General features: G+C 36.6%; 4 protein-coding genes and 1 long non-coding RNA gene across 7 annotated transcripts in view; 2 read left to right on the top strand and 3 right to left on the bottom strand.

Annotated features, from left to right (window-relative positions):
- The window catches only part of RASA2 (RAS p21 protein activator 2), a 57909-nt gene extending 13521 nt beyond the window's left edge, over positions 1–44388 (bottom strand). The window contains exons 1-21 of one of the 2 annotated variants that reach the window (XM_026664516.2): positions 44178–44388; positions 40498–40615; positions 36569–36672; positions 35411–35505; positions 34276–34352; positions 29192–29275; positions 27699–27771; positions 25997–26073; positions 24762–24860; positions 22959–23115; positions 21310–21458; positions 20287–20401; positions 18417–18491; positions 17337–17460; positions 16341–16447; positions 12723–12809; positions 12566–12643; positions 12124–12197; positions 10353–10459; positions 9675–9757; positions 3392–3600 (exon numbers count right to left, since the gene is read on the bottom strand). In XM_026664516.2, coding sequence (XP_026520301.1) covers positions 3392–3600; positions 9675–9757; positions 10353–10459; positions 12124–12197; positions 12566–12643; positions 12723–12809; positions 16341–16447; positions 17337–17460; positions 18417–18491; positions 20287–20401; positions 21310–21458; positions 22959–23115; positions 24762–24860; positions 25997–26073; positions 27699–27771; positions 29192–29275; positions 34276–34352; positions 35411–35505; positions 36569–36672; positions 40498–40615; positions 44178–44241 — 2156 coding nt within the window. In that variant the 5' untranslated portion in view covers positions 44242–44388. Of the gene's footprint in view, positions 1–3391; positions 3601–9674; positions 9758–10352; positions 10460–12123; positions 12198–12565; positions 12644–12722; positions 12810–16340; positions 16448–17336; positions 17461–18416; positions 18492–20286; positions 20402–21309; positions 21459–22958; positions 23116–24761; positions 24861–25996; positions 26074–27698; positions 27772–29191; positions 29276–34275; positions 34353–35410; positions 35506–36278; positions 36387–36568; positions 36673–40497; positions 40616–44177 lie in introns of those variants that run through there. The other variant, XM_087965097.1, reaches the window with a different exon arrangement.
- A 6456-nt stretch (positions 44389–50844) lies between these two features.
- Positions 50845–87730, bottom strand: ZBTB38 (zinc finger and BTB domain containing 38). The gene is made up of 2 exons (XM_026665959.2): positions 87044–87730; positions 50845–55099 (listed from the first exon to the last, which is right to left on the bottom strand). The coding sequence occupies exon 2, from the start codon at positions 55097–55099 to the stop codon at positions 51509–51511; it is 3591 nt and encodes a 1196-aa protein (XP_026521744.2). The 5' UTR covers positions 87044–87730; the 3' UTR covers positions 50845–51508.
- Positions 87731–87876: 146 nt separating this feature from the next.
- Positions 87877–93172, top strand: LOC148130935 (uncharacterized). Its single transcript, XR_015749479.1, has 2 exons — positions 87877–88318; positions 90089–93172. It is a non-coding gene; the product is annotated as an uncharacterized LOC148130935 (long non-coding RNA).
- Positions 93173–105175: 12003 nt separating this feature from the next.
- Positions 105176–106165, bottom strand: LOC113411044 (putative G protein-coupled receptor 148). The gene is given in 2 exon segments (XM_026665918.2): positions 105176–105761; positions 105763–106165. Coding segments are annotated over 2 exon segments (963 nt in total). The 5' UTR covers positions 106140–106165.
- A 13868-nt stretch (positions 106166–120033) lies between these two features.
- Positions 120034–140042, top strand: SLC16A14 (solute carrier family 16 member 14). Of its 2 annotated transcripts, XM_026668044.2 has the most exons (5): positions 120034–120279; positions 132757–133032; positions 135053–135196; positions 136403–137404; positions 138851–140042. In XM_026668044.2, exons 2-5 carry the CDS (start codon positions 132771–132773, stop codon positions 139000–139002), a joined length of 1560 nt encoding a protein of 519 aa, XP_026523829.2. In that variant the 5' UTR covers positions 120034–120279; positions 132757–132770; the 3' UTR covers positions 139003–140042. The 2 variants fall into 2 exon arrangements, with proteins under 2 accessions (XP_026523829.2, XP_087821236.1); XM_087965110.1 differs by lacking the exon at positions 120034–120279 and having other exon boundaries at positions 132909–132995; positions 138851–139128.
- Positions 140043–144179: the final 4137 nt, after the last annotated feature.

The raw sequence follows: 144179 nt of genomic DNA, 5'->3' as shown, positions 1-144179 counted from the left end.
ATCTAAATATATTACGTCCACAGTATTTTGCTGGTCTACTAATTTAGTCACTGTGTTGAAGAATGAAATAAGATTGGTTTGGCATGATCTGCTTTTAACAAACCCATGCTGACTGCTAGTTATTACTTTACTTGTTTCTAGATGTTGGCAGATCTGTTTTTTTATTATCTTTTCCAGTATCTTCCCGGGTATTGATGTTAGGCTGATTGGTCTATAGTTTCCTGGGTCTGTTTTTTTTTTCTTTTTTGAAGATGGGAACCACACCAGCTCTTTTCCAGTCCTCTGGTAGTTCCCCGGTGCTCCAGGATTTTTGAAAGATATGGTGCAGTGGTTCTGAGATGACCTCTGCCAGCTCCTTTAAAACTCTGGGATGTAATCCATCAGGCCCCGGAGATTTGTTTTCATCAAGATCAGACAGGTGTTCTCTTACTATTTTTTTTGCTTATTTTAACTTTTATTTCTGATCTGTCTTTTACAGTTATGTTTTTGGTGGGTTGAGCTATAGTTTCTTTTTGCATGAAGACAGATGCAAAGAATGAGTTAAGCAGTTCTGCTTTCTCTCTGTTGCCTGTTACTTCCTTGCCATCTTCTCTCTTTAGTGGACCGACTGTTTCCTTGATTTTTCTCGTTATTTATATGTTGGAAGAAACTTTTTTTATTATCTTTGACTTTTGTTGCCAGTCTTTGTTCGTTCTGAGCCTTTGCTATCCGAATACGGAGAGAAATTAAAAATAAACACTACATAAAAATTCCAGGATGGGTATCCACCATGGAGGCATTGACACACTCCAATGCATTGGAAATCGGAAAAATAGTTAGCTATCATGAACCTTTAGATCCCCAAGGAGTATTAAAAACAAATCAAGAATTTATAGAGACCAAGGCTTGAATATAGATTGGTGGCCATATCTCCAGATAAAAACAAGATATAAAAAAGATCAGGAGGAGTATGGAATTGAATTAGAACCAAATCAATTAGATAAACTCATTGGGGGCACAGAAGAGAAATTAATTTCAAAGTTTTATCATTATTTATTGGAATTTGATTTGGCAAAGGAATTAGTGAAAGGCCCAATGATAGCATGGGCAAGGAATGTGGGGCATAATATTGATTTGGAGGACTGGGAAAGAATTTGGAAAAAGAATTATAAGATAACAAAATCGGCAGTATATAAAGAGAATCAGTACAAAATGTGTTATCGATGGTATCTTGCCCCCTCGACATTAGCTAAAATATACCACAATTTAAGCCTGTTGGAAATGCAAGCAGATACAGGGCACTTTTTTCCAGATCTGGTGGCTTTGCCTGAAAATTAAGAAACATTGGATAAAAATACGAACATGGATAAAAGAAATTACAACCCTCCAAAAAGAACTCAAACCAGAAATCTTTTTATTGGGGATAATAAAAGGAAACTACACAAAGGAGATAAAATATTTAATCTTGTACATAGTCACTGCAGCAAGACTGGTGCTTGTACAATGTTGGAAAGGGGACTTCTTGCCAACAGAGAGTTTAATAATCCAAAAAATCTATGATTGCGCTGAAATGGATAAACTTACTCTAAAATTAAAGGAAAAGGAAGACTCAAAGTACTATACAGTGTGGAAAAACTGGTACAAATGGATAAATGACAGAAATAAGTGAACAAATAAATAAGGAACAGTCTAAAAAAGATAAATGTATGAGAATAATCAGAAATATGAAATATGTATTGGAATAATAATGATGTAAGCACCATCTAAATAATTTGTAATGTTTATGTTTTTGATACTATTTTGCGTTTTGAGTTGTATTGTTTTTTGTATATATTCTTTTTTAATGTTTAATGAAGGTTTTTTTATTTTTTTTTAAAAAAGATTGAAAACTAGGCGCATATACCATCAGATTATTGCTTTGAGTTAGCAACAGGATATAAAGCAGAGAGTAAGAAATATCAATCCCAAATAACAAAAGCTTGAACTGAGAAATATTGTTAAATCTAATTTATGCTAAATTCATTCAGTATATCTCCCTCCTTGCTTCTATCAATATATGTATTATGGATGCCATATAATTTTTTTTACTTTATAGTTATAACCTTTTAATGCTTTTCTATAGCAATAGTATAGTATGTTTATGGTGGATTTTATTGTGAGATACCCTATGTCCTAGGAAGAAGTGGTGAAGGGAGGGAGGGATGAAGGAAGGGAAAAAAAGGGCACTGTAATGATATATACTGAGGTTGCAAAGAAAAAAAATCATTTCCAAATAGCAACTTAAATACACTGCTCAAAAAAATAAAGGGAACACAAAAATAAGACATCCTAGATCTGAATGAATGAAATATTCTTATTAAATTCTTTGTTTATTACATAGCTGAATGTGCTGACAACAAAATCACACAAAAATTATCAATGGAAATCAAATTTAGCAACCCATGGTGGTCTGGATTTGGAGTTACTCTGAAAATTAAAGTGGAAAAAAACACTACAGGCTGATCCAACTTTGATGTAATGTCCTTAAAACAAGTCAAAATGAGGCTCAGTAGTGTGTGTGGCCTCCATGTGCCTGTATGACCTCCCTACAACGACTGAGCATGCTCCTTCTGTCCCTCCTTGCACAAAGGCGGAGGTAGCGGTCCTGATGCTGGGTTGTTGCCCTCCTATGGCCTCCTCCACGTTTCCTGATGTACTGGCCTGTCTCCTGGTAGCGCCTCCATGCTCTGGGCACTACGCTGACAGACACAGCAAACCTTCTTGCCACAGCTCGCACTGATGTGCCATCCTGGATGAGCTGCACTACCTGAGCCACTTGTGTGGGTTGTAGGCTCCGTCTCATGCTACCACTAGAGTGAAAGCATCGCCAGCATTCAAAAGTGACCAAATCATCAGCCAGAAAGCATAGGAACTGAGAAGTGGTCTGTGGTCACCACCTGCAGAACCACTCCTTTATTGGGGATGTCTTGCTAACTGCCTATGCTTTCCACCTGTTGTCTATTCCATTTGCACAACAGCATGTGAAACTGATTGTCAATCAGTGTTGCTACCTAAGTGGACAGTTTGATTTCACAGAAGTGTGATTGACTTGGAGCTACATCGTGTTGTTTAAGTGTTCCCTTTATTTTTTTGAGCAGTGTACATTCATTTATTATAGATTCTATGTTGCTTCATAATCAGAATAATAATCTATGTTGTTTCATAATCGGAATTGATGACAAGTTGCCATAAATATTAATATGTTTTCAAATCTAATAATGTTCATTTGTTAATCTCAAGCACATGTGTAATTCTGATATGAATCTCCCTTTGATCATTAGGAAGGCAACGTAAGTTACAGCAATATATTGCAAGCAAAATTATTTCTATTCCAAAACATGCATGTGTTATTTTTTTTGTAGATGTTACTTACGCAGTACATGGCATACAGCCCACTGTGTTTTCTGATGTGGCTTTACAGCATAGCCAATTTCCATTCAAAAAAGCAGATGGGTGATAGATGTTCAATCGCTTTTGGTTGCATCTGCTCACTCTACAGAGAGCTTCTATCCACTCACTAGCCTCCACACAATTATTTGCCTGCACATAGAGTGGTTTCTCAACATGTATCACTTGAAACATCTGAAAAAGAAAACAGCTCCATTCAAACAATCAGCAATTTATTTAGAGGAGAAAAAAAGAGCTGATTTGTTTGTGTATTATTTAAAAACTTTGAAAACAGAAGACTGGATGCTTATCCAAACGGCTGCTTTGGTGTAACAGATACTGGTTAATGCATTGACTTCCATTTTACTCAAAAAAGGAGGGAATTTATGACCCACATTTTTGCTTCTAGGCTGATAAGACTGCCTAATTTTATCCATGATTAACATCAGACACCTGAGGATATCCCAAGGCGGAGGAAAAAAGGAGGAGAGCAACTAAATTCTCTCTAATTGTTCTAGTACAATAAAAAAGAAATCTGTAGAGATTCTCAGTCATCCAGCTCATGATTTTCCCAAAGGTGCTTTTTCAGGAGGCAACTGGACTTTCTCATTTTTTTCAGCTCTAACAGGATAGTGGGAAATGCAGACAGCTGGTCATTTGCATCTTTAGAGGGTCACTGAAGCACTTAAGAGGTTTATTTGTGTCCTTAGGGTCACCTGGTGCTCCTGAGGACACATATAAACCTCAAAGTGCTTCAACAACCCTCTAAAAGGATGCAAATAGTGGTGATATTCAGCTGGTTTGCACCGGATCGGGTGAACCGGTAGCAAAAATTTGATGTGGGTCGCCAAACCGGTAGCAACATCTGGCTGGTCACGCGCCTGACCCGGTCACCCAGTCTTCGCTCGCTTGCTTGCTTGCCCCGCCTGCCCGATGCTCGCTCACTTGCTACACCCACCCGCCTACCACTCGCCCTGCCCAGTAATTCCTCCCCTCCTGGGTCCTCGTGGCTTGCCATTCAACCCTTCCCACATGGTGCCTGTGCCTCAACTGAGCAGCCCTGATCTTCCTGCTCACAGATAAGCCTGCGAGTCGTGCTAGCCCCTCCTCCACTGTCCCAGACTTTTCTGGGCCTTCCCTCCTGTCCCTGCACTTTTCCAGGCCTTCCCTACCATCCCTGGGCTCGGCTTGCTGGCTAAGCCAATGTGGATCCATCCCACGCAGTGCTTTCCCAACTACGTGGTGGCCATGGCGCAATGAGGGTGGGTGGATGTCCCAGTCAGGGTTGCTGAAAATTGTACACCGCATGTGCAGCCCCAGCTGAGACATCCACCCACTCTGCCCTGCGCTCCCGCAAGAAAGCAAGCAGCCGCTGGAGGTCTTTGGGAGGGAGGTGGATGCTGCTGCTGCCGCCCTCCGTGGAAGTGTGCTTTGGGAGGGCTGGAGTGTGGGGGTGCTCCACAGCCCCGCCACGGCTGCCAGAGGTATTTGGGAGGCAGGGTGGATGCTGCTGCCGCCATCTGCGGAGGTGCTTTGGGAGTGCTGGAGTGGGGGTGTGTGCTCCACGGAGGTCTTTGGGAGGGAGGGCGGATGCTGCTGCCACTGCTGCCATCCGCAGAGGTGCTTTGATAGGGCTGGAGTTGGGGGGGGGTTGCTCCACGGCCCCGCCGCGGCTGCTGGAGGTCTTTGGGAGGGAGGGTAGATGCTGCTGCCACTGCCACCATCCACGGAGGTGCTTTGGGGGGAATCCAGTCTTGGAGCAGTTTTGCAGGTTAACAGACATGCATTTGCAGCTAGCCAGCGCCCACGAGGAACAGAGGCTTGGAGCAGTTTAAAGGAGGACTGCTCCTCCACCCTAGCCATGCATTTTCAAGCAGCTACTTGAAAACACATGACTGTGGGCAGAGGAGCGGTCCATTAAGTTCCAAAGCTGCTCCAAGGCTGGATTCCTCATGGACGCTAGAAGTATTGCTTTCCCCTTGTGAGTAAAGTGCCTGGAGTGTCAAATAAAAGGTGAACAACCTTTCTACAGAACTATAGATAAGTTGAGGCTGGGTATGACAAGGAATGGCTGGGAGGGGAAGGGCCGGGCAAGGCTTCCCTTGATGTGAGTGACACTGCGTTGGCCATGCCCACCCAGTCACACGACCACTAAGCCACTCCCAGTCACATGACAAGACATGCCCACCAAATAAGCCACGCCCACAGAACTGGTTATAAAATTTTTTGAATCCCACCACTGATGCAAATGACTAGCTGTCTGCAAGGAATATAAATCCTTCTATTCCCCACTATCCTGTCAGAGCTGAAGAAGCTTCTTGGAGAAGAAGTGAAACATCTTCAAAGAAAAAACAAGAAAATCCAGACTTCCGGTTGCAAGGCTTCGGCGGCGGCAGGAATCCGCTTCTCTGCGGGTCCCTGCTGCGCTCGCCGCTGATGTACCCCCGATCCAACTGGATTTGGGGGTTGTTGCTACCCCGAAGGAGCAGCGGAAGACAGAGGAGATCCGTGCAGAGGTCTGGGGATATCGCACCCCCTTTCCCCAGCCAGCTAGACTCCTTTTTCCTGAGGCGGTGGAGCGGCTGTCAGAAATGGCAGCCACAAAGGAATCTTCAACCGGATAAGACTGTGCAGGAGGAAGAACCAGAAGGAGAAGTTTTCTTGGCTGAACCGGGACATTAAGTTATTTTTAAAACACCCTGGAAACCTGACTTTCGGATTGATACATTTGTTTCCAAAAGAAGTTGTTACAGCGGCAAAAGTGCTGAAGGAAAGTTCACTCCCCTTCCTTACGGAGAAAGCAAATGAGCACAGAAAAACCTGCTTCTTTAAGGTAAAAATAAGCTCTTTGTTATAAGTGGGAAGGAGAGGACTAAAAAAAATCGTTAAAAATTTGTTGGAGGAGACGCCTTGAAGATTATAAGACCAGCAACTAACTGTGTCTACGGCTTTAAAATATATTTGGGATTTTGCCCCAGGAGGAAAAATTGCAAAGAGAAGAAGAGGAAATAATTTCTGTCTGTTTGGATTGTCTGATAACTTTGACATTTGGCAATTACTTTAAAATTAAAAACATCTGGGTTGTTCTTAAAAATTTACAATGGCACCATCTGTGGATGAACTAAAAATGGAATATGAAAAATTAAAAGAAAGAGAACAAAATGGCAAGGATTCATTGGGAGCTGTCTTCCACTTTTTAGAAATGGCTGTTTCTATGTACCAGCAAATACTTGAGGAAGAAGGAGAAGGAGAAGAAGAAGAAGAAAAGGAAGAAGCCATTTTTAATGGACAAAAAAGTTCGATTAAGAAAGAAAATAGGAAGAGAGGAAGGAAAAATGAGAATTTAAGATTCAATAAAACAACCAAGAAAGAGAAAAATAAGGTGAAAAAAAGGTACAATGTTAGAAAGCAATTGAAAAGAGAATTACAACAGAGAGGGAAGTTAAAAGGTGGAGGTTAGCGTGGGGGGGGCAAAAAGACCAGACTGGAGAAAAAAGGGAGGAAAAAGGGAAAAAAAGCCACGGTCTGAAACAAGATGCCAAGAAGCAGATTTTTTTTAGAGATAAAGGATAAAGGATAGTGTATAATTAAAGAAAGATTCTGCAAGTGTACATAAGATAGTATTGTAGTATTTGCATTTGAAATAGTTTATTGGAATATTATAAGATTTAACAAAATATTAAAATATTAAAATGTTTAATAATGATAGATTTCAATATTTAATAAAATATTAAAGAGAATGTGTAAAATGATTAATGCTTAGTTATAGTTTAATTCGTTATTGTCTTAATGTTATTATAAATTTACTATTTCATTTTCTTATTTTAAAATAATGTATTAATTAGAATTAGAACTAGAATGGAAATTATATACTTAACTATATTATAAGTTTATTATTCTTCTATTTTAAAATGCAACATGTAGAATGTACTAAGCAGAATCAGGATGGAAATTATGTATTATTTTAAGTGTTACTTTAGGGGAAAGATAGAAAGGTGTCACACTTTAAAAGTGATTACAGGGGAAATTCTTTGCTAAAGAGAAGAGATAAATAGATTGGAAAAGAACGGACAAAAGATACAAATATAATGATTTTGAAATAAGATGAAATAAACAAAATATAATTAAGAGAGTGAAAAGAAGGGAGAAGTTATATAGAAAATATAGAATGGTTAATAAGATATGAATGGTATATAAGGTGAGCATGAATTTGATTTAGGTCTGTAAAAAAAGATGTAACCCGGGGCTAAGCCACTTTTCAAAAGAAGTTTTATGTTTTGGTTAGCTATGTTTTGATTGTGAATAAATAAAACCTTGGAGGAATAAAACTAAAGGGAGAGAAATTTGGAAAAGACATGCATAAATGATAATTAAGGAGGTTTTATCTTTTTATGTCTTGTTTTATGTTTTGTATTTTGTGTGTTTATGATTGATTGAGAATTAATAAAACCTTGATAGAAAGAAATATATTTGAATAAAAGTGAAGGGAGAAACAATGTGAAATTTGGAAAAGATATATATGTGCTTAAATGGAAATGTGATAATATGGAACTATGCCTTAAAAAATAATGTTTTATTTGCCTTGTTAAAACTTATAAGTAATTTTTAGAAAGGAGGTTTTATACTTTTATGTCCTATGTTTTGTTTGTCTTTAAAAAAATCAATAAAACTTGTTTTAAAAAACAAACAAACAAGAAAATCCAGTTGCCTCCTGAAACAGCACATTTGGGACATAAAGAAGAGATCTAGGGAAGAAAACTCTGTCAAAGGTGAATTAATAGGTATGACAAATAGGAGTCAGGCATTGAGGAATTAGAGGATTATTACTAAATTTATCTTTTTAGTACCACCCATTCTCCTTGTGTTCTTGATTTAATGAAAAATAAATCATCCTACATTGAAAACCACCAGCCTCTAATGAAGTATTTTATAGTTGTATCTTTTTGGACCCCATAAAAGCCCCATTAATATGCAAATTTACCCAGATTTTTAGATTGAACAGGTTGACATCTTTAAATACCTTGTAGTGGTCTTCAACATCAAAGGATCATTAAGACCATAATTATGCCTCTCAGGCAGCATTATAATTTTTTCCTGCCGTTAGATGTTCTTTTTCTCTAATGGTGGAGAGTTAGTTCTTGCCACTTTTAAAATCTTTTTAAAGCCAAAACATTAAATTTTAAATGGAATACACTTCTCATGTTTTCCGGTTGTGGAAAGACTTTGTCTGTGCATAACATAATGTAATACCATTAGTGCTTCCATTGAACAAATATTCCAAACTGCCCTTACTTGAATAAGTTTGCTTTTGGGAACCAGAGAAGATCGAAACCACTGTCCACATATTGCTGCATTGAAATTTCTAATATGTGGAATTCATTTATTTCACTTCTCATGTAATGTATTCAGAATGAACCAAACTCTATTGCATAAAATTTCTATTTTCCAATTCTAACCCTAGCATTATCAGTACTAGTGTGGCTAAGTTCTGTGTTGGTTATAATGCATCTTCAAATTTTGTAGTTCTCTTTTTATTGTTACATAGTTTTATGTTTTTAACTGGATCATTAAACTTTATTATCAAACCTGAAGCTGGCCTGACTGAGGCCATTGAGACTTCAGTGCTGCTGACACACTGGAGTTGAGGGATAGGGAGGTGGGAATAAAGATAGTTGGGGTAGTATAGTCCAAACAAAATACTTTCTCTTGGTAACCAAGGACATTCCTACAGTCGTTTGGAAGGAGGGGACTGATGTCGCCTAGCAACTGAACTGTAACCTGATTGGGCTATGTGACTGGTTGGTTTGGGAAAGTAATAAAGTTTTACTTTTAATTAGGTGAAAACCATGGGAATATTCAGAGTTTCCAACAGCCTGTGCCAATATGACATATCCAATAAACTTATTCTTTGATTAATCTACCTGCCTTGGAGTTTTGTTTTCTATGAATATGTTACTTGGAAACCCTGACATTAAATTGACTCTAACCCTAACCACGTTACTAATTTAACAACTGTGATGATTTACTTAACAACTGTGGCAAGAAAGTTGTAAAATGGGGTAAAACCACTTAACAACTGTTTCACCTTACAATTTTGGACTCTATAGTATTTGTAGCATGAGGATTCCTTGTAGTTCAAAATCAACATACAACTTTTTCAATACATGTAACAAGAATTTGAATAGAGCTTTGTATCCTAGCATTAAAGCTCTCACTTTTATGTGACATTTTAGAATTTCCCATGCTTGACAGTTATTTCAGTTACTTACATTTTTCCTGTTAAATGCACCCTCGTCAAGTTTTTCTACTGCAAGAATGTTTTTGACAGGAATGGTGAATATAGGTCCTTTAACTGGATTAAGAAAAAAAAACAGCAAATCCTTTAATTATGAATAAAACCTTAACACAAAACACAAATCCCGGTGGAACACGTTATATGTGATCCCTTCATAGAGCCATGAAGATAAGGATGGTGGAGTATCTGGTCAGGATGATAACTGAGTGTATTCTGCTGAGAGATTGTCTGCTGTTAATTAATATGGTTTTATATACTTTTTGTAGGTTTTGATAGGTTTTGATTTTTTATGTACGCTGCCCAATGTCTATTAACTAGACAGCCTTGCAAATCCCAACAATGAATGAATAACTCTATAGATAAAAGAATCCAATATTTCATCTTTTGTTTCTCAGATTCAAAAGTATTTGTCTTCACACACATTGACTCACATATATAAGCCCAATGGTAAGTAGTTTTGTAAACTTAATACATTTGGAAAAATTACATAATTAAAAACATAAAAGAGTACTTTTACTTATTTGTTTATACTCAACAAGGTTATAATTACTCTTAAACATTGGAATTGAAGAATATAATCAGTTTATCACCATCAGGTCAAGCTGCATAACTTGAAAGATTAACATTAAAAAAAAGAAAGAAAGAACAATACCTTGTTGCTTATGATAAGTGAGTTCTCTACTTGTAAGGCAGAACCAACGCTTCTTGAAATTCTTTTTTCCAATAAGAGTTCTTCCTTGTGCTCTTTTAAACATCTCCCTGTGAAACAAATATAAGAACATTTTTCACAGATATTTTCGAATTTTCTAATAGGTTATCCAAGTGTATTCATTTACAAGTTAGATTAATGGATTCAACTTCTGATCTTATCACAGTATTTTTGTTCTGAACATGGCTTACTACAGCCATGTCCAGAACAAAAAAGTACTGAGGATTGATTCCCTGATTCAGCATGAAGGCATGCTGAACTAAATGCCAGTTTCTTTCCTATATTTTTTTCTTTCCTTTTCTCTTTAGTGCACTCGCTTCTTTCTTGTCCTCTTCTCTTTTTCTCCCCTCTCTCACTGTTTTTGTGCCTTCTATTCTTGTATAAAAGTGACATGTAAAAACTGGGATATAGGGTTTGATTAACGTTTTATACTAGATTTGGACCACTCACAGTATTTTTTTTTTTAAAAAGCACAATTTTCCTACAAACTCAAAATTGTTGTGGAACCTAATTTAGGAATATTAATGAAAACTGAATATAGTAAAAAATCACAGGTATAATCTAGAATAATATTTTATTGATACTGTTACTATAATTTACTACATAAAGCAAGAAATGTTTACAAAATTTGAATATATTTTTTGACATAGTCTTAGACCACAATTGAGCCTATTTCTGTTGCTAAGTTAGACAGTTCAGTGAATTTTGCCTCATTTTATGACCTTTCTTGTCACAATTGTTAACTGAATCACTGAAGTTGTTCAGCTAGTAACATGATTATTAAGTGAATCTGCTTCCCCATTGACTTCACTTGTCAGAAAGTCACAAAAGGTGATCACATGACCCTGGGACACTAACTGGCATAAATATGAGTCAGTTGCCAAGCATCTGATTTTGATCAGTCATCATGAGGATACTGCAATGGTCGTAAGTGTGAAAAATGATCGTAAGGCATTTTTTCCAGTGCCATTGTAACTTTGAACAGTCACTGTATTAACTGTTAAGTTGAAGACTACCTGTATTTTCCTTCATTGTATAAAAAAACATCCCTGTATAGATAGACCCCATTTATAAATAACTTCATGGACTTCTAAACTACAATAAAAGTCAACAAGGTAATGCCTATACCACTTCTAGATATTGTTCATGAAATTCCTTTAAAAAATGAAAGTGCTTGCGTTAACACCAATAGTGATGGTATTACCTAGTTTGGGTAATGAAATGTCTACAAGAAAATAACCAAGCTCAAAGAGCACCAAGGAGCCCTCATCTCAACATTGAGCTACAAATATTTAAGGTTATAATTTTTGAACTCCTTAATTATTTGTTAATTTTTATTTTCTGGCTTCATACCTCTCAGCAGCATAAAACATTTCTCCCTCTCAGCAGCATAAAACAATGGCATTCACACTTGAAATGTTTGTCCATGCTTGATTTATAGAGATAGTAAAAGGGTAGGGGAGGGCAATCTTGTTCATGGGAACAAGGTATTTTATATTTAGGTCAATAGAAATCCCTATAAAAACCCAAATTTTAACACTCATTAAAAGCCTTAACACTCAGGGCAACATTTTCAATCACATAAGTAGTTGCGAATGAAAGACTGCAATTCTGCCTGGAACTACTATAAAGTGTCATAAATCTTACATATTTATTTGATGTATTTTTAAAAAATCAATTACAGCCTTGCACATTGTACTTTGTATTAAGTTACCCTTCTTTTAGATGCAATGGCTCATTCATGACACTTGGCTCTTTACTTTCCGTGGAAGACACTTCATCTAAAAACTGAATATGGAGAATATATTAGAATAATAGGAGTTATTTTCCCAATTTTACCCAGAGTCTTAAAAATTAACAAATATTTAGAACATTAAAATACACTTATTTTTAAGTAAAATGAACATTTTAATAGTTTAAAGTTGTTCTACATTTTTACTTTGCATTTACTATGTATTTATTTTCAAAACATTTCTCCCAAGTATTTTACTAAAACAAGGTTAAATGTAACATATAGAGAGAAGCCTGGGCTGGATAATTTAGATTTAATTTGTGACTCACAGAGAAAAATGAATATGGTAAAGCTTTCTAGTTTTGCAAGAAAGCAAAGAAAACATTTTTTTGAGAATGCTAAATATTATGTATAAAGGAAATACCTTTTTGACTATTTCAATGTATTCCTCTTCTTGAAACATTTTGAAAAATTCACACATAAACGTCTCCTTGAAGCTTGACTAAAAAGGGAAAATAGATAGAAGTAAATCTTTATAGAGAGATGCCAGTAGACTAAAGTAATTTCAGTGTGATACTTACCAGCTTGTTTTTGCATAAACTTCCCCAGCTTCCCAGTGTCTGAATTGCTTTTGATATAAGAGTTAATGTTCTAGATGTCTGTGCGTCCTATAAGAGGCATTTAAAGAAATATTCACTATTTTACAAGTGATAGTTCAATTAAGTTGTATACATGTTGTCCTTGACTAACAACCATTCATTTAGTGATGGTGCAAAGTTACAATGGCACTGAAAAAAGTGACCTATGACCGCTTTTCACACTTACAAAGTCACAGCATTTCCACAGTCATATGGCCAAAATTCAAATGCTTGGCAATTGGCATGTATTTATGACGTTTGCAGTGTCCCAGGGTCATTTTTTGTTCTCTTTTTGCAATCTTCTGACAAGCAAGGTCAAAGGGGGAGCCAGTTTCACTTAGCAACCATGTAACCAACTTAACTGCAGTGATTCACTTAACAACTGTGGCAAGAAAGGTTGTAAAATGGGGCAAAACTCTTAACTTAGCAAGAGAAATCTGTGGTTGTCAGTCAAGAACTACCTGTAATATGATCACCGAATAGGCTGTATCTGATGACAAAATATTTCAGGTAGTCCTTGACTTACAACTGTAATTGAACCCAAACAAGTGGGTCATCATGTAACTGAACTGATTTTATATTTTCGTGACAGTCGTTGAAGTGAATCACTATGGTTGTTAAGCAAATGCTTTGATTGTTAAGTGAACCCATTGTCCGCAATGGATGTTTTCTGCCAAAAACCTCAAGTAATGTTGTGGTTAGCCGGCAGCAAGTGTGGACGGTGGAGGAGAGTTGAGGACTCAGATGAGGGGCCAGGACCATTAGGGAGTGGACTGCTGCCTTCAGAGATTGTGAGGGCTGGCAGCAGTGATAAAGAGGTTCCCGAGGAGCCTGGGCCAAGTATGCGTGTGTGCAGGATTACTCATAGGAGAGAGCAGTTACAGCAGCACAGACGACTCAGGAGTAAGGCTGCAAGGTAATGGCCCCTCCCTGAAGAGGATAAAAGCCAGGTTTGAAGAAGCGTTCTTTGGAGAAGGCAAAGATGTTCTGAAACTCAGCCTCGTGGACATTATAGTTAGCATTTGGAAACTCTTGTAAACTATTTCTTATCTGTGGATTTTTGGCAGCCTTGAAAAACAACTTGGCAAGGCTCTTTCTTGTCAGAGCTAATTAGTTGGAAGCAGCCTTTTATCTGTGAAGAAACAGAATTTGTAGATGAAACCTTAGAAGGTGGGGGCTGCCTTTGTCTGGTGTTGGCTCTCTTGGAACCAGGTTGGGTCACAACAAGTAAATGCTGGCTTACAGCAAAAAAAAAAAAAAAGTTGTAAACCATAGTCACATGACCAAAGAATCCTGCAAACAATCATAAACGTGGGCTGGTTACCAAGCATCCAAAAATATGATCATGTGATCACATGTGTATGTTCTGTTTGCGTGTTGGCCAAGTCAAGGACTATTTGTACAATGAAATAGGCAGATACATCAGCATATCAAACGTACATTTTCTGCAACAATACAGATTTCATTGGCATTCACATAAGCATTGTAATATTGAAACAAGAATTGTTTGTCTTCAGATATAAAGAGATATCAAGACAGCAGAGCAGTCAAGACAGTTACATCCAGGGTAATTTTGCCTAAAATAATAAAAAATATTTGTTCATGTGTTCTGGAAAGTTCCTCAATCTTTTGGAGAAGTTTTTCAGGCGAGAACAGATAACAGATAATCAGAGTTGGAAGGGACCTTATAGGTCATCTAGTCCAACCCCCCGCCCAAGCAGGAGACCCTACACCATTTCTGACAAATGGCAGTCCAATCGCTTCTTGAAGGTCTCAAATGATGGTGCTCCCACAACTCCCAAGGGCAAGCCGTTCCATTGGTTGATTGTTCTCACTGTCAGAAAGTTTCTCCTTATTTCCAGGTTAAATCTTTCCTTCTTCAGTTTCCATCCATTATTCCTTGTCTGGCCTACAGGCATTTTAGAAAATAGCTTGACCCCTTCCTCCCTGTGGCAGCCCCTCAAATATTGGAAGACCGCTATCATGTCTTCCCTGGTCCTTCTCTTCACTAGACTAGCCATGCCCAGTTTCTGTAATCATTCTTCATATGTTTTAGTCTCCAGTCCCCTAATCATCCTGGTTGCTCTTCTCTGTACTTTTTCGAACGAATACAGAAAATAGCTTTTACCACACTATTAATTAGTGGGCAAAAAAAGCTTTAATTCTATAAATCTCTAAAGATTTAAATTAATCCTTTAGTAATGACAATATAATATGTTTCAATTTTAATTTAATGAAGAATGAGACCCAAGATTGTACAAGTGAGAATGAATTGATAGGAAGGGTCCATAAAGAAAAAAAAGAAAAAGAAAAAAAGGGGAAAAAAAGAATGAAGTGCAATATAGTGGTTAAATGTTGAAGTGGCGCAGGCAAGGTGTAGGTCCACTCTGACTCATGGAAACTCACTAGGTGATTTTTGGCCATGAACTATCTCTGAATCCAATCCCTTGAGAAGGTGGTGATTGTGGGGAAAAATGAGAGAAAAGAATACTGTATGCAAGTTTAAGTGGATATGAGCAGTGGGGTGTAGCTGAGAAAACACTGGGCCAAAAATTTTCAAGAAAAATTGTGCAAATTCCACACATACTATTTGGTGTTTTCTAAAGGGAAAAAAGCTTCTTCAGTGCCAAAATAAGCAAGCAAAATTATCATGATTTTTGCCAAATGCTTCACTTCTTGGCCCAGTAGAAGATTTCTACATAAATACGCTGTAGAAATTGTGCACCTAAAAGAATCATATACCAATAATCCAAGAAGAAGAAAAATAGACGCCTGCGTGCAATATTACTGACTTCATTCTGTCTTCATTGTATTTCCTGTGGAAACTTCTCCAAGAATTTTGCTTAGAATAATAACATGACTCGTTTATGAACTGTACTGAGGACTATATGTAAAGAGACACTATTAAAGGCTTTTGAGAAATAAGAAATCAACTAAAGTTTTTTTAAATAACCCAAATTATACAAACCATGATGGAGTATGATTGCTGTGTGTGTGTGTGTGTGTGTGTGTGTGTGTGTGTGTGTTAAAGTTGACACCTGGCAGCTACCTGCATTAGTCCTTGCAGATCTCTTGACAAGATTTGGATGTTTGCCATTGCCTTCTTCCTAAGACTATGAGAATGATTGGCTCAAGATCACCCAGCTAGGTTCATGCCGAAATAATTTCCTAGTTTCTAGCCTGGTGCCTTAATCACTACACCAGACTAGTTCTTCAGTACATGTTTTCAAATTAGTTATAAATCAGCATGAGTGTATTTTTAATTTTTCTTAATTTTACTGAAAATAGGAAATATATCCCCAAATGTTAAGCCATCAGATTCCAACTAGTTAAACATTTAATTTGTTTTTAGTCATATACTTTTTTCTCATGTCAAGTACTTTCAACGTATGAAAGTATCCCAGAATGCTTCAACTGTTCGATAACTAATCAGAAAGGTTTTTTTTTAAAAAGATGTTAAGTGGTTTATAGGCTCCTTCAGCTGCTTATGATGTAAGTTTATCTCTGCATACATTCTCTTAAGCTCATAAACTATATGAACATAACATTATCAAAACTTACTGGATGATGAAGTCGTAAATGGAAAGTATGAGGCGATACTACAGCTACAGCAAAGAAACGAAGGAACACAAAGCTGCTCACTGCAGAGTACTGTACATGAGGGTCATCTGCAGAGGAAAAACCATGAAATGTACAACTTAGCAGGAATGGGTGAAATAAGGTAGTGAAAATCTTAGTAGGGTGTCAGTAGAAAAAATGGTTACTATTCTTCTGCAAAATAGAAGTAGCAAGTAGTGTGAAATGAAAGTGAAGTTATGATGAAAAATGCATGGCCCTGTGTTATTGGGCGTGTATCAGAATTGTTAGTTTATTTGATGTTACCTGCTAGTTATAGTAAATTGAGCACTGTGCCCCTTCCTCTTGTCACAGGTGTGAATGAAATTGCAGGTTTCCACTTGTGTATTTACTGAATAGTAGGCTCTATTGTTATGATTAATCTTAACTATGCAAAGATACTTCCAAAATACATTTTCCATAAAACACAGTTAATACTAACAAAAATATGTAGTGCAATCGGTTTCCTGCCTGTTTCCTCTTACTTTAGAAATAAAGGTAGAGATGAATTTAGGCACCCGAGGTTGGTGCATGCAATACTCACCTATGAAATATATTTTCTATGACTCTGTCACTTTCTATAGGGAGGAAATCTAAATTATTTTTCTGTAAAATAGCAGGAAGAGGCAACTTATTAAGAAATTTTAATTTACAACTCCTCAGCCTCAGTCTGCATATCCAGTGATAGAATATTATAGTACGGTAGTTGTAGTCCAAAACCACTGCTGCCTAGTCCTTCAATACAGATTAGTATGGTTTCTTGCTGTTAACAGCAGTATATCAACAGAAGGCATGCAGTGTCTACAACTGGCATATTAATACATTTGTATTTCCCTCTTTTTATAAATGCTATAGAACTGATTTTGATAACATGTTCATGGACACAGACCCTTTATTCAAGTCACAGATCATACTGTCATTTTGAGACATTGATACACTTACTAGGAAATCTTTCAGCAGCCAAACGCCTCAGAGAACACAACACATCACACATTAAAGTTGGGCAACTTATACTTGATTGTACAATTGTACTGAAAACTTTGTCAACATAATAACGAAGATTTTCCTGTGCAGACAAATAATTTCAGAAAGTTAATATTTTTATTTTATTTTATGTGTTTACCAAGCTCATTTTATCAATGAGAAAAATCTCAACAAAATCTGTATGAATAGTTACCATCTTAGCAGTTAGCGGCAGTTTCTTAAAGAATAAAATGCATACCAATAGTCTATAAAAGCCCTCCAAAAATTATTTCTTTCTTTCTCACACAATCACTTTATCAGTGATGTCACTCTGCCCTTGGTGGTGACAGGGCAAGGTTCTATGATACTAACTAGGATTCCTCTTGGTTTGTGACCTTGAAGGAAGTTAAAACATTCTATGCTGTTGTTTGCCACCTGAATCTGGGAAATTGTAAACAGCTCTTTGTAGGGAGGGAATTCCTTGAAGTCTTGCCAAGTACTGTGTGATGCTCCCTTCTGAAAAGGCTGGCCCTGGAACTACAGGTCTTGGGCAACTATCATCTGGTTTCCAACATTTCCTCATTGTTGTTAAGACAATAGTGGTGGACCAGCTTCATAGAGCCCTAGATAAAACAGATTATCTGGACCCTTTTCCGTTAGGATTCAGGCCTGGATAAGTGAGAAAAAGGACATTGGTTCTCCTAGCAGATGACCTGGTTTGGGACTATAAGGAGGATAGTGCAACTTTCCTGGTTGCCTCAGACCTTCTATTGGCTTTTGATACTACCAACCAAGGGGTCTTACTGGATTGCCTATGGGGGTTGCTTGAACTGTTGCAATACCTCTGTCTTGCTTTTTAGCAGATAGCAAAACCCATATCTAGTGTAATCATCGACTATGACTAGCGCATACCTAGTTCCTCCTAGAGAGGGTGCCATAGGGCCAATCAAATCTTGTTACTAAAATTATTGTGGACTTTTACATTCCAGAAAATGCTTGGTTGTTAGAAGTTCCATAAATATAAATTTTTTAAAAACCCCACACAACATTTTAGCATACCTTGTGCATTTCCACATTATCTCCTTCTTTCAGTTTCAAGGGATCAATTTCACAAGGCTTAGGATTCTCACATATCTGAAACAAGATTAAAGTTTGTAGCACAATTATATACCTGTCTACTCAGAAGATAGTTCAGTGAGATTTGTTCTTAAGTTGAAATAATGAAAGTTTTATCCATTATAAAATGACAATAATACAGTAACCATGTTTTCTCTTGGATCAGATGTTAAAAATAGGTTGCTAACCTATAACAATGATTCTTCAAGGTACATGTGATTTTTTACAACACCCAGAAAACCACACCTTTACTTCAGTCACTTGAAAATGTTGTAGAACAATTTGTGTGGAAAATTTTACCTATGAAGTAAATGCAAAGTTGAACATTTGAAGGACTACAGTTACAGGAACAAACTGCTCTTTTTTAACATGCATCACCCATATGGGTAATCAGCAAACAATATACTTTCTTGTTAAAGTGATATCTGACTTGTTCTGGGGCTTGCAGCTAGTAATGCTAGGTGATATCCAGCAGGAAAAGTCTGAATGCAGTCACAAGAATGCCAGCAATCTTTGCTGAATGAGCCTGAGCTGTTCTGAGAAGCTACACACACAATACATGATGTTGTGTTATTTAGCTCATACAATTGTAGCTGCTACAATGAAACAGGTAACCCTTTTTGTGACAATCAGGAGTCAGAGAAATATGAACCAGGAACATATGGCTTGCCAAGCTGCCTTTTTACTTCAATCTTCACATAAAATCAATTATACCCCCTCCCTGATAGTACTCCAAGCCCATAATAAACATTGCATCTTTTCTATTTCCACTGTGATATGCAATGACTAATGGTTATAGTCATTTCCAAAAATGTAATATTCTTGCATTATTTATTTATTTATTTATATATTTATTTGTTTAATTTATATTGCTGCCTATTCGCCCATGGCGACTCGAGGCGGCTTAGACAATGTAAAACCATATTTTAAACAAAAAATAAAAACAATAAAAACTAACAAAAAGAATCAAATAAATTAGTAAAGTACAATAGAACAAAATTTGGGGGAAAAAAAATCAAAAACCAACTCCCACCCCCCTCCCCGACGACAGCAGATCACACTAGCCACCTGATGGGCTCCATCCCTCTCTGAGTTCCCCAGGCCTGCTGGCAAAACCAGGTCTTCAGTGCCTTTCGGAAGAGTGCTAGAGTGGGGGCCATTCTAATCTCTGGGGGAATGATGATCCACAGAGGCGGAGGTACCACGGAGAAGGTCCTTCTTCAGAGGTGGGACCCGCAACATTCCCTGCCTCCTTGCTCTAATGGGTCAGGTGGATGTGACTGCCAAGAGATTATGCTATATCCTAGGATATGTTTGTAATTTTTAAAAAAGTTTTCAAATCTAATTCCGACCAATAAAACAACAGTAGCAAGGATAAGCATTTTTTCTGTTTGCATACTGAAAATTCAATTTAAAATCTACGTCCAGCCAAGCAGATGTAGGCTACTGAAAAGGGAAGATGTGGTAGATGTAAAAATATTGCACACTCAAGTCTAATATGAGCTGCTCGGCCTTTGTTAAGGTGTTCACACAATATATTAATATAAGGTAAACATATTAAACAAATGGATTAAGCAATTTGCAACCAAATATTTTGCAAAGTGATTGGATTCTTATGTAGCACATTAGATTTGTCTTGCAGACTGGCATGACAGGAAATGGAATAGTTCATCCAGTCTCAAGAAAGCAATACAGACATTTAGACCTGGCACAAAGGTGAAAACTGGTATCTGCAGTAGTAGCAAATTTTAGGCAGTAGGGATTTTTCCATTATTCCCAATATATAACATTTTAACACATACATTTATCATACCTCATCAAGAATTGGTTTTAAAGTAACTTTCAAGTAGTGCTTTCCCACTATTTTCATCATCTCATCTACACATCGAGTAGTTAAAGAGTTTCCTCTGAAGATTGTATTTACTTCTCTGTAATACAATTCAAATTAGAAATTCAAGACTATATGCACACACACATATCCACAAATAAACATGGAGATACAAGGTGACCAGAGGTCTTTGCTGCAGAGTTTCTAGTTCATATAGTCTACAATAATGCAAAATGTTAAAATATCTTTAATATTATCAATAGATACCAATGTCTTCTAGGTTGCCCTAGTAGTAGGTATCAGTATTATATAAACATTTATTCAGATACAAAAGGCGTAATTGAATTCTTGACACCTCTTCCCAAACACTCAATCAGAATAGGCACTGTCTTCAAAAATGCACGTAAGGATTTCAATTTCTTCTCAGAAATATATAGCATAATTATACAACAGAATAAATTCATCTTTCTTTGGTTCTATATAATCGTGGTATTGTTATGCCATTTCTGTTTTTTTAAATTAAATCATTAATAAATTCTAGAAAAATAAGAGAATATGCACATTTTATGCACATTAACAAAACCAATTCATGCTCAGCTGGCCTTCGACCAGGAAGGAGGAAGAAACATTGGGCTGAATCATACTAATTTTAATGCAATGTTTCATTGGTGAGGGGGCACAGTGTAATTGCAAGAATTCCCTCTTTAATAAATATAAGAAAGATAAACTGTGGAAGACCCAATATATTTTTCTCCAAGATTACAAAATCAGAAGATTTTTCCAGAATTTAAATATGGTGTATGTCAAGACTGCTGTAAAATTATCTATTTTCTAACAAAATCAAGCGGCTATTATGTATTCATTTCAAAAGATTTTGAATCATTTAGTCCTAAGAAGCAGAAAAATTGTAAAATTTACTGACAAAAATAATTTCATAGAAAATGCATGTATCATTTATTTTTGTCATAGACATAGCTATTGGAGAATGGAAAAAAGTCATTCACTTACTGGGTTTCTTTCAATTCTAATTCTGCCACTGCGGTAACGAACTGCACTAATCTATGATGGTGCAGCAACAACCTTACAAGTGGCAAAATACCATCATATTTATCGCGGCACACTTCGGCCAAGATGTAAGCAGCTGATGCAGAAATTGGCTATAAAGAGAGGAAAATGGGATGAATGTACATAATTCCTCACATTGAAATATGCATAGAAATATTAATAACAGTAATAATAATTTTTCAGGTAAATCTTAGCCTAAGTTAAAAAAAAGCCTATGTAAAATAATTTTCTTCCACTTTCAAGAATTAGAGTTACTTTTTTTGCCAGCTGATTAGAAGAAAACCTTCTATATTCCTTTTGCTTTTCATTTGATGGAAGAGAAAAAAATACCTAAAAATTACTATTTTATGTTCATATTTAGATTTTTAATATCAGATGGAGCATCCAACTGCAAAACTTTCAATAAAAAAAAGCAAAATCAGTTCTTTGTGTGTGCGGGCTATCCAAAACTGACAGAGCACTTCCAGCAACCAAATAAACTGTTCTCAAAATTAATCAGCAAATCAGGCCTGGGAAGAAGGTTAAGAATACAAATTGACATGCCTCAAAAATCCACCTTACCATTTGAAGTCTTACTTCAAAAGAAATAAAAAAGGATTTAGGGAAATTTGAAGTAAAAGAACAGATCCTTCCTTTTAGAGGATCTTTTCCCATCTTTAAGCCAACCCAAATAGGATCCAAATCTACTTCACTAAATTATGGCAGTATTTTTGACTTTATGACAGTATCTTTGACTCTAACAGGGAAATAAATCAAAGCAATTGCTGGCCCTGTTATACAGAGTGTGCTCTCATAATAGTTGTCCTGAGTGTGGTCTCAGGGGAAAGAGATCTGCAACAGATTTCACATGTTTCTTGCATATACAATTCTATATTGAATTACATTATTGAATTTTGTGCTATGTACATCACAAGGGATAAGGGAAAGTATGAATAATATAAATATGTAGCAAATTAAAAATGCAAGTTAAATAAAGATCCTTCTTTTGACTGATATATAATTCTGTGCCAAATTCAAGAAAATTTGATGTACAAATACAATGTAAAACCTGGACCAAGAATTGAGATGGTTCTGTTATCAGTATCATACGTATTCTACCAGATTTTTGCTGCAATAGAAGTTAAGTCTGATTGTGGGCTACATGACAGAATATTTGTTCTTGTCTAGAAAAGAATGTACTGAAACAAATCTGCACAATATGCATACTTCTCAATATTGAATAGATGAAAACAAAACAGCTTTTAAAATTCATTATGAGGAAAATTCTTTAAGCACACGTTTTGTAGAGAACTTTTATATAATAGTTCAAGCGTTTGTTTTCTGAATAGTAAACTCTTGACAACCATACCAAATAGCATCTAAAATTCTACCTTTTCATAGAGTATAAGTAGTTGTTTTTAAAAGTTAACCATTTTAGGGGCTGTACAGTACTGTTTTATACATGTTTTTTGAATTCTGAACAGAAATCTAATCTAAAATATCACCTTTTGAAAGGAGACCTTGTACCACTTCCCAACAAATCCAGCACAGGAGTGGACTAGTGGTAGTGCATTAGCTGCTTAAATTGATGAAAGTTGAAAAATGGAAAATACCTCCACTTCTGATGATTTCAGAAGCAAGTCTCTAAGAGACCCATAGTATCCAGATGGAAGTACATAATCTTCAGCATAATTTATATTCAGTCTAAGGGATCCATGATCTTCACTTTTACCAGATTTATTTCCATTATCTTTTGGCTGTAGGAGATACCTTAAAAAGAATAAATTAGAAGGCTTAAGATATTATCTAAATGACAGACTGAGCAAACTAGTTTTAACCAATTAAATCATAATAAACAGAGAATGAAAAGCAATAGGTTCTTTCTCCTTTCCCTTCTTTTGTAGATTTGCTAATTCGAACTTATTCATATATTTAGAAAATGTTTGTATTGTCTGCTCACTTCATGGTTATTGGTAGCATACACAAATTCTATTAAACAATTAAAACATTATCCATTCATGAAATATAAAATTGCAAGAACCGGAATTGCAAAGAAAGGCATGTGTCAATTTGTTTTATATAATAAAAAGCTTGTCTAAATTCCAGCAACTTGTTCTATAAGGGGAGTCTACCACAAAGAAAGCAAAATTCTTGACTCAAATGTATCATGCCAGGAGTCATAAAAGAGGCCTAGTGGCTGTAAAGATCAATTGTGCACCAAGATGGCTTTCACAGCATGACTTCTTTGAAGTGGTAGAGAATTTTATCCAGACTAAGAATCCAAAGTCATATAGGTTGAGGCAAAGTTTGTTTTAACAGTTCGTCTGAATTCCCCCTTTCATCCTTTATCTTTGTGTGAACTAGGCAGGGACTAGTCTGAGATGTTTTCAAACCCCATTTATATGACTGTTGCATGGCAATGATTCTTCTTCCTGTCCTTCAAGGCCATTCTCTATTCCCTCTTCAAATCTTGAAAACCTTGATGGTAGTTGTCCTCAAATGCCATTAGGGAAGAAACCCAGTATTTTTATACATTGTAAGGGAGGCCTTACAATGTTGATTCTACCTATCTGGAACTCTGCCTAACCTGTACTACAGTTGCTCATACTGCTATTATACTTCACTGCAATGATTATAAGATATGTAACTTTGAGTCTTTATTACTGCAATAAACTATTACTTCTTGCAGCAAAGTTCAATGATTTCTTTAAAAATTACATTGATTTTTTGTGTTCAACATAGCAGTGTTTTTCAAACGGTGTTCCAGAGAATCCTAAGATTCCTCAAGAACTTGACTGGATTCTGTGAGAGACCAAAACCAATCCCATACTTATTCAAATGCAGTCAATTTTCTATTAGAGCTTTGCTTCTTAATCATGAGCTCTGGGATGTTTTTTTAAAAAAACAAACAGATCTGTGGCCATGGAAACGTTTGAAAAGCCTTATATTTTTGGTATTTATTTTTGAAGAAATGTCTTTAACATATTAGAAAAAAAATACTGAAATGACTACTACTTTACAAGCTGGCAAAGGTTATTGGCTTGATTTATAGCACTATCAGAGAGCAGAGCAATTTTATATACAATTTTACTAAAGCTTTAAATAATATTGGGATTTAGGGCTACCCTATACATGTTGCTGGATACACATTATGTCCACATGGCTTTTGAAGTTTTAAACTATCGATCACAATCTGACTTTTTCCGTCTTTCATCGCAGTTAAGATTAACTGTTTGCTTATTTCACTGCAAACAGTAATACTTAATTTTTTTTGCTGAAAAATAAAATGTAGGAAAGATTAATTTACTTGGACTAGTCAGTAAAGATATCGAAAATAGAAGAAGCTATGCTAGTTTAATTATGTTAAACCTATTCTTCATTTTACCAATGTGACAACTTTGTACTCAATTCCTTACCATGCTTGGAAAGTATCACTTCCTAATGTTTTGACAGGAATCTTAATTTCTCCTAGGAAAAGATCTTGCACCAAGTTGCCATTGTTCCAAAAGTCAATCCTGAAAGTTAAATCTTAGTTTTAATAATTTGTTAGATGTCATAACGTATTTAATTTTTAAGTGGTCATCTGATTTAAAATGATCACACAGAGCAGCACACCAACTCCACATGCACAAAAGGTTATTATCTCTCATCTAATAGTTTATCTGAGTTAAGAAGAAAAGTGTACCTTAGTTCTATAAAAAGCAATCGTGAGAATCTGCCTACCGGTAGTAGTTAAAATGAAGCTTTATCAGTAAGAAAAAAATGGTGCTGAGGCATTCAAAGGAAAAAAAAAACTATATTTCCTTCTCAGGCATTTACTATTCTTGTTTTATTTTTATTCATCCCATTTAGTCTTTATTCTGACTGTAGCACTTCAATGACACATGCATTATGTAATCTTTAAAATTAGCCAAGCCACTTGAAGTATTCGTAACTTAAAAGCATATGCACACACTGTATTTGGGTTGCTAAGTCTTACCTCAACAATATTTCTGTTAAACAGCACATATATTAAGAAGAGAGAAAAAATCCATTGTGTTGTGAGACTTCTGAAGATGTTGCAGCAGGTTCTGTTGCCTCCCTAAATGTTATACCTACTGTGATATGAATTCAGATGTTCTAACTTACCCTACAGAAAAGGTTTAGTTGAAGTCGGATCAAGAAATAGTATATTCTTTTCTTCAAAATATTCCAATTATAATTCCTTCTCAAAACTTATTGCACTGAGAGGTGTGTATATGCATTTGTTCACTCCATCATTGTATATTTTCCCAAATGCAAATGTTTTCGTCTCATAGTAAGAAATGTGTAAGTCATAAGCCAGTTAAAATGTCTGAACAGTTATCTAGATGTACTTTAAAATCAATAGCACTAACTGTAATATGATTTACTTATTAGCCACAGATGCTTATTATACACAATTAGAATAAATGCTGCCTTTGACTTAATAAACTGCTTTCCTGAATATGCTTCAACTGCTGTTTTTGAAGGCATTTTTTTCAAGGCCAGTTTTAAACTGAATCTCATCCCAAACTTAATTATCTCGATCATTTTCAGCAATTACAGAGCAACTTTTTTACTTTTATTGTAAGAAGCATTGTCTGCTTTGATTACCATATCCGAATTAATCTTAATATGTTGAAGAATATACCTGACTTCCAGTTTCTCAATGTCTTCTTCTTCTACCTGAAACTGTGACTTCTTGGTGTAACTACTGGACCTAGTTACCTGAAAATAAAACTTAAAAAGTAATTTGTTTCTCTTTTAGCAATACCCATTTAATCCAGCCTAATAGCTATGCCTTTCTAACATTGTTTGTTACTAGAAAATGGATCGAATTTTAAGTAGAAACACATATAACTTGAAATGTAAGGAAGAATATTACAGTAAATATGTTTGCAAAATATCAATGATAACAGTCACTGCTGTAAGATGGTCAGCTCTAAAAAGCATTTTAATAATCTATATAAAACATAAGAAAACTATGCCTAATCTTTGTTTTACTCCTGTCAGTTAAAGCTCAAGGCCCAGGTTTTGATATCATAAAAATTTAGTTAATTAACCCTTAATTTTTAAAGTTTTTTTAAAAAATTCTGACAGCATTTATAATTTTATTCTGAATTGGTACAAAATCTTGGTTTAAGTTCCAGGTTCAGATGTTAGTGAAAACAACGAGAGCGAGCATTCTTCTAGGAAGAACATAATACAGAAAATACAGAAGTTGTCACAAAAATGCTATTTAATAGCTGTCTTGCAGTTTAGTATATTATCCTAATATTATTTTAAAAATAATCTTTCATATAGCCTTTTCAGCATTTTTTAAATATTCCAGAACTTTCACGTTAAAGTGAAGGGAGGAAGAAAAAGGCTGGTACTCATGTTTCTATAGCTATCATGTCGACAGTAATAATAAACACTCATACTTTTCTATTAATAATTCCAGGCCAACATCATTATTGAATCATCCTGAGATAAAATGCTAGAATCCAATGTGTAATCCCCATTCACTGCTATGTAAGTACTGAAACAACTTTTGGTGCTAGGTAAAGCATATAAAAATATAGTAGGCATTAATGCTGAAGAGGAGAAAAAAATCATTATAGACCTATTTATTTTGAAATCTGAGCTCCCCTTTTTCTTCCAAAATTGTCTATAGTTGAATGAGGTTTCACCATAGTATGCATGCTAGATTGCTATACAGATAGTGTTGGAATTTGTGTGTATGTATTCAATGCAATATATTGAAGAAGTTGTAAAATGGTGTCAACATTGTTCAAGTTTTCTGGTAATCTGGTATATATAAAGTTGAGCCTTGTATATCAGAGTTTTGGCCAAGGAAAACCAACACATCAAATAAATATGATTATTTTCTAATTTCTATTGTGTATAAGCATTTATCTGATGCTTTTATTATAGTGGAAATCGTATATATTGATTACCGGTAGCTCTCAACTTCGGACCATTCAATTAATGATGGTTCATAGTTATACCACTTGGGAAAAAGTGACTTATGACCTATACTCACATAAACATTGCAGCACCTTCGAGTCACATGGTTACAATTCAACTTGGCAACAGGGTCACATTTACAACCAGTTGTAATGTCCTGTGGCCCACATGATTGCAATTTGTGAGCTTTTGTTGTCATTAGAATCTTTTTTACATCATAACCTTTCTCCTTACTATTTTTTTCATGATTTTACACCCAAGAAAATATGAAAGTACCAATGCACATTGATCCTAAAATTTTACAAACTGATTCAAAATTACCATTTAAATGGCTAACAATAAAAGCAGTACAGAATAAATTGATGGGCAGAATGTCAACATTATATTGATAAGAAATTAGTTACCTCAAAATAAAATGTTTCATTAAATTGTGGATTGCTTGTTTTCTTCTTTACCTTTGTCTTCTTTTGATCATTCCTGTTCCAATATAATACAGTTTTACCATACAGGTCTTAAAATATATTGTTGTAATTAATAGGATTAATCTATGTGATTAAGGATTTATTTTTTAGTTTAAAATTAAAAGACTTTTTAAAAACCATCCAAGTACATCACTGACTCCTTGAAATTGTATAGCCCCATTAAAATTTTTAAAAATATTAAGTACTTAGGTAAATATTTGCATCTGAAAAAATATAAACAAACTACACATACAGTTTGTATTCAATACATTGGGAAGATTTTGGCCATTCGGGATTTAAAAACCTACTACAATTTGATTATGTGGGATACTTATTAGAAAAAAAACTACGCAGAAAATTTCAAGGAAAATTTAGAATTACAGAGTTCATAAAATCATTTATAAATGAAATGCTATTTATTTATTGCAGTCTGAAACAGATTAAGAATTACAGAATTCCCTTTTTTTACATTTATATTAGCATTTTATAAATTCTCTATCTACTATTGCTTTCTTATATTCATACAATTTTGTATAGATACACAATAGTCTTTTATTAGGTATTTTCTCCAAGTAGGGAATCAATGACTGAAGGGAAAGTAGAACCATGCAGACTAGTCTTTCTTCTTATAATCTAAATATCAATGTGAGCAGGGAGGGAATCTTTATATGCAATATTGAATAAAAAGAAAGTACCACACACCAGAATTTTTGGGAGGAGCAACAAAGTGACTATAATGAATAAAAATATTGTAGAGACAACAGTAAACTAGCATTCTTTAATACAGTTTTCTAGTTTAGCCAGCTGCATATTCTGAATTCCACATGAATAGTGTGGATAATACTTGCTGTCATGGGGATGCAACTAATGTGTGCTTTTATAAGTTCTATACCCCATATTTCTTTCAGAAGCTCAAACAGTATATATATACATTTCCCCCCCAACAGAAATCCAGTATGTAAACTGGGGTAAGAGCAGTGAGTTGTCCACAGACAGCATGTCAGCTTCCATATCCAAAAGCAGAGTTGAGCCCAAGGTTCCCAACTCTTGACTTTACAGTGACATGGCTGGTCCAAAAAGTATTATATGAGGCACAGTGCCTACAAAAAGCCAAGGATATAGGCACAATATTATCCCAGAGCATTACATTAAGGACTTGAAATTTAATTCAGATTATTTTCATGCATAATAGGCATATTGGCATTTTTTAAAAACATGCCTCTATATTGTCTTATATGGAGACCCACAATATGCAGACCTATAATTCAGTTTAATCTATCATATAACACTATTTTAAAATGTGCATTAACTCTGTATATTTTGTTAATGAGACATTTATCAACTGAAAACTGGTGCACTAATATCAACCTATTTTGTCAGCTTACGTACATTTTAAATTATTATCTTGGCAACTTCAATATATTTTAACTAGTTACCTTGAAGGACCGACAACAGATACTGTAGCATAAGGGTCACAATTTTGCCCATTAATAAGAGGTAGCCCATGACATTCCTTCAACCTAGAATTAAAAAGAAAAGAGAAAAAAGGAAATTACTAGTCCAGTTGCAGTTCATTTAAAATATGTTACATCTGACAGATAAGTGAAAAATAAGTTGTGCTAATCCAACTGTCAGCTGGTGTTGGACATATATTCTTTTTTTTTTTTTTTTTTGTAAATTTTATTTGAGTTTTCACAAAGAGAAAAAAAATACAAATAAAACATCTTTTTTGAAAGCAGCATAATCCCGGGTTACATTTCTTCGTACAGACACAAATTCAGGTTCATGCTCATTTTTATATTCTATTCCATATCTTATTACTATTTTACATTTTCTGCATAGCTTCTCCCCTCTTTTAATTTTCTCAATTTTATTTTAATTATCTCAACTCAATTCAATAATTGTATTTATATTTTTTGTCTGTCCTGTTTCAATTATCTATTATCTTTTCTCATTAAACAAAATTTCTCCTGTAGTTACTGATTGGAGTATGACGCCTTTATATCTTTTCCCTAAAGTTGTAACATTCAATATAATACATAACTTCCATTCGGATTCTGCTTGGTACATTCTTAAAATACACACTGTATTCTTAAAAAAAGAAAAAAATATATAAATGTATATAATTTAAACAACATTCCATTCCAATTCAATTCTATCATTAATATTAATATTCATTAAAGTCTTAACATCTTTAACATTACTTTTCAATTAAATATCATACTTCTATGGGAACAATTATAAGCTTTCCACAGTTAATTCCCCCCCTTCACTTATATTTTATAAAACATTAACTAATTAAAATGTTCCAGTTCCTTCCTAATTCAATTTTCTCATTTATGTTATTTCACTTATTTTATTCACAAACATTTCACTAAATTACACTATTTTATCCCTCATTTTAATCATACGTTGTTTCCAATTTTCCAAAGTTATTTCTATTACTAATATAACAATACAATCTTATGTACCTTTACAGAATCCCTTTTTCAGTTAGATTTTCACTCATTATCTCTAAATAGGTCCTGTTTCTCTATATCTTGCTCCGGTCCTTTGTAACTTCTTTTCCTTTCCTTCTTCCCTCTCTTCTTCTCTTTCCCCTTTTTACCCCCTTGTCTCTCTACCTCTATTTCTCTCTTCTGTATTCCCCTTTTCTGTTGCTTTCCAGTATTATACTTATTTTTCGAATTATTTTTCTTTTCTTTGGTTGTTTTTTTAAGTCTTAAATTCTCCATTCTCTTTCCCCCCTTTCCTTTTTCTTCCCCACATAGAATTACTTGGCTTCTTCTTTGTCCCAGTCTTCTTGTTTTGCAGTCTTTTCTTGTTGTTTCTCATAGTTCCAAATCTCCATTTCTAAGAATTGAAAGATGAAGCCAAAAGAACCCCTCCCTTCTTGTGCATCTTCTTTGTACTTTTTAAGTTCCATTTTCAATTCATCCAGAAGTGGTGCCATTGTATAAATTTTTAAACAACCACCCGATTGATTTTAGTCATTCAAATATAATAACCAAAAATCCAAAGATCACCAAATAATCCAAATACACGCAAGCTGTTTCTTTTTTGCTCTTTTTTTTCACTTTCTCTTCCTGGGGTTACTATTTAGTTGCAAAGTTTCAGTTAAAATGTATCTTTTAGAAGTCTTGTTGAAATTTTACTTTAGATTCTTTTTAATTCCAGGCAGTCTCCTCCCTCTTCCAGATCCTGCCCTTATTCTTTTTCTCTCCCTTTCTGCTTATGAAAAAGAAAGTTTTTAATGTCCAGAATCTTTATTATCCCTTTGGCATTTTGTTTTATTTTCAGCTTAATTGCCTATTGATGTCAAAGCGGATTTTTCCGATTTCTTATTTAAGTCTCTTAGTTGTCAGTATAGGGAAGGAGAGAGAAGAAAAAAAAAAGCCAAACCTTTCCCTTTTCACTTTCCTTCGCTGCTTCCGACTCTTCTTTGGGAGCGATGTTATTTTTTGTAAGTTTAAATTCCAGGGTACCTTGGTTGTTGCTTTTACAATTTAACCTGGTCAGCTAAAACTTTCACTTCTTATCTTCCTCCTGCACATTCTTTTCTGGTCGAGTTCTTCTTTGTGGTGGCCATTTCTGACCACCACTGCAACCGCCTTCAGGAAAGGGAGTAATGGCCAGCTGAGGAGAGATGCGGCTCTCCTCAACCCTGCTGGCGGTCTCCCCCCTCTTCACCACCTCTACAGGGTGGCTTAGCCCCGAAACCAGCTGGCTCGGGGCGCTCCAGCGGGAAGCCCAGACAGAAACCTCGCACGATCACGGATTTCTGTCTGTCGCCAAAGCCCTTCAAACCGGAAGTCGGACATATATTCTTCATACAGGTCAGCAACCATGTTTTCAGTTTTCACTGTCTTGTCAATAACTTTTAAAAACATATATTAATAATTCTAAGTCATTAGGTGTTTTTTTTTATAGCGGCTCCATTCGAGAAGCTATGTGCATTTAATCTTGAGAACAAATTGGGGGTGGGATGTGCTATCACTCTTCAAAAACCTGAGACTCACATAGCAAGACCTATCATCTCTCATTCCACAAACCAGGCAATGGTCTCACATATTTATGCTACAGAAGGCAGATTCCAATTTAATTTAGAAAGAACTTTCTAGTGATAACTGGAGCTCAGCAATAGAAATAATTATTCAGAGAGATGGACGACTGCAGTAAAAAGGTTAAAATACAATAAGTGTGATAAAATGAAATAATAGCAGAACATTATTAAAACATTCAGAACAAACTTCCAACCACAAGTCAGGATGAGAGTTCAACTTCTCCTAGATCTCCTCCTAAGGCTTTCTTAAAAAGGCAAGTTTTCACAACTCTCCTGCTATGTAACAGGGCTCATCTCAAGTGGCATTTGTATGTAGAACTAGTATTGTTATCCTTTATATGCTTAAGAAACACAGAGAAAGAATTTATGGGAAATTTGTTGCTGGATCTTCTGAAATTCTGAGCCAATACAAATGTTCTACATATAGAATTACAAGATAATTTCTACTGGGTTATACCACAGTGAAAAAACTATGTTTAACAATATGAATACAAACTATCTGTCTCCGCGGGACAAGGCATCCCAATACGCTGATGATGTCCAGTTATATATCTCTGTCCCAGGTGAAATGTGTTGCAGTGGACATCCTTTTGTGATGTCTGGAAGCTGTAGGGATCTGGACAGAGAACAGCAAGCTTCAGCTAAACCCCAGTAAAATGAGTCCACCCATTGCTTCTGTATCCAGTAGTTTATCATATTTGGTCTTCGATGGGGTTCCTACTTCAGAAACATCCAGTACATAACTTGGGTTCCTGCTTGAAGAGCATATGGTGCAGTTCCTGCTTGAAGAGCATATGGTGGCCGTATCTTCACATTAAACATTGGGCACCTACAACACGCTCTACATGGGATTAGCCTTGAAAAGTATCCAGAAGCTTCAGCTGGTGCAGAATGTGACTGTAGGAACAATACTGGATGCCTCAAGAAGGGTGCATGTAACACCCTTGCTCCACACACTACACCAAGAACCAGTTTGTTTCTGATCCAATTCAAGGTCTTGGTCATTCCCTATAAAGCCCTACATGGCTTAGGACCAGGTTACCTACAGAACCAGCTTCACCCCATCTCATCAGCCTGTCTCACTTATTCAGGCAAGAGAGGTATGCTGCAGACTAGCAATCAAGGAATTTCATTTGGTAGTATCTAGGAAGAGAGCCTTCTTTGCCACTGTCCCACAATATGGAACATCCTGCCCTGAGAAATGAAGGATGCCTCCACTCTCTTGGCCTTTGGCAAGGGGGTCAAAACTTTGTTCTGCAGCCTTGCATGGGAAACACAAAGGACCACCAACCACGGAGCTGGCTAGTCCATGAGAGGGCTCCCGTGTAATAACCAACATTAAATGGCCATCTTGGGATTTTTATCCTTTTGAAGTTTACAATGTCATTATTCCATCATTTTAATTCTTTTTAACCCTAATTTAATTTTAATGTTAATTTTACACATTGCTTTATCAATTATTGATACTGTACATCACCCAGAGCCTCTCTTTGATGAAGATGGGTGTTTAGAAATATGAAATATAAATAAATCCATAGTGCAACAAAATGCCAACTGACCCTATTTATAGGTTTCACTTTTTATTAATCTCTTCTGAAAATGATCCTATCCTACATATCTTTTATATGATAGATTACATGATGCTTTTTAAAACTGTAGATTATATACTAATTAATGTATGGCTTGTTCAAGATCCCTATGAAAACAAAAAATAGCATTTGAAATTATAAAAGGTAAGAATTTCAGAAACCTTAAGTTACATTTTCCTTGTCAATGATCAGTTTTGAGCATGTAATCATTTCTTTGCTAGTTATCTGACTGACATGGGCTCAGATCCAAGGTTTTAATATCTCTTGCTATACCTGAAAGAAAAACTGCGTGTATGTTTGTCAAGATCTACCATGTCATCTATCAAAATAAAATCTTGGTAATGTTTATCTTTTTGTGCTTTTCTACACATGTAAGTGTTTTGTTACTTTTATTTAGATACAAGTTTAGATTTCCTAAAATACATAAAAACCCTCAAATATTACTGGGCCCATTATGCACTTATATCCCGTCAGTTACATGAAATTTTATAATATGCTCAAACACTTAAAGTTTGGGTACACAAGGCTTGCTTAAACTCCTCCAGATATGAAATTTGCAGTTGGAAAAATAAATGAAAACTAATAGATTTCATGTTAGATACCAAAATTCTTTAAAAAAAAAAAAGATGGGAAAAGTAATGTTTTCCTCAAGTTCAGAAAATTGAATTATAAGTTTTTTTTATTATAAGTTTTATAATTTTTATAATTATAAGTTTCAGTCATTATTAAACAAAAGTAAATTTCAAAGGTGTTTTACATTTGGAAATTTTCCTACTTAGCTATAATGGTTCAGTAATAACATTTTCATCTACTTATTTAGTTTCCATAAGCAAACATTTTTTTGAAAAGAATTCATAAATAGCCTTACTGTACTACTAGCTGCTGGCATACAGATCCATTATCTGTAATCAGTTCATTTAATTTTAATTCAAGATGTACTTTTCCCTGTTGGTAAAGAGGAAAAACATTGAGTTGAAAGTCTGTCAAATTATACTTTTTATTATGTTGCCAATACTATATTCTACGTTTTCAAAATGTTTTCCAAAAATTACCATCAGAGTATAAAAACTTTAGCAGAAAAACTGAAAGCTGTTTCCATAAAAACCCCAAATATTACCAATTAACATCTTCCTCTGAAAATGTTGGATTTAAATTATTATTTACTGAATAAATTCCACTAGGATGTCAAATATTAAGTAATTAATATTAACAAACAATATATATTGCTTCCACTTCCTCTAAGGAACAATTGATAACATGGAAGCACATAATTCACGTTAGTCACAACTGTTGAAGAGAACATATGGTAGAATATTAATCCAATTTCCCCAAAAGGGAAAATCATGAATTCAGGTAGTCCTATTTAGTGACTACCTTATTTAACAACCGTTGATGATAGTGATAAAAGTTTTTTAGACTTTTTCAGGTCTCTATAGCAAAGGGAAGCTGGTTTAGCACTGTCTCCATTTGTATACAATCTATCCGATGGTGGACTTGTGGAATCCAAACTCTTTATCTTTTTCTGTATCTTTTTCAGTCCTGTATCTTTTTCAGCCTGATAAGGATCAACAATTTTTAGAGTTCTCAGAAATCTCCTTTCTTTAAGTCATGACACACTTCCACATACTTGCATCGTGAAGATCAGACTTTGATAGTAAATACCCAGAATTTTGTTGTTTAAATTTATGGACTTCAGTCACACCTGATTATCATGACATCAATAATGACCACTAATTTTCTCTTCAAATGAACTGATAATCCTAGAAGTTCACATACTTTTGCCACATACAACTATGCAACTTTGGATCATTTCCCCCAAAAGAACAAATATATTTTTGACTCATTTGTTTAATTCTTTTTATCTAGTTTTAGGACTTGCATGGAAAATAGGTCACATTTATGTTATAATTATGCAGAAATTCAGCTAATACACATGGATTTATAAACATGTAAGCACCACTATACACATATCAGCATTCATTTTCATGTTTATTTAATTTTACCTGAACTTCTGAGTTAGAATCAACTGGTTGAAGCATAAACCATGTTTCCTTGCCAGAATATATGCTCAAATCTTCTTTTTTGATAGCTACTTTACCTAAAAGAAAAATTGAATGGGCATATTAATTTAAAAACAAGTATTATGTTCATCTAACACAGCTCTAGAAAAGATTTGCATCAGAATACTCTATATCCGTGATAGTGAACCTATGCCATGTGTGCTGGAAGTGGCACACAGAGCCATCTCTCCAGGCACACTAGCCGTCGTCCTCTGCGTTTCTGGGTTCTGATGCACGCATGTGCGCTGGCCCACTGGTCTTCATGTGCGCAGGAGCATCGGAAACCAGAAGAGCAGCTCCCTGGAGTGCATGCACATTGGCCAGCTGGTCCTCATGTGCACATGTGTGTTAAAAACCAGAAGACCAGGTGGCCGGCGCATGTGTGTGTTGGGAAGCTAAGCTTCCAGTTTCCTGCACTCCTGTGTGTCAGGGAGCTGCTCTTCTAGTTTCCGGCATACACGCGCGCTCCCATTTTGGCCCTTGGTGCCGAAAAGGTTAGCCACTACTGCTCTATATCCTAAACATCATTTTAAAAATATAATCTAGCATTACTTTGCATTGTAGCATTACTTTGCATTGTAGCATTAGGAAGATATGGTAAATATAACCACCATTGTTTGAAGATGAATTAAGAAAAAAATTCAGAATGAAATGTCTGGTTTTGCATGTTATCCCAGAACATTTTATTTAGCCAAACTGATCATAGCAATAACACTTAAACTTATATACCTCTTCACAGTGCTTTACAGCCCTAAGTAGTTTACAGAGTCAGCATATTGCCCCCAACAATCTGGGTCCTCATTTTACCCACTTCAGAAGGATGGAAGGCTGAGCCTGATGAGATTCAAACTGCCAAATTGCTGGTAGTCAGCAGAAGTAACCTGCAGTACCTCATTCTAACCACTGCGTCACTGTGGCTCTTGATAGTTCAAATGGCATGTGTTTAGTTATTTGGGATAGAAAATCACCTGAGCTTCACATCATGTAGAACATATATTTTATATTTTGAAAAATGAAATGCGTGCCCTTAATGATCAACAATTTTATATTCAATATAACAAAACAACCATAAATATTAATTCATCAATTGTTATTTCTTACCTATACGCAGGTCCCTCTGTAGAACATTTTTGTCATAAATATAGAATGATAAATACTGGAATATTCTTGGTATTTCAAAGTAAAACTCTTCTCCAAAAAATGGACTGTGAAAACAAATCAGCAAACTACCTGATTATTTTGCAACTTGTCTGCTTTATATTTGTAAGTTACAAATTTTGATAAAGGGATTCTCCTTCTATTTTGCTAATTATTCTGATAATTTTAGCATAGCCTTCCTTATTAACATTAGGATACATATTTTATTAAACAATGTTATTCCTAAGAACTTTTTACTGTTCTTGCAAATGCCATTCTCTATATAAAAACTCCAGCAACTTTTTGGAAACTGACTACTATCAAGTCTTTACCTGTTTCCAGAATGCCTTAAGAATGGTATCTATTCTTGACTTCTAAGGCAGATTGTTCCTCAGGTGTGTATAAGGAACAAACAGAAAAAATAAAGTATGATTCAGTAGGCCCTACTGCTGAGATAAACCTCATGAACAGAGTGCAACTTTCTGAAATAGAATAGGCCAGAAAAAAATGGGAACAGCGGCATTTTATGTAAAGGAAGTCCATATGTATAGTCATCCAAGAATCTGAGCACAGAGGTCTAATATAGACAGATGGCCTAAGAACACAGAGAAGGATAAATAGCAAAAAATATTATCTTGCTGAGATGATATTGATTGAACCAAGTCAGGTAAAAGACAGGAATATTGCTGTTCCAAGCTAGAATTCAGAACCTTCTAGAAATCAGATGCATTAATAATGGAGACTTAAAATATCCACATTTCCACTGGAAAACCAACTTAGCCAATATTGCAGTCTGTGGTCTTGCTTATGGCTTTTGCAGAAAGCTGAAAAAATACAAGATTTGCTGTTCCAATGTGATTCTAATCAATAAAGAAGTTTTCACTGAAGAGTTAAAAGCACTAAAAATCTTGGGAGGAAATTATCATGTTATTGTGAGTCTAAGATACTAGAATGGGAGAGTTAATCTCCTGCAGTCAGTGAGGGACAACATGATCACAAATCGTTTTCTAAACAAAGAACAGAGTTTTTCCCTTGCCCAAACTGGGGTTAAATAATCCTTATATAGGGCATGCGAAATAATAAAATGCAAAAAAGTCTGAAATCTATGAAAAGTGTTTGCAGTTGAAACACTGTAATCGCTGGAATTCTGTTATTATGGCTTTGTATTTTTTCCAAACAAAAAATCACTTATCAGGAATGCTTGGATTTGAATTTGCCTAATTGGTTCCAGTCCTGCCTTGCTTGCAGTAGTCCAACAAGCAGAAAGAAAAACTGGAGATGGTTGTGCATACACATTAGATTTTAGGAGAGCCAACTTTAGGAAGTTTTAAAAAAATACTGGGTATGTCACCTTGGATAGAAATCCTTGGGCCAAAGGAAATAGAAAAGGATTGACAATGTCTCCAAAGCAAGGTACTTGTGGTGGACTGTAGTCTGGATTCCAAGGAGGGAGGGCTGCTTTCCAGAAGGCACAGAGACAATGGAGCTTGAAGTTTGGTCTGTAGGAATGAACTTAAAATAGTTGCTCCCTAGCAGCACACAGAATATATATATATATATATACAGTTAGTCACTTCAGTTTGCAAGATTCTGTCTATAAGAACAGTAAAGAAAACTATAGATGTAATTCTACATGTGTTCTTGGGGCCTGACAGTACTGAATGTACACTCGCCCTCTATTTCAATGAAATTTTTTTAAAAAGTCACAGAAAAAATGTTGTGGAAGCATAAACAGCTTTCAGCTAAACTAAGAATCAAAAGGATTATTTAGGAAAAGGAGAATAGGTGCAATCACCAAGGAAACGTACTAGCAAATAGCAAATAATTTTAGAAAGAATATTGTGAAAGCATAGGGAGCAAAAGAATTTGAGGAACAAAAAACCTTTTTAAATGATGTCAGAAGCAAAAGAAAAAAGGAGGTATGTAGAAGATGACTATAGGATGAAAACAGGAATGGGTAGAGGACAAAAATTTTCTACTTTGCTTTTTTCTCCTCTCCAAAGGCGAACCTCTTCAGATAGTTGTAAGCAGAATTGTCATAAGAAAGGAGTTTCAATCCAAGATAATTAGTCATCATTTATCAGTTAAGTCTTAGATCAATTACATCTTAAAATCTTGAAGGAACACGTAGGATGTTTTTTCAAAATCCTTTTCTTTTATGTTTGAGAAATAATGGATACTGATGCGGAAGGACTGGAGAAGGGGAAATGTATTATGTGTGTATAGATGGGTCAGCAGTCAATTTTTGAGCAAACGTATTGTTTGTCGGAGCTAGCCAAACCAAACAGTTATCCTTTTTAATAAATTGACCGGTTTGAGTATGTTGAACAGTGTAAATTGTCCAAAGAAAGCATCTGATAGAGTCTCCTATGAAATCCCAGCAGAGAAGATGAATCATTATTATGTCCCACTATACATATTTGGTCAACACAAAGAAGCAAACATACCGAATACTTCTGCCTATTTACCCCAGAAGAGCAGGTGAAAAGGTGGGTTGGGTTGAGAGTGACTGGTCTCAATCATCGAGGCAGTTTTCATGCCTAAGAGAGACCTAGTACTCCAGTCTCCTGATTTCTACTATGCCAAATTAGCTTTATGCAAGATGGCTATATAAACTGAAAAATAAAGCAGAGCTCCATTCTAAGCCCTGTACTATATAATGCATTTTTATTTGATTGATGAGTGATTAGATAATATGATCTAATTTACATATGACAAAGATCGGGCAGGGGAAGAATAATAAACATTGTATAGGACAGTCAAAATTCAAGAATCTTAACAGTTGGAACAACTGACTGAAAACAACTAGACCACGCATTAGGAAGAATAAATATGTCCTTTATTTACATAGGAAAAATTAAATGCATATGTAGAATGGGCAAGATCATACTGAGCAATAGAAAATGCAAAAAGGATCTGAGTGTCTTACTGGGTCAGTAGGCTTGACCAACAGTGTGAAGAAAAAGATTACACTGGAAATACAAAGTTTTATCCAGGTTTTGCTCCTGAAGTGATTATGATAGATCTTTTCAAACTGAACACAAATATAATTTCAGAATTACTGCAGTACATGGGAATCTTGAGAAATATGAAATCAACTCTTATTTTTTTAATTGCATGTTTCTGATATCAAGCCAAAAGTGTTTTGCTGATTTTCGTTTGTACTCAGAGTCCAATGCATTTTGCTGTAGTGTCCAGCAATAGTCCGCTTGCATTGATAGGATTCAGTTGCCCTGACACTGTTTTTCCATTGTGGCAATATCCTAGTTAGAGATGCTGAATATGTTTAGTATGAAGTAGAAATGCCTGTGGGAAGATAGGACAGCTGTTTCCAAATAACTGAAGCCTTGTTCTGTGCTGCATTAGTGGGCAAGAAATTATGTTTTTAAATTACAAAGAAGACTTCAATTGGACATCAAGAAAAATATTTACATTAACAGATGTTTAGCAGTGGAACAGGCTTGCCTTAGGAAGTGGTTTATTCTTACACTGAGGCTTGATTGTCATCTTCCAGAGATGTGGACTAAGGAAGCTAGATGCTATTATCCTAACTCAAAGCTTCCTTCCAACCCTTATAATTCATGATTTACTTCTAGAATCTACCAAGCCAACTCTGAAATTGAATTGTCCAAGACAGTTCCTGGATCAACAATTTTTGCACATTTCCATTCCTTCTATATCCTCAGTTCCAATTAATAGAAACGCAATATAACAAGCAGAGCTCTGAACATCTGCTACACTAAGTGATATATTATTTAGTCAATCAACAATATGTCAATACTATAGATAAATATAATGAATAAAATACCCCTTCAATTTTCTAACTTAACTAAGGTTTGCTTTCTAACTAAAGTTTACTTTTAGTAAGGCTGACATCATGATTAGAATCTCACCTTAAAGATTTTTCCACCACTTGAGTACGAAACACCTCTTCTTGATCCAAATTGATTGTACAAAAGCAGTCTCTCATTTTATTTGGTCCTAAATATGGCACTAAGTTTTTGGCTTGACCTAATGACAAAATAAAATATTTTTAATTCAATGTAGAAGAAAATCATGGTACAATCAATTTACAAATGAAATGTTGATGTGCCTTTATTCTCATCATGTTAAAAAAATAATAGCAGACTGAATAAGTAGCCAATAAACATTATTATCATATGTACTGCTATAAATTAGTCTACCACAATTTTGGAATTCTTGTGGTGAAACACAATTTCCATAAATCCCCGCCTGTATGATTAGGAAACACATAAGAAAGTCACAAGATTGAGAAAAATGCACATGGACACATCATAAAATTCCATTTAATTTAGCCTAACTGTGCATTATATTTTAATCTCATACAAATCTCACCTAATTTTCATTCATATTTCAACTATTTTGAGAAGTAAACCTCTCAGAAATCTACTTTAAGGACAAGTGTATAGCCCTATATTAAGAGATCTACTACTAAGGTAGTTTATTAGAGGTATTTAAAAGACAACCTATTATCTCAATAACCTTATTATCTAAAAACATTACAAAAACACTATACAAATACTAGGGACCTATAGCAATCTGAATTCAACTTGGGGGAAAAATTAAATGACATGCAGGATGAATTAATTAAACAAATCGTTTAAAAATGCTTCTTCTTGGGCTTGTATGGTCAGAACAAGGCATGTTTGTTAGTGAAGGCACCATATCTCATTTCTCCCTTCAAATCTACATTGTTACACTAACAAATACTAACAGAAACAGAAAAAGAATGCTTTTTAAAAATGTCATATTAGCATGCAAAGCATGTTGAAATATAAATTCTTTGGTTATCCAATATCAGACATGTATAAATATACTCCAAAGCCCAAAAGCATACATATACATATACTATTTCATTAATTTTTATTAAACACATAAGCAGAGTGAAATTCAATAGTTCTAAAAAATTATTTGTAGGAATTGGGATATGCTTTAATCACAGGTTCTTATTCCTTAAAACTCTGGCATCTCAGTGAGAAACTGATACAGCACAGAAATTTGAGATAAAATCAAATACCACTGGCTATTTTGAAAGTGTAATACACACTGTAAATAGTAAAGATTTTGAAAGCAGGCATGTTTTAAACCAAATCTAGAACAAAATACTACATTGCAAAATACATTTTCATTGAAAACATTTTCTTGCAATTATTTCAAATGTGTGAGAAAGGAAATGGGTTACATTTGACTTACATGAAAGTACTTCAGTTCCTCCCATTTCAACAAAACCACTACATCCTGTTTGTTCCGGTTACCCTAAAATTGACTCATAACATTATCACTTTTCTATTCCTTATATCTCAGACTAATCTTACGTTTTCTATCAAGTTAAGATGCCCCATTATTATATTTGCCAACAACATCACATTAACTTTCAACCCATTTTGATAGCCACTGTTATATCAAGTTTAATAATAATATAATACTCTCCTCCCATACTATGGTCATTTATAAAATTTCCTAATAAACTACAAATAACAAAATAACAAATAACAAATAACAAAACATTTCCCCCTTGAAAAAGGTTGCTTGTCAAACAAGTCTCAATTTCATCCAGAACAACAACTTTTTAGAAATTAAAATCTATAAATGCTAACATTTTCATTAAAATGTCATGGTTCAGTAATAACTATTCAAGCTACAGGTAAGATGTTAGAGAAGCTATTATGAATTGGTAAATCATTAGTCAAATCCTTTGAACTAAACCATTGCATAGGCATTTTAATTGGTCTAATTCCTTCACCTCAGAGATCTTTCTTGGTAGGCAAGGAACAAATATATGCATTATTTTGTATTCTTTTCTCAAAGGTTAAAAATATCTAAGAATTGGAGTGAAAACAGGGAAAACGATACTTCTATTCCAAGCTATAAATTAAATTTGGAGTGCGTAAATAAAAATATGATTTCTACAAAAGTTTCAGAACAAGATACATTTTGAACTATGATAATTCATTTATTAATTTGTTGATCAATAACCCAAAGGTTGTTAAACATGGAATTATACTGTATATGTCATATATTCATTTTCAAATTTTGATATGCACTGGTGTTTTTCATTTATGGTTGTTCCAATAATTTCTAAGACCTGGAGCTGCATTTCTATATATGTGTACATAAAGTTTCTTACATATAAAAATATGATTTAAACTCTATTGTAGTGGCGGCAACATCCATTCAATCAGATGTACACCATTTACCAAATACATGAAGACTTATCAATGGTAAGCTCAATTTAAATCAGTAGTTTCTTTTGGCATTTAATGTGTGATCAAGGATATCTTGTTATACTATTAGAAATGCAGTTGGCTTGCAAGACTAGTTACAGCTTTATTTCATTTCTCTCCTATCACAGCCACTTGTAACCTATTATAAAGATCAGGTGATAGCAATGGACTCTAGGTGCCAAATATTGTTTTGACATGATACAACCTAGGATGTTAAAGTTATATAGGATTTGTTAGAAAGTACTCTTTGGTATTTTACTTTTAAGCCTTAAATGTTATTTTTAAATCTATCAAAATACAATTTGTCGTTCAATAGGTTAGCATAATTAATCCTCTTAAACTTACTTATGAATAGAAATGTCAAGGATTTGTCATATAAGCCTACCTATACAGCCAAATTAAATTTCACCTAAAACATTAAGTGTTACCACACAGAAGTTTCCACATAAAGTCAGAATTGGGAAACAAGCATCAAATGTAACATGTAATAAACACTTTCAAGTAACAGTTAGCTTCAGGCAAGAAAAAAATTGGACTGCCTTGCTTGACTTATGCATCCCTTTTACCAAATAACTAGTGGTTCCAAATCTTACAAATATCCCATTTACTTAATATGCCAGCTTTTCCCACCCTGATGCTCTCAGATCCTAATGGATTACAAGCCTCGAGGTTCCCAGCTAAAAAGTCATGTTATACCCACACATCTATCCCTGTGCTAAAATCTTCCTTTTGGAAGTCCCTTCTATTTTCTTTTTACTTTCTCTCAACCTTCAGTCCCTCCTCTCCCTTTTTGATAGGGGTGCGCGCGTGTATTGATTTCTCTCACTACACTTTCCTAGTATTTATTTTTATTTTCCAGAGAGTTTAATCCATGCAATCTTCGGAGTGGCTTATAAAAATCCCCTCCAATAAGAGGGGTAAAAAGCAACCTATCAAAACCAGAAGGGACAGCAACAAGTCAATTAATCACAATTACTGCATTACAGATATTCCACCCTGACTGCCTGTAGCTTTTTGCCATGAGGCGGACTAATCTACTCCTACACACAGGCAACACACCCGCCGAAAGCACCCGGGGAAGCAGCAGGGGTTGGAGGGCTGGGGCGGATGAGTCAGTGAGGCCGCTTCAAGGCACAGGCACTTCCTTCCGGCTCTGCCGCCTCGTCTCCGACCTCCGCCCTCACACGTACTCCCCTCTCTTTCTGCCCCTCTCGCTCGCTCTCTCTGGCCACCGACTTGTACATATGTACATACATACATACACACGTGTATACACACACACACACACACAAGCGGGTGCGGATAGTCCACCCTTCCCAGTGACTCACAAATCTTTCCGCGGAGAGTCTGCAGCACTCGCACCTCTTCGTCGCCCCCCTCGCCAGCAGCCATAGCCGGGGGCCACCCGCCGCGCGGCCAAGAGAAAGGCCAAACGGCTTCCGCACGCGCCCCGACGCACTCGGACTGTGTACAAAACTGCGTAGACCTACCCCGTCGCGGTACTGATGGGCAGAGCCCGAACCACCGCAGCCACGCCCGCCGCTCTCGGCCCCCTTCTCTTCTGCCATTGGTTGGAAGCTCGAGGGCGGGCGGCAGGGCACGGCTGCCGCGCGCGCATGCGTGCTCTTTCGGGTTTCCTTTCCCCCGGCCAAAGTGGAGCGGCCGGATTCGGGGGTTATCAGGGTCTGCCCTTTGGAGAAGGCAGGCTGCCTTATCTTTTCCGTTAGGCGTGTCTAAGAGAAAGTCAGGGCGGCCGGAACTGTCCGCCGTTACTCAGTCTGATGCGGGCGCAGCGTCACAGCCAGATCTAAACCGCACTGTGTTCTTTGCATATTGAAGCCAATGTTGATTTGGAAAATGGAAGCAGTTTTGAAGAAACCGGGAGGGGGGAGCGGCTCTTTCGGCAAAGGCTGGTACATACCGGTACCATGACGATGGAAGGTTATAAAAACGCGCGAGGCACTTAATTGGGCATTTCTGTATTAATGATGGGTCGTTTCCCTTGTTCAATTAAGGCCATATATATATAGAGAGAGAGAGAGCCTCGTGCGTTTTTATAACCTTCCATCGTCATGGTACCGGTATACATATGAAAAAGTCCCTGCGTTTACTTGGCAGGACTTCGGAAGTGGTTTGCTTTCTAGGGCTGAGAGTGACTGGCCCATAGTCATTCTGTTGGTTTCTTGCCTGAGTTGGGATTAGAATTTGCGGTCTCCCAAGATCCAGCCTGCTACCTTAATCACTATGACGGACTAGCTGCCTAAGTCCAAATTGCCAGCCCCCAGTCGGAGAAATATACAGGCTCTTTGCTGAACTGTATCCTACTGGTATATTTCCTTTACAGGTCCTTCCACTTGGCTGATTATGGGTAACAAAGTTGGACAGATGTTTCTGGAGACAAATAATGCTGAAATGAGATAGATTCAGTACTATTTTAACATTAGTACATCTAAAAATGAGGTCAGACTGGGAATGAGATGAAATTGGTATCATGGAGGCAGCAAAATTATTTGCCAGACATGTCTGTGCTGTGATTAGGTGCCAGAGAGGAAAAGTGCTGTTGATTGGATTATTAAAAAAACTCACACTAACTGTCTGCACTCAGGCTCAAATGATCCTACCTACTTTGGGTACTTTATGTGAAGACCCAACTATCTGGGTTTTTCAAGAAAGATATAATTAAAAATTTTCTTTAAAGTATCTTAAATGAGCAAATATCTAACTCTAAATTTATTATTTAGTTGTAATTAAATTTATCATGTAATTGTAATAGAATGTTACTAGTATAGCAGCATTGATTTTTCTGGTTACCAAAGATTTTTGAGTGGCATAAAGTTATTTAAATCCAAGTTATTATTTTTTAAATTTGAAAATTTGGGATCACCATCAGCAAGATGGATGGACTCAGTAACATGGACAATGAGCATATTGTTGGAAAACCTGAAAGAACAGGTTAGGGACTGATCATCATGAAGAAAATCTTGATGGTACATAAACCACCATGCCTGGACTGGAAATATCCATAAAAGCAACCAGATTAGGGCTATGAATTAGTTGTTTCAGTAATTTTTTGTGGCCATCTTGTGGATGCACTGAAATTTGCAGCCCAGATATGGTAAATGTACTTTATAGACATGGAGGTAAAATACAAAAATTGCTCTATGAAAATTGATGTTGCTTTATTAAAGATTCCTCAAAATTTTGCTTTTTAATGGGAGTTTTAACTGTAGCTTCCTGTACATAAACAAGTGTTTATAACATAGGATCAAAAAGGTCAAGATGAGGCCATTGTAGGGACCTCTTCGATCATACTCTGGTGGCTGCCATCTTGCCTTTTTGACCCTTCTCTGTAGACATCCCTGTATCATTAGTGTTGCATATTTTTTAAGCTCTAAAAAAGCCTCGGTATATGCAATTGCTGATTCATATATTGTGCCAACCCATGGCTTATTGTGAATATGAGAACTGATTTTTTGGAACTGTATAACCATGGTTTGGTGAACCATTATTTGTGTTCATATAATGTAACAATGCAATGAAAATTATGTGATGAAATAGTATGTATTTCTCCAGCTGTCTGACCAGGTTTTTATCACAGCCTGTGTGTCCTTTCTGTGAGTATTTTCAACTATGCCAAGCCATGGTTGGCTTAATCATGGTTTATTGAAGAAATTGTTGAATTTACATAGCAAAAGTAAAGTATAGCTTATAAACCACAGTGGCTTCTGATTTAAGTATTAGGTTGAATAAAATCCATTTTTAATTGTAAGAGTTAGCACAATTGTTGGCACTAAAATGGGCTTTTGAATGAAAATTCCTTTTTAGAAATAACAGTTAATGTCACTATAATTACCGTGTTTCTCATATAATAAGGCCGGGTCTTAGGTTTTTTTTGAGCCCCGAAAAAATGGCTAGGCCGTCTTTTCGGGGGGTGACTTAATTCCCCCCCTTGCATCTTCAGGCAGGCGGGTGGCGATGGCTTGGATGTTGACCTTGGCATTGGTGGGGCACTTCGTATCGGGGTCAATGCAGGCAGCACCATATCCGGGTGTGCAACAAAAGTACTTCCTAACGGCAAGCCCCCCCACCATTCCCCCCCATTTCGCATGTTTTAATATAGGCCTTAATTTGGGGGGAGGGGCTTAATTTCATTTCATGCCTATAAAACATGCTGGGACTTCCTATTGAGGGAGGCCATATTGTTGGAGAAACGGTATCTTTTTCTTTCCTCTGTCCTGCTTGATTTCTAGCGATGATTAATAATATAGAATAGAACAGTTTTCTACATTTCTATAGATCATATTTCAGGCAAATCTATTCAGGGCAAATTAATAAAGGAATCTAAAGTTGAAGAAAATGCATTTCAATATAATCAATGAGATTTTCTCTTTCAGAAATGTACTGTCACAACCAACAGAAATGCATTTAGAATGATAGAAAAAGACTTTTTTAGGTAAAAAGAAATTATTTCAGTAAGGCACTAGGCATCAGTAAGGTAAGGTACTAAATTTTCTTTAATTTAATTTCACATGCAGTTATATCACCTAAAGTAGATGTGGAGTGAAAAGAAACATCAAATGCAAAATCTACAGGGCTATTTTCACATATAACATACTTTGCCATACTGTGGTTTGCTTTTTGCTTCATAACTAATAACCTATAATGTTTAATTTCTAACTTAGCCTCCTGTCATTTCCATTTATCTTTTACTAATTTGCAACCAGAGACCCAGAAAGAGGCTGAAAGTTACAACATATGTGTTGCTTGCTTTGAATGAGTTTCAAATTAATACCGTGTGATTTTTTAAAAAAGAAAAATGTTTTTTTTGAAAATATATTTTTAGCAAGAAGGAGTAGGTGGATGTAAAAACGGAAGGTTTTAGAACACTGAGTACAGATGGATATGTAACTTTCGGATGTAACTCACTGTAGAAAAGGAACATTAATAAAAACAGCAAAAAATTTTAATAGGATATAACTGAATAAAGTGGATTATTTTGAAGTAATGCCAGCAATTTTGGTATCAGTTACTACTCAGTATTTCCTAGAATTTATTCTAATTAGCAGTCTTAAGCATTTATGTCCTATGCTAAAAAACATACAATATGTGCAGTATAGTTTCCATCTGTTTCTAGAAGCATACTAACATACACTTTAACATGCTAATCTTGAACTTGGGAAACTGAACCGTAGTGGCTGGTCATGAAAAGTATTAATGCTAAATAAGAGTTATTTTTGTTCATTTTTAGATCATAGAAGTAGATTTACATACATCAAGATTCAAAATTTATAGTTTGTCCAAATGTTCTTGGACCAAACTTCTTTTATTCCTGACATTTAAAATTGATTTTGAATCAGAGAATTGGGTTCAGAAAAAATAAGTGATTTATATATTATAGTAAGAGTACAACTTAGCCAGTGTGTACACTAACCTGTTTCTTATTTTGGTATACAATATTCCTGTCATACTGCTTGTAGAGCAGGAATTATGAGACAAGAAATAGCCTTGGTGGGAGAGCAGCTAAAGTCCAAGAACAATTACTCCAAAAGAGTAATAGGCTGTTAATTGGTTTAGCAACTGGCATCCTAGAACTGAACTCCTGAAGCTCTGATATGGAAGGAGATTTCATTCCCTTATTCATTGTTCCTTATTCTGTTGAGTCATGAGGAGGAGCTCTCCATATTGAACTATAATAATTTTTAAAAGTTTTTTTAAAAAAATTAGGAGCTCTATATATTGAATTCCATTTTATGGCAGTGAAGGATCTCAGAAAGTTTCAAGGAGTAACTTCTTGTTGTAATCCAAGGAGTTCCTAGTATAGTAGTGGCACAGTACAGATTGGACACACACATGGAATAAAATACATATTGTTCATAGGTTGAGCATAGGCATTAACCTAAGCCACATTGCAGTCTGTTTGTTGGATTTGGGCATGTATTGACTAAATCCAGTCATGGTGGTTTGTAAAGTATCGCCTGTGACGCAAATTCCCAGAGATGCCAATGTATTTAGTGTTTAGTTTCATAATCCTTGGTTCCCACCCGCCTTCACACCCACCAGTTTGTTTTTTGTGTTTTTTAGATTATGTTTTTGCAAAAAAAGGGATCATTTAACTTTTTTCTAAAATTGACATGTAAGTTGTATGATCATATTTGCATTGTGGGTGATTTTCAAATTGGTATATAAAGCTTTCATAACATCTGAATCATTGAACAACTATACTTTTGGTTTTCTGAGGTTTTAGGATGAATTTCAAGTAAGCTTATCAACCAATTGCTGTCAAAATAATTTAGCACAATTATGTAATTATTGCATGACATTGTATTCTTTAAGTGGTATGATAAATTGCAGAAGGAAGGGATAAGACAGAATGAATGAAAAAATTTGGCTCTTGATGAAGTCATAATATTTTGTTGAGGGAAAAAAGTTTGATTCTCTTAATAGTTGTGAATGCCAGTTTTTAATAGTTCTATTAAAACAAAATGCATATGCCATTATGCAGTAAACATTGTCCTTAACAATTATATTTGCTTTAATTCTATGTTTGTTGTAATACTTGTCCATTATGCTGATCAATAAAATTCCAATAATGAATTATAAACATATTGTCATATTAAAATTGTTTTCTATAAACAGGCAGAATTACAAAGTTAGCATGTTTTTATCAAAATATACAAAGCCCTCAAATGTGACAGAAGCTATTATTTTCCATATGAATTAAACAGTTATAGAAAATATTTGTACAATTATGACTACATATAAATCTTAACCAATGTTGGCTTTGGTCTAGAATTATTGAGATAATATTGTTTTACAAAGTCTCATAAAGTACTTATTTTAAACAGCTCATAGTAATTTTCTAAGTTTTTTTTTCTAAATTTTCTAAGTAATTTTCTAAGATTTTCACATCAAAAATGTTTTATGTATATAGTTAGATCTTTTTCAGTGCTTATATTGTGAGGGATATGTTCTATTTAGTTATGTGCAAAATGACATTAGACAATTAAGAATAAATATATTATCATAATTGTGTTATATAATGTGGAAATGTGAGCAAAAAAGGCCAAAATTAGATGTACCAAATAGAATATTCTTTAAATGATACTTTTGCTATAATAAAATATGTGCAGTTTTCTACATTCTCAGACTGCTAACAGTGTGGATATGTTTTACAGAGAAAACTATGAAAATTTGATCCCTTTCTAGGTAATGATGCATTTTTACAACAGTCCTAATTTTTAACAGTAAAATATTCAGTATATTATGGTTGGTCGCATTATTATTAATGTATTAGGAGAGAGAGGTGCCCAGTGCACAGTGTGCCCATTAAGTATGAGAAAAGAAAATATTAAGTAATACTAAAAACCCACATTATTCAGTTCTACACATCCTTGAGGTTAGGATTGGAGTGTCTAAATTCTACAGTACATTACACAAACTAGCTGGATGACTATCTAACTTGGAATACAATTCAATAAATCCAAATATGATAATATTGGTCTTGTATTAAATCAAGGTACCAAAACTATCTTCACACTCATGAGTGCAACAGTATACCTACAATAGGATCAGTGGTGCCTCTTCCCCACCCTTCTTTTTGGGTCTTAAATGTATATTTAGTGGCAAACACTCTGAAACGTCAGGTGTAAGTTTTAGGAAGATCTCATGAAGAAATTGTATCCAGTTACCTGTTCCTGTACTGGATTCTTGCAGATTATTTCTTCTCAGGACAAGTCACACCAAGTCAATGAGAAATCACTGTATAGAGCATGGGCACATGGGCATTGAATTGATGGTCTGAGTGCTCTGATGCTTGTGGAGCCACAGACTAATGGTAAGAAAAGTCTCTTCAACAAGATAGAGATCTTATTCCATGTGTGTAACTAACTATGCTGATGAAGGAATGAGGTATAATGCTATAATTTAAACTTCACTTGTACATCAGTCTGCAAATTTGATAGTACTAATATTTAATGAGCTCATGACACATTGTGGTACATGTTAATAATATAAATATTTATTATAATAATACATCTGGCTGATTGTGTGATGAACCAATCATAACCTCTTACAAAATTGCTCTGTAACAGCATATTCAGACTTCAGAATAGGTGAGTGATTCTAACAAATGCTAGAATCTTAACCAGATGCTTATTGTGTATACATTAAACTAGGGCTAAATTAATTTTTTGAAACAGTGATGATCTTTGAACAAATAGTTAGAAAGATAGAATGTAATTTCTATTAGCAGAAAACACTTTAACTGTACTATGTTCTGAATAGATATCACTCATTTTTTAGTTTCCCAAAATGATAGATATCGTTAACAAGTTAGGCATATTTCCAGTTCAACAGTAAATTCTTTATAATGTCCTTTTAAACATTTCAGTTAAGCATATTCTTTTTTACATAAACTTTCTTCTGAGCGATACTAATATCTCCTTTACTTTTTTAGGCTTCATTAGCTTCACTATAGTTTCCAAATTTTGCTTTTTATGGCATATTTAAAATGTAAAGTATGCAATATATTTATGTGAAAAATATATATCTCAAGTTTTAAGAACTTCCATAAATTTGGATTATTATTTTTTTGCATTAATTACTTGCATTTATGGCCCTTCAACTTTCTATTTTCTTTGTTGCTGCACCCTTTTCTTACTCAAAATCCAGCATCAAATGCAGTATTCTGAATATTACTGGCCCTGTAACTCTCTGCATCAGTTACGCATTTAGTTAGCAGAGGTTTAGCTGTTTCCTGTTTCTCTGAATCAAAGAAATGTTGACTTTTACATGATTTTGAGCTCTCATTAAACAAACCATCTTTTCTGTCCTCTTGCTTGGGTGGTTTAAACAAATGCTTCTTCTGGTGCATCCCAAGAGCAGCTGCCGTCTTACAAACCTTGGGGCACTGAAAACATGCATGGCCTTTTCCAGTGTGCTCACGCTTATGCCTTTGCTCATGATTCCTTTTGGTGGAAAGATATAAGAAGCTCTGAAAACAAAACTGACAGTGGTAGCGCTTTTCTCCTGTATGGATTCTCTCGTGTATTTTGAGTGTTTCGTTGAGCGTGAATGCTTTGTTACAGTGTTGACAGATGAAATCCTTGACAGCAGAATGGGTGCGTTCATGTTTCTGTAAATTGCTGGAGATTGAAAAACTTTTCCCGCAGGTTTTGCAAAGATAGGGCTTCTCTCCCGTATGACATCTCTTATGCATCCTTAGGGTAGAAGAGCTCTGGAAGTGCTTTTGGCATAAATCACAAGGGAAAGACTTAGACTCTGTGGTCTCCCGGTGTGAGTGATCATGGGATATCTCTGTAGAAGTGTTCTCCCTTTCACAGAGCTTACAGTTAAGATCTGGCATTTTCTCTTCTTGATTACAGACCTTCTCTTCAGGAATATTCCTAAGAGCGTAAGTGGTGACATAGGCCTTTTCACTTTCCTGACAGGAATTTCTGCTCCTGTATTTCTCTCTCCATTTTGCTTTTCTCATTTTTCTTAGTTGTTTAGATTTCTTTTTTGGTTTGTAATTGTAATATGGCCGCCAAGGTTTATCATTAGAGTCATGGTCACTGACATCATCACCCATTTCACTCTCAATGTAGTCTGATGCACAAACTCGAGACAGGCTTCTCTCTCTCTTTTCCCGTTCTGCAACCTGAACTGTCTGATCACCTTTGGATTCATATTTAGATCTTCTGCCTTTTTTGTAAAACAATTTGGACCCCAAAATATGTCTTTTCACAATAGCTTCATTTCCAATTTTAACTGTTATTTGACAAAGAGGAGCAACATTGCTATCAGATGATGTTCCTGGCAGTGCAGGTTTTGCGATATAAGTTTCAGTCTTACTTGAAGTTTCCAAGATATGTGTAGGTGTGTTAGAAGCTATCCCTGTATTCGTTGTATATTTTACCTCCTTTGAAGTTACTTCTCTGTCATATAGAGGCACCTTTTTCTTTTCTTTATTGCTTTTTGTTCTACTATTGCCATTGTCTGACTCATGTATAAGATCATTGCTGGCTACTTGACTGATTGTAATATCTGAAGTCCCCTTATCACTTCTTCCTACTGCATTGATAGCATTACTGTGCATTATCACAGATGAAACTCTTCCACTATGCACTATAACAGAAGATGCTGAATTGTTATAGCTAATCACAGAGGTTGAATTCTCATGGGGATTGCTACTACTAATTGTTTGACAAGAGGAATCATGTTCCCCAGGACTAGAATTCTCCACAGAAGATAATGTTCTTCTGTTAGTGGGAGTATTATTGTTAAGATCTGTCCTTGATGAAATTTTCCAGGAAGAAACATTTGGAGGATTTTCAGATGTTGCTGTAGCATCACCGCATGAAGGACTATCCAAAGAAATACTGGAACTTGGCAACATGTTGTGTTCAAAATTCAAGGATGCCAGTTCAGAAGTGACAGTATTTTGAATAACACAGGTGCTAGATGGAACTTCATTAACTTGTACACTTTCATATGATGAGTTTCCGTAACTTTTATATGGTGCCCTTTTACATTTCATAGGCAAAAGCCTGTAAAGCTTGTAAGGATATACATTTGGTTTCAAGCCCCCATTAGCTGTTTTCTTGTTTACATCAAGTCGGTGATCAATTGCATGAAAAGATTTCTGATGGTTCTTGAGTATATAGTATGTCATAAAGGTTTCAAGACAGAAGATACATTGGTATCGCCTTTCACCTGTGTGCCAGATTTCGTGTCTGGTACGGTACTCTGCTAATGCAAACACTTTGTTGCAGTAATGGCAAGGATAAGTTCTTCTCCAAGAATGAACATTTGAATGTCTTCGGAGGCTAGACAAGGTAACATAGGTACGTTTACAAACACTGCAAGTATAAAGTATCTGTCCACCAACAACTTTAACGAAATGGTCTGTTTCTGGCATTGCACCATTTGTGGCAGGATAATCAGTAAACTCATTTTCAGTTTCTGTGGGCTCCGAGCTTACATACAAGGTGCCAGTTTTTTCATTTGAAGGAACAAAATTATCCAGACTATTCTGCTCATTTTCATTTTCAACACAAAAATTGTTCAGACCCCTACATGCTTGTTCATGCGTCTCTAGTCCAGCAATTTTTTCAAACTGTTTGCTACAATATTTGCAAAGTGAAGTCTCTTGAGAATGAGAATGAAGTTTAAGATGAGTGCTTAACTGAGTTTTATCATTAAATGATTTAGTACAACAGCTGCAGTTATAAGAAGGTGGAATGTCCCTGGCTATTGAGCCAGAAAGGTTATCAGATTTATTTATGTCTTCCTTAGAAGAGAGTATATTGGTTTTATTCCGCTGGGATTTTTGAAAAGAATGGCTGTGATCATTTATGACTTTATGGGGAGTCTCTGAACTGCTTCCCTTGTGGGCTGATATCTTTACAGTAGGAGCATCTGTGATCTTGGAGTTAAATCTAGCCTTTGGTGCATTATATGACTGTGTTGCTGATTTAACTAGAGGCACTGACTCAGCAGCTTCAGAACAATCTTTACCTGTTTTATAAAGTGGAGTATTTTCGTGATAAAAGGAATTTTGTTGCAAAGTGTTGCAACCTGTTGTAACAGCATAGGAATGTTCAGCTAATGTGCTGGCTCTCTCAACCTCTTTGCATGCACCAGTCCTGTCCAGATCACTATTGGATACTTTATTTGTTTCAGGCATTTTTTTAAAACTTGCCCTCAGATCAAGAGGAGAAAACAAATTATTACTATTTTCAGTTTCAAAAATTGAGTATGCATTTGTGATTCTTGGTCCATTTGTAATGGCTGAGTCTTCTTGTCTTTTTTCTTCTTTCACATCATTTTTTTCAGTATTGCAAAATGAATACAGACAAGGGGAACCGGAAAGGCTCTTTTCTGTAAGATCTTCTAAAAAAGATATGCCCAATTTTTTGCCAGCAGCTGCAAGATCCACAACAGACTCTTGTTTTTTAACAATGACAGTAGAACTGTAGATGTAATTAAGTATCTCTGTGAACACTTCAGCCTTGAGGCCATCGAGTTCCAACACATGTGCAGAAATGCATATGGTATGACTCAAAAATATATTTTTGAAGTAAAGGCTTGAAGCAGCCAGGACATTACTATGGGCTTTGAATTTGGTGTCTTCTACGATTATGGTGACATCACATAAAATGCCCCGAATGCGTTGTTCATTTAATATGGAAAGGACGGTGTCACTGTGGAAGTCATCTTTAAGATCCTTTAAGTGAGACATGATGATCATCTGTTTAAACAAAGAAGAGATTTTAAAATCAACAAGATCAAATGCTAAGTTACTTATGGTCCTCATACCCTATCACAAGCTAATCACTCTCTGCCACTTATATACAATATATACCTTCAATGCATACAAAATAAAACATCTGTGGTACAATTAAAACATATAAGAAGATCATAACAATCTCCAGTGAAGCCCAGTAAAAAACAAACAAGAACAAGAAAGAAAAAAATGGATAAATATGAAGTTCAAAGGATATCTCAAGAATAGTTCTGTTTTCAGGAGTTTTTAAAAAGTCACCAAGGAATCTGATCTCCAGTGTAAACTATACCAGAGCAGTGACATTGTTGTAACTGACCAGCAGAAGTCAGAAACCGTCAGTCAATGCTAGCTTCTTTTGCCAAAGAACAATTTAAAAAAAATCACAGAAAGGTAACCACTATTATCATTAAAATGCTAGTTCTCTCCCCCCATAATTTCAGTGTACTGTGTATTTATCTATTTTGCCATAAAACAAAATCTGAATTGTTACTATGGAGAATTGCTGCTTGGTCATCAATGAACAGTTAGTCTCGCATACAAATCATTGCTGAAATCTGTGATGATGCCATGATGACATAATTTTGTATTTCCCAACAGTTGCAACCCTCTAGATGGGTGTGTGAGGAGAGAAGATAATGACTTCCTCACTCTTATGGGGGGGGGGGATAAAGAGTTTGATATATGATGCTTAAACAAGCAGACAAATAACACTAGATAGGCTTTATAGGACTGTGAATTAAAACAATGGCATAATTTTGGTTAAGGTAGGCCAGGTAGACTTCCCATCACTGCCTGTATCTTGTGCCATAGCTTCAACTTAGCCATGATAGCACATACATGCAGCAGCAACATTTGGACAACGATGATCTGCAGGAAGGAAATGCAGAAAACATTACCCTTTGCTGCTATCTAGTGGTGCCTGCAGATTTATAATCCAGCTCTTATATGCCTAAACTAGCTCTATATCTGTGCTTAGTTTTTGGGGAGGAAAATAAGGGGGGGGGAAATTGTGCCTCTGCCTACCAGCATCCATTGGTATTCATCTGGCTAGTGACCTGTCAGTGTGTGATAAAGTTGAGGCCTGTTTGGAAACTGAAGCAGTATTTGCTGTGTGAGCAAGAAGGAGAGAGCAAGGAGCCTGGGCATGGTTTAGTTGAAACGTTCTGTACTAAAGCTGGTTGCTGCTGTGAAAGTAAAACTGAAACTCCTTGGATTTTGCATTTGGAACAGATTTCTTTTCAGGTGGGGAGGGGGAGTAGAACTCCTTGGCATTAGAGCATGTTAATAATAATACATGAAATACTGATGCTCTGATGGTCATTTTCGAAAAATCCTTTCTTAGTGAGCACCTAGAAGTCAAGAGGAACATATGTGGCAAATTTCAAGTTTGTAGGGTTTACAGTTCTGGAGATTTTGTGATGATGCGTGAATGGTATTTCACTTTTATATATATAGATAAGAGCTTTTCCTGTGGGCAAGGGGAAGATGCTGAACAAAGTGGAAAGTTAAGCAGAAGGGGAAAGGCAGATTTGGAATGACTGAGATGAGATCTTCATATTTATTTATTGCATTTATATGCTTGCCTATCTTGTAAACACGATTCCCATATTGCTCAGCCCCACTACAGCTGCTTCAGAACATGTGAGAATATGCACTGAACCTGTATCTGAAACTTCTTGAAGCAGCTGTAACTCTTTATATAACAAACCCCAGTAAAGAGAGATTTCATTCATTCATTCATTTTAACAGGACTTACAAACTGCTTCAATCAGGATTGACCCTAGGGGCATACAATTTTCCCTCTATAATTAGGATAAAAATAAAAGTCAAGCTACAACCATACAGCCTAGAATCACCTATATAAGACCCAGAAATGAAACATAATCTGCAAAATAGAATTACAGATAGTTTTTTTGCAACTGCCTTGTTTAGCAATAATTCAATATTGATGAAAAAGTAATTTTATGACCAATCCTCACATTTATGTTAGGGCTGCAAAGCCAAGAAAAACTGAAGTAAGATAATAAATACAGTCACAGTTGCCTCTTGAAAAAGCATCTTTGGGATAACCATGACCTGGATGACTGAGAATCTCCATAGACATCAAGCACAGTCACAAGTTTCACTTAGCATCCACTTCACTTAACGTTTGAGTTGCCAGTCCCAGTTGTGGTCACTAAATGAGGACTGCCTGCAATAATTTATTGTTCATGGAAAAAACAAATGCCAAATTTGAACAAACTTCCTAAATGCTCCAGGAGTATGGCAGCAATCCTATTATAGCTAACATATATAGTTTATATAGCTAAAAACATGTCTAAAAGCAACAGAAAAATAATAATGTGTTAGGAAAGGTAGAGCGAGAAGTTAAATATTTTTTATTTAAGCAAGCTATGATGTAATATAGGTTTAATTGCTGATCCAAGGTATGTAAACCTTATTCTTCCTATGGTATTTCCTGTCACTGAAGACTATGACTGACTGATTTTGTGACTTAGCAATCAGAGAGAGACAGAGACAGACAGACATATAAATAGGCAGGCGGAGAGAAGTCCTAAACTATTTGAAAGTCTGCAGACACATACCACTTCACTGACTTCTTTTTAAAAAGCCTCTTCAAATTTCTGTGGTAGCTTAAGTATGAGTAAGTCCCACTGGACATTTCTACTATCTATGTATTTAATCATGTATTTATTTATAAATTTTATGTAATAAATTTAGATGAATCTATACCCTTGGGTATATTGCTCTTGCTCTGGTCCTGCCTTCTTTTTCTTGACTAAATTCAGAAGATGGGATGTGACCTCAACTCAAATGCATTTATTCAACAATGATGATAACTGAGCTATCAGATGGGAGAGGATTCTTAAGAGGCAGAACTTCAGTCATGAAATTGAGAAAAAGGAAGTATATTCCAATATTACAAGGTGGATGGTTGGAATGCTCCATGAATGTTATAAATATTATAATGTGGGCTGAGACATACATGCTTTTTGTTGTACAAAGTTAGATAATGTTAATATGTCTTTCTATACAGAAGCAATCCAATTTAGCTGAATGGGCCTTATAAGAATTGTTTCAGACTGTGATAAGATGAATTGCCAAACATTTTTGCAAGTCCAGGCTAGGTCTCTCCTCAGACAGATTTTAAAAGTTTGGGAGTGTGTGAGAAAGTAAGCAAGATAAATTCTCATTTGGAAAGCTAAAGTTACATGTCGGAATTTCTGTTGACTGCCAAGGGTGGTAGATCATGCCATGGAATTAGAAATTCAAGCATTTGACACCTAAAGTAAATTACACAATTGTAACTATTGAATTTGATTACTGGTTTAACCCAGTAATGAAGGCTGTCAGCTTTGTTTTCTGACATGTAAGCTAACAAAATTTACAAATTCATTCCATTCTTGTTCTCTCCATAACTTGCTGACAACACAAAAGGGCCCCATTATTTACAAAGGATTGATCATTTATTTTAACTTAATATTTCTAAGCATTCAAAAATATTTTTTCAGTTGACAAATGAACAAAAAATTAGGAGGATTATGGGGAAATATATATCTAGATCATAATTGTCTGATATCTTTAGATATTTTAATTTTCTAAATAAATCTGTTTCTATTTTCATCGGAGTAGCTGTATATCATTTTTGGGAGTAGCATATCATTATTTTCACAGTTGAAATTATTTGTTATATATTTCACTAATAAACTCCATAAACAATCTTCAAGGAATGTTGAATGACTTTGACGTTATAACTTTCTTTTTACAGTAACACCTATATTCACAAAATGTATGCATTTCCATTTTAGCAACTATTTTTCATTTTTAAAAACAATGGGTGATTGATAGAATTTCTGGAGGCAAAATATTTTTTCATTGCATATTTGCATTTTTCTATTGGAAACCTATGTCTCTGTCTGTCTATAATTATCATCATCATCATCACTACTTATCTATCTCTACACAAGAACAGAAAGTGTGTGTTGAATGGAATGTTCATTGCTCAATGAATCAATTCTGCACAGAGCTTCTTCCATACATAGCAGAAAAATAGATTCCTCCTGAATTCAGTCTAGAAAACACCTTGCATGTTTGACCACAGATGTTTTGTGGATGTTTGAACCAGCTTAATTACTGGAGTAATTAATGCCTTAAATTTTTGTGAAACAAAATGTATTGTATGAATCTCTAAATAGTGGTGTCCCCCAAGGCAGTGTTCTAGGACCAACTCTCTTCATACTCTACATAAATGACCTCTGTGATCATATTAAGAGCAATTGCGTTCTTTTCGCTGATGATGTAAAGCTGTTCAATACCACAGACAATACTGCTACCCTACAAAAAGATCTTGACTATGTATCAGAATGGTCAAACAAATGGCAACTTCAAATCTCAACAAATAAATGCTCTGTCTTACATATTGGCAAAAAAAATCAGAAAATAAAATACAAGCTGAATAGTCAAGATCTTGTTGATGACCCAAGCTCTGTAAAGGACCTTGGAATACTCACCTCTAATGATCTAAGTGCTAGAGCCCACTGCAACTACATAGCCAAAAAGGCATTAAGAGTTGTTAACCTAATCCTACGTAGCTTTTTCTCTGGTAATATCACACTACTAACCAGAGCATACAAAACATTTGCTAGACCAATACTCGAATACAGTTCATCAGTCTGGAACCCACATTACGTATCTGATATTAGCACAATTGAGAAAGTCCAGAAATATTTCACAAGAAGAGTTCTCTACTCCTCTACTCGTTGTAGAATACCTTATGCCACCAGACTTGAAATTCTAGAACTAGAAAACCTTGAATTACGCCGTCTTCGGTCTGATTTAAGCGTGGTATATAAAATCATACATTGCAATGTCCTACCTGTCAATGAATACTTCAGCTTCAACAACATAACAACACAAGAGCACACAATAGATACAAACTCAAAGTTAACCGCACCAAACTTGATTGCAGGAAATACGACTTCAGCAATAGAGTGGTCAATGTCTGGAATACTCTACCCGACTCTGTAGTTTCTTCCCCAAACCCCAAAAACTTTAACCTTAGACTGTCTACTATTGACCTCACCCCTTTCCTAAGAGGTCTGTAGGGGGCATGCATAAGCGCACCAACGTGCCTACCGTCCCTGTCCTATTGTTTCTCTTATTCTTCTTTTATTTTTCTTATATGTACCCATTTCATGTATTCACAACTATGTATACACTTATACTTATTATCTTGTAAACAATTGGCAAATCAAATAAATAAATAAAAATAAATAAATTGGATTTTTCCTGTTATGCCTCTATTTCCTTATTGTCTCTTATTCTTGCATTATCTTGATCTTGTACGTATGACCACAAGATGGAGCTCAGTTCAAAGGAGACTACATCAGACTATTGGGAAAAAGAAAATAACAAATATAATTTTAGTAACATGAGCGAACTATTTCTCAGTTGCCAAATTATTAGTCATTTGTAACTAACAAATCCTGCTTTATTTACTGTAACATCAAGACTTGCTATGGACTGAATTTATCTTATGCCACTGTAAATTATGAGCACAATCAATATTTTATATTTCCTATTTATTCATAACTGATTACATACCACTATCAGATACTGGCATTTATTAAAATTATCCACAGGTTATCATCATCCATATACTTGTTTCAGATTGCACTACTAGAAAAATTGTCCTGATGAAACAAGATTGAGTACCCATATTTGTTATAGCATGTGAATAATGAGTTGATAGAACAGTGACAAAACTAAGGGTTCTTATTTGAATACTGTTTGAGTCATGATAGCCATCATGGGACTGTGATTCAGCAAGTGTGTAAGAGCTATTGTTCTGCAACTGAGTGAGATAGCCGTATTATCTTTGAAGATACAGTTCTATAGTTAAATAAAGATAGACTGTATTTTTTTTTCCTCTGGTAAGGCAAGGAATACAGAATTACAGATTTTGAAGGAGCCTTGAAGGTCTACTAGTCCAATCCTCTGTTCAAGCAGAAGACTTGTACCATACCAAATGGCTGTCCAATCTCTTCTTAAAAGCTTACAGTGATGGAACATCCATGCCATTCTACTGGTTAGTTGTTCTCACCATCAGAAAATTTCTTCCTAGTTCCAGGTTGTATTTCTTTCTGATGAGTTTCCATCCATTACTTCTTATTTTGACCTTAGGTGCTTTGGAGAATAGGTTAACCCCCTCGTCTCTGTGACAGTTGCTCAAATATTGAAAGACTGCTATCATATCACTGGTAGTTGTTCTCTTTGTTAAACTAGATATTCCCAGTTCCTGCAACTGTTTTTTCCATGTTTTATCTTCCAGCTCCCTAATCATCTTTGTTGATCTTCTCTGCACCCTCTCTAGAGTCTCAACATCTTTTTTGTATAGTGATCATATACATCAGACCAAGCCCCTAAAAGCGATGGAGTTTGATCTTAGTTTCCACTAAAAAGAAGGTTTTAACAGTCCACATGAACAAAAGAGTTGAAGAGAATGTCTTTGCTTTTAAAATTTGACTCTGTCAAGTAATGACCCAAATGCTTTGAAGCTTCCTTCATTTCCATTCAAAGTTAACCTTGTACTTAAATTCCTTATAGGAAATTAACTTAAGCAGTGCTTCCCATAAATTGTTCCTTAGTTATGATCTTTGAATAGAGACCCCAGTATTTGTTTGAATATTGGTTCATTTGTTGCAATTTGTATACCGAATAAGGTACATAGATAAATATAAACATAATGAAACTAAAATAAAATGAAATAACCAGAATGAAAACAAATCATTTATTAAATATGAAAATTATATCTGTAAGGTATAATCTTAGGATATGGTTGCAGAATAGATTTTTTGTGCTATCTTAAAGTAATGAATATACAGTATTTATTTTATTCTAAGCTTAATTCTGATGCTTTATATTTACTTGCTTGTAACAAAGAAGTCCTAATAGCCCTAAGTTGCCTAATAATAATGATAATTATAACTACTAAATATAAGTGTGCATTCTAAGGAAAATAATAATAAAACAGCTACCTTTCATGCCTCAATGAAACTCAAGTGAAAAGTCAAAGTCAATACCCAGCAGTCAGAAAATCTAAGATGATGAAATTCTGGAAGATAGCCAAAACAAGATAATGCTTTAACACAGTAAACTGTGACCACAAGAACAAAGAGAAGATAAAAATCCTTGTAGATCTGAGTAATTCTAGAGGAAACAAGAGGGCAGATAAGTATAAATAATGAAAGGCAAGATGGCAATAAACTAAAATAGCACCAATTACAACAGGAGTTCAGGTGCCTATTAAGTTAGCAAGAAACTACAAAATTATTTCATTGGAAGCCAGTGTTTAAACTGGACAAATATGGGAGGAATCAAGAGGCCGTAGTATCATAATCTCAAGCAGGCATGATATTCCCCTCTGAAAAAAAAATCGGGGCCGGCCAAGAGACCCCCCACCGCGCGCCAAGAAATCGCCCGCCCCCCTGCCGCTCGCGCCGCCCGCTGCTGCCAGCACGCGCCTCAGTGCTCCTACACTAGCTCGCTCTGCTGGCTATTACATCCTATGGGCTGGAAAGTCTTCCGTTTCAAATCAAGCCCAATCCTGGAGCCTTTTCCTTCCGACCTCACCCTCCTCCCCAAATCTAATCATCCCCCCCCACCGCCCTATCAACGGCGAGAAGGGAGTAAAAAAAGAAAGGGAAAAAAAATCAGAATTGTTAATCAAGGGAGCTCCAGTTCCAGTCGTGGCTCCAAGCTCTTTTTTTTTTTTTTCCCCCTCTGCGCGATTTCCCGCAGGGGAATTTTTTATTAAATGAACATTGCTTTCGCTCTCCGGAGGGAGCTGCAGCCATCTGGCTCTTTCCACACCTCCACATCCCCGGAAACCTCTCCCCCTCCCCCCTCTCAGGAAGTGAGGCTGCTCTACCTGGGCGATTGGACCTCCAGAGGTTTTTCTTTAAAGCCCCTTCTCGATTCATGGAGGACCGTGGAATTGCTCCGATGCACGTCGGTTTTCCCTACCTTTCGTGCGGAGGACTGCGGGGGAAGGCACTCGCCCGAGAGGATCTCTCCCTCTCTCTCCCTGCAAGGTCAACGTCTGCGCTGCGGAGGAGAGGGCTGCAACCGGTTCCTCCTGCTTGCTGAGAGGTGAGGAAGCCGCAGCTCGCCCGGCGAGATGGGAACGAGGGGCAGGAGGAGGCATGCACACACCCGCAGCTCACTTTCCCAGCTTTGCCCAGCCCTCGCGGCTCTGGCGCGGCCCTGGCAGGATGAGCAGAGAGTCCGGCGGGGAGGTGCTCGCTGCCCTCCAGGGCCGCGCCAGAGCCGCGAGGGCTGGGCAAAGCTGGGAAAGTGAGCTGCGGGTCTGTGCGTGCCTCCTCCTGCCCCTTGTTCCCAATTCTCACTGGGCGAGCCGCGGCTTCCTCACCTCTCAGCAAGCAGGAGGAACCTCCTGCCCTCCTCCGCAGCGCAGACGTTGACCTTGCAGGGAGAGAGGGAGAGATCCTCTCAGGCGAGCGCCTTCCCCCACAGCCCTCCGCACGAAAGGAGGACCCGCCGGTAGGGAAAACCGAGCCGCGGAGGCGGGAAGGACGGGCTGGCGGGCGCTAACCTCGCTCGTTCTCCCCGCGTCGGGCTAAGGGTGGTTTCCGCTGCGAGCGGCTCAGACCCCAGGGCACCTTCCACCTTCTCCTCCTGGAGCAGCCCAGCCTCGCCTTTCTCCGTTCTCCCCCTCCCCAAACCCGGACTAATTCCAAGCCTCTGGAGTGCAAGTTTCAAACCCACTTTGCAACGAGGTTCGCTTCCTTCTCGCATTCGCTCCCGCATCTCCACCGCCCGCCCCGCGTGCGCTCTTTCGGGGCCGGCCAAAAGAGACCCAGCGCCGCGCGCCAAGAAATCGCACACACACACACCAACACCCTTCCTTTCCAGCCGGTGGTGTGGATCAGCTCCGGAGCTGGGCAGCTGCTTCCCTGCTCCTGACTCAGGGGACCTCTGAGGGGAGAGGAAGGAGGAGAAGAAGGGGGAGGGGGCGCGATGAAAAATCGGAATTCGATTTTAATCGGAAGAATATCATGTATGATCTCAAGTCAAGGTGTATACCCAAAAACAGAGATCCATGCCACATTTTCATCTACACAGGCTTTTGCCTTCATCTCCAAATATATATTTATTTATTTTATTTATTTGATTTGCCAATTGTTTACAAGATAATAAGTATAAGTGAATACATAGTTGTGAATACATGAAATGGGTACATATAAGAAAAAAATAAAAGAAGAATAAGAGAAACAATAGGACAGGGACGGTAGGCACGTTGGTGCACTTATGCACGCCCCCTACAGACCTCTTAGGAAAGGGGTGAGGTCAATAGTAGACAGTCTAAGGTTAAAGTTTTTGGGGTTTGGGGAAGAAACTACAGAGTCGGGTAGAGTATTCCAGACATTGACCACTCTATTGCTGAAGTCATATTTCCTGCAATCAAGTTTGGTGCGGTTAACATTGAGTTTGTATCTATTGTGTGCTCTTGTGTTGTTATGGTTGAAGCTGAAGTATTCATTGACAGGTAGGACATTGCAATGTATGATTTTATATACCATGCTTAAATCAGATATTATTAAATATCTGATATTATTATTATTATATATCTGATATGATTATAATATCTGATATTATTATTAAATCAGATATTATTAAATATCTTAAATATACCTGAACAACTTTAATTTATCTTTAATCTTTCCATGTTAAAATGTTGTTTTCCCCTTGAAGCAGTGGTAAATTATATAAAAGATGTTAAGCTTCACTACTCATTATCTCAGAAGCAGTAACTTTCCCACATGGAAGAGATCAACCCAACCCCCTATTAGTTACTTCATGCTGGTTCGAGGAGGCACCACCTATTCTAATGCTGTTCATATTTTAGGTAGAGAATCTGGCACTTTGAAATGGGGTCTCTTAGTGCCGCCATCACAAATTATAAACTGCACATCATCTATCCAACAATCTCTAAAAGGCAATGGATTGAAATAGTAGATGCCAGATTAAAACTTGCAGATTGGCTGATTCACAAGCTCTAGGATATACTGGTTTTCCACACATCTTGGCACATCTTCGTTCTGCTAAGATAAAAGAAAATGCACTTGAGGAATGCCTTTCAAAATTTTTGTGATGTTTGTTAAAATTAATTTATAATTGGATATATTAATAGATAAAAGAATATGGGCCTATGAATGGTGTAGAAAAATTTCCCATGTCCAACAATATTAGAATTTGGAATCACCTTATGATCTTGATTAGGGAACATAGTTTTTCACACACTGAATCTGGAAATCATTGCAATATTAAAATGATAAACAAAGAGGAAATTGGGTACATTCAAGGAAGATAATAAATCAAATCACCTTGCCAAAAGTCAGTGTAGTTTTGATTGCTGAGGACAATGATACATGTTAGAAATAGCACAATCTATCAGCTTCCTGAATATAATATGTTCTTGGTCATTAAAAAATATTGGAATAACTGGTTGGTGGGATATTCAATCAAAGCAATGTTAATGTTCTTATGAACGTATTTTCTTCTCTATGTGCTAATAATGACCAAATACATAATTTTTAGAAATGACTTGAAACTTTTCTAAGGTTTTAAAGATTTTATTATATTAACTGAAATGAGTCAGAAAGCATAAGCAACTGATCTTAGAAAACTGTAGCTTACTACCGTACCCTCAGCTTCCATTATTTTTCTCTCCCCTCCAATGCTACACTTGAGAATGCAACTCAGGCAAGTACACTAATGTGCACACAACAAAGGATATGAAAAGATTAATCCACATGTCTTACAACTCCAATACCAAGAATATCTTGCTGTTTCCACTGTAGAAGTTTCAATATGATTTTCATCTTTCCATTGTTGTTTTCCAGCTAACAACACTGACAGTTATAAAGTTGAATTTATGAATTACACACACACACACACACTTTGTTTCTTCATACTGATCAGGATGTGGGTATGCAACCTGATCAGTGTGGCTCTATCAGTGTCTATTTGTGTGTGTTTTTCTTCTCACCTCATGTGGCATCTATGCTTTTCTAGATATGTGTGCTTTAAGAAGTACAGCCAGTTGCACATGCTTTTTTCTGGGTCATGTCACTTAAAATAGGAGGAAAGGGCTTAGAAATGGTGGAAAATATTTGTAGCTTGGGTGGTAGATGTTGTTGTTGGTTTGTTCTCCAAGCTTGTTTAGTTTCCGAATGTTTCGTCACCAGGCTAGGTAACACCATCAGTGGAACTTTGGTTGAAGTGTCTTGTTTCAGTTCTCATCTGCTTTTATAGGCTTATGTAGTCAGTTGGTCCACATAAGGAAGGGGTTTAAAATGTCATAGTTAGGAGCATTCCCACTTGATCCACAACTGCTTCTGCCATAGGATTGCAATGGGGACTTGCATAAAGTCAGCTGTAAATCAATAAACCTATATTATATCTGGGCACAAGATACATTCCTAGTATTAACTTTGCCCAGGGTTCCTTAAAAGGCTAAAATCATGTTACCGACATGCATGATTTTATATTATATTTATATTTTGATTTTTAGCCCAAATCAACTCCCCAAATTGCTTAGGATTAAAACCCTCAGTACAAAAGTATAGTATGTTGGGATATATGACTACCTCATGTCGGCAACATCTTGCCCTATTCTTCAGGTCTCAATCACGGCCTATCTAAAAAAAAAAAGTTGCAAAGATGTATCCTTTTTCCTTTTCGTTTTATAAATCATATGCATTCTGCGTTATATGAATTCTACTTTTATATATATGTAATTTTTAAATCCCTCTTCATATTTGAAACTCCTTTTTCATATTCCTTTTCAATACTTTAAATAATTATCCCACTAAATATATAGGAAAAACTATTTCCAAAACTCTGGCAACAATAATTTCCTTCATAGTCGGACACTGGCCAGATTTTAAGTCTGTTTAGAGTTATTTTTGGTGAGCAAACTGCAGCATAGTTTTACATATTTTCCACTTCCTCTAATGGCTAAAAAGTTTCAAGGTCTGTCTTATCAGAACATACTGTATTGAAGAGAGGTTGTTAGAGCTTTACTGCTGTGTTGAAAAAAAAAATATCCTGCATTATTTATTTATTTTATTTTTATTTATTTATTTGATTTGCCAATTGTTTACAAGATAATAAGTATAAGTGTATACATGGTTGTGAATACATGAAATGGGTACATATAAGAAAAAATAAAAGACTAAGAGAAACAATAGGACAGGGACGGTAGGCACGTTGGTGCACTTATGCATGCCCCCTACAGACCTCTTAGGAAAGGGGTGAGGTCAATAGTAGACAGTCTAAGGTTAAAGTTTTTGGGGTTTGGGGAAGAGACTACAGAGTCGGGTAGAGTATTCCAGACATTGACCACTCTATTGCTGAAGTCGTATTTCCTGCAATCAAGTTTGGTGCGGTTTACTTTGAGTTTGTATCTATTGTGTGCTCTTGTGTTGTTATGGTTGAAGCTGAAGTATTCATTGACAGGTAGGACATTGCAATGTATGATTTTATATACCATGCTTAAGTCAGACCGAAGTCGGCGTAATTCAAGGTTTTCTAGTTCTAGAATTTCAAGTCTGGTGGCATAAGGTATTCTACAACGAGTAGAAGAGTGGAGAACTCTTCTTGTGAAATATTTCTGGACTTTCTCAATTGTGCTAATATCAGATACGTAATGAGGGTTCCAGACTGATGAACTGTATTCGAGTATTGGTCTAGCAAATTTTTGTATGCTCTGGTTAGTAGTGTGATATTACCAGAGAAAAAGCTACGTAGGATTAGGTTAACAACTCTTAATGCCTTTTTGGCTATGTAGTTGCAGTGGGTTCTAGCACTTAGATCATTAGAGGTGAGTATTCCAAGGTCCTTTACAGAGCTTGGGTCATCAACAAGATCTTGACTATTCAGCTTGTATTTTATTTTCTGATTTTTTTTTTGCCAATATGTAAGACAGAGCATTTATTTGTTGAGATTTGAAGTTGCCATTTGTTTGACCATTCAGATACATAGTCAAGATCTTTTTGTAGGGTAGCAGTATTGTCTGTGGTATTGAACAGCTTTACATCATCAGCGAAGAGAACGCATTTGCTCTTAATATGATCACAGAGGTCGTTTATGTAGAGTATGAAGAGAGTTGGACCTAGAACACTGCCTTGGGGGACACCACTATTGACAGGTACTGGATTTGATAGGACGCTCCCGATTTTGACCATTTGTTGTCTGTTTGACAGGAATGCTTCTATCCAGTTATTCAGTTGTCCAGAGATACCATAGGATTTTATTTTTAGGAGTAGTTTGTCGTGTACCAGTTTTTCTACCAGTCCTCTGTTGATTTGATAAAAGAGAAATTATTTTTGAAGGTTTTTTTTTAAAAAAAGAATAGGATTTTGGTGAATCCTCAAGGGCTGAGTTTGATATTTTTATACTTAATTAGGAAGTGAACAAGGTGTCTAGGTGAGCGTGTTAGCCTTCTTGGTTTCTGATGGTTGGTTTGGTTTCGTCTTCAACAAAATCCATGGAAAGACATTACAAGGAAGCTGTTCCTGCTGGGATCTTTCATTTATGTAGAGTATGAAGAGAGTTGGTCCAAGAAAACTGAAGTATATTTGGCTTTCAGCTAATTTTCTGTAGAAAGTTAGCATCCACCTTTCTCCTAGAAAAATGAAATATTCTAGGAAATATTAAAAAGGCAGAAATTATACCTCCCTGGATGAGAAAAGGAGAAACATGCTCTTGGAATGCAGCCCCCACCTTTGTTGTTAGCCCCAGAAAGACAAAAGACAACTTATCTACAACACAAAAGACCTTCAGCTCCAGGATGATGGGATTAACCCTCACTCCAGAGGTGATACTGAGCAGGTTCTGACCAGTTCTGGAGAATTGGTAGCAGAATACCACCTCTGACTGGCCCTGCCCCCCATCTATTCTCTGCCTCCTGAGTCTCAGCTGATCAGCTGGGTCTTCTTTTGTTGCCCTGTACAGGAGAATGGAGCTGGAAAGCAGGTTGGTGGGTTGGGGAGGGAATGGTGATTTTGCAGTATCCTCCCCTGGAGTGGAGAGGGAATGGAGATTTTATAGTATCCTTCCCCTGCCACGCCCACCAAGCTACGCCTACAGAACAGGTAGTAAATTTTTTTGAATCTCACCTCTGCCTCACTCAGATCCAAACAAGGAAAAGACAACCTACCCCTGTATGACCCCATAGGAGTCTGAAAACCAATCAGGATACATTTCTTGCCACAGGAACAGGAAGCAAATTCAAAGCCCAACAGAGGGTATAAATCTCTCTCACTCTCCATCCCATGTGGTCAGCTATCCAGAATCACACATGCTTGGTGGTTCTGCTTCACCATTAAACCATCTTTCCAATCAGCTCCATGTTTCCAATGTCTTTCTTCCCACTTGGAACTGAACCCAGATGGACATTTTTTCCAACATTTCAACAACTTACAACAAGAAGGAGTAGAAACATCCCCATACCTCTTACAAGAAGAGAGCCGTATAATTACGAGACAAAAAGCGAGGCATACTTAAGTAAATGGAGGAGGGAAGTAAAATCCTTTCCATCAACATAAACGGCCTAAATTCAAGAGCTAAAAGGAAGAGGATTCTAACTAAACTAATAAAACAAAACGTTGATATAATTTGCATACAAGAAACACACATTAGGAAAAGTGAGGAGAAATTTCTAGATTGTCCGAAACTGGGAAAATTATTCACAGCACCAGCAGATGAGCACAAAAAGAAAGGTATTGCAATATATGTGAGAGATGATTTAAAAGCGGAGTTAATCTGGGCGGATCCTGAAGGAAGAACCCTGGTGGTACAAACTTCGATTAATGGCATTACATTTTTACTGGTAGTAATCTATGCCCCAAATGATGATCAAGGTAAATTTTCAAACATCTTCACCAAAAAATAATAGATTTCGAAAAAGGCAATATTTTTCTGATTGGCGATTTTAACTCTATTGCTGACTACCGGAAGGATCATAGTAACATGAGTAAGAATAAAAAAGGAAAAAGAGAATTTTCAAGCCATGTAAGGATATGATGTACGAACTGAATCTGGTAGATATTTGGAGAAACTAAACCCCAAAAAAGAACAGTTTACTTATTACTCTAACCCACACAAAATTTGGACAAGAATAGATATGGCTTGGATAAATGGTGAATTAATTAATGAAATCAAAGATAGCGAAATCTTACCAAACGACTGGGCTGACCACAACCCAATTCAAATAACCTGGAGAGGTAGAAGAAAACCAAAAAGAAGATGGACTCTTAACACTCACTTAATAAAAGAAGAAGAATACACTAATAAATTGAAAGAAGAACTGAACTTCTTCTTAAAAGAAAATAATAATGAACTAACTTCGAAACAAAATATATGGGACACAATGAAGGCATTTATAAGAGGAACAACAATCTCTTACAATGCTATGAGAAATAAAAGAAAGTATGCCCAACAAAGTAACTTACAACAAGAAATTAAGGATTTAGAAACCCAACTACAAAAGAACCCCAAAAATAAAAGAATACAGAATCAGTTAATAACAACTAAACACAAACTAAATTTATGGGAACAAGAAAAATTGGAGATTAGTCTGAAAATGACTAAACAAATTTATTTTGAGCATGCAAACAAGCCGGAGAGATGGTTAGCCCACAAACTTAAGAAAATGAAAGAAAAAAGATTGATACACCAATTAATGGACGAGAGGGGCAATTTGCAAGAGGAGATAGAGAAGAAAAAAGAGATCACTTTTAAATACTTCAGGAAATTATACAAAAAGGAAGAAGTTTGTGAGGACAAAATAATGAAATACCTAGAGGAAGCGAACAAAAAAGCAATTGGAGAGGAAGAGATAGAATTATTAAACAAAAATATAACATGGTCCGAACTGAAGTCAGCAATAGAGAAGCAAAGTAACAATAAAGCGCCAGGACCAGACGGGATACCTGTAGAACTTTACAAAACAACCATAGAACAAATTGGACCACTGATGCTGGAAGTATTCAATGAGGTACTCCTAGCAGCCAAGATGCCGGACTCGTGGAGGGGAGCCTTAATTTCGCTGATCCCGAAGGAGGACCTAGACCAGGGGTGGGCAAACTTTTTGGCTCGGGGGCTGCATTGACTTTTAAAATTTGACAGACGGGCCGGGTCAGCACAAGATTTTTTTGGGAATCGCCCCCCCCTTTCCCCCCTCTTCTCCTCCCTCCCCTCCCTCGGAGGCCCCCTGAGTCAGGAGTTGCTACCGCCAGCGCTGCTCCAGTCCCGCGTTGCCTCGGGAAGGGAAAGGCAAAAAGGAAGAGCCGTGGCGGTGCTTTGCAACGGCAGCAGCGGCACTGGAGGCTCAGGCTCAGCGGCTCCTGGTTTTGCCTTTTCCTTCCCAAGGCAATGCGGGACTGGAGCCGCGCGGAGCTGCGCCGGCGGTAGCAACTCCTGACAGCCCCAGCCAGACACCTGAGCGGAGCCCGGGCGGAACTGCCTGTTGCTGCTGCCGGAGCACCGCCGGTCGCCTCCTCAAGCAGCCGGCCCGCCCGCCCGCCGGGCTTCCCTCTGCCGCGCGGCTCGGGGCCAGGCGCAAGCACCCGCGAGTTAAAAGGAAGCCGAAAGTTGCTGGGAAGTTGCTCGGGTTTCGGGCTTCAGGCTTAAACTTTGCACAAGCAAAGTTTGCAGGCGGAGCGTCTTCCCGCCGAGGAGCGGGAAGGGTTCCGCCCGGCAGGTGGGCAGGCGGGCTGCTTGGAGGAGGCGACCCGGTGGTGCTCGGGTTTCCCCTCCGCCACGCGGCTCGGGGCCAGGCGCGAGCGCCCACGAGGAAAAAGGAAGCCGCAAGTTGCTGGGAAGTTGCTCGGGTGCTGGGAGCAGGCTTTAAAGTGCCGCCCGAGCAGGACCACCGAGCCGGGAAACGGGACACCAAGGCAGGGCAAGGCTCCACCAGCAGCAGCCTAGCTTTAGGTGGCTCCAAGCAGCCCGCTCCAAGCAGCCCGCCCGCCCGCCGGGCGGAACCCTTCCCACTCCTCGGCCGGAAGACACTCCCGCCTGCAAACTTTGCCTTTGCAAAGTTTAAGCCTGGAAGCCCCGGAAAAAAAAGGGGGATCGGCGGGGATTCACCTTCGGAGAGGTTGCACTCGAAGGTGATTTCGAACTCCCAGCCGAGGCCTTTGCAAAGTTCTTCTTTTCTTTCCTACCCCGAGAGTGCTCCGCACTGTTTTGCAGCTTTGGGGGCCACGCGGCGCAGGGCAATACGCCACGCCCAGCGATTTTTTTCAGGGGCGGGCCGGATTGGACAGACCAATGGGCCGGATGTGGCCCACGGGCCGTAGTTTGCCCACCCCTGACCTAGACCATAGACTTATTAATAATTATAGACCAATCTCGCTCCTGAATGCAGATTACAAACTATTCTCTTCTATAATAGCTAATAGACTAAAACAGGTTCTAAACACACATATCCATGAAGATCAAAATGGATTTCTCCCATTTCGACAAATTAAGAATAATCTAAGAACAGTGATAGACATTTCAGAATACTATGAAGCCCATCCGGAAAAACAATTTGCATTTATGTTTTTGGACGCTGAAAAAGCATTCGACAATTTAAATTGGCATTTTTTAATTCAAAAAATATATAATATGAACCTCGGCACTAGATTCGAAAACGTTGTCACTACAATTTACCACACTCAACAGGCAAATATTCTAATAAATGGGGAACAAACTGACCCGATAAAAATAGAAAAAGGGGTTAGACAGGGTTGCCCTCTCTCCTCTGCTTTTCATATTCGCCCTAGAATCTCTTTTGACATATATTAGGCAAAATTCGAGAATTAGAGGACTGAGGATTAAATCAGAAGAGTACAAAGTACAAGCCTTCGCTGATGATTTGGTTTTTTTTCTGGAGGAGCCTATAGAAAAAGGACATAACTTATTAGAAGAACTAGAACGATTTGGAGAAGTCGCAGGATTTAAAATTAATAGGGGAAAAACAAAATTAATGTCTAAAAATTTAACAGGAGACCAGAATAAAGAACTAGAGACAATAATGGGAATACAGGTGACAAAAAAAATTAAATACTTAGGAATTTGGCTTACTCCACAAAGCAAATCATTAAAAGAAAACAACTATGACAAACTTCTCCAACAATCCAAGAAAGATTTAGATTCCTGGAGTACATTACAACTTTCCTTATTGGGCAGGATTGCTCTGATTAAGATGAATATTCTGCCAAAATTTCTATATCTATTCCAGACAATTCCAATCAAATTAAATAATTTTTTTTTCATGGAATTAAACAAGATAACACTGAAATTTATTTGGCAGGGGAAAAAAGCTAGGATTAATGTAAAAGCCCTACAAGATTGGAAAAGCAGAGGAGGGTTAGGCCTGCCAAACTGGGAAGTATATTATAAGGCAGCCACCCTACTATGGATAAAGGAATGGGTGAATTTAACTAATAAAAGAACACTATTATTAGAAGGCCACGATATGCAGAAAGGATGGCATGCCTTTCTGTGGGAAACTGGGAAACCCAGGCAATCATATTTCCATAGGCATCTTATCAGGGACTCTCTATTAACCAATTGGAAAAAAGTACGTAAAAAACTTTATCTAAAAATACCGATTTGGCTATCTCCAATGGAAGCGATAGTACACCCTAATAATTTGGATATAACTAAAATGATTAAGTACGAAAATTTATTAGACCCACAAGGAAAACTGAAAACCCGACAAGAATTACAAGAGCGAGGATTTAAAATTGATCAGTGGGTGTACCTTCAAATTCATAGTAGATATAAACAAAATATTAAGGAATTTGGAATATACAATAAATTACAGACTTTAGACAAAATTCTATTAGGACCGAGCAAAAAAAATATATCTAAATTTTACAAACATTTATTAGAAACTGAACTAGAACAAGAAATTGTCAAAGGAAATATAATTGCGTGGAGCAGAAACGTGGGACGGAGCATTACGCTAGCAGAATGGGAAAGGATCTGGAACAGGAACATTAAGATCACGAAATCAGCAGCTTATAAAGAAAACGCATATAAAATGTTTTATAGATGGCACCTGCCCCCTTCGAGATTGGCGAAGATGCACCCCAACACGAGCCCCAATTGTTGGAAATGCCAAAGCATAGAAGGTACCTTCTTCCATTTGTGGTGGTCGTGTAAGGAAACCCAGAAGTACTGGCAAAAAATTAGGCGCTGGCTAGAGGAAATAACCAAGGAACAAATAGAGTACAAACCAGAGTCCTTCCTTCTAGGAATTTTCGATAAACAAATACCCAAAAAATCGAAGTATATTGTAATTCATATCTTAACCGCAGCCAGACTGGCATTCGCCCAGTGCTGGAAATTACCTTCCATTCCCACTGAACATATGGTTATTCAGAAGAGTTTGATATTTTTATACTTAATTAGGAAGTGAACAAGGTGTCTAGGTGAGTGTGTTAGCCTTCTTGGTTTCTGATGGTTGGTTTGGTTTCGTCTTCAACAAAATCCATGGAAAGACATTACAAGGAAGCTGTTCCTGCTGGGATCTTTCATAGTAGAACATGTGGGCTGTCAGAGAGGCTTTGGAGTAATGGAAAGATATGTAAAGGAAATCAGACACTTGCAGAGGCACTGTTGACCAGAGGTGGTATTCAGCAGGTTCTGACCAGTTCTAGAGAACTGGTAGCGGAAATTTTGAGTAGTTCAGAGAACTGGCAAATCCCACCACTGCTGTTGACCTCCTCAACAATAAAACTCATGCTAAAGCACTACCAAAGAAATTCAAAACATTTTCAAGCATTCTCAGAACATGACCAAACAACAGTAACAAAATTAAGAAGAAATCTGTTCTACAGGGAAATAAAGCCAGGAGAAATTGCAAGGCAGTTTTGACATAGCATGAATTTACACATACACTAGTAGAGTGTAATTAGACATAAGGAGTACAGCATACTGAGCAGGTAGTAAGTCCTGTAATTCTACTTTAAAAATCAAGAAAACTGAAGTATATTTGGCTTTCAGCTAATTTTCTGTAGAAAGTTAGCACCCACCTTTCTCCTAGAAAAATGAAATATTCTAGGAAATATTAAAAAGGCAGAATATTGTACCTCCCTGGATGAGAAAAGGAGAAACATGCTCTTGGAATGCAGCCCCCACCTTTGTTGTTAGCCCAGAAAGACAAAAGACAACTTATCTACAACACAAAAGACCTTCAGCTCCAGGATGATGGGATTAACCCTCACTCCAGAGGTGATACTGAGCAGGTTCTGACCAGTTCTGGAGAATTGGTAGCGGAATACCACCTCTGACTGGCCCTGCCCCCCATCTATTCTCTGCCTCCTGAGTCTCAGCTGATCGGCTGGGTCTTCTTTTGTTGCCCTGTACAGGAGAATGGAGCTGGAAAGCAGGTTGGTGGGTTGGGGAGGGAATGGCGATTTTGCAGTATCCTCCCCTGGAGTGGAGAGGGAATGGAGATTTTATAGTATCCTTCCCCTGCCACGCCCACCAAGCTACGCCTACAGAACAGGTAGTAAAAATTTTTGAATCCCACCTCTGCCTCATTCAGATCCAAACAAGGAAAAGACAACCTACCCCTGTATGACCCCATAGGAGTCTGAAAACCAATCAGGATACATTTCTTGCCACAGGAACAGGAAGCAAATTCAAAGCCCAACAGAGGATATAAATCTCTCTCACTCTCCATCCCATGTGGTCAGCTATCCAGAATCACACATGCTTGGTGGTTCTGCTTCACAATTAAACCATCTTTCCAATCAGCTCCATGTTTCCAATGTCTTTCTTCCCACTTGGAACTGAACCCAGATGGACATTTTTTTCAACGTGTCAATGTCTTTGAGAGTACTAGTTCTACATGCTGATTTAAAGTGACATGTAAAACAGATATCACTTTCAAGTTAATAATAACTAGAAATTGAAACCAATCATAATTTTAAACTGCAACTAACACTTATGTCTTGGAACTGCAAACTATGGTTAAGAAGCCACACAAAATGGAGGCAAGACCCCAGGGTAATCAAGTTACAACTTAGACCACATTATGACAAATCTCAAAAATGCATATTCAAAGATTAGAGTATTGAAGATTATCTTCAAATTGCTAAGGCTGAGAAACACTGCAGTATGGCCATAAAACACCCTAAACTATGAAAACTGGACAGAAAAACTAGATGGCAACAACGGGACACAGAAAAAGAACTCTTTGGTGCCCACTAATGAACTTCTGGAGTTCTGCAGGCTAGTTCTTGTAATCTTAGGTTACAGGGATGTGTAAACCATTGTACAGAATGTATGAGTTAGGCCACTATGTCTTTTCAGTGGTTTAAAAATATAGTTGAGCATAATATAGGAATCTAACCCCTAGGAAGAGATGATTTCAGCTACAAAATAAAATAGGATATGAATAATCACTATTATGCTTAAATATTGGTTCATTCCAGAAATTAATAAAATAATATTTTCTAAAGCATATCAAACTGGTGAACTGAGTCATGCTTAAATAATGGTTATGCTGTGAATTTATTTCCGGGATAGGTTTTTAAACATGAGCTTCTTCAACCATCAGAGCATCCTCATATTAGCCTTCCCAAACTGGAGGCCTTCCAAATCTGTGGGAATTCATCTGCCTAAATTACCAACCTTTTGATTTGCTGTCTGGGAGATGAAGCATATATAAAGCATGCTGTATGTGCTGGTATTGTGAGTAAGAGATTACATTTCCAAGCTGATCCAATCAGCAGGCCATTAGTGATGAATAATGGAAGATGTAGTTCAGGGCCACAGGTTTTCCATTCTTTCAGTATGTGCTGGTCTCCTTCCAAGGATAAATGGGAAACCATGAATTCACATCCCATCTTAGCCAAGAAAGCCAACTTTCTCTCAGCCTAACCCACTAAACAAAGTTGTTGTTATAGGGAAAATGGAGGCAAGTATGCTGCATATGTTTTCTGCCTTGAGTTATTTGTAAAAAATAAATAAAAGTGGGGAAAAAATAAATAAATATTTAGCAAGCTGTTTGTGCAATTAAGTATAGCCATTACTAAATTGTTCTGTTGCACCTCTGAGAACAGCAGAAACAGACCAGACATACCAAATTTCTTCTAGCCTGGAAATATGGTGGCCATCTGAATTTTTACTTAGAACTCCCATTAAAGAAAGTGAGAACAGTTGAGAAGCACTTAGAATCACCAGGCTCTGAGAATGGAAGATGTCTCCTATCCTGTGCTGATTCCTTCCCTGAAACTAGATTGCTCAGCCATCTTTTTCAAGGAAGAGAACCTACAGGAGATGTATGTTTTTCCCCTCAGAATTCTAACCATACATATATAACCATACAGGGATAGGTTATAATTTTGCATTCTGAGCTGCTGCCATCAGTTATTACTAGGTTGCTGCAGGAAGGCAGATTTTACTTGATGACCAGGACAAACTTCCAAATAGGAAGATCAGTTTGAGAATGGAACCAATTACCTCCAGAGAAAATGTCTTCCCCTTTGGATGTATTCAAATAACAGGCATCTTTTAGGGATGCTTTAAATTGGATTCTTGCAACAAAGAATATGTTGGAGTGATGGCATAAATGATGCTGGCTTATTCTGAGATTGTATGGCTCAATGAGGGCTCTTCCATCTACTGGGATACATTGGGAGAAGCACAGAGCTGAAGACAGAAGCCTGAAGATGATGAATGAGATTTCATCGAAACGTTGCCTAGATACTTCCAATCTTACGCAGGAGAAAACCCAAATGAAATTGAATTTGTGTTTGTATGGATAACCCGGGACCATGCTATTCTCAAAAAATGAAATTTTACTTGTAGTATGTTTTGTGAAAACCCAAATAAATTTTTTATAAAAAAAATAAATTTTCAGGAGTTCGGCTACAAACTGGATATAACTTCTTTTGGAAGGAGGCCAATGGAAACCGATTGGCATTTTATAATATTTTTATTTGTTCACAAATATATAGACAGAGCATACCATAATACTGCAGAAGACTCACACCTGGTAATAAGGGATGTGGAGTCACACCCAGCAGAAAATAATGATTTGTCCTAACCATAGCTTTGTTGAGCAAACTATAGAAATCTGATTGGCAAATCATAGTAAACTGTACCTATTGCTTACAAAGTATAATACAAATAACTAGTCAGAAGCTAAGTTAGCCAGATTAAACTGTAGAGCAATATGTGACTTCTAACCGCAATCTATTTCCTCCATTTTGAAATATAAATTCCTCAATTCTTATCATTGGTTACGTTGGCCAGGCTCCTGAAGCTGTAACCCAAAACATTTGGAGGGCTTCTGCTTAACAACTTAACAACTGGCAATGGTGGGGCATTTTGCAGCATTTACAACTTTTACAACTTCTGGAGGCAAGTTGTTCCACTGATTGATTGTTCTGTCAGGAGATTTGAAGGGCTCCTACAAAAATGAGGGATTCAATCTATTTTTCCAAAGCACCAAGAGGCCCAATAAGATGGAAACTAACAAAGAGAGAAGCAACCTAGGACTAAGGAGAAATTTCCTAAGAGTGAGACGAATCAACCAATGGAATAGCTTGTCTTCAGAAGTTGTGGGTGCTCCATCTCTAGAGGCTTTCAAAAAGACTGAGGGAAGAACACCCAAAAAGGTCAATGCCAGGAACCACTAAAACAATGTAGAAAACTTAAAATATCCCTTTTTTAAAAAGTCAACCTCAAAGCAAACACTGCAGCTGAGAGGGAAACGTAAGAGCAGTGCTCATGCTAATTGAAAGCCTGGGAATTCTACCAAAAGCCATTAACCCTTCCAATTCTGATATTCTATGTTCTCTATGTTCGAAATTGGGTACTTCATAGCAGAAGCAATACTGCTGGCTGGATCACACATGCATTAAATTCATGGCCTGTATGATCAAGCTGCATAATTGTCCCCTCCTGTATCTTTTCCCCCAGGAAGAAACAAGAATTAGCCAACACTGCAGCAGCTATAAAAGGTCTTGGGGAACTCCAGGGAGTATCAGCTGATCACAGAAGTGTTACTTGATACTCTTTACAATGAAAATGTTTGTAATATTGTCCTTCTTCCTGAAGGGAAGAGGTTAATTCCATCCCTAGATGGGTTTCCCTGCCCTAATCCTGTCAGTTTCTATTGTTTATTGACTTGATTCAGCTTGTATAGGCTGCATTCCAGCTGCAACTGTTAAATGGTTCTTGGCTGTCTGCCCGGAGCTATTAACTGAAGGGAGAGAGAAACTTTATTTTTAGCCAGTTCTCCGAACTCCATAAGCAATTAACTAACAGTTTGGGTGAACGGCTGAATTCCACCTGTGCCCCAGGATCACGTGATCACCTTTTATGATCTTCTGGCAAGCAAAGTCAATGGGGAAGCCAGATTTACTTAACAGTTGTGTTACTAACTTAACAACAGCAGTGATTCACTTAACTGTGGCAAGAAAGATCGTAAAAGGGGCAAACTCATTTAACAATTGTCCTGCTTAGCAATGGAAATTTTGGGCTCCATTGTTATGTTGAGAACTGTACATCGGTTTTATTTGCCCTTTTACTTGCATGTCCTTCATGTAATAGATTTAATGTCTATGCGTATGATATGCGGGGGAGTGTTTGCAGTTTTGATACATCCTATGTTGTCCTCAGATAACAAGGTTGGGATTGGTTCTTTTATTTTAAAGTTTAGCAAGATGTCATGTAGTTGTATATATTTCCTACATGCTTGTTCCACAGCACAATATTAACCATCTATAGATTACAGGGCTACAATACTTTGTGGTGAGCATGCCCCTATAAAACAATAAGTGTCCTGTAGTTGAGTTCTGGAGATTTATCTCCCAACCAATCTGAATTTATATATCTAATAAATTTTATATTTTTTAATTATAGGCAGTTTTAAATAAAGATGAAACATTCCTTTTACGTATCTGCCTATTTTACTACTGTCCAGTCCTCTTGTATTGTTGGCTCACTGAACTTTCTATGTAGTAGTCCAACTGCACCGGCTAGATCAGGTTTATTCAAAGTTACAATGCATATTAGTTTTCCTCTGGCGGCCGTATAAACAACAACTTGTTTTGCTTTCCATCTTTGTTTAGGCATACAACTTTCCTGGGGATACTTCTTAGCTTCACTGAGACTTAGAAACCTAATTAGCCACATTATCTTTGTTTTTGACTAAGCAAGCTTTCTTTCCTTTTGTCCTTTCTTATTTCAGTTGAAAATAATGGCTAATATGCCCACAATATTTTATTTCCACTTCTTAATTCTCCAAGCTGTCTATTGCACTTACAGTTATATTAACAAAACACAGACTATACACACATATTCCTTATTTAATTGCTGTATGTAAACCATCATCATCTTAGCCATTGTCTATCCACTGCAGGATGAAGATCTCTACTGCATGTTTCCAATCAATGCATTTCTTGGCTTTCTTGTGCCAATTGGGCCTGCAATACTTGCTGATGTTGTCAAATCCATCTTGTTTTAGATATCTTTCATGGATGCTTTGTATCAAGTGGATCCATTCAATGAATGCCTTGGTCCACCTGCCCTCAATTCTTCTTGCTATGTGACTACTAACCCATTTCAATTATTTTATTCCCTTGATGAAATTGTATACTTTTGTTTGTTCTCTAATCCCTGTGCAAATCTTTCTATCTTGTCTTGCAATGACAAGCATATATCTTTCCATGGCTCATAAGTAAATATGGACTAACTTTTCCTTAATCAAAGTTCATATTTTCAACATTTGATTAGTTTTATCAGACCATGCTTTGGCTGCTAGCTTTAGCCTGCATGTGGATTTTTGCACGTTTTTTTTTAATTATATGGTTATAATATGTTATAGATAGTTAACTACGAATGCAAAAACTTGCTATATTCTTGTCTGTATTCCTTAGCTATTAAACCTACCTTTATGGTATTGCATATTTCCTGAGCATCATGCTTTGTTCTGAAAGAATCCTTACAGTCTATGGCTTTCTTGCCCTTTAGTAGCTCTGTTAACATCTACGTTTTATTTTTGGACAATGATTTCTTTGCTTCTCATGCAGCTTCCCTGTTCCCTCCATCTCCATGCCTTCTGTGCTGCTGGCTAACACTGTACTTTTTTTCTATGGATTGGGCCCATCCCTGGTGCAGCAGCTTCTCAGGATTCCTTTATTAGATATTTCAGACCTTCTTACCTCTAATTCTGGATTTTATTTGCTGCTTCCCTTTGAGAATTGCCTGGACAGAGATGATACTGGTAAAACTAGATTGATTTGTATTTTACTGGAAGTCATTTATCCTTTATTGAAAGGAACAACATTGTGGGTGTTTACTTTTTCAGTTTTCAAGTTCAAAACCCTGTAGCCTTTTGTTTTTATTTGATAAACCAGCATTATTCGTAATTGGGTTCTGCAATTAAATTTATTTTATTTTAATGTATGGCAAACTTTGCATCCAAATAGGTTTAGTTGTGACATTTGCTTCCATTCTATAACTCTTATTTATTTATTCATTTATTTATGTATTTATTTATATTTAATCACATATAGCCACACACCTCACACAGCCACTCTGGGCTCATACATAATCACAATCAAAAGTATATAAAAACATTTTTAAAAAATCAAAAGCTAAGTTAAAACAAATAAAAAACAAAATGAGGTTCTGCTTATGAGGTTTTAGCTAGATCTTTCATTGGTAAATAAGTAGCTTTGTTTTACCCCAGCATTTTTTTCCTTCTGTTCAATTATGATTAAATAACTAGATACACTTGTTTCGCTTACGTAACTATGTGGTCAGGCTTATTTTGGGGGGAGAACAATAAGAGAAAAAAAATTCTGCCTCTGCCTACCAGCATCCATTGGTATTCATCTGGCTAGCATCCTGTCAGTGTGTGAAAGAGTTGAGGAAACTAAAACAGTACTTTCTGTGTAAGAAGGAGACAGCAAGGAGCCTGGGCGTGGCTTACCTCAACTGTTTTGTACTAAAGCTGCTTGGTGCTGTGAAACTGAAACTCCTCTCTGCTTGTGTTTTGCATTTGGAACAGATTTTTTTCAGGTGGGGAGGGGGAGCAGAACTTAGCATCAGAGCGTGTTAATAATAATATACGAATACAAATGTTTTGATGGTCATTTCGAAAAATCCTTTCTTAGTGAGCACCTAGAAGCCAGGAGGCTTGCCCAATACATCATTTTTTTGGTAATCTCTTTTTGTTGTATGGGTCCTTATTTCTGTAAAGTCTGCTTTCTCTTTTAATATGTTTTCTTTTTAAATCCATCAACTTTCATTATGGTAATGATGGATTACATTGATATTGTTTAGAGAATTCCTTCAGTTGCATCAGTGGTGGTATTTGACCAGTTCTGCCCAGTTCTGGAGAGCCAGTAGCGGCGATGACCAGCAGAGACAGAACCGGTTCTCTCCGCTGCTCTGTGTTTGGCCCACCCAGGCTCCCATACTCACTTTCATGGTGAGAATTCAAAGCGCAGCTGCTTTGCGCAGCGCAGAATAGTGGCGCGCGGCAGCTGCAGCAGCAACCGGCATCGTGCAGGCTTGCAGGAGGCGAGTTAGAACACCTCTGCGCCTGCAAGTGTGCCCACCAAGCCATGCCCACCGAACCGGTGGCAACCTTTTTTGAATACCACCACTGAGTTGCATGTGCTTGCATATTTCCAGTTTGGCTGAGTACTCAGTATTTCCATATTCTCAAGGGAATTTCATCATAAAATTTCATTAACTCTACCATATATGCATAGTTTTGTGGTAATTATCTTCATAACAGTTCCTTGATAAAATTATCAGGAAGATTCAGGTAGTCATCATACAACAGTTCATTTAGTGACCATTCAAAGTTATAATGGCACTGAAAAATATGACTTATGACAGTTTTTCACAGTTACGTCCTTTGCAGTTCCCCATGATCATGTGATCAAAATTCAGATGCTTGGCAACCAGTTCATATTTATGACTGTTGCTATGTCTTAAGCTTACGTGATCCCCTTTTGCGATCCTCTGACAAAGCAAAGTCAATGTGGAAGCCAGATTGATTTAACAACTGGATTACTAACTTATCAACTCCAGTGAATGACTTAACAACTGTGGCAAGAAAGGTCGCTAAAACTCACTTAAGAAATGTCTCACTGAGCAAATTTTGGACTCAATTGTGGTCGTAAGTCGAGGACTACTTGTATTTTGTTTTAGTGCCCCCTGAATAGAAAACTACTCTAACACATCTTCCATTAAACTTCATGCTCTGATATTTTCAGATGTACTAGTTTTTTGAAAATTAATATTTTAATGTTATATATGGTTTTTATGCTTCTAATTATACGTTGCTGAGCATCCCTCTGTGAAGAAAATGGACAGTTCTTATGTATGCTAAACAAACACATAAAATAATACATAATTGTTCATTCCTAACTATGTGTATATCTTCTTTAGCTTGTCCTAAAATATCTTTTTCAGTTTCCTTTTTCAATCAATTTAGTTTGTTGAGTTAATTATTTCAGATTCTACATTATTTTTATCCAAGCTGGCCTGACTTCTTCTGTACATGACATCTTCAAATATTCTGAGAAGTTCATCTTTTTCAAATAATGCCTTTTTCAAATAATTCCTATGCATTGCTATATTCTTTCCCATTTTCACGAGATGTTTACAGTCCAGTCCATTTATGTAAGCTCTGACAGTACGAAGAAAAAAAAAACATTCCTCAGTTAGGATATGTTAATTCCCAGTGAAGATCCATGATACATGCCTCTGAGCGCCAGATATAGGCTGGACCAGAAATAATTTGGAATGTTTTTGTGACTGGGGTCCTTTGACTACTCTGAGTACTCAGTGTGTAGTTCTGGCTGCATACTAGGCCCATAACTCTTCCATTGGAAAATTTGATGGGTAATTTCCACTTTAGTTTGCACCCAGCACATTTCCAGTCAATTCCTATATTCAGATCAAAGCAAGCATATCTGCCATCAACCAGCAAAAATATCTATCTTTGACATTTACTAAACATTTTGCAAACATTTAAAATAGTTACTATTTAGTTACTATGTAGTAACAAAACTGGACAAAATGTAGGGGAAAAAACTGTCAGCCTTGTCTATATGAAATATCAAATAGGATAGAAGCTTCCAGAGCTACTGAAACAATACTGAGAATAATTAGCATGGATGGTTCCAAAGCTTTTGATTATTTCATCTTTTAACTCTTTTATGTACAAGAAGTAGCATGTACAGTACGTGTAGCATGGAGATGGAAACTGGGACATCAGATCACCCAATCTCTCCTTTTGTCTGGATCTTAAAAGAAACAATTTGGTAGATGGGGATGATCCATCCAACACTAATGACTATTTAGAAAATGAATAGATATTTATAGCCTTTTGGAGGAAAATAATTCATGACAATATTTTGGTTCATTTATCGTACAGTACTTTGCTAGAATTTTGTTTATCACGGTCTGTTATACAGTATAAACTACAAAATTCACACCTCATACTAAGTCATAAGCTGTGGTTTATAACTGGCTTCACGCAAATAGCATCCAAAGACATAAACAAGCAATCCACATTACTACATGATTTAACAGTGTCATTGGTACTACTGTAGGCTAAAATGGCTAAGGGGAGAAAAAAAAAAGGACGGCTGAGAAAATAGATAGTAACTGGCTGGTAATATTTAAAAAATGAGTATCAGCAGTGCTTGTCAACAAATCTATCTGGACTGCAAAAATCAGGATAACCATTAGATATGGCAGCATAAACTCTTGCTGCCATCTAATGCCTATCTGGATTTCTGTAGCTTAGAGCTAGTAGCCCTATTAAAACTTCATAGTTAAAGAGAGCTGCATTTTTTCTGATACCATCATTTGTTCTTCAAAGATGAAATGAAATGAAAACCAAGTGCTTCATAAATCCTTTTTTCCTGCTGTCCTGTAGAAATGCTTAATACTATAACATAGAATGATGTGTAAGATTTATTAAAAGGAAAAAAAAATACGAATAAAATGAATAATAATGTTCTTAATACTATCAAGGACCTGATAGTTACATTGCATGTTCTAAAGTAAATGATCAAAATAATTCATCCTGAAAAAATGTAATCAATCCTATCATAATCTTTGCACTAAAGTTAGCATTTGAAAGAATTATTAAAAAGTGAATAAAAATGCCTGATTTTAGTCCATTCATCCATTTATATTATTTGAGTACTGCAATATGCATATTCTACAGCTTCATTTTAAAACAGGTTTTATTAGTATTTTTCTGAAACAAAAATATTGTGTTGATTGTGAGCTATCATATCAAAATTAATATTGTCATTTGCTGTTTATATTTGCTTTAAATACCTGTGCCCAATGGAACTGTATTTCTTAATATTGCCACTAAACATCTATATTGAGTGTTGAATATGATAATCTTCTATTACTTCAAAGTTAGTCATATGAAAAGATGGCTTCTATGCTGAAAATATTTTTACAAAGAGCTGTGCTTCATTTAAATTGCATGTTCTAAAGTATCTATATCAAAACTAGAAAAATATTTATACAAAAAGTAATACCTTTCACCCCACGTTTAATTTTACAGATACTGTTAAAAATATCAGATAAGCTCCTCTTCATTACATGTTGTATTGTTGTCAGATTCATCTTACATTAGTTTATGATAAATTACAAACTGCATCATCACAGCTTTCACCTCATATATTTCATTGTACAAGATGGTTAGTTTGGTTAAAATGTCAGATTAAGTTATGGATAGCTAATAAAAATCTGTAAAATTGTTACTAAAAGAAATAATGAGAGAAGAAAGCTTTAAACCAATTTATAGTTTTTAGCTGTAGAAGTTAGTTCTTCTACAGTACTGAATCTGTTTTAAGTATAAATAAATATTCTACATTTGTGTCTCAGTGAATTCCTTCGTACTATGGTGTTTGTTTTAGTGAGAACATAACTAGCATTATTGCATTGCTTAAGTAATAAGATGACAGAAAATATTACAGTTACAGGCTAAAGTCTCCAATCAGCTAAATATCATAGCCATGTAAATATGTTATGAAATAATCATTTGAATTGAGGAATAATAAATAATAAATGCCTTTGCAGCTCTGTTATTGCATTCTTTAACAGAATTTGGTTACCAAGGTAACAGGTTGGCCCAATATTGATATGAAGCAGCTATGTTAGTGTACGTTATATGTCCATATAATGACTTAAAATTAATTTACAGATTAGGATATCTGCACATTTTGTTTTAATTTGCTAAGTAAGTCCAATTCTAATTCGCATTCATCCCAAAGGGAAAGGAATACATATAGGTGCTAATCTTTTAAAAATAGCTGACATCTCAAAAAGAAAAAAATATGTATTTAAATTATCCTTACTTTATGTCAGTAATCTTTATAAAAGAACAATAAATATTAAGTTAGTTTTTATGATAAATACCAAAAGACCGCTTTTTTAGCACAAAATTTGAATATTTTAAATTTTTATCACAGCTATATTCACAACTTAGACGTTTGTATCTTAGCAAAAAGCCTATTCATTTTCATAGTGGACTTTCAAATCTTTTAAAATTGTCGAGCTTTTTAAAAAAATATTTTATTGCATAAGCGGTGCCACACCCTGATTACCTAGCAGAAATGCTATTTTCAATTTTGGAAGAGATATGTTCTTAAACTGAGAAAACTGTCTCTTGAATAAATGCAAAGAAAATATTTTAGAAGTACCTCATTACCAGATATACTTATTTAATAGCTTAGCAGTTCAGTGTCTATATTTTAATATTCTTCCTTTGTGGAATAACAATTGGTAAAAAAAAACATGCAAATCTTCACCTACCTGTTTATGTTTTTAATTAAGCCTTAGCATGGCAGTGCACTCAGCCATTCTTGTTTAAAGCAACGGAGAGACTGTGAAAGCTTGACTATTAAAAAAAAAACAATCCTAAAGGAAAAAAGAAGCTGTTTTCAAAAACACCTTGCTTGAATAGACTGTGACCAAGATAGCTGAATTTATCAATGGGAAAGAGAAATGTGGAATGCGGAGAGATCTTCTCATCCAAGGTGGTGATGAAAGGTGATGGTTTGTTTTTAAAGCTGCAGCACAGGACTTTCCTCTCCTTTTCTGAAGGTTCAAGGCTTGAAGATGACCACTGACTGCAAAGGCCCCTTCTCACATCTGCTTGAACATCAGCCCAGGATGATTGCCCTTCCTGAAAAAAAACAACTCAGCAACCCAAAGCCCTATGCACACCTCTTACGCAGTAAGAGTTAAAAATAGATTGCATGGGCTTTATAAGAAATACGTCAGTTTCGAAGGGTTTAATTTGATATTGTCATTAATTAGCAATACAACATACATTATTTAAAGAGAAGCCAAGGTAGAGGGTGACACCAACTGGAAGCAGCATCCACTTAATTCTTTGTTAAAATAATCATAATAACAATAGAACCAATGCTGGTTTTGAAGTGAGCTATTAACTAACCGTACAGAAAATGACATTGAATTCTGAAAATGCCTACTTATACAGCAATCTCCATTAGGAAGAACAAGCTCTTGCTAGGGCATGATATGGCACGCAGAGCATTTACATGCTTCCTTTAGAAATACTTGGCATGGTGTAATGAATTCAGTCTCAAGACCATGCAGGCAGTGCAAGCTGCATTAATCCTGCCTGCCATTTTAGGCTTGCAACAGAATGAGACGGAGACAGCCACAGCAGCACAGATCCACTACGAGAAAAGGCAAGGGACAGCTCACCTTAAAATGCAGTATCTGATTAATGTTGTTAAGTGACATTGCAAATATGGTTGTCTTAGAGCAACCGTGTGGGAGGGAACAAAGGAGAAGAAGTGGGGGGGAAACCCTGCCATCAACTGATGATGCAAGGTAAATTGTTACTATGCTGTGTTCAGCAAAGCTCCAGTTTCTTCATCAAGGCAGCTTTGAAGTATGGCAGATTTTCCGGCAAAAACCTGTCTGCAGATCCCTTTCTACTAATCACAGCCATCTCCTACTGAGAAAAACAGAAGATTCTTTTTTTTTTTTAAAGAAAAAAAGATCGGAAAGAAAATCCGCCACAATACCCTTCTTGATGAATGAAGATTTCACATAGTACGTATTAGGTCCTAGCTCTCTAGTACTATTGTTCTGTTTTGCTATTTTCTTTACGACAAATAATTTTCTCTGTTGTGGCTGTTGTTGTTAAGCATGTAAGAGGTGAGACCACCATTGTTAAAGCACTAATTCTGCAGTGGATTACTGAAATGCTGAGCCTATTGACAAAATCACAGGCACATCAGGTCCGGCTGCATAATCAGCTGTTTACATCTGTGTTGCACCCTGCTTAACCACAAGCAAGGTTACAGCTAAATATATCTGCAAGGCATAAACGGAAGCTATTTTGCAATACAGCTTATGCTTCAAAATGCCTTTCCATCCTTAAAGAGTTCTTAAAATCAGCGCCTGCTAGAAAATGAAGAATCATAGTCTTCTTCATTGTTCTATGCCACGGAGAATGACCATAAATGTTAATCCTGAAAAAAACAGTGACCTAAAAATACTAAGATGACTTAAGTGATATATACTAATATATGCTTCCTGGAGTAAAAAAAAAAAAAGCAGATTGGCCACAATCAGGCTGAATTCATAGTAGAATTCCAAGCTGCATTCCAACCTTCTTAAGCTAAGATGCAGCATCTTGTCTGTTGTTGTTTTTGACATTCTTTTTATTCATAGGCTATCTCTGCTATTGTGGTCCATTGACCTTTTGGCATCATGGAAGTCAGAGCAGCCACTGAAGTACTCTCAGTTTTAACAATCCAGATCTAACGTTCTAAAAAATAATTAAAGTAAACCACAAACAAAAAGCCAATCACTGTCACAAACCCCGTTGAAACAGCTTTTCTCTTGCTTTTGAAATTAATAGCATGTTATCTTGTTTCACTGCATTAGATACACCGAATGGCAGCAGGAACACATTTTTAAAAATGAAGACAGGATCTTAAAAACAAATTTGTTTTTGTTAAACAGAAGCGTACTGTACACATCGCATAAAATATAGATGATGGAAATAGAAGAGCAAAAAATAATTGTTTTTTAAAAACTGTCTGGAATAGAATAGTCTTGCTTTCTATTTATTGTCAGAATTTCCTCTTGGGAAAAATAGGGAGGAACGGAACAGCTTATGAGGACCACTAAGACCAAACTGTTAATAGAAGGGAAAAAATTCTACCTGACTAGCGAAGAATGAAATCCTTTCCATTACAAAGGATTACAAAGCGGTTATAGGCTTTATTCTCTCTTGACTTACAAAACACAAGTCTCCTGGAATTTTTCAAAAGTGCTCTTATTTCTAATTCTCTACAAAATAATCTTCGAATGTATCAGATCCATTGAATCTTAAATCAAACACCAATGTATTTATTTCACTAGTATAGTTAATCTGGAAATCCCTTTTGGTACATATGCTGTCACAAACCCCTCCAAAAAGCATTAACATTAAATATTTGCTCCATCTTCAGCATATTTGTTCATGAATTAAATAAGAACAGCCTGAGCTTTCCATTTACATTATAAAGAATAATAATTCTATTTAAACAAGTAAAGATTGCGATAAATAAAAAATAATAAAGAATCCTAAAGTCTTTTATTTTATTGCTGCTTAAGATAGAAATTATAGCATAGTCATATAAAATTTGAGGCCTGGCTTACAATATCTTCTCCAATGTTATAGAAAAGTGTAACATGGGGTTGGGTTATAAATTTATGATTTCCTAACTCTTTTAAGAAGCTCTGAACTTCGTTATTGTCCTCAACTTCATAATTTGAACATCAAACTCCACAAAACCCAGCATTTTAATTATACCCTATTTCTACTTACAGATTCTGACATCACCAGTGGAAGCATTTCAAGAATATGAAGAAGAATCAAGATGGATAACTCATAATCCGATGACACCAATGTATTATGTAGAATAGATAAAAAATTTCCCAGGGTCATGTTGACAACTGCAGACTTAGCACAGCAGATATTTAATGTTTTAAAATGAGAATATTTATTTAGAGGGTAGTGTCAAAATTAAATGGAATGAGAAAAATAAAACTACATATGACTTGCAGCAACGGAATTTCTGTACTGCAACACCTTTTTAATTTCATGTCATGTTAACCAATGCAGACATAGTACAGTTTAAATTCTACTTTTGTCTACCCTGCTTGAATTTATTGGTCCATCACACTGGTGAACAAAACCAGCATTGGGATGGGCCAACAAAGGTATCAATTATATTACATGAGATCATCAAGCACATTATGAAACCACAGTTAACTAGGTATTGTACATTTTAATAATATCCTTTGAACAGATTTTCCTAAAAAAAGTTTAAAATCCGTCGTTGCCATGTTAGATTTACACTCGGTAAGGCCCTAAGTTACATAAAGCTCAGAGGTTCCTTATTACAATCTTACATGATACACAATACTCAAATGTATCACAAAGGTTCACACCAAACCAGGAGTCACTTAATAACACAGTATTTAAAGTGAAAAATGCAAATTATTTTCAAATGAATGCATATCATTTGACACTGACGATTTCTTTTTAAATTCTTCAGTATGCCATTATTGTTAAAAAAAATAAGCATGAAAGTTATGCTATAATTATATTACGTATTATTTATTTAATAAATACCATTAAATATTTATTTAATAAATAATGTAACAATTATATCATATGTGGCTTGTCATGAAAGATCATGAAATCAGCATATTGTAAAATGAGTGTATTGTACAATATATCAACAAACATTACAGTTCATTAAAGTTAAGGAAGTTTTTTTGTACTTTCAAGTCACTCTTGACTGCTGGGTGCTGTATGAATACCTTTTTATAATTTTTTTAAGCAATATTTTCAGAAATTGCTTGCTATGGCCTTCTTCCTTCCTAGTATTAAGAGAAAGGGGCCCACCCAAAGTAATCTGAATAGCTTGTGTCTATGACAGGACCATACAATCTTTGAGTTTTTAGCCTGGTGTGTTTCATCCCTTCACAAGGTGGCTCTCAAATTAAATATATTTATTATTAAAACCATATCAAGCCATATTTCTATAAAAGAAAAGTAGAAGATGCAAGTAGTTTGCAAAAATTAAAATAACACAGTAATACAAAATCATGTAAAATTTGCAGTGACATGTGAACCTTACAATTGTTTGCTAATTTTAAGTATTAAAACAGACCTAGTGGAACAAACTTAGGGAAAGCAAATAGCAGTAAAGCAAAAATTATGCCATGATCACCCTAAAAGAGCAAAGCACTTACTTGTCTCGGAATAAAAAGAGTATTGCACGTCCTTCTTTCCAGAAAAGTTGAGTCATAAGCAGCACCACTGAAACATTTTTCTACTTGGTGGTTGCAGTCAGAAGGCCACCAACTAGCAGAGTTATAGAAGCAGTTGCTATATTAAGTGCTTTCATTTTCCTTCTTAAACAAGCAAAAAGAATTGTCTGCTAACAAACTATCATGTCTCTAAACTATTATTGAAAGTGTCAAAATAGAGCTCCAAAAGTTGTTTGAATAAGTAGTTTAACTCCATTAAATTTGTTTTATTGGTTTCTATTTCTTTAATTAATCATTTCAACACAACGAGATATTTATATAGCACATAAAGTTAACATGCACGGAATAAAAAGTTTTAAATGAAAGATGCCAAAGCAGTAAGCCTAACATTTTCAAAGTTTTGAAAATGTAAGTGACTTGTGCCCCATTTTACGAATGTTTTTGCCACAGTTATTAAGCAAATCATGCAGTTGTTTAGTGAATCTGTTTTCCCCCATTGACTTTGCTTTTTAGAAGCCAAGTAGGAAGGCTACAAATGGGGATCACATAACTCAGAGACAGTGCAATTGTCACAAATAAATGCCTGTTATCAAGCACCCTAATTTTCATTACATGACCTTGGAAATGCTGCAACGGTCTTAAGTGTGAAAACTGGTCGCTATTTTCAGTGCCGTTGTTACTTTGAACGGTCACCTAAGTGAATGGTTGTAAATTGAGGACCACCTGTAGAAATCTCCATTGCTGAATTGGCTCTGAGAATTGTAGGATTAGACATAATGATAGTCACCTTACAAGAATAACATTTTGAAGGACACAATTCTATGCTGGCTGGAGAATTCTGGGAGTTGAAGTCCACAAGTCTTAAAGTTGCCAAGGTTGGAGACCTCTGACACAGAATGTGCTTTACCCCTCAGCTAGCTTGCTGCCTTCAGATACAGTGGAAGAAAATATTCACTTCCCAGTGTGGATCGTAACATGTACCTGCCTTTTTGCCCCTAATAAAAGTCAACTTCATGCCTGGTTAGCTTCTATACCTGAAAAGGGAAAGAGAACATTTTCAGATGAAAACATTTCAGAATGCTTTCGTCGGGCAATAAGATCGAGAATAGAAACAGAACAGTTTTCCTCTAGTCCAGGGGTGTCAAACTCACGGCGTCATGGTGGCGTCACACGATGTATTGGGACTTTTTTCTCCTTTGCTAAACCGGGCATAGGTGTGGCCAGCGTGTGACGCATCCGGCCCATGGGCCAGAGGTTTGACAGGCCTGCTCTAGTCCAAAGCACAAACCTTAGTCATGAGAATAGATCGTGGTACTGGGGAACAAGAGATTCAAACCAGAAGTAAGCAAAATTTGGGAGGTACATACAGAATTTTGAGAGCAGATCATGGCTGCTGTCATAAAACTACTGCTATGAATGGTGTAGTCAATGACACAACTTCCATGTGCACAAGGCAAACAGGTGAAATTGCTTGCCACCACTTCCAGTAATCCATTTTCTGGGTATGTGGGGCATCACATTTGTTTTCTAAGACTTTTTACAAAAGCCTTGTAAAATCCAACGGCATTTTTTGAAATAAATATAATGCTAATGGATAATTGTTGCTTTGCAACATATCAACTCATTATTTTTTTAACGAAAATAATGTTTTTAAAAAGTCAGATAAAAATTTAATGTATTTTTTCTGCTTGTTGTTTGCAATGTAATCAATTTTTTGATAATAACATAATTATTAAAATAAAAATTCTTTAAAAGCCTTTCTTAGCAGGATGTGTGACATCTCATTGGTTATTCTTGGAAAATGATGTACTGAAATTCATTTGGCAGACCTTGAGGTTGATGGCTATAAAAAATAAATTCAAATGCATCAGATTAGTTTTGTATTTCTCAGAGTATGCTATAAGCAACAGGCATCCCTAACATTTAATCAAAGATAATATTTTCTACTTAGGCATTCTTCTGCTCTTAGACTAGCAGATACCTTTTGCATTTGTAAATTCATATTCTTCACACCTTACTTGTGTATATTCTTCACGCCTGATTTTTGTCCTCTGAAAACAAACTTAGTTTCTATTCCTGTGAACAACCTTGACCTGTCCTTCTGCCCTGCATATTTTTTCTGCGTGATGTCAGGCTCTTTAAAAAATAATCAAAAGTTATTTTTTTCCCAGCATGATTATCACTTGTATAGTCTTTAGTTAGGTCTATTGAGATGGCAGGATGGTGTTATACAATTATTTTCAATTTAAAACAATAAAACAACCAGGGTGACTTTGGACCAGTTGCTCTTTCTCAGCCCAATCTACCTCAAATAATTGTTGTGGGGAACATTGGATGTATAGGTAGTCTTCAACTTACAACCACAATTGAGCCTCTCTGCATTTGCACTTGCCCTCTGGAACATCTTGCCCCTTGATATGGGGTTGGCCCTAACCTTCCTATCCTTTCATAAGGCCTGAAGACCTGGCTCTGCCAGTTAGCTTGCAGCCCCAAAGGGGAAAAGCATAGTGGTGGTGATTCAGTGGTGGGATTCAAATTGTTTTACCACTGGTTTGGTGGGCGTGGGTTGGTGGGCGTGTTTTGCCTAACGCCGATGCGCAGCTTTCCCCATACCAGCTGAGACCTACAGCACCAATCAGCTGACAGGATAAAGAAGAGAAAAGCGCAGGGGCGGGTGGGAGGGCCAATCCTGCACTTGTGTCGTCTTTATTCTCTCAGCTGATTGTCAGATTTTTTTACTACTGATTCGGCTGAACCAGTCCGAACCAGTAGCATACCACCACTGTAGTGGCTAAATAACAACAGATTCCCACCTCCCCCTGCCCTCCCCACCCTTTTAAGGATTTTAATGGTTTTACCTTATTTATGTTTTTTTATCTAAGTATATGTCTATGATTGTAAGTTGCCCTATGGTAAAATGGGCTGCCAATAAATTTTATAAATAAATAAACGAAGAGCATAGACTTAAGACTTGTATGCACAGGGATGCCAACCACTCTTGGCTTCCTGTCCATTCCTTGCTACCTTCAGAAGATATGGAGACTTTATCTTGGCTGCAAACTCTACTTTACCACTAGATGGCAGCAAGACAATTTTTCTGTAGCTTGTCTAACCTTTATAGCTGTTTGTTTGTTTTTCAACCTGGTAGCCTACTAGTAAGGGAAGGAAGCAATAGTGCCCAGTACAAAGGAGAGTATGAGTGAGAGAAGAGCAACCAAAAAGAAGGACTAGCGGGTGACATGATAGCAGTGTTTCAATATCTCAGGGGCTGCCACAAAGAAGAGGGAGTCAAGCTATTCTCCAAAGCACCTGAGGGCAGGACAAGAAGCAATGGGTGGAAACTAATCAAGGAGAGAAGCAACTTAGAACTAAGGAGAAATTTCCTGACAGTTAGAAAAATTAATAAGTGGAACAACTTGCCTCCAGAAGTTGTGAATGCTCCAACACTGGAAGTTGTTCAATAAAGCTGTTCAATACCACAGACAATACTGCTACCCTTCAAAAAGATCTTGACTATGTATCAGAATGGTCAAACAAATGGCAACTTCAAATCTCAACAAATAAATGCTCTGTCTTACATATTGGCAAAAAAAATCAGAAAATAAAATACAAGCTGAATAGTCAAGATCTTGTTGATGATCCAAGCTCTGTAAAGGACCTTGGAATACTCATCTCTAATGATCTAAGTGCTAGAGCCCACTGTAACTACATAGCCAAAAAGGCATTAAGAGTTGTTAACCTAATCCTACGTAGCTTTTTCTCTGGTAACATCACTCTACTAACTAGAGCATACAAAACATTTGCTAGACCAATACTCGAATACAGCTCATCAGTCTGGAACCCACATTACGTATCTGATATTAGCACAGTTGAGAAAGTCCAGAAATATTTCACAAGAAGAGTTCTCCACTCCTCTACTCGTTGTAGAATACCTTGTGCCACCAGACTTGAAATTCTAGACCTAGAAAACCTTGAATTACGCCGTCTTCGGTCTGATCTAAGTATGGTATATAAAATCATACATTGCAATGACTTACCTGTCAATGAATACTTCAGCTTCAACCATAACAACACAAGAGCACACAATAGATACAAACTCAAGGTTAGCCGCACCAAACTTGATTGCAGGAAATACGACTTCAGCAACAGAGTGGTCAATGTCTGGAATACTCTACCCGACTCTGTGGTTTCTTCCCCAAACCCCAAAAACTTTAACCTTAGACTGTCTACTATTGACCTCACCCCTTTCCTAAGAGGTCTGTAGGGGGTGTGCATAAGCGCACCAACATGCCTACCGTCCCTGTCCTATTGTTTCTTTTATTTTTCTTATATGTACCCATTTCATGTATTCATAACTATGTATATACTTATACCTATTATCTTGTAAGTGATTGACAAATCAAATAAATAAATAAATAAGTTTTTAAAAAGTTGGATAACCATTTGTCTGAAATGGTGTAGGGTTTCCTGTCTAAGCAGGGGGTTGGATTAGAAGACCTCCAATGTCCCTTCCAACTCTGTTATTCTATTAGGAGCCACTGCTGCTCCTGTTACTGTTTCTAGCTCTGATGGCACTCCCGGATCAGCCAACCCTTGAGCAGCACCATATGCATTGAAAGCAAGATCCTTGGAAGCCAGAACAGCTTTCCCAGCAAGTGCTGGTTCTCCTTCATAGCTGGACTGTGGGAATTCAAAGCATCGGAGGGCATAAGCAGCAGTACAGATAACTTAACCACAGGTTAGCTGGTGGTCATCCATATTTTGCTGCCCAGACCCTCACATGTCTCAAGGCAATTGCTGTTGCAGTAGCAGCAGAAAAGGAATAAATGTTCAGTATGTTTTTACTCTTGCTTTTCATCTTTCGGTTATCAGTGCTGACACTGGGGATTAAAGGCCAAGCTGAAGCCCCAGCACTCTCATTTGAGATATTTGTCTTGGGCCCAGACAGGACTACTTACAATCCTCTCAGAGCCAGGCCCTACTTGAAGAAATGGTTGATCAAGAATCTTTTCCTTCTAGCAAAATAGCTACATGAAAATAGAAAAGGAAACTGCAACATGAAAGACTCAGATTCAGACAGCTTCCAGATAGCTTTTAATGCACAGCATATGAGGTTTACTAGGATAAGTTCGCACAGCATCTGAATAACATTGGAGTCTTTTTGTTGTTAATAAGGTGAGAGCCAGTTTAGTACAATGATTAAGGTTCTGGACCAGGAAGTGGTAGCTTGAATTCTAATCTAAAGGAAGGTTAGAATGAAAGAAAAATGGTGGATTTTGAACCAGTCATTCTCTTTTAACCCAATCCACTTCATAGGTTGGGAAAAAACAGTAGAGAGAAAATTATGTATATTGTTTGAGTTGTATAATATAAAACATGAAAAGAATAAAATTATGGTTACCTTCTTTTAACCTAATTCTTTTGGTTAAGCCATTTAAGCATTAAAACCTGGAATGGAAGGGGGCATCTCCAAACTATTGACCCAGTGCCAACACTGGGTTCATTCACCAGGCACAATGGGCCAATGAATCACACAGAGTCATGGAAAGTGGAATTCAAATACTTTATTTCTGCACAGAAGCACAGGAGCATCTCATTGATAGCTTCAGCAAAAGAGGAGCCCCAAGATATTTTTACACCAAGCTATTTGTATAGTTTGCTGAAGCCTAAGATTATAATTCCATTCGCTGGTTAGTTGCTACTTCCCACTTTTACTTACTGTGCATGCAATCCTATGTAACAAGTTCCATCCTATAATATTCTAAGCACAGTCTCAACAATGCTGATCTAAATATTCAGGGATTGTGCTTTTAGCATGCTAATGATAAACTTTGTTCACCTTTGGACCCTTGTCTGGATGCCTTGCCCACAGCTCAAGCAAAGATTGCGTCACTTTCCTTTATTCCAGTAATGGGTTTTCTTGAAAAGTTTCTTAACAATGTTATACAACCGCATCACTAAACTACCACCTTCTATATGGGGTCAATACCTTCAGCTTCCGTTGACAAGTATTTATGTTTATCTGATCTAAATTGCTGAGTCTTGGAATAAATAGGATGATTTAACATGGAGTAACATAGGCATGGCCTTGACTGAATATATAATATATATTACCATGATATATATATATTCAATGTATAATGCATAATGCATAAACTCAATATATAATACATAAACTGATGTTAAAATACTAGGCCTTCAAAAGCTTTTGTATTAGTTTTACTTCTTTCTCTTATGTCTCTCCCTTAAACAGTTGTAATGCAAATGCTTGCTATACCCATGTGACTTCCCTAATTCCTTTTAATACCTAATACCAGAAGTATTTAATACCACATGTAATAAAAGACCTGTTTGAAACTATGCTTATATTTCCATGTTTTGCTTTCATTATATTTCCTATCCTCACTACAAGTACATGAAATTGGACAGCCTATCTCCAAATGTACAGACTTTCTAAATCGCTATCACTATATGCCATATGTTAGAACTTCTAACACAAATTCTTGCTCTGGGAGCCTAAATCCTCCTACCAAAAATTGCTGCAGAACTATATCTTTTGTTTGTCAGAAGGGGGAAACTATTAAATCTATGGGAAATAAACATTTTAATTATGTGTACAATTGTTTAAACATTAATTCAATTAAGGGGTGCAATGGCTCAGCAGTTAAGATGCTAGGCTTGTCAGCTGGACAGCCCAGGTTCAAGACCCAAGCACCATGCAATGGGGTGAGCTCCTGTTACCTGCCCCAGTGTCTAAACCTAAACCTTTGAAAGCATGAAAATGTGAGTAGATAAGATTCTCATGCTAGATTACTAGAATGAGAAGTCCCAAGTTTGTCTTCACAATTTTTCCTCCGTAGCCGTTTTCCCATTTTGGCTTTGCTTATCAATCTTCTTATGTCTCATGCACACCCCGTAAGAGAATTGTTTCTCTGAGTCATTTGCTCACCCAGCATTATGTCTCCTACATACACAACCTACCTAATTTGACCACAATATTCAAAGCTACTTCTTCATTGTTTCCTAAGCTTCAGAGAGAAGCATAACATTTTAAATTACAGAGGTGGTTTCGTCCAGTGGTTAAGACACAGGGCTAGAAACCAGGAGGCTATAAACAAGCTACATTACTATCAACTGTAGTTTCTGGGTCATTTTCAAAGGCAGCCTCACATAGAGTATCTTATAATAGTTTAGGGCTTCATCTGCTTCTCCTAGCTCAAGGATGGCCCAGTTACTAATTCTGGAAGTCATGAATATGTGGCATTATCTTCAAGCTACTCCTGACCTGCTGTGAGTCCAACCCCTCCTTTCTTTTCCCTTGTTCTGTGTCAAAAGTAATGTTTTTCGGATTCATCTGGAACAAACAGTGTTATGCAGGCTGTCTGCTGTGCTTCATTTCATTGCAGGCAATTCCTCCACTCCTATTGGAAGATTGGAAGACAGGAGGATTATGTCTTGTGTATGCATTTGCTAGCAACCCCCACATCTCTTCCTCACAAGTGATAAACCAATGCCCTCCTTCTTTCCCAATTGCCCTAGACCAGATCTAGTAATATTTTTTGCTTGTTGAAGTTATCCTAAAAAGCCAGATGCTGGGAGAAAGCATCTCTTTGGAATGAGAACAAGGGCTAAAGTGAAATCAACAAATGTATCAGTTTCTTCTTTTAAATCAACTGAGAACAAGGGTGATGAAAATGTGATGTATCTCTCACCCCACTGGTCTGCTGGTAGAAATAATCATTGTGAATAAGCAGTGTCTCTACTGTGCATGGAGTTTTATTTGCTTTCTCAGCACAAAAGGCAGTAAAGAAGCAGGGGAAGCTGCCAATCAGAGATTGTGGCAATTTCTGTTCAGACAAAACATACAGCCAGCATTATTGTCAATTTCATTTAGAGCCAGTATCAGCATGGGAAACAAGCAGCCTAAGTCTTCTGTGTGAAATTATACTAATTTGGTAATAAAGCTATGAGTCATAGTTGATAGGAAGTCATAATCTATGAAAAACTGCAACTGGTACATAAATATTTTACCTGGCCATAGCCTTAACAGATATCGTAAGCCCAGGATGACCCCTTATGCCATGGACCTACTTGCTTACAAGAGGCATGCTCCCATCAAACAATCGCTAGAGCAGGGGTGTCAAACCTGCATTGTCATGATGGCATCACGTGACATATCACAACTCCCACCCCCCTTTGCTAAACCAGGCATGAGCTTGGGCAAGACATGATGTATCTGGCCCGTGGGTCACAAGTTTGACAGCCCTGAACTAGAGTGAAAGGTGATCAGAGTGTTTCTGATTAATCAAAAATTATATTTTGCTAGCATTCTTTGTGGGTTTTTAAAGATGCCATTCAGAATCTCATAACTTTCAAGCATTGGGTCAAGATTTCCACAGCATCTCTAGCCTGGCCAGGGTGATGTTGTATAGTTGAATCTTCATCTCTGATGATACCTCACTCCAAACTGATAGAAAATCTATTCTGATAGTTCTATATAGTTAAATATTATAGTGGTAAGTTCTACAGTACTCCCGTTGGGTCCAAACATGTTAGTTGCAAAGTTGTGTCCAACCCATCGTGACCCTATGGACAACATTCCTCCTGGCCTTTCTGGCCTCTATTACCCAGAGTCCATTTAAGCTCATGCCGACTGCTTCAATGAGTCCATCCAGCACATTCTTTGCTGTCCCCTTCTTCTTTTGCCCTCAATCGTTCCCAGCATTAGGCTTTTACCCAGTGAGTCCTTCCTTCTCATTAGGTGGCCAAAGTATTTGAGTTTCATCTTCAGGATCTGGCCTTCTACAGAGCAGTTAGGGTTGATCTCCTCTAGGACTGACCGGTTTGATCACTTTGCAGTCCAAGGGACTCGCAGGAGTCTTCTCCAGCACCATAGTTCAAAGGCCTCAATTCTTCTGAGTTGGCCAATCTTCCCATATAACTATAGTTTGGAACTGCCCACATTGGAGTGGACAATAAAGCATTATTCATGACTCCTGAAAACAGTCCAGGAAGATATCATAATTAATGGCCCCAAAATGTGCTTGTTTGCTATTTAATATAGATTTTTCCAGGGGTGGGATTCTACTGATTCGGACCGGTTTGGGTGAAACCCTTGCTTTGGTTCATTGCGATGAGCATGTGGGACTGTCCCCCACCCCTGCTCTTTCCTGTCCTTTACTTCCTTTGTTTAGAGCACAGCTGATTCGCGCGGCAGAGTGGTTTGCCGCTCCTCATCTGTTTTCTTCAGGGGGACTGCTGTAGAATGTAAGTGTTAGAGCTGTTTGTAATGCGGAGTACGTGCGTGATCACCGAACCAGTTGTTATACTGATGGAATCCCACCCCTGGATTCTTCCTTTATCCAGTCTTGCATTTTCCAACAAAGTTATGCTTAGATGTCTAATACATTTATAATTAGCCAGTTCTTTTCTTTTCCTTTTTAAATTATGGGCCTAGCTCCAGTCTTGGGGGATACATCCTGTATGAACTATGTATGCGAAGAGTAAAGTCAAAACAGGACTCTATCAGGCTATCTTGTATTGAAAAGCTTTGCAGCAGATAGGATCCACTCTGGGAGTTTTGTCAAATTTCAGTGAACATTTTTGAATTTCTGATGCTGTCACAATGAGACAATCAGAAAGAGTATTATAGGTTCTTCTAGACTCAAGCTTAATAGGCTATGTTGCTCCTTATATGCATTATAAAGGGCCTGAGACTATATTGCTCAACGGGCATATAGTTCCCTTAAGGAGATTGGCTCCAGCTCTTATGTTTGGAAATTGCAAAAAAAGAACAGAATTCTTAGCATGAAGTCACTGGACCACCCATTCCTTTGTTGTCAAGAAAGTTTTATACTTTGTTTTTAAATGTTCTGTTAACTTATAATGAGAAGTCTGGCTAAGATTTTATTGATTATTGATGGCCTTATACTATAATGTCTTACTTAGCTGTTATATATTCTTGAACAAACCAGGCTTTAGGCCTGGCACTGAGATGGGGCAAATTACTACTAGCTTAGACTGTCAGGTAGAGATAAAAAAGGAATTATAATTAACTATTATCTTTTGCCTTGGACTTGTGGCTAAGATTTCTGCTTGAATTTTCAGGAGCCTTACTATATTTAAAATAGTAAATATAGTAATATATTTACTATATAATAGTAAATATATATTTACTATAGGATTCCACCTGAGATTCTGTGCCATGTTTTCCCAACTGGATCAATCCCTCTAGTTTTGATTGATCAATTTCAATGTTCTAGGTATCTCCCAGTTATACAAAAAATGGTCTTTCTTTGACTCAATATCTCTTGACCAGATATTGTCCTGTTTCAAATTATTAAGGTTGGGTTTCTTGAGGAAGAAAACACAATGAAGTTAGTTCAATTTCACATCATATCAAGGAGTATTTGGATGGGAACCGAGTAGATGATTAACTATACACATTCCCTGCTCAGCAGTGAACCTTTTAAAAAGCCAGACATGGTGTTTTCATTCAGCCATCCTCAATGGCAATTTGCCAAAATTCCTTTTTCCAGAAGAACTTGTGTCAGCAATTCTAATTCCACAGAAATCATCAATTTGTTTTGTTGTTCTGCTCATATTATCAAGGTAGCTGTATCTCTCCCTTTTTGGAACACATGCCAGGATGTTGAGATAAGTTTTATCTTGCTTTTCTCTTGTAAGACAATAAGACTAACATTTCCTATAATGTAGCAAAATGTTGTTCCACTGCTATTAATGAACATAAATTAGAATAGAATATGATTTGCAATAATGAAGACTAAATATTATGCTCAGGATGAGTTATGTCACATTCAGTAACAATAGAATTTTACATATGTTTAACAATTTTATTTTGTTATACTGTTTTAATATAATTTTATTACATTTTATTCAGGTCTATTATTGTTACACAATATTGCCACCCAACTCTTTATGGTTGATCAAATATATTTATGCGTGTGTATGCCCATAGGTTCTGAATACCCCCCGGATGATCTAGCAAGACCAACAGGAGTGCATTCCATTCAGGGCAGGATGTAAGCCATTCACCAGAAGAACTAATGTAGTTTTTGGCGTATACTTGGTCTGAGCCTTGACTGGGAGATCAGAATAATAAATATATTCTTAGAATTGTGCTTATGGTATACACACACCAAAGAATTGTTTAAAGCATCTACTTATAAACAAGAGAAGAAAACTTGAACTCTCAGGATCTGCATGGCTTAGGTAAACTTGGTCGGAATGAGGTGAACTATATGATGGAGTGAAGTATTTCTCCTAATTATACTTATACTATGCAAACAGCTTTTGTTCCATTACTTTTCAGCAATACACTTCCAAGTAAATCTCAGATAATACCTAACCACATGCAACTTCTTTTAGTCAAGGCTGCGTATGATGCAAAAACTCTTACTATCTTTCTTAGTTTGCTTCCGAGTAGTGAGAGCCCTGTGTTTACAAATGTTGGTCATACATTTTATGAGGGAGGAACAAAATTGATTTGTCAATAAATAACCATAGAATTATAGACCACTTCATAATGCTTTACAGCACTCTTTAGGTGGCTTACAGAGTGTTGTGGCCCATTGGCTGCCAGCAGAGATAGCTGCAGAGTCAGATGAGGAGGAGGTGGAGGGAGAGCCTGGGCCAGCTTCGGAGCCTTTGGAAGGCTGTGATAAGACAGAGGCAGTGCCGGGGCCTTCCGTCCTCCCCCAGGTAGAGTGGCAGCTGTGTTGGGGCCTGAGTTGACAGAGGGAGGAACAGATGGAGCCCATCCCAGATGCGCATATGTGCAGAGAGGAAAAGAGAGCTGAGCAAAGGAAAACAGTAAGTTGGCTCACAGGGAGAGGTAGATGCAGATGATAGCCAGTTCCTCCCTGGCTGGGAAATAAATAGGAGGGGTTTGGGAGTGGCCGGTTATTTCCGACAACTGTTCATTTCTAGTATACAAGCAATTCGGATTTCTTGGATAAACCCAGGTTTGTTGGGACTAATTATGTTTGCTTTTTTGTTTATCCCTATGAATAAAAGACTGTGACTGCCCTGTTATCAAAAGGGGTTTGTTGTACTCGTGAGAAAACGTCTTATCACTACTTGCAAAGGCTGGGTCAGAATACAGAGTCAGCATATTGCCCCCAACAATCTGTGCCCTAATTTTATCGACCTCAGAGGGTTGGAAGGCTGAGTCAACCTTGAGCTGGTCAATATCGAACTCCTGGCAGTGGGCAGAGTCAGCCTGCAATATTGCATTCTAACCACCAACCATATTGCATTCTAACCAGTCTCTCATTCATAATTATACCAAATGTTTCAATTTTACCTTAATATTACAATTAATTGTATAAAGATCAATTCCTAATGCTAATCAATTCCAAATGTGCATGACTTGCTGCAAATGATTCATTTCCTCACATATATTTCACCCAGGAAGGTTATTGAGGGCAGAGGAGAAAGAAGACTAAATTATCTCTCTGCCTTCACTCCCAATGTCAGTAATAATGATGCAAGATTGCTTGAAGCATATTTCTGAAGAACATGTTGAAAGGCCTTTCAAATGCAGAGCTACACAGGAATATATATTTGGATTATTATTTTGGATGTCTAGTTCCCAAACCTTTGGGGCCTACAAACACATCTGAAATGATGGGTATAAGTGTTTTCACGAAATAGCCATCATGAGACCATGGCCTATCAATAAAGCAGATTTTAAAAAAACTGATGAGAGAGCAAAAAAATAGCTTATCTAAGGATTAGGATCTTAATAAAATGAAATAAAATATGTTCTGTTTCAATGAAAAAAACAATAGCTGAGAAACAAATGACTGATGATATTTAGGAGAACATCCATAGATACCTTCTCTGCAAAAGCGCTTCACAAAGCCAGATCGGGGGGGGGGGGGAGAGAAAGAGAGAGGGAGGGAGGGAGAGAGAGAGGAGAGAGTGTGCACGCCAAAGGAAACATTTTTATTTAAACAAATATTTTATTAAACAAAAAAAGTACAAATATAAATCAAAGCATGACAACACAGACAAAATAGCTTGCTGCCCTCAAGGATGCTTTCCACCAAATACCATCACAATTGAACAGTGTGGTCTGAAAGTGTTTTGAGGCTGAAAAAAATGAGACTTGGGACTCTACGTAGACCTGGATTTGTGTTCAACCCTTCTTTGAAGTAAAAATGTAGCACTTCAAGATCCTAGCTGGGTATGTCAGCCAAGCCCTTGATTAAAAGTATAATCCGTTGAAATGAGATAAGAGAGAGAGAATATTCATTAACAGAATTGCTTTCACTTTAGAAACCAATTTGATTAAGACAGGGACTTTTTTAGTTTCTTAGTAACAGTATTTCTGTGAACCAACAAATTGGCTGCCCTTTTCTCAGATAAGTGAGGAATCTGCAGTTGGCTGTTGTTTTCCCAAGTCGGTTATGAATCTTTACTGAGCTGTAGATAGGCTATTTCACTGGCCTTGAAATGCCCAATATAACTTTTTAACTCTATATATTCAGTTGAGTTGAATCATTGCATGTGTTTTATATAATTCTGAAGCATCCAAGAGTTATAATCCAGAAATATATTCAGAAACATAAACACCCAATTTATTATATATATTACTTGCCTTTGAGACATTTATACATTACATAGAGAAATTGTTTTTCCATTTACTGGATTTTCAGTCATTTGAAGCTGCAGTGGGTTGCTATTATTATTTACCAAGTAGTTATTGTCTTGAGTTCCTTTTTTTCTGATGCATAGTTTCTCCAGCATTTCCTTATTACGAAGTCCATAAACCACGGGACTAAAGCTTTGTGCAAAGGAGAAAATCACAAAAGCTCCAAATTTTATTTCTGTGTGTTCTGTTCCTTTTCCAATGGCTCCAATAATCAAGGGTGGAAGAATATGAAAACTCATTTGCAAGCCATGAATAATAATGGTTTTTCTGGCTTTCTTATTTGAAGAGTTAAAATGACCAGAAAGTTTTCCTTCTCTGCACAATAAGATGTAACCAGTCATTATGGCAGCTGCAAGAAGTGATATGAGAAGAAGACCAGATATTTTTGCAAAATTGCCACCAAGCATGGTAGGACAAGAGGGTTCCTCTTCAAAAATTTCCTCTGGGTTTTGCTCTGTACCTTCAATAATGATCAATAATATAGATTTGAATATAGTCCCAATCCAAATAGAAGCTGTCACTTTATTTTTCACTGAGTGCAAATGCCAAGTATCTCAAAGGCCAGCAAACTGCAAGGCAAGTATTGAGAACCATCAAAGCTAAAGTAATGAGGACAGATTCTGCAGTTGCTGCTTGTACTCTGAAGATGATCCAGATCCAGAGTGTCTGCACTTGGGATGTTTGTATTGCATTGCTTATAACGCCAAAAGCACAGAATAAAGTAGAGCCAATGAGATGGTGGCAAAGAAAGAAGTATCTGACTTCTTTCCTCATTTTGTAATTCTGTCTTACAATATTAATTATCAATATACTCATAGTGGTAGTGAAGGTGAAATTAACGAAATAAAGGCCTGTTTTTACTGCTATTAGTGTTTGTATTAAATCAGATTCGTTCCGCAAAGAATAGTTAGATGAATTCATAATGAATAGGTATTTTCTTCCCTGAAAGTACATAAGTATTAGATTAATAATAGTATTGAAATCAGCTGTTTATATGTAGCCTGATGGCAAACAAGTGAGATAAAATAATACAATTATAATATGCATCCATTGTTGCTCATTTTATTTTTTTGTTAGAAATATATGCCACCATTTCTTCAAGAAATTAAAGCAGTTACTGACAATCTCCTCTTTTTATCTCCACAAAAGTGCAAGAGGTAGGTTGCCTGAAAAAAGTGACTAAGCTACAGTCACTTTATAAGTTCCGTGGGTGAAAGTACACTTAAAGAATGTCCCTAAATCTAATCTAACATTGGAATCACCACACTGTCCTGGCTCTCATGTTTCTATGTATTTATTATATAATGGCTTATCAGCGTTTCCTCCTTTACACTCTATAGCAGGGGTCTCCAACCTTGGCAACTTTAAGACTTGTGGACTTCAACTCTCAGAATTCCTAGCCAGCTTTTCTGGCTGAGGAATTCTGGGAGTTGAAATCCACAAGTCTTAAAGTTGCCAAGATTGGAGACCAGGGGTGGGATTCAAATTTCTTAACAACCGGTTCTGTAGGCATGGCCTAATTTGTGGGTGTGGCTTAGTGGTCACGTGACTAACTGGGCGTGGCTTGTATATAAATATTTATGTAAATATTGAATTTTTTATAAAAAAAAAGAGCAACTTTTACCCAAAATCAAGCAAAGCAGGCAGGCAAATTGAGTTGCTCGCAGAGTCACAGATTCACTCAGAGATCTACCTTTCTGCAATCTGCTGCCTGAGTCTGCACTGAAAAATAGAAGCTTCAGTCCTAAAGGAGGTTCAGCTTTGCTTGTAGACTAGCTAGAAAGCAAGAAATCCAATGATTTCCTGAATTCTAGCTACTCCAAATTTTCCGGCACAGCAGAACAGCTGATGGTTGGAAGAAAAAAAAAGGAAAAATAGCAACTTACCAAATGCAGGCAAGTTTGATGGCATGCATGCCAAGTAAGGAGTGAGTGGGTAGGGAGGGGAGGCACAGGACCAGACAATGGCGCGATTTGCCGGTTCTCTGAACTGGGCAGAATCATAACAACCGGTTCTATAGAACTGGTCCGACCAGGTAGAATCCCACCCCTGCTTTATAGAATGAATCATATATATACAACTAAAACTCTCCTATTTGTGGTTTGTAACCTTCAATTGGGGGAAACAGTGCATCATAGGGCAAAAGTTTTTGGTACCTCAAATGGGCCAACTTTATGCATCCAAAATCCAGGACAGTGGGATTGAAATTCTAAGGATTTTCAGACAGATTGTGAGGCAAAATTGTGGCCATTGCAGCACCACCATGCAATGCTACATTTTCTGATGTTCCCTGCTTCCCACAAGCTAAGTCAATAAGAAAGCCAACAGGAAGTCAGAACTCACTCCACTCTCACTATTTGTTTTGTTTTTTGTTTGCCAACCCATAGTCATTTATGTTATCAGTTTAGGAATATCTTTGAAACAATGCCTAAAGCAGGGGTGTCCAACCTTGGCAACTTTAAGACTTGTGGACTTCAACTCCTGGCTGAGGAATTCTGGGAGTTGAAGTCCACAAGTCTTAAAGTTGCCAAGGTTGGACACCCCTGGTCTAAAGTGTCATGGGTTGTCTCTAGTTGGTAATCAAGTTGTGATGGAATATGTACCTGGAGAATCAGGAGAGGAGTTTTGGCAACACAAAGTTTTCCCAGGGATGAGGCAGTAGATGTCATAAGAAAGAAGCCCAGATTAAGAGACTGCTCAGTCCAGAGATTCAGAGTAGCTATGCCCTACAATATCTTAGGATATATCTATCAGACTAGTGAATTACAACTTCAGTTCGGTAAAATCTTGTACATTAGATATAAGAACTGATTGATTTCATTGCTTCATCTTTGGCTTTGGACCTGACAAATTCTGTGTAACAGATGGAAAGCTAAAAATGCCTCAAGCTAACACTTACTAGCCATCCTCAGACAAAAGAAATTATCTTTTTTCCAAATAAAGAAACCGCTATTGGTCTATAACTTTCGGATTTGCTATGCTACCAGAGAAATTTTGAAAACCCAAGGGAAGCACACAAAACTTCTATTTTGTAGCTGGAAAATTACATAAATTGTATCTAACTTTCATTTCATACAGAAATGTGGATTGTTTATTTTTTAACTATTTCTGTCAATACTTAATGGTTTAACTATTCTGATATGATACAATAATCATGAACTTTCTAACTGGTAAAGGAATATTTTTTTGATAATAGTTAGGCCTTCAGTATCAATAGCCTGCATTATTTAATAATTTATTAGAAATATAGTCAATATAACGTGTTTGGAGGGAGTAAAGTGAGGTCAGTCCAGTCAGAAAAAATACATGCACTTTTAGGAGTTTTTTCTTTTTTCTTTAGTACAGTAACTGCAACGCTTGACTTTTATGTGAAGTGAAAGCAGCAGTTTTATTAATGCCTTCAAAGGAAATATTTACTTCTCAATTTGAGAGAACTAGTATGGTGTAATGTTTAAAGTGTTGACTCAAGTTTAAGTTCACCCTTTGCCATGGAAATTTACTGGTTAGGTTGAACCAGTTGATTACTCCTAATCCAGCTGAGATGATCATTCATCCCAATCAATATCAAAATCCATGTTCAGATCTTACCTTGTCTCTGGACTTGCTCTAGTAGATTCTCAACTGAAATTAAATGGCACAGACTCCTGATTATATGGGAACATTTAATGTCAGGCTTATCTTGAAAGAAAATAGTGTATTTACAAATGTGACAAAAACAAAACTGAAAAAGAGGAAAAAAGAGAATCAATTGAAAATCTACGTATCTTTACACATTATTTGAATGAAATCTAATTAAATGTACAGCTGTTGGTACTAAAAATATCATAACAAAATGAAGAAGTAGTAGTGAGAGGAAAAACTTTTACCTACCAGATAACATCAATTCTACATGCTTTTTATCTCTTTCATATCAATTCACAATACCATTGATTCTTCAGCTATTAATTGTATGTAAGGTAAAGATCCCTCACAAAAACACGGAAAATCCCTCAGTGTGTCAATACCTGCACCTCTTAGTTGGTGGGTTTTGGTCAACAGTACTGTGGTGGAATCAGGCGCTGAGTTACAGAAGAGAGGAATAAAGAGAAACATTAGCCTTGAGTCAATGCTGTGCAGGAAGTGGTACAGGAGTAGCATAGGAGGGATCTTCCCTGATTTCTTCCCAGCATTTTATCAAATAGCTAATGGAGAGTATGCTTCAGTCCGGCAAGATTTTGTCTATGGGTGAATATGTAATAAAGAAATTGCTTGGATCTTTTACATGTGTCATTTTTGGTTTCCTGCACTTAACAAATACCTTGGTTTGGAGGTAGTTCTTAGAATAAAGATTCTAGCATGCACAGAACAGAATGAGCATGCAGCTTAGAGGAAAAACTGGACCTTAGTTACACTTATGGCATATAGAAAAATGTGTAATACAATACTGAAAAAGTGGATTGAAACCTGGTTACACTCTGTTCTTCTCATGAGCATGGAATATTATATGACTAAGGCTGCTAATTTAGTCTACTTTTTCTTTTCTTACAATAACAATTATGTGGAAGCTCAATTAATCAAAGTAATATTGGACAATGAAGATCTATATTTTGGGAACATCTGGAAACAGCCACAGGAAAAGAAGATTGTAACTTGCAATGTAAGAGGATTAAATGGTAAAGAACATAAATGAACAAATCTAATGAAAGAGAGGAAAATAGGTAAGTAGTGTGTTTGTGAAACTGAGGCAAAAGAGAAGGATGTATCAGAGAAGTTTTTTAAAATACATATATGGTTATGAAAATGTAGGTTTCATTTCATTGTCATGAAGTATGAATTTGTATGCCATAGACTGCTGCAAGTTTGTGTGAAGATAAAAATTCATTTGTTGATATTAATTGCATGTCATGCTCCAGTAAATAGCAATGAAGGAATCAGGGATGATTTTTTGAAAAAACAGTGTAACATTCTGAAAGAATGTGATCTAGAAAAAGTAATTCTGTTAACTGACATGAATGGATTAGTTGGACCAAAATAAGGGATTACACAAAAGGTTACTGAGCCATTCAGAGACCCAAAAATTAATGAGATTGGTGACTGCTGATTACCTGCTTTAAAGACATTCTGCTAATTTTAAATATGTAGTTTAACCACATTTGTTCATAAGAACATATGGCAAAAGAAGAGACTATAAAGAGTGGATTTTGGGGAAAATCCAAAGAAAAAAACTTTTTTTTAGTACAGAGAGAAAGGACTATACTGTAGTTAAAGAGAGCAAGATGAAGATAAAAAGATTGAAACACCGAGAGATTTATATGGATTATAAAAGAAGCATTCAGCAGAGTGAATGGAATTAGCAATAAAAATAATCTAATGATAGTTGCACATAGAATATGCTGCAATAATCTTAATGTCATGTAATAAAAAGAATGATGTATGTATGACTACAATTGCCGAACTAAAAATATGTATAGAAACACACTCCTTATTACTGTTACCACCTGAAAACTTAAGGAGAGTGTAGGATTATGAGAAATTTCCAAGCAATATCTAATCATCTTAATTTTTTTTCCCTGATCTTGTTAAGGAACAAGCCTTATCAAATCTAAGATTTCTATATTTTATTGTATGTTAGCAATAAGTATACATCCTTCAAAAGAGAATATTTGTAGATTAGGGTTGAACTGTGGGCTCCTCAGTACTCTCTTGAGCCTGGTGGTTTTCTTGCAGATGTTTCATTACTGAACTAGATAACATCATCAATGCAGTGATGATGTTACTTAGTTTGATAATGAAACATCTGCAAGAAAACCACCAAGCTCAGAAAGTACTGTATATTCTTTAAAATTCTTGTTTTAAGATATTTGAAACATATTTGAGGATACTTGGATGGAGGTGGAGGAGATTAATCCACTAAGAGTCAGACAACATAGGCTTGGAACCATACTTTAAATTATTCTCTGCAAAAAGAAAGAAAAAAAGGAAGACCAATGTATCTGGAAAAACAGAAAGTTTAGAAATTAACAGTTTGGTTCATTTTAATGCAAAGTTATCATACCTTTCTTTGCCTCATATTTAAATTTTATTTACAGTTTTTATGTTTAATATTGTATCTGTACACCACCCAGAGTCCTTTTTCCAGATATTGAATATAAATCTGTCACGAATCAGAGAAATGTATATGTGGCAACAAAAACTCTTCCGAAGGAAATATTTTCAAGCAGGGATTGGGGACAGAGGTTATGTTCAGCAGGTTCTGACCAGTTCTGGAGAACTGGTAGCAGAAATTTTGAATAGTTTGGAGAACCGGCAAATGCCACCTCTGACTGCCCCCGCCCCCATCTATTCTCTGCCTCCCAAGTCCCAGCTGATCTTCTTTTGTTGCCTTGCACAGAAGAATGGAGCTGGAAAGCAGGTTAGTGGGGTGGGGAGGGAATGGGAATTTTGCAGTAACCTTCCCCTGCCATGCCCACCAAGCCATGCCATGCCCACAGAACCGGTAGTAAAACATTTTGAATCCCAGCACCGATTGGGGATGCTTTAAACTGGATTCCTGCACTAGCAGAGTATTTTCTGTTGATCCCCTAAATTATCTCTTCTAAGTCTTTAATTCTTATCACAGGAATAATCACTGCCATTTAGCTGTTGGTTACAAGAACTAAATTCAGCTAGATCTGTAAAGATAGGTAGCTGCTTTGTAATATCTACTGACTAGATGGGGTGGCTCTTTGATGTTTCAGACAACTTTCTGGAATATTGTATTTATTAGGTTTTCATACTGTGAAACATCAGTCTGAGAAATATCAGTAATATCATGTAGAAAGCCAATCACATAAATCATCATTCAAACACACTGCAGCCCACACCTAGTTTACTAAAAAGGGGGAAAGTCCTGATACGTCATGTGATACCACCATGACGATGTGAGTTTGACACCCCTGTTCTAGACAAGTCAAATACTAGATAATTGCTGGAAGCTTGGCAATACTGTCAAATTGGTCATCAACAGGCACAAAGATATAAACAACATCTACCATTCAGTACCATTCAAAAGAAACAATCAACATGCTAGAAAAGGAACAAAAAGTCCACCAACTATTAACACCCAGATGAGCAGAGATTAACACCAACATGATCATGAACAATCAAGAATTAAACAATTCCGCAATCAAGGAACTGCCAAACAGTAAAAAGGCCAATGAAAGAACTACCAAGATAACTCTACCCATGCTGACATGGCAAGCTCTACTCCCTATGGTAGTACTGATGATGTTAACTGTTTTTAGTAGTGAAACATCTGCAAGAAAACAACCAAGCTCAGAGAGCACCAAGGACCCATCAAATCATCGGTCAGTTTTATGCTTTCTATTTAATATAGAATGTCCACTATCTACCTTTTTTCAAACAAATTCTAATTCTTCCTGAGAACCAGTTTTCCAATCAACGCTCCTCAAAAAATCTCCTGTTTGACTTGTCACATATTAGCTCATATTGATATTCAGTTTGCTAGTAGGAATATAGCCAGTTTTCTCTTTATCTCTCCTCTCTATCTTTTCTGTATTTTACTTAAAGATGGATTTGAGCATTGACTTTTGCACTTTAAAATGATGAATCAGCTTTTATTCATTTCCTTATCACAAAAGCTAATATATATCTCAAAACCGAGATGCCATGCCATGGAGGCCTAATTCACTTAATGATCTAAGTGCTAGAGCCCACTGTAACTACATAGCCAAAAAGGCATTAAGAAACCTAATCCTACGTAGCTTTTTTTCTGGTAATATCACACTACTAACTAGAGCATACAAAATATTTGCTGGACCAATACTTGAATACAGTTCATCAGTCTGGAACCCACATTACGTGTCTGATATTAGCACAGTTGAGAAAGTCCAGAAATATTTCACAAGAAGAGTTCTCCACTCCTCTACTCATTGCAGAATACCTTATGCCACCAGACTTGAAATTCTAGACCTAGAAAACCTAGAACCACGCCGCCTTCGGTCCGATTTAAATATAGTATATAAAGTTATACATTGCAATGTCCTACCTGTCAATGAATACTTCAGCTTCAACCAGAACAATACAAGAGCACACAATAGATATCAAGGTTAACCGCACCAAACTTGATTGCAGGAAATATGACTTCAGCAACAGAGTGGTCAATGTCTGGAATACTCTACCTGATTCTGTGGTTTCTTCCCCAAACCCCCAAAATTTTAACCCTAGACTGTCTACTATTGACCTCACCCCTTTCCTAAGAGGTCTGTAGGGGGCGTGCATAAGCGCACCAACGTGCCTACCATCCCTGTCCTATTGTTTCTTTTAATTTTTCTTATATGTATCAATTTCATGTATTCATAACTATGTTTATACTTATACCTCTTATAACAAAATAAACAAACAAAGAAACAAACAAATAAATAAATAAATACATTCAGTTGGTTTTACCACAGTGCCAGGTTTTTTTTTCTCTTTCATCTCTGGCTTTTTTTTTTAAAGATTCATATTAAGAGTTCTATGAAATCAGAAAATTCCTTGCTATTTTGTCATATTTAGAATGATATTGCTCAAAGTTATTTTTTTTAATGAGCTACATGATTCCCTTTATTTTTTAAAAACCCATTTAGCATGCAAATCATTTCAGGGAAATAAGAGTTCAACTACACAGAGATCTACTATGTAAAATTTATGTATTTTATGTATGTATTTATTCTTACATCCAAACATAATAATATCTTTATAATTTTTTATAATGTCAGAACCGAACTTAAAAGAAAAAAGATTATTATAGCCAAACAGAAATCACCACTAAGAAATGCTTATGCATTAACTTGATGGAATCATACCCTAAATAGAGATTCCGAGAGTAAAAATTTAGAACCTCTGGAATATACTAAGGTCTATTGTCATTTTTAGCTGTGAAACAGCAAAGTTAGGGAAGTATAAGGGGTCAATTGAATGACTAATCATTAAAACTAAATTGCAGAAAGAACATCAATAATATGCATGTTTTTTTCTTAAAGAAAGAAATTCTAATGTTCTAGTACAATTTGAGAGTGTGTGATATATTTAACATGTTTACCTAATAATTATCCATTGATAAACGTGGACAAAATTGGACCTAGATTTTTTCAGAGAAGTACAAAAAGTATCTCTAGTAGCATCATGATCAAATTTGTTAAGGCATAATCTTTCTGCATTAGAATCCATTTTATCAGTTGTGTAACTTTCATCTGAAGTGGATTGTATTCTATAAAATGTACTGTTTACTATTAAAACAAAATGTTAATTTTAAAAAATACTACTATTATATTATTATATGCTATAATCCCTTTCCTTTTAAAACTAACACAATTTAAAAGGCTGTTGATTTCCAGTACTAATATTAATATTGTATATTGTTTAGGGTTTTCAATATTTAATAACTTTTGTTTCACAATCTAAATTCCAAAATAGAGCAAATATATGATTAAAAACATAAAATGAAAACAAGGTATTAAAATGTTAATATTAAAGAAGATATTGAAACAATAAAATACAGCAATATTTAAAAGATCTTTAGGTACAGAAATATTTATACAGAAATTAATAGGGATGTGAGTGACAGCCGATATTCTACTTACTTCGCTTGTTTCTTCTAAGTACCTCTGAAGGTAGATAGACCACCATCTATGCATGGAAAAGTCAGCTACTATCAGCTTTCCAGCTGCATCAGCAGATCTTTCCCACTTGATTATTGACATATTAATTATTGAGAAAACAAAGCAGCACAAATGCCTCTATTCAGGCGGGTTTGTTTGCTCTGCTTCTCCCAAGATGTACTTATGTCAGACAACCAGGAAATTGAAAAAAGCAACTACAGTGATACCAGTCTTCGGTACTCTGAAGAATAAAGACATGGCAGAATGTACAATTCAGTTCTTTCAGTCTTCCTACACAGATAATGTTGTATGTATTAATATATGTAGCTTTTATATTTGTCATTCAGCTGATCTCTCTTTCTCTCTCTATCTAAAAAGTGATGTCAATGCTTGGATCATGCTAAATCAGAGTTTCTTTACACATTATTTATTAAATAAACACCAAATGACTGGGCTTGTACAACCCAATGAATTTTAAAATGTGGCTTGCAAGCTATAAGCTGAGTCAGAAAATCAGACCAAAACATTATGACCAAGATAATGTGTAAAATTCTTGTGATTTGTGGTACTGTTTTTTTCACAGGATCCATGCGTTTCAGTATGTAAGTGAAATTTGGTAGCAAGTATTTACTGCCTTTCTTGATTCCTCAAACATATAAAACAGAAGACTCTGTGTGGGATTTGGGGTATCTATTTTGTACTTATATGTATCATGGTGGCACACTGGTTAGAATGCAGTAATGCAGGCTAATTCTGGCAACTGTCAGCATTTCATTTCTCACCGGCTCCAGGTTGACTCAGTCTTCCATCCTTTTGAGGCCGGTAAAATGAGAACCCAGATTGTTGGGGGGCAATATGCCAATTCTGTAAAGATAGGTCTGTAAAGCACTATGAAATGGTATATAAATTAGTTCTTTGGGAGTTACCAAATCACTCCCAAAAAAGGCTGCTCAGTTCACCAGACATGCTAAGCCACAATTTTTCTAATAAACCATGATGACCTGCAATCATACAATACAGTAAACCATAGACCATGATTTATAAACTCACTTGCATCCTTTGGTGCCAAGATGAGAGCCCAAAATCTAGATCACTTTAAAGTATTGTGCTTTCCTACAAGTTATGGGAATCTGAAGTGGAGGAGCTCAACATCAGCAATTGGGAATAACCGGGCAACTGAAGCTAACTCCAATTATCATCAGTTCCACAAATCAGATGACGAGGATCCTGGTCCCAAGCAACATTCTGTCTGAGAATGTAATGTGTACTGTAGAAAGCTAAAGAGAGGCACCCAACTGGATCCACACAAAACAAGAATGGCAATGTCCTTAATTGGGTGTGACCTGTTGGCTGGCCTACATTAGAACAACAGCTAGCTTCTAGTTCTTTATATGAAGATATTCCAACCTTGATGTTGTGCCTTTATGCCTTGAACGAATTACATATGTCCTCAGTTTTTAGCTTTTTGACCCTCGAGCAGCTGATCACCTTTCTGTGATGTCTGAATCAGGATGACCTGTGAGCAAAATATGCTACCTAGGTGCCACCTAGGCCACCTTATTTGGCCTCTTTCTCAGTTAAGCTCTTTTGCTTAAAAAGCCATGGGGATCTTTTGATAAAAGCCATGTGGTATAGTGGTTAGAATGCAGTATTGCAGGCTGATTCTGCGAATTGCCAGCAGTTTGGTCCTGACCAGCTCAAGGTTGACTCGGCTGTCCATCCTTCTGAGGTTGATAAAATGAGGATCCAGATTGTTGGGGGCAATATGCTGACTCTGTAAACCACTTAGAGAGGGCTGTAAAGCACTGTGACACAGTATATAAATCTAAGTGCTATTGCTAGCAAGCTTCCTCTGTGTGTGTTTTTGTATGTGCCCACCATTTCCAATAAATGCTTGCACCCAGGGGTGGGATTCTACCAGTTCACACCTATTTGCTAGAACAGTTGTTAACATTCTAAGCAGTTCGGAGAACCGGTTGTTAGAAGAAATTACTGGCCTAACCCTGTAAGGAAGGCAGGAAGGAAACATTCTGGTGTTGCTTACAACCGTTAACCCTTATTACATTCTTGGCAGGACTAGACTTCCTGTCTCAGGAACATCTCTGGATTTTTTCCCCCTCCTTTGCTGGTACTTTGCTTGTGTGGAGTGACCATTCAAAGTTACAATGGCACTGAAAAAAGTGACTTAATGGCCGTTTTTCATACTTATGATTGTTGCAGCATCCCCACAGTCATGAGAGGTCAGGCGAGATATGTGCCTCGATGTGAGTGATATTGGGTTGGCCACACCCACCCAGTCACATGACCGCCAAGCCATGCCCACCAACTAAGCTATGCCCACAGAAATGGTTGTTAAAAAATTTGAATCCCACCCCTGCTTGCACCACTTGCTTGCACCAAAAAGAACCACTTGAAACTCACTCCTAGGATCATACTCACCTGCAACAAGACCTAAAGGAGGGCACAGTTATAGCTCGGCACTTGAGTACACATAGAATTCATATAATCAGCAGATTAATCCCAATATCTTCAGTTAACAGATCTCAAATTAGTGGGTGCTAGGAAACAACTTGAACCATGTACACTGTGTGCTGCATTTTAAATAAAAGGCACAGTGACTGAAAGGAGGTGCTACAGGTCTGGAATTGCTAAGCAGGAACAAGAGATGAGGTGTGTTTCTTGAGATTTTTTAAAGGAATTTTTTTAACAATCAAAAAGTAATAATTGCAAAACCGGCATGTTGCAAAGAACCAGTCTCCAACATGGATGTTCATTGGGAATGGGGGCAGGGTATGTGATTATATTATTATGCAAAGAGTGCAGCTTATCTCCTTAGATGTCCACATATAAATATATAATTGTAACATTTATTTGATGATATCACATTCATGTAATTCTGGCTTTATTGTGGTTTGCTATGCTAGCCATTGGTTTCTTGACTAAGAATTCTCCTTGGCCTCACAGATCCCAAACCATTGGGCTGTGTGGAAGTGATGGCAGGGATGATAAGGCTGGTGCAGAAAGGTGAAAATGGTAGTTCTGGTTGCATGGCTGCAGCTGCCATCTTGAATTTTTGAACTTTCTCTCTGGGAACTCCTTTATCCTAGAGATGCTTTTCGAAAATGGTTGATTGTTGCAGACAGTGCTTTGTTGGTGCTCTAGTCTAGATAAATGAATCACTCTGCATGACTAGTGGAGATGGGGTAAGATACCTCATCAGTGTTTGCCTTTCTTATTAATGAATGTTTTATGGCAAATTCATCATGGCCACCATTTGCTGAACAGGATAACATTAACTTCACAGCCATTTTGATAGTGTACTATGCCATTAAAACAGACAAACTAGCCACCTTTGTCTACATTTTAGGCAAAGCCACCCTTGGTGGGTTGGTTGATGTTCTGTATGTCATGTGAACTCTCATATTAGGTAAATCAATTAAATTATAGCTCATGTAAACACAGCTAAGCCTATTGTATAATCCAACTTTTGTGAATGCCCCTTCTTGCCATATAAGAATGCTCTTGACTTGTGTTAAAATGTCAGATGTGCCCTGACCTAAAGGAATGCTGTCCCTTTATGTTGAGGGCTTGTTTTTGAAATTCTTCAAGTTTATAATCCAGTTGTGATAAAATCACTGATTTTGCTCCTTTTCCCAAGATTAACAGAACAATAATAGAATATTAATATTTGAATAGTTTAATATTAATAGAATATGCCAAGAATTAATAGAAACATTAAGTAGACAGGACCTATTGTTTTATATAGTTGCAGACCAGACTAGGAAGCCAAAGTTATGAATGCTAATAGTACTTTTATTATAAAGTTAAAGAGGGAAGATCCTATCTGAAATGCTTTATTAAATATTTCTGCTTCAGACTCAGATTTCTTTTATCTGACCACTATTGGTTTAAGAGAAAGTTAAGTGATTTATTCTTGTGATGAATGTGTAAATAATTTCTTTATATATCTCTTCTTTTTCTTTCCTATACTAATTTTTTCTTTAATTCCTTTTCTAACTTTTCTTTTTCCTCTTCACTAGAAATAGTTTTTAGTCTTTTAATTGTAATGTTTAATAAAATTACTACAAAACAGGGCAAATTGTTCGGTGGCCCCATGGTAACAAAAATCATCTCATGTGTAGTCTTTTGAGGACTGCTTCTCAGTGGTAGATAGGGGGCCAAGGCCAAAAATGGGCATGTGACAGAATCAGATGAAGTGTTTTCACGCTATATTCATCCATCTTTCATTTGTCCTCCACCCAGCTGGCAGAAGAGCAGTTCACCCATGCCAGAACTGTCAAGTGATCATTTGTGCAAGGCTTTTGAAATTAGGTGTAGGGTTGTCCCACTGTTGCAGCAAATATATGAAGGAAAAGAGCGACCGAAACATCTCACAGTGGAGTTTATGGGAAAGGTTCGTAGCTCAGGATTGAGCTGTGGGTCCTTGGTGTTCTGAGTTTGGTCGTTTGCCTTGAAGACATTTCATTACTCAACTAAGTTAGTGTCACATCATCACAGAGCACCAAGGACTCCAAAGGTTCTACAATTAGTTCCTGAATAAATGTCGGTCTGTCCACCAATACAATACAATATACCGGTACACTATAGGGCTGCACGTCAGCCTTGGAGGTGCAAGAAAATCCTCCATTTTTTAATTGTGAAAAAACTTCGCAAAACAAATAATTTCAACATAGTTTCACCGCGGTCATCTTGCCATTCAGAAAATAAAGCAAAGGGTCCCTGGTGAGAAAGACAGCTTGAAAAAGAGGCTAAGAGTGAAAGGTATTCTGGAATGCAAATTCACCGGTCGTTCGAGGGTTGTTGTTTTTTCCCCCCGAGGCTTCTTCCACTTTCCCAAACTTTCCCCATTTCCTCATCACCAAGAAGGTGCTTCTTGGTCGATCCGAGTAAAGTCTCCACCTCCCGCCCCCCCGCAAGCTCACGTCACTAACTTGCCTGGAGAAGCGACCTGCCAGCCCCGCTTAGCGGAATGTGGTAACCGCAGGACAGGCAGGTTCAACCCTCCAGAACCAGAGACTTCAAGTCACCGGGCTGAGGGAGCGCGAGAGCATGCGCGGGGGGGCTTCCGAGGCTCCGCCAAACCAGCGCCAGCCGGTGTGTCGCCCGCTGGGAAGACCGCGCAAATGACAAGAGATGGGCTGGTGGGGGGCGGGAGGAGGAGGAGGAGGAGGTTTACGGCGAGGCGAACTCCTCTGGGGACAAAAGGGCAACGGTCGGGAGGGGAGAATGGAGGATATAAGCCCCAATCCAGCCCCAGTCCCTCTGACTTCCCTCTCCTCTCTCGTGCCAACAGGGGAAGGCTCCGGACGCTGAGGGGAAAATGCCTCTTGCAGCGCTTCCCGGGAATCGATGGAAAGCAGCAGCGGCTGTACCGTCCCAATTTTCGGGAGGCGTTCAGAAGTAAAACGGTCCCTTTCGGGGTGAGTTGGTGGTGGTGGGTGCTCGGCCTATCCGGGTCTCTGCCCCCCTCTTCTCCTTCCAGACCGGGCTGGTTTAGGTTTGGCTAGGGGGCTTCGGCGAGGAAGGATGCGAGCGCCCAGGTAGAAAGGCAAGGGAGGCGGCAGCGGCGGCGCAGCTTTGTCTGCTGGCGGCGATACAGATTGGCGGCTTTGCAGACAGGTGACTGGCGGTCCACTCGCCTCTCGTCTCCGCTGGGTAAGATTCTGCCGCTGCTGTGGCTGGCCGGAGGTTCTTTACCGGCGATTTTCCCCGGAAGGCGCCTTTTGAGCTTGGCGCTTCCCTGGTCCGCACTTTACTAGCAATCTGTGCTCCTCGGGGCTCTGATCCCTGGTCCTTAGACGCACAGAGCCAGATCCTGGCTTTAGGGGTGGGTGGGGAGGCGCTGCCTGGATCTGAACGAGGAGAGAGAAGCCCAGCTTTTATGTACTTTAATATAATGTTATATTATTTTTGAAAAGCAGAAAAACACTGTGGTTTTTGAGATAAACTAGTGGCCTTAGATTGCAAAGCTCAGCTGTGAAGCTGTTGAATTCTATTTTTTTCAGACTGATCTACCTCAAGATTTCATTGTGAAGATACAAATGAGGGTGTGTGTGTGTGTGTGTGTTTGTGTGTCACTGTTTATAGTCTTGTGAGATCATGTAAAAACGATATATAAATGCAACAAATAAACAAATATTCAAGTACATAAGTGCAGTATCAATGCGGTTTCAAAGAATAGCCTTTCCAATCTAGCATCTGCCAGATTTATTAGACTACACCTCATGCCCAGTGTTGGCTGGATATGAAAGGTGCAATAGGTCCAATATATTTTAAGGCAACAGGTTGGGAAAAATTGCTTAAAAGGCTTATTTATTTCTATAGCGAGCCTGCCATAATAATAATATTACTAGTCTTTTTATTTGAACAAGTAATAATAGTAACAAGTACTAAGTGTGCTTTATAATCTATATTTTTTACGCCACTCAAGTCCCTTACAAGGTGACTCTGAGCAGCTTACAGATTATAAAACAAGTAAAAAATTAAAAGATTAAAACAACACAAAGTTAAAATATTAAGAATCTATGCTGAAGAAGCAGGACCAAATGTGTAGGTATTAAACATGACAGTCTTTTTCAAGATGGTTCTTCCTAAATAAATTAGTATCCCAAAATTAAAAGTTGACCAATAGCTTTTAATAATGTGAAAAATTGAGTATGTTGAAATAATTTTTTTTAAAAAAATGGTATTGTGCACTATTTGGTTCTAAGACACACCACTGATGATTTTGAACACATGTACTTGGCAACCCTGTGATGCTTTCTTAGAAATTATACAGTAATATTTGGAGAGAGAGAGAGAGATACACACAGAGAGAGAGAGAGAGAGAGAGAGAGAGAGAGACTCTTGGCTTCATGCAAGGAAAGCAGCCTTGTGTTCCTGCGCAGCCTGGATTAATTGCTTTGGGGGGGATGACATTTCTCTGTGGACCACCAAAATTTTCTCATGGACCACCAGTGGTCCCCGGCCCACTGGTTGGTGACCACTGCTGTAGATGTAGCTATGCACCCATTAGAATATGAAAGAAACAAAGTAAGTAGCATTTTCTCCTCTGTAACCAGATTAGAACCTAACTCTTAAAGGCTACTTAATTTTTCTATTAGGAATAGATGGCTTGAAGCCTCTGGATTACATCTGGCCCCTAAAGACTTTTTTTTGTGATTCTCAGAATTCCCTCTGTTAATGAAGTTCAGTTGGTTGAATGCCAAGCTATTACATTCTCATAAAATATGAAATGGATGAAAATTGTGAAGAAATACTTAAAACTACCTTCAAAATCAGGAAAATTCCAATCCCTTCAAAGGGTAAATGTGGTTGACCATTTTTCATAATTGTCATTCCCACCATGGTCCTCCTCAATATATTTAATATGAAAGATGTGGGAGATAACCAGGCTGAGCCCAAGGGAAGGGTCAAACATGTCATCAGTCATTAATCCCTTCGTACTCAGAAGAGATCTAAATCCACCCCACCTTGAATTCCTTCTATTCTTATCTCCTGCTAATTTTCCTGGACCTCTACTACAGGTAGTCCTCGACTTACAACAGTTTGTTTAGTGACCATTCAAAGTTACAACAGCACTGAAAAAGTGACTTATTACCATTTTTCACACTTCTGACCATTGCAGCATCCCCATGGTGATTTACATTTGAATGCTTGACAACTGATTCACGTGTGACAGTTGCAGTGTCCTGGAGTCATGTGATCCCCTTTTGTGACATGAGAAGCAAAGTCAATGGGGAAGCCAGATTCACTTTACAACTGTTTGATTAATTTAACAACTGCAGCGATTCACTTAACAAATGTAGAGATTCTTGTAGAGAGCTCAAGCTTACAATAAATTTTATACCTATTTGAACTGTCTGCATCTCTTGAATTTAGTCAAAAGTTGACACTAGTCTTCAATAGCCCCACACCTAGTGATATAGTTTGAAGGGCTCTTGATATCACCAGGAATCAAGCTGATTTTTATTCTTGGTGATATCATAAACACATAAATATAGATTTTTTTTGTAGCAGTAGGAAAGTGGTTCATCGTTGGTAGACCATTTCCAATCTAGCCTGTATTCCTGGATTCATGCCAGGGCTTTGCCTCATGAGCTCTACAGATGATGAGGAGAATCAGGAGAAGACATTTGTGTTTAAACAAATGGCAAAGTGGCCAAGGAATGCTAGGCTATATCACTTCAGCCAGACCTAGTGAGACTAGACTGTAAAGAGGGAGTTATCCGCTATCTCTGTTGAATTGTCCTCTTCTTATTTTCCTTCCTTCCTTCAAAATTAAAGAATAATTCCATTAATCCAAAATACCCTCCAAAGCAGTGTTTTTCAGACATGGAAGTTTGAAGATATGTGGGCCAACTCTCAGAAAGGGAATTCTTGGAGTTAAAAGTCCACACATCTTCAAGTTGCTATGTTTGTATTAGTTTTGTTGCCATCATTAAACATTCTCCTGAGTTTATTTATTTAACACATTTATAAGGCTGCTCAACTCATACATGGTGACTCCAGGCAGCTTACAACACTTACAAATGCTTTTGTTTGTCTATTTTTTTTTAGAAATTTTTGAGTAGCTAGGCTGTAGACAAGATACAAAAGAGCAAAATTACTTCCTTAATGTTAAACAAGGTCTCTATGAATTTTTACAGGTAGTCCTCACTTAACTATCAGTTGCTTAGCAATTGAAGTTATGATGCACCTTCCCAAAAGCCAGTTCTGGAGTTCCAGCAGTTATAGCCACCCCCATAATCATATGACTGCATTTCGGGTGCTTGGCAACCAGCTCACCCTGATGGCCAATTGTAGTGTTCCACAATCATGTGAACACAATTTATGACATTTTTTTGGCCGGTTTCTGGCCTTTTCAACTGGTTTCCAGCAATAAAAAACACCCACAGAAATACCTTAATTTGTTTAATTACTGTCATGTTTGCTTAATGACCACAAAAAGCTGTAAAATCGGATTCAATCACATGGGTATCTCAATTTATTAGTTACTCTCATGACTTACAATGTACATTTGGGACTCCATTAGTTGAGAACCACTTGTATTAAGAAACAGATTCCTTTAATACGGTGTTATCTATTGGCTGTCAATTGTTGTCTTTCCTGTCACTAAATATATATTAATAAACCTGCCACTATCACCAATAGAGGTTAATCTGGTGCTAATTCTCTAAGCTTCCTTCAGATCCTTCTTAAATCTCAGTTCTACCCTTTCCTGTAGAATATCAATTGGAGTTGCTCTACAGGTGTATGCTCTGATTGACAGTTCTATTGCCCAGTTGTCTCAAATGGCTAGCACATAGAGGGCCAGTCAACTGCACATGGGGGAGGCAGATATTGTGTCTATTTAAGAAGCACGTTAGCCTGATATATTTTTCTGGGATAATGCCATTGCATGTGAAGCTTGTAAAAGTCTTGCTATAATTGCTCCTTGTTGATAACCTAAAACTCAAGTTCTAAAAATTCTTTTTGAGTAGGTTTTTGCTGATTAGTTTGTACTCTGATTACATGTTATTTTTCTACTTGCTAGAAATATTTAGTGTATATGTCCTTGTGCTTGATTTATGATTTGAAGATGAAGCTAGCATATGGATTGTCATTAGTAACTACAAAAGGTATTTGTTTGGACAATTCATTGTATAGGAAATGAGAGCCAGTTCAATATATGATTAAGATACCAGGCTAGAAACTGGGAGACCGTGAGTTCTAGTCCCACTTTAGGCGTGAAAGCCATTTGGGTGACTGCCAGTCTCTCTCAGTCCAATTTACCTCACAGAATTATTGTTGTGGAGAAATAGGAGAAGGAAGGTAAATGCCTTCACTGTTTGATTTATTTATAAAAATAATAAACGGTGGATAAAAACAAATAAAACAAAAAATAGTGAGACAGTATATAAAAGTAGCAAATGAAGAAATACATTCCTGAAGGAAATACACATTAGTAGGACAGAGCAGTTCAAAATATAGCTTGCTATATTTTGCTATCACTGTGTCAGTCAATGCCATGTAATCTTGCTTCATTGCTTAAGGTTTAGCCGGTGACGCCTAGCCTTGTTGTGTAAAGATAGATAAGACATTGTAATCATGGATTTTTCAGTCCTTGTTTCTGCAATCCTGAGAATTGCTTTGAAAGCCAGAAGTAGAAATTGTGATGATTTCATACAAAAGTTTTTATTTTAGGTTTTAAAAATTAAACCATACAAATACATTCCACCTTTTAGCAATTCTTTTGGAATGGGAATGTATGAACCTCCCACCAAATACCATTTTAGTTTTCATGAGCATTCACCAGGATAACAATCGTCAAGAATCCATTCATTCTTCCTTCATACGTTTTTTTTTTGCAATTTGATCCTTATCTTTAAGCCTGCCAAAATCACCTTATAGGGGAGATGAGTGGCATAAAATTTTATTAAATATATTATTCATACTGTCTATATACTTATTCATTTTGTACAGGTCATTCACATTTTTATTCAAGCAACTTTGTTGACTTTTTGCTGTTTATTCTTAAGTGCCCATTTCTATAGCATTCAATTAATGTTTATGTTTCTTTTGACAATGCCAACTTCCACTCCCAAAGTTCATTTTTGCTTCTTCTAACAATTGTTACATGCTTTGTAAACAAATTACATGCTGGCCATTCCCTTTCGAATAGGACTTACACGTCTTAACATTTCTCTGTCCAGTTTCCTCTCTTTAGAAAGCATCCTAGCAAGGGTTACATTCCATTCACTTGCTCATCTGTTTCAAAATGTTTATATAACTTGCAGTTTTCACTTTGTGTTTTTTGTGAAACAAAACTGCTTTTGTCTCTGATACATTAATTTTTTTGATCCATATTCCTTGTTACAGTATGCAGCATTTCTAACATTCATTGCAAATCATTTAGGTGTCACCCAATAACACATCATCTGAATATTCACACACAAGCACACACATACTCTTTTACAACTTCAATCAATATACCATTATTAGACACAAATGCAGTCTTCACATTCTTGTGAAACAAGTTGCATACATATCTCAAAATGAATCATATATGTATTTCCATTTTTTTCAGAACTGAAAAATATGGCTAAAAGTGGCTAAAATATGCAGTAACTTGGACAAATGCTTTAACAATACAGGTAAAAAACAATATTTTGAAAGTGCTCTATTCCACAATTCAGTCTAACTGCAATTAAAATGAACCCTTAAGCTAAAAACACTAAATAAAAACATAACAAAATCAGTACACAGTACACTATCAATAACTATAAAAATAATTATAGAAAATCTTATACTTGTAATCTAACACATTTTACTAATCAAATTTAAAACAGATAGCTCTATCATCTCGCCATCCAACTGCTTCTACCAATCATTTTGAATTAATAAATCACAAAGAAACTAAATATGTGGTGAGATATGCTGATGACACATAAAATATTTTGGGATCATGGTGAATAAGATTTAGAAAAAATCCTACATCATTTTAATCAACAAAATCCAGCAATAATATTTGAAGTAAAAAAGAACAAAACAAAAATATGCTGTCTCCCTGGATGTTCTCATACAAAGCACAATGATCATTAGTAATTGGTCAGCCAAGCCACACTGATAAATGCTGTACCTTAACAACCAGTCAAATTATCCAGAAGGAAAAAGGATAACAAGCATGAAGCTCAGTTACAATATGTACTAACATTGAAGATAAGACATGGGAATATAAGAATACAAAAGAAGTCTTAAAAAAATAACTACTCATCAAGGACAATTAAATAGAGAATGAAAACATAAAACTCCAAAAACAGCAAACAAAGATACATTGCAACAGTTAATACACTATATAGTAGAATATACAATGGTAGAAAGCTATGCTTTTCCGGAGAACAAATCACTGATTTGCATTTTAAACTTACTGGAGATTGTTTCAGTTATTTTCTTTGACTTGTATATTACCGAGAGCTATACTGTGAATATACTATATATATAATATAGTATATATTCACTGTGAATATCTTAGTCCATCTGATTAGTTTCAACACCTTCAGATACTGTAACTATATCAATATCAAAAGATTTGCCAAAACAAGGGCAAATTAGACACAATTAAATTTGAAAATCTTATAGTACATAACCCAGAGCATCTTATTAGATCTTATTATTAAAATTTTGGATGAAATGTGAGTAAAAAACTAAATAAGTCAAAGGTCAAACCTTTAATTTGGAATTGACTCTTAATAGCGTGGACATAATTTATTGTACTGTAGCTCATAATTCCATTTTAATAAAGTTTAATAATAAACAAGGGGAAACACACATGAATGGTATAAATCAGGGGTGTCAAACTCAATTTCATTAAGGGTTACATCAGGGTTGTATTTGACCTTGGGGGCCGGGGTGGGTGTGGCCAGTGTAGGCATGGCCAGCTCAATGTCACTCATGTTGAGGGGCACCTGTGGTGGCCAAGTGCTAAGGCAGAACATCCCTCAGACCGACCCTCCCTCTATTATAATGTTCCTTTCTTCCCTCCCTCCTTCTCTCCCTTCTTCCTTCCCTCTTCCTTCTCCTTTCTTCTTCCATCCTCTCTCTCATTCTTTTTCTTTCCTTGCTCTCTTCCCATCTTTCCTTCTTTTTCTTTTTCTTTTCTCTTTCTCCTTCCCTGTCCCTTCTTGGATGCTCAAATGCAAAAGGGAAAACATTTCTCCTTTTGTTTTGTTTTTAGTTTGTTTTCCTAGCCCCCTGCCAGCGAAAATGGACCCCAGGAAGGCCACATGCGCCCCCTGAGCTCCGTTTTCACTGGTAGAGGCACCGCAGGCTGAACTTTGCTGTTTCCAGGGTGGTCCCGTGAACCAGATCTACATGGGCACTAAGCACTATGTGGGCCAGATTAGGCCCACAGCCCTTGAATTTGACACCCATGATATAAATAATGTAAGGATATACCATAAATGCAATAAATCAATAAATACACAGAAAAGATCAAGATAATTCAAAAGAGTAAGACAAAAATGCCTGTATAAAGTAATTCCCCAAAAACCTGAAGGAACTATTTTTGAAAACCCATGTCACCCCACAAGAAAATATACATAGGATGGTCAGTGGAGACCAGATAGGAAGAACATTGGATTCCACTAAAATACCAAATGATCAAAACATGTGGAGTTGAGCTGCTGAGTATTGGGTAAGGTGCTTAACAGACTAGGCTAGGAAAATATGAAAATCATAGTATTTGAAGCCAACAGATGTACATAAAAGAACAGAAATGGAATAGCCAATCCAAAAATATTTGGAGAACAAAAGTATGGAACTTAGGAGAGAATGAAACACTGGATTCCTTAGACCACATGACATCTCAATGAAGCAGAAATCATAACCTGCCTACATTTAAATGGTTTGCTGTCAAAATGATATATTTTATACTATTTACAATTGTGTTGTGCGTTAAAAATTTTATGTAACTGAAAATGGCCAATATGCATATTCTTTCCTTTTGTTCATCTGCTCTTGATTTTACCCCCCCCTCCAAAATGTTCTGTCTCACATTAAGTCTCTCTGATTAGCCATGTATTCCCACTATTTCTCTTAATATTTTAGCATAATCAAATCAAGTTTTAGATTTATAATTTGTTCATGTGCCACGCTTAAAATATGTGTTCAAAAGGGACCTTTTTCTAAACACATACACACATACAGTTATCATTTTGGTTCATTTTTGTGACTCAAAGTAACCTCATCATATTTTGTTTGTACTCATTTTGGTTTCATCTGTCGATTTATGTCACCTAGCAGTATAATTGTCACGCATTCACTCCCAGATCCCATTCATTTCAAAGTTGTGGAAATTTCCCCAAAATTCATCTCTGTATTTTCTGTTGTAACTATTCACTGGGATGTGACTTGCAGCTATCATCAACCTGTATATTTCTACTTTCTTATGCAGTCTTGATGAAATCAGTTCTGATACATATTTGTTCCTTTCATTAATAATTAAATGTATACCTTTATTTTCTTGTAGTTATTCATCAACTCAAATCTACAAGACCAGACTATCTTCATGCAGAAAATGTGTGTGTTTGTGTGTGTGTGTGTGTGTGTGTGATATATCACAGTCTTTACCAGTTCAGCCTGCACTTAATGATCTCTGCCATTTGTCATGGCTGATAGAGATTGGGGGAAGCTGAGAAGAAGAGAGAATAGGCATAAACAATCAAATAACAGAGTTGATTGATAGTTTATCTTATAGATGTAAATATAATCTTATGCAAAAATATTTTGGGAAATACTGTTTCAAATCATTCAAAGAGAATTTGAATTATTAACACTGCAAATGAAAGAGGGAAATTTTGCCTAGTTTCTAAGTTTTTATACTTACTCCAGAACACTATTAAATATACCTTTCTGAAATCTGAATAGTTCTAGATCCCTTGATCTTGTGCAGGACTTTATAATAGCAATGGTCAACTGAAGATTTTATATTACAATTTTAATTATATAGAGAAGATGCAGGCTCTATAGCAGCATTACATAACATTAACCTGGATAGTTAACAATCAGTGTGATATATTTTGGATGCTACAGGCACATCCAATATTAAATTAATATAGGATCTCTACTATAGAGATTACCTTGCAAGCTAACATACTATGGCCTTCTGCAAACTAGAATTATATGCAATATATTGACAACTTACCCAGGATATCTGTTTATAGGTAGTCTCAACTTATGATCACAATTTATGTTGTTAAGTGAAAAATTTGTTAAGTGAGTTTTGCCCCATTTTACAACTTTTCTTTTGCCCCATTTTACGACTTTGCCCCATTTTACGACATTTGTTAAGTTATTAAATTAGTAACACAGTTGTTAAGTGAATCTGGTTCCCCATTGACTTTGCTTGTCATAAGGTTACAAAAGTTGATCACATGATCCTGGGACACTACAAGGGTCATAAATATGAGTCAGTTGCCAAGGCCTGAACTTCAATCATGTAACCATGGGGATGCTGCAACCGTCATAAGTGTGAAAAATGGTCATAAGTAACTTTTTTCAGTGTCACTGTAACTTTGAATGGTCACTAAATGAACTGTTGTAAATTGAGGACTACCTATATTTGTGGTATAAAATGTAGTCTTTATCCTGAAATGTCAGAATATTTTATCTTAATAACTTTTGTTTTGTTTTGTTTTATTCAGGTAATTTCTCTACCTTGAATAAAAATAATTTATCAGTTTCATACCTAAATGGGAAAGCGATTGCTAAAATTTCTGTGAGAGTTTCAGAGATGCAATCTCTCACACCAGCTTTCCCTCTTTATATTATATATTGTCCTTGGTCATGACAAACATAGAAATAATAATTTAAAAAAAAACCTAAATGTCAAACTTCTGACAAAAGAGTATGAGAGTTGATTAATATTTCATTGCCTAATGGGATCTGCTTATCTTGTTTGGTTTAGAACAAATAACAGTGTTTGTCATTGCTTCTCCAAAGAGTTTCCTTCTCCTTTCTAATTTTTTTTCATGGTATTTAATTGTGGAACAGTAGCCTGGTCATGCAAGGGAATGAATGGAGGTTATGGTAGGAGGTCAAGATGACTCAGTTGTGAGGTGAGATCTTGTGTCCTATCATAGTACTGTCCAGTGGATGGGGCGTGGGCATAGCTTGTTAGAAAAAACAATGACCTTTCCTGTTTCAGAGTATATTTACAGTTCAGATGTCCAGAGATATGATATGTATATGTGTGTGTGTGTGTGTGTGTGTATAGAAATAGTCACCTTAGAAATGCTTTGCTGGGTAGCAAATACTTTCAGTTACCAAAATTTTTGCATCTTTCAATAAAGCTGCAGTGTGAATGAATTGGCTCTGCAATATAGCTGTTGTTGTAATAAATACACTGCAATGTAAATATCTTTAATAAAATTAAACAATCAATAATTAATACAACACCATAATTTAACTATAGTTTAAGGCATCCAAGTTTGGTGTTTTCCCATATATTTTGTGAGACTTGCTCTTTATAGTTTTATCTCACAGACTTTTAACATGTAAAGTCTAGTATCCCATATTTTTATATATTTTACCTCTTTATTATTTTCATTTTATTTTATTTGATTGTAAATAACTGAAAAACAGCAAACATACCTAATACACCTTCCTATTTTCCCCACTGCAGCCACCTTGTGAGCTGGGTTGGGCTGAGAGACTGTGACTGGCTCAAATTCACCTAGCCGGCTTTCATGCCTAAGGAAGGACTAGAACTTACAATCTCCAGGTTTCTAGTTTGGTACTTTAACTATTAGATCAAAGTGGCTCACATGTTTTTTGCTGTTCTGATTATTCAGACAACAGTGAAATGATGTGATAAAATGAGCCTGTGAAGAGTGAATTCATATATTTCTGTCATTTATCTTCCCAGGTTTAAGAGCATGTTATCTCCTCTCTTCCAAAGGCAAAGATTTTTTTCTGCAGATGTGAGCAAAATTTACTAGTAAATGCATTTTAGCTGGAATACCTGATACTGCAAACACAACACATTTTTAAAAAGAGAGTAGTTCAGAAGGGGCAGAGCTCAGAAAGCAGCTTTTAAGATCTTGAGATAAACAACAGATGGTATAATTATGCAAAATCAAAAGTGCAGATGGTATATTATAGAAAGCAGCAGGTAGGTTAATTTTAGGTTAGATAATGGCCCTCATTGTTTTTCCTTAAGTCAGCTGCAGAAACAAATAAAACTTTTACCAGATATACAATATTTATGTGCTATTATATCAATGGAAGAGGTGTTTGAAAATGAAAATCCACATGTTGCCTTTTTCTCTCATATTGTTCTTTAATCAATTTTAGTTTTAGAGGTGCTTCTACATAAATGCTGGTAAGCATGGCACAATTATATTTTTAAAATTATATTGGCTAAAGATGCAATATAACAAAAATTTAAAGCTATTGACTATACTTATACCAAGCAAGGAAACAGTTTAACCCTAAAGTATCCTACATTATTAACTTGGGTGAATCACACTTTTTTTAAAAAAACTAAACTCAGTTAGATTGACTTAGATTCAAAAGAGCCACAAAAGCCCTGGTGTCTGGACAGATGTTTAATATTTCCTTATAAAGGTTGGAAAGATATTTTATTTTGATAAAAACCAATATAGAAAAGTAAAATTTTAAAAATGTATACAAAGTGTTATATACAAAGTGTATACAAAGCCTATATACAAAGTGTTCTCTATATTCTGTCCTATTGCTATTATTTCTAAATTGCTATACAAGTTACTATTACTACAATAATTACACCTACAATACTTTTATTATTCAATTATTATTACAATACTACATTCTATAGCAAAGTTATTTTCCTCTTACACTGTTTCTTCTGTTTTTTTCTTCTATTACTGAACCTTATAGAATAAGGAATATGTAGAATAATTGCAACTTTCCCCATTGTGCCATATTGTGTTTGTACTTTTTCTTGCTGTGCCTTTTTCCTCTGGACAATTTATTCCTTTTGAAAGAAAAATACCTTCTTTGGTTTGGCTGTTTCACCCTATTTGCTGGTAATTACAGAGCTTCCAAAACTCCCATCTTCTCCCACACCTGTTTCAAGGTTGCAGCTTGAATAGCAGCCCTGCTGCGTGATGAGGGGTGGGGGAAGCTCAAACAAGAAGGGAAGAAGGCAGCACAGGTGCCTGAAATTTTGTAAGTAGCATGCTCAACTATGGGGACAATCCCTCCCCCCCAAAATTTATCCTGATTTATTCTGAAAGGTAGCCAATTCAATGAAGCCTGTTCAAATGGCCAATTGGCAAGTATCATCCACTTGTGTTTCATCTTATTAAAAAATGTAACAGTAAGTAAATGAAATGCAACTTTTATCAGGAACTACTAAATATTTGATTTTTTTCAAGGTACTTGACCGAAAATGTATGACAATCATGAAGATATTGATTCTGATTCTGAAAAGAACTCCAAAGAGAGGGAGCAGAAGCTGAAGTCAAATCCAGATATTGATAGAGGATGGGCTTGGATGATAGTCTTTTCCTCTTTCCTGGTGCATATACTCATCATGGGGTCACAAATGGCTCTTGGAATTCTCAACATGGAATGGCTTGAAGAGTTCAGCCAAAGTCGAGGGCTGACAGCATGGGTCAGCTCCCTCAATATGGGTATTACTCTGATTGTAGGTAGGATCCCATATTGTTACTATTATATATCAGTTGCTATCTTGATTAAATATTGCTGTATTGAAATCAGTCCTATGCAGTTATATGGGATAACCCATTATCTCAGTGGAGAAGGCTTATATACATGGGATAAGAAATACTCAATAACATGGGGATTCCCATATGTAATATTGAACATATTTGCTCAGTCTTACCTTATTAATAAAAGAAATATTCCTTAGACTTTGCATAAGGCAATCTCCTTGAGATAGCATGTTCAGATTAACATCTTTTTGATTGTGGAAACTTTTTTGGAGAACACGTGACAACAACATGTATTCTTTTTTAGTTTTGTTTCATAGTTAATGGAGCCAAGTTTTGATTATATAACACTTTTAAAATACAGGCCATCAGAAAATGTTGTTGTATTGGTTCATCTGTGATAGAATTCCTTGAGCCAGAAAACAAGCATGAATGTTTGCAAAATGTTGCAGAAGAAGTTCTTACAGGCTTTGCAGCAAGGCTCTATTCTCATCAGCAGCCAGAAAGGAAACAGGCCTAACAGTCAGGTAGGGAAGTGCTGCAGTGAGCTAATTGGAGCTTACAGGTTGCCGACCACCTTTAGATTCCTTTTTGATGCATTTCAGAATGTTTGCCTAGAAGGTATTATTGCACTTCGAATGGAAAACAACTTTCCTCCCAGGTCACCTTGACCCTGACTTCAGTCTGTCTCAACAACAGTCTGGCAATGAGATGGAGACGCCACTGTAAAAATGGGGTCTTCAACAAGCAGTAAGCAGACCCATCTTGGACCAGGGATCAGGAGGCTGTCTTCATGAGCCCTTCGTGTCTGAATTATACCTTATTCAAATGGTTTCTGTAGAATTTCCCAAAATGCAATTGAGTGCGTGACCAGCCATCTCAGAATAATACTGCGGGCAGTGTGCAAGGATTAAAACATGAACAGCATACAATCTGGTGCTCAAGTATAAAATACAATAATTCCAGTCACAAAAAAAACACATCAACAACAGCAGAGCACATCCAACTTCTTGATCCAAATGACTGGGGAAAAGTCTTTCAAGCACTGTTTCCTGTGCGTGCTATTATTTTATGCATTATATATTTACTTTCAGCATGTATATTCTGCCTGTTTGTCAAACTTCAAATGGTTATAACTATAGCAAAAGTCTCCATCTTGAGGTTCTTCAGTCCAGATGAATAACCTTCAATAAGCTGTAATTACAGCATCACGATTAATATGATGGCTATCTGTGGTATTGAGTAGCACATTAAATCTGAATTTCAGGCTTAAATTAGTGTGTGTGCGTGTGTGTGTGTGTGTGTGTAGGGAATAAAATCATGCATGCTTAATTGTTATTGATAATTGATCTATGATGAAAACATAGCCTTCAAGTGCCTTTAATGTATATATAGGTAGTTCTCGACTTACAACCATTCATTTAATGGCTGTTCAAAATTATAACAATGCTGAAAAAAAGTGACTTAGGACCAGTCCTGCACTTACAGCCATCATTATGTCCCCATAATTACCTGATTAAAATTCAGGTGCTTGACAATTGGCATCTATTTATGGCAGATGCAACATCCTGGGATCATATGATCATAGGAGGTTCCAACAAGCAAAGTCAAAATTCAAAGTCGGATTTACTTAACGGCTGAGTGATTCATGCAATGACTGTGGTGATTCAACTATGGCAAAAGAGGCCATAACATTGGGTGCAGTTCCAGTCCCAATTATGATCATAAATTGAGGACTACCTATATAAGAGCTTAGATGCTACCAGTATGCAGTTTTGTACCACAAACATTTAGCTTTTTGAGACACATTCATGTAAGGTCTTGTTGCTGTCATCTAGTATCTGAAATTCATTTAATTAGTAAATTCACCTTTACTAATTAATGCTTATGGGATGTATACTGATTTGGAAAATTGTAGTTAAATGCTTTCAAGTCTCATATTTGTGAAGAAAATAATTAGAGTTTATGAAAGCAATCTATTTCACATGTTCTGTCACAGGTCCCTTTATTGGTTTGTTTATTAACACCTGTGGGTGTCGGAAGACAGCAATAACTGGAGGAATCTTAAATGCCCTAGGATGGATATTAAGTTCCTATGCTTCAAATGTACATTATCTCTTTATTACATTTGGAATTATAGCTGGTAAGCATTAATAATTTTTGGATATACATTGGGAAATCTATTTTTCTGAAGAATATAGATATGCTAACGTGAACAAGCCTAAGTCTGTCTTTGTGAACACATAGACTGTAGCTTCAGGCTACATAAGCTTGATTAAGGTGTTAAGTTGCATATATAACACAGTATGTATTCAATCATAACTATTCATGGAGCTGCCTTTTGGACCAGTTGGAATTTTAGAGTAGTCTTGAAGAGTAGTCCTATATAGAGTGCATTGCAATAGTCCAAATGGGAGCTGCTAGAACATGAGTGACAGAGAGAAGGCCCATCTGATTCAAGAAAAGAGGCATTTGGGAGACTGCAAAAGCTCTGGAATCTGCTCTCACCTATTCCCTGAATAGGAAGCAAGAATCCAAAGGAACTCCCAAATTATGTACTAGTTCTACCCGGAGAAGTGATATTTAGTCAAGAACTGTAGAAGGTAAATCATTAGGATTGGCAGGTCCTTGAAACCAATGCCACTTAGTTTTACTAGTTTTGGGCCTCCTTATTTGTATCCTCACAGCCTCCAAGCACTGGAAATTTTTCCATAGCACAGTTTGCTCAGCTAGGGATGTAGATGTAATCATCTGCACACTAATAATACTTGACAGTAGATGACCTAGTGTCAGATGTACTGTATACTGAATAAAAGTGGAGGAGAATATTGAATCCTATGGCATCCTGAAAATGAAGGGCCTTAGGCCAGGTTTTTCCTGGAACTAGCCCAGAAGGAAGGGCCTGACTGATATAAATCACATATGTGTATTGCATTTGTTGATTATGATTTTAAATCTAAATTTAAAAAGTAGATCCCCTCTTAAATCAAGAGAGAGCCTTCTAACAAATTCTTCACCTCTGTTGCAGCCCAAATGTACTAACTTAGTTGATATTCAGAAGTTGAATAGTAGATTTGCTCTAGGAGAGATGGCTTTGGAATGTGACCATCGATAATGAGTTTAGGATGAAATACTACTTTCCAACACATAAAGTTTAAAAAGATCCTAGAACAATTCATGCCTCATTTCTAGTTCCTGAGGGCCAAAACCTAAAACCACATGTCTATGTTTCTTTAGATATTTAGCCCAGCCTTTCATTCCTGTTTTAGGATTTTCTGGCAGTTAATCTTCATCTATTAACACAATCATGGAAGGTTCCTGGATAAGTCTGAAATGTTTCATGTTTCAGGTATTGGAAGTGGGATGGTGTACCTGCCTGCTGTGGTCATGGTGGGAGAATATTTTCAAAAGAGAAGGGCTCTTGCCCAGGGACTCAGCACAACTGGAACAGGCTTTGGTGCTTTCCTGATGACAGCTTTGTTGAAATATCTTTGTTTGGAGTTTGGCTGGAGGAATGCCGTGTTCCTTCATGGTGCAGTCTGTCTGAACCTGTGTGTTTGTGGAGCACTTCTGAGGCCAAATCATTACAAGAAGGAAGCTACTGAGCAAAGCAAGGATGGAAACAAGAGTCAAAGCAATAGTCCAACAAACGTTCTCTCCTGCTCTGCCGAAGTGCTAACATCGAATTGTGTTTTAAGGGAAGCGAAGAAAGAGGCAAAGGGAGGACAGGGTACAAAAGAAAAGATTGCCAAAATTTCAGCCTTGGAAAATAAAGATGGAATCAGAGACCAAAAGGAAATCTATACTCTTGGTATTCTAAAGCGAGTAGGGCAGCTGACAGTCACAAGCCAGAAAGGCTTCAGGACCTGGTATTCCAGTTACTTTGGAACTGCTTCTCTCTTCACTAACAGAACATTTGCAGCTTTTGTATTTTGGGCTTTATTTGCCTATAGTACTTTTGTAATTCCTTTCATCCATCTCCCCGAAATAGTGAAACAGTACAGGTTATCAGCACAGAATGACATCTTTCCTTTGACCTCAATTATTGCAATTGTTCACATTTTGGGGAAGGTGGTCCTTGGCATAATCTCTGATTTGCCTTGCATCAGTGTTTGGAATGTCTTCATGGCAGCTAATTTTACTCTTGTCTCTTGCATTTTTATTTTGCCATTAATGCATACATTTGCTAGCCTCGCAGTGGTTTGTGCCCTAATAGGATTTTCCAGTGGATATTTTTCACTTATGCCAGTTGTCACTGAAGATCTAGTAGGGATTAAGCATCTTGCAAATGCCTACGGAATCATCATTTGCGCCAATGGGATATCAGCACTCTTGGGACCACCTTTTGCAGGTAAACATAACATTTTTACTTACATGGTATCAATAGCAATAGCACTTAGATTTATACCCCACCATAGCTTTACAGCCTTCTCTTTGCAGTTTACAAATGTCCGCATATTGCCTCCAACAATCTGGGTCTCATTTTACTGACCTCGAAAGGATGAAAGGCTGAGTCAACCTTGAGCTGGTCTGGATCGAACTCCTGGTTGTGGGCAGAGTCAGCCTGCAATGCTGCATTGTGGCACCACTGTGCCATCACAACTTATCTCTGCCTATGTTTACATGCTCAATTATTTTGCTTCTCTAGAAAGACAAGACATAGCAATTGCTTTGATGGCATGCCTGCCAATTATAAAAACCTCATTTGAATATTTTGTATAGCCCTGATACTAAAGTTTGAAAATCAACAAATATTGTTCATTTTCTACAAAACACCAGCAAAATATGTCAAGTAGAGACAGGTTTTAGCATTTTCTTTATAGGAATACTCATTTATTATCCCATAGTACTATTACATTATTATTATATTTATTTATAACAATAAGTATGATATAGTTATCTCAGAATGCAAGAGTGACAGTAATGGTCTTTCAGGAAGTCAGATTTTTATTGATTTTTTTTGGAGAAGGGAATTCTAATACTAAGAGCATTTTAACAACAGACTCTACTAGCTTGAGGATAGTGGGCTTATTGGATAAATTCATGCTGAGGCTGGACATCTATTGGAATACTTTAATGTGGATACTGCTATGGAGCAGGAGTTTGAAATGCATGGCTGAAATGTTTTCTTCCACCAGGATTCTGCAATTTTAATAAATACAAAAGGAGCAAATGAAAGTGAAGAAACTGAAAAGAGAAGCAAACAGGAATACGTGTATTTTTTCTCACATGCATTTATGTTTAGTGAAAGTAGGATTTAGGACCTAGGTTAGCAAACTGTGCAAAATATGCCTCTTTGACCCATTTTTTGCAGAACGTTTATTGGCAAATAGTATTTTTTGGTGGCATGATTTGTGCAAATAAAAATAAACCCTGTTCGAATCCGTGACCCCAATTACCCTTGAAAAAATAGGAAGTAGATGGGTCAGTTTCATGACTCCTGAAACCCATAGAGACAATAAATAAGTCTACCACAGTCATAGCAAAGTTGTCCACCTCTTGATTTAAGTAGATATTCCAAAGGTTTTATAGAAAAAAAGTGTATTTAAAATATAAATTTGAAGAAACAGACTAACTTCCCGCTACTGTTTCAGGCTTAAGACAATAAAAGAAAAAACTGATTTGAGAGAGTGGCGAAATTAATGTAATATATGACAATCTTGTTACAGATGAAAAAAAGAAGTTAGACATAGAATTGTGTCTATGAGCAATACTGTATTAATAGAAAAACTAATGTTCTATGCTTCTTGATTATTGCTAACGGTACCCTATTGACTGCTTTCTTTTTATTTTCTAGGATGGATTTATGATCTCACACAAAAATATGACTTTTCTTTCTACATATGTGGTTTCCTTTATATAGTGGGAATACTGACTTTGCTCGTTCAGCCTTATATAGACAAGGAACAGCCATCATCAGAAAAAAATATAGAAAATGGAAATGTTTAGAATCGTTCAATTCATGTTTTTATGGAAGAAATCTTGCATTTCTGAAGGAAGTATCAAATTATGTATCTGATGGAGCTAACAATGTTAAACAAAACTGAACATATCAACCCTTATACTAAGGTGCATGTCAATCAATAATTGAACATTAATTTTTGTGAAGTTGGAGGTAAAAGGCAGGAAACAAAGAACTTGAGTAGTGATCATTTGCCATTAAATGCCAAATATAGGGCCAGTGTGAGAAAAAAGTCTGCAAATAATCCTTTGTAATCCCCACCAAAAATAATAAGTAGGTGAAAGAAAGTTTGAGTCTTGGTGCATGCATATAAATACTGTCAGGTTCCTAGTTTGTTAAGAATGGATTTTCATCTTTCTGCAATTGCTTGCTGCTATAATAAGAGACTCTGAGACTGAAAAATTCAGCAGGAAGGTTATTGCAAGTGGTCAAAGCAGATATACCTGACATTTCTCCTTATTTCTGATCCACTGAAAGGCCAGCTCAGATTTTCTAGGCCAAGACCATGGTTATTAAACCCCTTTTGCTGTCTTGTTTACCATGGGTTAGATTTTAATGCTTTGCTCCAATATCAGAATCAAATGGTAACCTAGAAAGATCAATCCATTCATTGAATGATCTAGCTCTGCTAATGGGCCAACCAGAATTTACCATAGCTCAACACACCAGTAATCCTAGTGCAGTTGCACTTGTCTTAGGAACTGTTGTTGCAATAGCTGCTACAATTACAGTTCTCCACTATTCTCTCATTTTGCCTGGCAAGTATGATGGGAATGTGGGCAAAAAATATGATCTTTCTCACTCAGTGTGAAGTACACTTTTAAAAAACCTGGAGAAATTACTACAGATCAGTTCTTCATAAGATTCATAATATTATTGAATAATGGATGGCTGTATAAAACTTCCTACCCCTTCTGATTCAAAATAGCTTAGATATAGATAATAATGATAATTTTGTGATGTGTTTGAGGAGTGTTTTTCATAATTCTGCTAAACTGATGATAGCCAACCATAAAATCAACTGCCTGTTACAAGATAAATGGTTGATGAGTGCGTATGTGGTAGACTTTCAGATATTAGGTCAAGATTTGGACTGGAATATAAAGCAATTAAACCACCAGTTTAAAGAGGGCCTAGCTCAGAGGTGTCAAACTGGTGGCCCGTGGATCGAAAATGTCATGTGCAGGCCACGCCCACCCCAACTTCGTGAAGGGGGAAAACATATTCATATGATGGCAACATGACATCACCCTTGGCCTAGCTGATGAGTTATGAGATGAGTTCATTGGGCAGGGAATCTTAATGGATCCTGTCTGTGATAATCTAATTCTGAATTTGAAAATGGAAGACTCAAAGAATTGTGGCAATGCTATTGTGAAAAAGGGAAATCTCACCATTCTCTTGTCTTGTTTCCTCTTCTTGCTCATCACAATATTCTAATGGCAGTTGGGAGCTAGCAGGAAGTGTCTTTCTGTAAAAGAAAAACAATACTGGCATGCAAAAGACTTGTGCTTGTATTGTTAAGAATTGAGCCATTTTGCTCAGGAACATCTTGCTTAGTCTCTCCTTCCTGGTGAAACAATTAAGTTCTATAATTATGGAGAAGAGAGGTACTTTGCAAACAGATTCCGTACATACTTCAGATTTGGGCTAGTTAGAAACCAGGTTTGTCAGAGCTGAGGATTTCTAAAAAATTACAAAGTATCCAGGGTTTTGACCATAGCTATCAACATTTGGCCCTTTGTTTCAATGGAGATTCTTAATCATCTGGGTCATAGTTGTCCCAAAGGTGTTTTTCATAAGATACCTAGATTTTCTTGGTTTTTTTTTCCCCCTTGAAGACGTTTTGCTTCTCATCCAAGAAGCTTATTCAGTTTTCTTTTCTTCAAATTAAAGCTTGGATGAGAAGCGGAAAAGTCTTCAAGAAAAAAAATCAAGAAAGTCCAGTTGTCTTTTGAAAAGCATCTTTGGGATGATTTGGTCCTTTGTTTTACTCTTAAGATTTAAGTTGTCTATAACTAACATATAACTATCTTCTCCAATATATTCTAGTACTATGGTCAATTTTATCATTTCTGCAATCACACACTATTATGCCTTGCCTTCTCAGCATAATAAATTCCCAATGTGGATGGAAATATCAGTGACAAGCTCTTAAGGTCTGGCCAGTTTTTGAGTGCACAGTCATTCCTACTATCATGATCATGAACTTCTTTATCTTCAACATCCTGATGCATTTTCCTATTGTCTTGACAATGGCTTCACTTCAGATTCATAATGTGTGCATTCATTGGGACCAAGAAAGCCTTATGTTTGATTTTCAGTTATGTTAGATCCATAGATTTCAAGATCTGATTCACTCCATCAGTTAGACTGCATCCAAGTTATTTTATCTGCCAGGTATGTTGACCACGCAAACATTTTGTGAAGTGAAAAAAAAAACAGAATTTACTCACCCAAAGGTTTTCTAAAACTATAATTATTTCTAGAACTAAGAGCTCAGCAAAATATTGATATCTGGTACTCAATTGGTGTGCCTAAATGAATTTATTGATGACAAATTGTAAATGGAATGCATGGCTATCATTACTTTTTATTATTCTATTATTTGTTTTATCCTGTTTTCTTTTTCACTGTCTTGTAAACTATGAGGGCAATTTAGAAATATTGTAAAGTAAGCAATTAAATGGGTTTTGTTCACCACTCTTCCATGTCACCTGGAGCTCTGCCTCTTTTTATTATAAAAAAAGAAATATCTCATGTGATTAATAATTTTAGATCTGGAACTTTGTTACCTTCTTTCACTTCTTTCTGAACTTTTAAAATAGATGGACAAAACATACATATGAGCTTTTATTTTTTGTTTATATCATTAGTCTGTTCCCAGCCACTAACACTATTGTTTACAAATACAATATCTGCTGACATCTCAATTCAGGCCAGCCTCATCATGATCAATATGATTTATAAACTAGGACTATTGGGGCACTTTGAATCTGAAGGCAAATATGTGCTTTTGTGTACCTCGGGGACACAAGCATCACATTTGCCAGTGATGGCTTAAAGGAATCACATCTTTTCTTGGGTTTACATAGCTGGCCTATGCAGCTACCAGCCATTCTTGGGGGGGTGGGAGATTTGGAACTATAGTACCTGGGCCCTTCACATTCCTGATGCTTCAAAGTATCTTTTAACCTTCAAATCCAAAGTGCTGCCCAAGCCAACTATAATGTTTTTGCATGATAGGTAAATATTAATTAATTTGTTAAACAATCCATGGTTTAACTACACAATGCAAACCCAATAAAGAATTGAACCCAACTTCTCCATTAGAGTTCTAATAGGCATTTTACAATGAGACTGTCTTGTCCTTTTTTTTCTGCCATGACAAAGAAATATCACTATACTGCTTTATAAAGCCTTAGTAAGACCACACTTAAGTATACTGCATCCAGTTTTGGTCACCATATTATAAAAAAGATGTTGAGACTCTGGAAAGTGCAGAAAAGAGCAACAAATATTATTAGGAGGCTGAGGCTAAAACATGAAGAACAATTGCAGGAATTGGGTTTGTCTAGTCTAGTGAAAAGAAGGACTAGGGGTGTAACCAGATAACCGGGTACATATTATCACATGTGGTGAACAAGCCCAAAAGCAAAAAAATAAAATAAAATGAACAAAAATACACACATGGCTTGAAAAAAAAAATAAAGCAACATATAGATTTTCTAAAGTCAGAAGTATTTTTGTTGCATATTTTACCAGAAAAATATAACTAAGGGAGTACATATTTAATTTTACATGTGTTAACAACAGTCAGAATTGTGTTTGCACAACAATGGAAAAATGAAGAGATCCCTACAGATGAAACTAATAAAAATATTAGAATGTGCAGAAATGGATAGATTAACACTTAAAATTAAGGAAAAAAAAGAAACTGAGTATTTTTAACATGATTTCTTTTATCAATGGCTACATAGCAGAAACAGAAGTTAGAAACTTAAAAGTATAAGAGAAAGATTAATTACAATGAAGATTTATTAAAATGGATAGATAAATATGTGATTATTGATGTTAAGAATATTATTAGCATATCAGTCAATTGTACACACACACACACACAGCATATATATATATATATATATATATATATATATATATATACACACACACACACACACACACACACACACACACACACGCTCTGTGTGTGTGTGTGTGTATTTGTGAAAAGGACTAGGAATGACATGATAGTATGTGTTCCAATATTTGCAAAAAAGAAGAGGGAGTCAGCCTACTTTTCAAAGCACCTGAAGGCAAAACAAGAAACAATGGATGGAAATTAATCAAGGAGAAGTAATCTATAACTAAGGATACATTTCTTAACAGAGAGAACAATTAACCAATGGAATAGTTTGTCTTCAAAAATAATAGGTGCTTCCTCACTGGAGGCTGTTTGAGAAACCACACCCAGTTACAGTTTTGCATTTTCTTAAAGATACAGTATTAAAATGTCTATCCTGGTTTATATATTTTCAACCCAAATAGCTGTTAGGTGACTTATATTCCTAACATTCCCCCCTTTTGGGTAGGACAATATATACAACCTTACGTTCTAATTCCATAATCTTCACAGCAAGCCTTATGCTTTATAGAGCCTTGGGCCTTTGTAAAATGATCTGCTATATTGTTTTCTGACATACAATATTCTAGCTTAATCATCTCACTTTGTACACATTGTCTCACATTTAAATATCTTAAATATGTGTGTTTCGTTCTTGTTTTAACAGCAATATTTGAAGCCATCTGTATTGCTGATTGGTTATCTTCATAAACAACAATAGAATCTGTTACATTAATTCCCATATCAATTAATAGTTGCTTATACAAAACTAAATCTGTACATAATAAAGACAAACATGAGAATTCAGCCTCCATTGTTGACAAACTTAGATGTTTCTGTCTAATATACCTCCATCCAATCAATGCTTTTCCCAATAATACAGCAGTACCCGATGTAGATATTCGTGTATTTATGTCTGTAGCAAAACTTGCATCAGCATATGCAGTCAAATTCAGTTCATCTTTTGGCTCCAAATACAATGCATAATGCATTGTTTGTTTCAGATATCTTAACACACATTTAGCAGCTTGCCAGTGCCTT

This window comes from Notechis scutatus, chromosome 4, assembly GCF_049901735.1.
Source record: "Notechis scutatus isolate UNSWTSFEM ecotype Mainland chromosome 4, rNotScu1.2, whole genome shotgun sequence".
NCBI lineage: Eukaryota > Metazoa > Chordata > Lepidosauria > Squamata > Elapidae > Notechis > Notechis scutatus.
The sequence above is the reverse complement of the archived record's forward strand: the minus strand, read 5'-3'. Positions and strand labels throughout refer to the sequence as shown.

What these genes read in the sequence shown, in the direction of transcription:
- ZBTB38 (XM_026665959.2), bottom strand. Translation starts at nt 55,099, where the DNA reads ATGATCATCATGTCTCACTTAAAGGATCTTAAAGATGACTTCCACAGT.
- SLC16A14 (XM_026668044.2), top strand. Translation starts at nt 132,771, where the DNA reads ATGTATGACAATCATGAAGATATTGATTCTGATTCTGAAAAGAACTCC. An exon ending in GGGTATTACTCTGATTGTAG is followed by an intron (nt 133,033 to 135,052) that starts GTAGGATCCCAT and finishes GTTCTGTCACAG; the next exon opens with GTCCCTTTATTGGTTTGTTT. An exon ending in CTTGGGACCACCTTTTGCAG is followed by an intron (nt 137,405 to 138,850) that starts GTAAACATAACA and finishes TTTATTTTCTAG; the next exon opens with GATGGATTTATGATCTCACA.